General features: G+C 45.6%; 1 long non-coding RNA gene across 2 annotated transcripts; it reads left to right on the top strand.

The window, feature by feature from the left end:
- Positions 1-49,324: 49,324 nt before the first annotated feature.
- On the top strand, positions 49,325-50,358 carry LOC123066086 (uncharacterized). 2 transcript variants are annotated; one of them, XR_006431224.1, is made up of 3 exons: positions 49,325-49,537; positions 49,618-49,777; positions 50,056-50,358. It is a non-coding gene; the product is annotated as an uncharacterized lncRNA (long non-coding RNA). The 2 variants fall into 2 exon arrangements; XR_006431223.1 differs by having other exon boundaries at positions 49,398-49,777.
- Positions 50,359-144,179: the final 93,821 nt, after the last annotated feature.

Genomic DNA, 144,179 nt, shown 5'->3' with positions numbered 1-144,179 from the left:
CCCTTCAGATATGCCAGGAATCCCACGCAGGCTGGCAGAACACAGCCTAAATATCCTAAAAGGATTCAAGCCAGTCAAACAGGCTCTTCGGCGATTTTCCGAACCCAAAAGATAGGCAATGGGAGAGGAGCTAGCCAAACTCTTAGAAGCCGGATTCATCAGAGATATAAAACATCCGGACTGGCTAGCAAACCTGGCAATGGTACCAAAAAAGGACAAATCCTGGCGCCTTTGTGTCGATTTAAAAGACCTTAACAAGGCCTGTCCAAAGGATCCTTTCCCCCTCCCCCGCATCGACCAAATCATCAACGCTACCGCAGGGCACGATTCATTGTGCTTCCTCGACGCATACTCCGGATACCATCAAATCAAGATGGCGGAAACAGACCAAGCCTCAACGGCATTCATTACTCCATACGGACCATTCTGCTTCAACACAATGCCCTTCGGACTCAAAAATGTTGGCGCAACATATCAGTGCATGATTCAGACATGTCTGGCTACCCAGATAGGCAAAACAGTGGAGGCATACGTAGACGATGTGGTCGTTAAGACCAAACACGTCGAAACTCTAGTAGACGATTTGAGGCTTACATTCGACAACTTCCGAGCATACGACATTAAGCTCAACCCGGAAAAATGTGTTTTCGGCATACCAGCCGGAAAGCTCTTGGGCTTCATTGTATCCGGTAGAGGAATTGAAGCAAACCCAGCCAAGATCCGAGCTCTGTCACAATTGGATATCCCAAAAGACCTCAAACAAATACAAAAACTAACTGGATGCGTGGCGGCTCTAAGCCGCTTCATCTCCCGTTTGGGAGAAAAGGCACTGCCCCTCTATCGCCTCCTCTGGCGCACCGAACACTTCGAATGGACGGATGCTGCCATGACCGGACTCAAAGAAATTAAGGCCATATTGGCAACAAATCCGGTCCTGGCCACGCCCAACCTAGGCGAACCGATGTTATTATATATCGCAGCAACACATCAAGTTGTCAGCGCGGTACTCGTCGTCGAACGAGAAACAGAAGGGCACAAATTCCCTCTTCAAAAACCAGTGTACTATGTATCCACTGTCTTAACTCCATGCAAGTCCCGGTACCCACATTATCAAAAGATAGCGTACGCGGTGTTCATGGCATCCTGGAAGCTGCGACACTACTTTCAAGAGTGTTCCATAACAGTGGCCTCCGAAGTACCTCTCAACGACATTATAAACAACCGCGACGCGACGGGTAGGATTGCAAAATGGGCCATTGAGCTCTTACCATTTGACATAACCTACAAACCACGTCGAGCTATAAAGTCGCAAGTTTTGGCTGACTTCATCGCCGAATGGACCGAAGCCGAACTCCCTAAAGAGTATGGCGCATACTCCAATTGGATCATGCATTTCGACGGCTCCAAAATGTTGGCCGGCTTGGGGGCTGGCGTCGTCTTGACGTCCCCAACCGGAGACACAGTCCAATACGTACTTCAAATAATGTACACGGACTCCAACAACACAGCCGAATACGAGGCCCTTCTGCATGGTCTCCGGATGGCAATCTCCATGGGTATTCAACGCCTAGAGGTGCGCGGGGATTCAAACCTTGCAATATCCCAAGTAAATGGAGACTTTGATGCCAAGGATCCGAAAATGGCAGCCTACCGTAACGCCGTCCTAAAAATGTTAGCTCGGTTCGAAGGATTCGAATTCCACCATGTAGCCCGGGATAATAACCAGGCAGCAGACGTGTTGGCACGCATCGGCGCAAAACGCGACGCCGTCCCTCCAAACATCTTCTTGGAGCGGCTCTTTAAGCCATCCGTATTATGGGAAGAGGAGTCCGGAAATAACAACCCGGAACCAACTGCACCACCCAACACGGAACATTCTGACACAATCGGTGGCTCAGCCAATGAAATAACACCTTCAGCCCACGAAATAATGGCAGTAATTGCCCCGTGGACGGAACCATTCCTAGCCTACTTAATTAGGCAGGAACTTCCCGAAGACCAAAATGAGGCCCGCTGCATAGTTCAGCGATCTAAAGCCTACAAGGTCCATGAGGGAGAACTTTATAAGAAAAGCACAACCGGAGTCCTTCAAAGGTGTATCTCCGAAGAGGAAGGGCGAAATCTCCTGGCTGAAATTCACGCTGGACTCGGCGGGCACCACGCCGCAGCCCGGGCCCTTGTAGGCAAGGCCTTCCGTACATGATTTTATTGGCCGACAGCCCGGGCAGATGCTCAGGACTTAGTCCAACGATGCGTCGGTTGCCAGCTCTTTGCTAATCAAAGCCACATGCCACCCACCACCCTAAAAACTATACCCATCACTTGGCCGTTCACGGTCTAGGGGCTTGACATGGTTGGACCCCTTAAAGGGGGAACCCACAAGCAAAAATACTTATTGGTCATGGTGGACAAATTCACCAAATGGATAGAGGCCAAGCCGGTTAAAACGGCAGAATCCGGACCTGTGATAGACTTCATATCCGGGGTGGTACACCGTTTTGGCGTCCCCCACAACATCATCACTGATAACGGGACGAATTTCACGGCCAACGAGGTTAAACTCTGGTGCAAAAACATGGGCATCAAGCTCGACTACGCTTCAGTCTATCACCCTCAAACTAACGGTCAAGTCGAATGAGCAAATGGTCTAATCATGAGCGGCATTAAACCCAGATTAGTGTGGTCCCTCACAGAATCTAACACACACTGGGTAGAGGAGCTCGACTCCATACTCTGGGGGCTGCGGACCACGCCAAACCGCACTACCGGATTCACACCATTTTTATGGTATACGGCGCAGAGGCAGTTTTGCCCTGCGATATAATTCATGACTCACCTCGCGTGCGCATGTACGAAGAAAGAGAAGCCGAGTTGGATCGGCAGGACAGTTTGGACGCCTTAGAGGAGGAGCGCGACATGGCAAAATCGCGTTCCGCATTCTTTCAGCAGCAGGCTCGAAGATATCAAAGCAGAGAAGTACGGGCCAAAACTTACAATGTTGGCGAGCTAGTTCTACGCCTGCCGGACAAGAAAAAGGACAAACTTAAGCCCAAATGGGAAGGTCCCTTTATCATCGACCAAGTCCTTACCGGCGGTGCATACCATCTACGCAATGCATCCGACAACCGACTCGAGCCGAACCCATGGAACGCAGCCCGTCTCCGAAGATTCTACGCCTAGCGCCAGACTCAGAGTTCGTCTCCTTCCTTCGTCCACCTTTAATATTTTTTCGCTGTCTTTTGTTTCCCTCCTTTTTCCTCCCTCTTTCAGTAAAAGCCTTTGAGGGCTGATCTGCGCATTGTTCGCACACACTTGATGTGCTACTCGCACTCGTTATACCTGGGGGCTTCTTTAACAGAAGCTTATTTATACGGGATTCATGCCCAACACATGTGTCATACTTCCGCATGTACCTTTTACTCACCATTATATGCATCGATATGACTTAAGTTTTGGCCAAGCTGGGTTGCCTGGCTCCTGTGCTTACCCCTACGTTCCCGATTGTTCAGCTAGGAGGTAAAGGGAGCACCTCTGCGATTGTTACTGCCGGGCCAGCCGGATGTGTACCTCAGACTGGGTGAAGCCGAAGGCTAGCGCTCTTAACCGAATATTCGGTCGGTGACTTGAAAGATGATTTATTACTTATTTATTTATCTGCCCCCAGATGCTTTTTCTGCTCTTTTCGTAGTCCGGACATGCACTTTAGGGCATGCCTCCCAGGGAAAGGAACCCCTAACAGTACTATTCTCCCCGGAAGATGTTTCTTACTAACCATGTAATATAACATAGCTAGTTGGGCACTTGTCTGATAAAGCACTTATGACCCCTACGCCTGGTCTCCATGCATGCCCCGGTTTTTGTATAACCGTGAGGGTATTCGGACACACTCCGGACTGTTAGGTCCCGAGGTTGAAGCGAAAAGGTCCGCAAATACAAACGATCTACAATCCGGCTAGAAGGCATTTTACATGTCATTTTAAATTACATCGTCAAACTGACTGATTGTACTCCTGTTCAATCCCATCTAACAGGCTGTCTAGTTTATAGTCCCGTTGGGAATATTTCACGGCCAACTCTACTTGGCCGTACATCAGGCTCACAGGGATCTCCTTCCCATCGGGCCCCACAGGTCCGACCTCGGCCATGTGGTTTGGATCAGCCTTCGTGTACCGCGTCTTCACCATGGCGCAGGCCTCCCTGGCGCCTTGACGGCAGGCCGATATCTTCCACAGACGGAAGCGCTGCCGTACTCCCTGAAGCTTCTCAGCAAGCCCTCCAAGACCCTTGGGTAGGGAGACGGACGGCCATAAGGCCTGAACGACGCCGCTCATCGCCTGCCGGACATGTTCGTGCAGTTGCAGCAGCTCGAGAAGAAGGTCACCCGTGGAACCAGGCATTTCCTCCGCCGGACGACCCGTGAGCACACCTACAGACACATTTCTGTCAATCGACTTCCTCGCTGAACTCTTCTTTTCAAAAGATTTGCTCAAGCACTTACTGTGAATGCCGTGACGAAGCCGCCGATTCTCCTTTACAAAGTTAGACAGCTGGACCCGAACATCTTTTAGTTCTTCGCCCAGCCGGGTGTTGGAATCTTGGAGTTTGTTCCTCTCCTGCTGCACCCTCATAAGCACTTTCTCGCCGGCCTTCAGCTGGCGCAGCAGATGTTGCTTGTCCGTATCTAGTCTGGCACCCTCTGCAATATTATTGTCAGACTAAACGCACACGCCGCACTTCATAAACTATTTATCTTTTCGAAATATGTATTACAAGAGGGGGTCTCTATGGCTCCCCCAGCGGCGGCTAGTGTGGCCTCAAGTTGGGCCTTGCATTCTTGAAGCTCCTGGGACAGGTGGGTATTCTTCTCCGTAAGATCCTGCATAACAAATGATCCTTAAATCAGTTAGTTTAATTATTTTATGTCTCGGGGGCTACTGGCATATATAACTATTAAAATTCCTCACCCGTATGTCTTTCACATACTGCTCCGTGGCTCTTGTTAAACCATCTTGAGAAGCACGGAGGTGCGCGTCTCCGCATTAAAGGCATTCAACGCCTCTGGGGAGAAACACGCGTCACGAAGAACTGTCCGACGGCGCCTGTGATTCATGGCGCTCTCCACCTCAGACCTGGTGGCGGACAGCCTGTCGGCATCCTCCGTTGGAGGAGCATCCGGCTCACGCCTTGCGCTGCCTCCCCCTCCGGACCAGGTGTTCGAGCCTGGCTGGCGGAGGCTTGGTTGGCAACCTCTCCGGGCACAGTTCGGCGAGCGCTCTTTCTCCTGGAAGAATCATGAGCATTAATATACCTCCCAGGAGTCTTTCCCTTAAAGATAATGGTGCGCCATACCTTTGGGGCGACGTTTTGATTCACGCCGCACTCCTCTTCCGCCTGCTGGGCCGCACTGACCCTGGTTGGTCAGTCGCCACGGACTCGGCTTCCCTCCGTACAGGCACCTCCTGCGAAGCACCGTTGGTATACGGTGATCAGGAATAATCATTAAAAAAGTAATGGTGTCAGGACTTCGGTCGTACTCACCTGGGAAGCCGGAGATAAACTGGGGTAGTCTGCCGTAATGGCGACTAGAGCATTGTCTATGCTGAGTTGGTGGAACACCCCGTCAATCAGCTCCACCTCTATGTCCGGATCCTCTCCGGAGGCCAGATCAAGGGATTTTCTCGGATCCTCGGGTTGTGGAGTCGGGCTTTCTATGCCCTCCACATCCCGGCGCAGTTCCTGCGTCGAAATCATAAAGTAAGACACTTAACTTTGAAAGCACGGATCGGATATATAAACGTCCGCTTACCCAACTCCGAGGGTTATTCATGGAGAATCCATTCAATGGACTCGTGCGGAGGAAGTCCTCCTTCTCCCCCTTGTACAAGCCGGACAGGATCTTCACCAGATTGGCGGCCGATCCCGGCCCCTTGCGACCATGACGGGTGGCGTCATTCTCCCCGTTGAAATCCCACATGTGGTGGCCCCTATATTGGAGCGGCTGCACCCCTCGCATAATGCATGTGGCCATGACTCCAATCATGGTCAATCCGGAATGGGCCAGTAACCTTATCCGGCCCATCAGATATTGGACGCTCCTATCATCTTCCCACTGAGGGCTCCGCGGGTGCCAACTCAGGCGTTTCTTCAGAGGAGCGTTGCTAAACTCCGGGAGGCCGATCCGAACTGGATCCGGCAGCGGGGCGTCTTCCATATAGAACCACTCCGAAGGCCAGTCTTCGGACGCCTTCTTCGGGGTTCCGGATAGATATCCGGTCCCGGCGATGCGCCATATTTCGGCTCCGCCCACTTGGTATATCGACCCCTCGTGAGAACGGGGTATGAGGCAAAACAATCTCTTCCACAGTGCAAAATGGGGCTCGATGCCCAAGAACAGCTCGCAAAGAGCTACAAAGCCCGCGATGTGAAAGATGGAGGCAGGTGTGAGGTGGTGAAGTTGGAGTCCATAGAACTCCAGGAGCCCCCGGAGAAACGGATGTATGGGAAATCTGAGTCCCCTTATTAGGTAGGGGACGAGGCATACCCGCTCTCCTTTGGAGGGATTGGGGACGCTCTCCGCCTGCTTCCCACCCTTGTAGGTGGCCAGTCCGACTTGAACCGGAACCATAAAGGCTGGGGGAAGGTATCCCTCTGCTTGGAGCGTCACTAACTCGCTATGCGGGACTGAACATCTCCTCCAATCTCCTAGCTGAGGACTGGGTGCACGAGAGGAGGAGCCGCGTCGACTGTCCATGTTGGAATGGATTTTTGTCAGATGCGCTTCGATGAGTACTTGCGGAAGGAGGATGGTGTGATTCGGATCTGGATCCTCGCCTCTCTTATAGGCAGCTTATTCGCGTAGCTAGGGGGGTAAAACATAAAAATACCCTCGCTTTTCACATTCATACGACACGTGGAAGAGGGCCATTATTGGATGTGGTAGCCAAGGAGCGCAACATTTATAAGGAAACCGGACACTATTCGGCAAACACATGGAATATGGAGGAGAACCCGCCTTGCAAAACGCCGAAGACAATATACGCACCGGACTCGTCGTCATTGAAGCCTGGTTCGGGGGCTACTGAGGGAGTCCTGGACTAGGGGGTGTCCGGATAGCCGAACTATCATCATCAGCCGGACTCCAAGACTATGAAGATATAAGATTGAAGACTTCGTCCCGTGTCCGGATGGGACTTTCCTTGGCGTGGAAGGCAAGCTTGGCGATACGGATATGTAGATCTCCTACCATTGTAACCGACTCTATGTAACCCTAGCCCTCTCCGGTGTCTATATAAACCGGATGGTTTTAGTTCGTAGGACGAACAGCAATCATACCATAGGCTAGCTTCTAGGGTTTAGCCTCCTTGATCTCGTGGTAGATCTACTCTTGTAATACCCACATCATCAATATCAATCAAGCAGGACGTAGGGTTTTACCTCCATCAAGAGGGCACGAACCTGGGTAAAACATCGTGTCCCTTGTCTCCTGTTACCATCCGCCTAGACGCACAGTTCGGGACCCCCTACCCGAGATCCGCCAGTTTTGACACCGACACCCTCCGTGATCGATTCCCCCTCCGGCGGAGCGCCGACGAAGGCTCCAAGATGGGATCTCACGGATACAAAAGGTTACGGCGGTGAAAATAGTTTTTCGTGGTCGCTTATGATGTTTTTGGGGTACATGGGTATATATAGGAGTAAGAAGTAGGTCGGTGGACGCCCGAGGGGCCCACGAGGGTGGGGGGTGCGCCCAGCCCTAGGGGGCATGCCGGGCACCCTCGTGGCTGCCTCGGTTGTTTCTTGACTTCCACTCCAAGTCCTTTAGATCACGTTTGTTCCAAAAAGATCGCTCCCGAAGGTTCCTTTCCGTTTGGACTCCGTTTGATATTCCTTTTCTTCGAAACACTGAAATAGGCAAAAAAAATTAGCAATACGGGCTGGGCCTCCGGTTAGTAGGTTAGTCCCAAAAATGATATAAAAGTGTAAAGTAAAGCCCATAAACATCCAAAACGGGTAATATAATAGCATGGAACAATAAAAAATTATAGATACATTGGAGACGTATCAATGAGCACCTTAGTGAACTTGTACTCTCTGACCTGATGAGGTGCCACCACCAAAGCTAGCTGACCCAGATTACCAACCCGGGGTGGATGATCCTCACGGCTCCATATGATTGGCTATTTTGACCATCATAAGTATCGATGCATCACTAACTCAACTAATCTCACCGCTCGCTTATGAACCTTCTGGTCTCGCTTGCACAGACTTGTGGTAAACACATGATATTGACCACTATTCAACTGCTTCGGATTACTTTGATAACCAGACTGCTGCTGTTGATTACCCTGATTAGGTTGCTGATTGAAACCGCCTTGATTACCTTGTCCCTGAAAACCAGAGTTTGAGCCACCACCTCCAAAGCCGGGTCCGTTAGAACCGGATCCTGACCCACCGTGTGGGCCCTGGTTACCCTAATGAAAATAGGAATTTCTATACTCCCTCATGATGAAGCAATCTTTTCAGAGATGAGTGGCCAGCTTATCTTGAGTACCGTGCTTTGGGCAAGGCTGATTCATTATCGCCTCCAGGTTAAATTTTGGGCCACCAAACCGGAGCACTGATGACTTTCCCTTATGACGCTGATTATTATTCTACGTGTTGGTATTAGCCACAAAGTCTGAACTGCCATCAACTTGCTTGCTGTAGGACCATGAGAAGAGGTGTCTAGAGGGGGGGGGGTGATTAGACACTAAGTACCAAATTTGCAGTTTTTAAGTTTCTTTAAAGTTTAAGTGGAGTTTAGGCAAAAGTTTAACATTCACAACACATATCAAGCAAGCATGCAAAGAGTATATGAGCAGCGAAAAGTAAAGCATGCAACTTGCAAGAATGTAAAGGGAAGGGATTGGAGGATTCAAACGCAATTGGAGACACGGATGTTTTTGGCGTGGTTCCGATAGGTGGTGCTATCTTACATCCACGTTAATGGAGACTTCAACCCATGAAGGGTAACAGCTGCGCGAGTCCATGGAGGGCTCCACCCACAAAGGGTCCACGAAGAAGCAACCTTGTCTATCCCACCATGGCCGTCGCCCACGAAGGACTTGCCTCACTAGTGGTAGATCTTCACGAAGTAGGCGATCTCCTTGCCCTTACAAACTCCTTGGTTGAACTCCACAATCTTGTCGGAGGCTCCCAAGTGACACCTAGCCAATCTAGGAGACACCACTCTCCAAGAAGTAATAAATGGTGCGTTGATGATGAACTCCTTGCTCTTGTGCTTCAAATGATAGTCTCCCCAACACTCAACTCTCTCTCATAGGATTTGGATCTGGTGGAAAGAGGATTTGAGTGGAAAGCAACTTGGGGAAGTCTAGAGATCAAGATTCATATGGTAGGAATGGAATATCTTGGCCTCAACACATGAGTAGGTAGTTCTCTCTCAGAAATAGGATGCTGGAAGTGTAGGTTCAGTTTGATGGCTCTCTCCACGAATGAAGAGGAGGTGGAGGGGTATATATAGCCTCCACACAAAATCTAACCGTTACACACAATCTACCAAACTCGGTGGGACCGAATCATTAAACTCGGTCAGACCGATTTAGCAAATAATGTGACCGTTAGGGTTTTCGGTGGGACCAAAATGCAACTCGGTAGGACCGATTCGGTTAGGGTTAGGGCATAACGTAGTCTCGGTAAGACCGATTACACAAACTCGGTAGGACTGATTTTGGTAATTAGCTAACTAGAGAGTTGGTCAGGCAAACTCGGTTGGACCGATTATCAAACTCGGTGGGACCGATTTTGGTAATGAGTCAACCAGAAAGTTTGCATTGTAATCTCGGTAGTACCAATTGCTCAAACTCGGTGAGACCGATTTTGATAATGGACATACACAGAGAGATTACAATCCTATCTTGGTGAGACCGAGATCCCTATCGGTGAGACCGATTTGCCTAGGGTTTGTGGCAGTGGCTAAGACATCCAAACTCGGTGGCGTGAGATAGAAAGAATCAGTGGGGCCGAGTTTGACTTTAGGTTTAGGACATATGTGTGGAAGTGGGAAATGAGTTGAGGGTATTTGGAGCATATCACTAAGCACTTTGAAGCAAGAGGCTCATTAAGAAATACCTCATCCCTCCTTGATAGCATTGGATTTTCCTATAGACTCAATGTGATCTTGGATCACTAAAATGTAAAATGAAGAGTCTTGAGCTTGAAGCTTGAGCCAATCCTTTGTACTTAGCATCTTGAAGGAGTTCCTACGTCCTTTAGTCCATGCCACTCCATTGTTGAACTTATCTGAAATATACTGGATAAAAGTGTTAGTCCAACAAGAGATATGTTGTCATTAATTACCAAAACCACCTAGGGAGCACTTGTGCTTTCAATCTCCCCCTTTTTGGTAATTGATGGCAACATACATCAAAGCTTTAGATAAAGATATAAAGAATAGCAAGTAAAGCTTTGGAAAGACATGTAACAAGCATAGGCTCCCCCTACATGTATGCAATCATGTGAATATTGAAAATGTAGAAGCATGTGAGAGCATAACCATGATAGAGCAGGCAATGTGTTACATGTATCTTGGCCATATGCATCAGAGCAAAAAAATATTAAAGGAAATACCTTCATGCCCATGAGTCCTTCTTGCAAATAGTCTGTACATCAGCAAGAATTCCTCATACACATGATTGTGATGCATATACTTACCTTGTAGTCTTGAGTTGGCTTAGGATGAAATGAACCCGCGTAAACAGGGTTAGATAACACAGGTACATCTACTAGCCAGAGCAAACAAAAGAAACCACAAGAATACCAAGACTGGGATGACATGTTGAGAGTGAGTACTAAGTACCACATTTGATTAGACATGTCCCCAAGAGTAAAGATATGCAATGAATTTAAATGATTTCTTTCCCTTAGATGTCTTGCTCCCCCTGAATCTAGCATGGGATACTGGGAGAAGATAGGGAACAGAAAATCAGAGCTGAAAGATATAAAGAACTGAGCTAATGCAAGCTAATGCAAATAAGCACATATGAACATGAGCACATATGAACATGTCTTTCCCCTCAAGAAGACATGTGGCATCTCTCCTCTTGAACACCAAGCATCTGGGATCCTTGAGAAATACATTCCACTAGTATTCTCTCCCCTGGAGATCTCTCTCCCCCCCTGAAGGATCTCTCTCTCCTTCTCTGATGTGATCTCTTTCTCTAAATGATAAGCTTTGATGTGATCTCTCTCCCCCTTTGACATCAATTTCCAAGAAGGGCTTGATTAAGATGTAATCTCTCTCTCTGGAATTTGTCGAATGGGTTTGGTCCTTGAGACACAGAACAAAGCAATGATAAAAATGTGATGCTTGTAGAGGACAAGATTCATTGAGTGGAGCTAGATTAGAAAAAATATAGAATAAGTGGCAAACTGTTTTTCCTGTTGTGAAATCGGTGGCACCGAGTTGTAGGCTTCAGTGGTACCGGAAATTTTCGATTGGACCGAAAATAACAAATCGGTGAAACCGAGTCCATCGCAGAGAAAACACTTGTCGCCTCAGCTCACTAGACTAATAAGATCTCACAAAGATTTGCAAGGAATTTACTGAAAGATGTGCAAGGAATTAGATGCAGAAAATGCAGAGAAAACAGAAAGAAATCTAGATGAAGTTTTTTTGGAAAAGGGGAAACACATATGCATGAGACGAATGCAAAAACACAGAAAAGAACACAAGAGAACTTCATCTAGAGATGGTCGGCGACAAAGTCACCTATGTTAGAGTATATTGACTTAGGAGTCAAGTGAGATCACTTGATCATAGGCCATACTCATCGTTTAAGCTCAAAATGGGGTTGCCATTTTTCGTTTAAGCATCTTGATGTATTCACATCTTGTCGAGTTGCTTTAACTCATGACTCAGAGTAAAGCTTCTCTAAGATGGAATAACATACCTTGGTTGGTGGTGTTGTCCATGTAGTTGAACTTGTGTGGGTTGCTCAAGGTTGATGTAGCTCATCAAGAGTTGGGAGCACCACTTGGAATTTGAGTCCATCTTCCTACATGGGTTAGTTCTTGCAAGGAAGAGCACTTGTGTATCCAAAAATGACAATCATGAAGCTCAACATAGAATTTGTCAAAGGATATGTTCGAATGGTTTCGTGCTTCCTTGGCTTCAACCACCTTGTGTAGAGACTTGGTGATGTAGAGATTGCTCAAGATATGAGTAGGTTTCAACCTCATGGAATTTGATTCAACCAAGTACCTACATGGGTTAGATAACATGCAAGATACAAATATATCCAAGACATAAGTTTTTCATCATAAGAGAAATATCAAGGATTAGTCATAAGCTCATGTCTTGCATGTATCCAATGGAGTTTCTACTCCAAGTTTGAAGCATCAATGATGTTCAATTCTCCTCTTAACCTGCAAAACACTTTCTCATCAAGAAGTTTAGTGAATATATCCGCTAATTGCTTTTCGGTGCGAACATGCTTAAGATCAATGTCACCCTTAGCAACATGATCTCGAATGAAATGATGACGAACTTCAATATGCTTAGTTCAAGAATGTTGCACAGGATTATGACCAATTTTGATAGCACTTTCATTGTCACAAAGCAATGGAACATGTTTCACATATATCCCATAATCTTTAAGAGTTTGGGTCATCCAAAGTAATTCAGCACAACATGAACCAGCGGCAATATATTCAGCTTCGGCAGTGGATAAGGATACCGAGTTTTGTTTCTTGGAGGACCAAGACACAAGAGATCTACCAAGAAATTGACAAGTACCCGAAGTGGACTTTCTATCAACCTTGTCTCCGGCATAGTCCGAGTCGGAATAGCCAACAAGATTAAAAGAGGCCCTCTTAGGATACCAAATGCCAAAATTTGGTGTATGGATTAAGTATCTCACTATCCTTTTCACAGCCTTAAGATGACGTCTTTAGGAGCAGCTTGATATCGCGCACACATGCACACACTTAGCATAATATCGGGACGTGAAGCACATAGATATAACAATGAACCAATCATAGAGCGATAAACCTTTTGATCAACCGGTTCATCATCTTTGGTCAAATCAAGATGTCCACTAGTAGGCATGGTGTAGACATACCTTTGCATTCTTGCATATTGAACTTCTTGAATAAGTCCTTAGTTTACTTCGTTTGAGAGACAAAAGTACCTTCCTTAGTTTGCTTGATTTGCAACCCAAGAAAGAATTTGAGTTCACTCATCATTGACATCTCAAACTTCTCCGACATTAGCTTCCCAAACTTTTCACTAAAATGAGGGTTAGTTGAACCAAATATAATATCATCAACATAGATTTGGCACACAAATAGTTCACCATTAACCCTTTTAGTAAAAAGAGTAGAATCAATTTCCCCAATTTCAAAGCCTTTTTCAATAAGGAACTTGGTCAAGCATTTATACCATGCTCTAGGAGCTTGTTTAAGACCATAAAGAGCTTTGTGAAGTTTGTAAACATGATTGGGTTTCTTAGGATTGACAAAGCCGGGAGGTTGTTTAACATAAACTTCCTCCTCTATTTCACCATTTAGAAAAGCACTTTTAATGTCCATTTGGTACAAGGTGATATCATGGTGATTAGCATAGGCAAGTAAGATGCGAATGGACTCAAGTCTAGCAACGGGAGCATAAGTCTCACCATAGTCCATACCTTCGACTTGTGTGTAGCCTTGGGCGACGAGACGTGCTTTGTTGCGAACTACTTGTCCATCTTCATCTTGCTTGTTGCGAAACACCCATTTGGTACCGATGATGTTGTGGTTGTTGTCGGGCTTCTCAACCAATGTCCAAACTTGGTTCCTCTCAAAGTTGTGTAGCTCTTCATGCATAGCATTTATCCAATCCGGATCTTCCAATGCTTCTTCGACCTTCATAGGTTCAATGCTAGAGATGAAAGAATAGTTTTCACAAAAGTTAGCTAAACGAGTTTTAGAGCGAGTGATTCTCCCGGTTTGAATATCATTGTAGATTTGCTCGACGGGATGGTCTTTAGCAATTCTTGCTCGAACTCGTGAAAGCTTTTGCTTGGATCTTCGTTGAACATCTTCTTCATCTTGTTCTTCTTCTTGGCCTTCTTCATTGTTGGCGTTGTCGTTCTCTTGTCGTGGTGGAGAAGGAGGTTGTTGACGTTCATCTTGATGCACTTCCTCGTTTTCTTCATCTTGGTGTGTCCCACTTGTGGATGCTTCCGTATCAACTCTTGGTTCACCTTGTCGTGAAGTAGAAGCTTCCACTTGGACGGACGAGGTACTCTCCTTCACCTCCGTTGGACGGAACCTTGCCAATAGACAAGTCTTGGATTGCTTCCGAAGGATCTTTGTCTCCTACATCAATTGGCAATTGCTCTACTTGCGAGCCGTTAGATTCATCAAACTTCACATCTACCGTCTCTTCAACCTTTCGGGTGAAATTGTTGTAGACACGGTAAGTGTGAGAGTTTGAGCCATAACCTAGTAGGAAACCTTCATGAGACTTAGGAGCAAATTTAGAACGACGATGCTTATCAAGAATGTAGCACTTTGAGCCGAATACTCGAAAGTATCCAACTTGGGGTTTGTTACCGGTGAGGAGCTCGTATGCCGTCTTGCCGAGTAGCTTGTGAAGATACAAGCGATTTGTTGCATGACAAGCTGTCTCAACCGCTTCTGCCCAAAAGTGCTTCGGCGTCTTGTACTCATCAAGCATCGTTCTCGCCATTTTGATGAGCGTCCGGTTCTTCCTCTCAACAACTCCATTTTGTTGAGGTGTGTACGTAGCCGAGAACTCGTGTGAAATCCCTTCTTCGTCAAGAAAGGTGTCCACATTTGCGTTCTTGAACTCCGTTCCGTTGTCGCTGCGAACCTTCTTGATCTTCACTTCAAATTGATTTTGGGCCTTCCTAGCGAAGTTTTTGAAGATCTTTTGGACCTACGATTTATCATCAAGAAAGAACACCCACGTAAATCTGGAAAAATCATCAACTATAACTAGACCAAAAGAATTTCCACCGAGACTCTTGTAAGAGTTGGGACCAAAGAGATCCATGTGAAGTAGCTCGAGTGGCCTCTTTGTGGTCATGATGTTCTTCACGGGATGCCTTCCTCCAACCTGTTTACCTGCTTGACAAGCACTGCAAAGTCTATCCTTATCAAATATGACATCATTAACTCCAAGGATATGATTTCCTTTAATAAGCTTGTCAAGGTTTCTCATGCCAACGTGACCTAATCGTCTATGCCATAACCAGCCTTTTGAGGATTTAGCAATGAAGCAAGTTTTAGGTTGAGCCTTTTTTAGTGAAATCAACAATGTATAGATCACCTCTACGTATGCCGGTAAAGACCATTTTATGATTGTCTCGACGAAACACTTGGCAATCTACTTCAGTAAACAGGACATTGAAACCGAAATCAGCAAGTCTAGATACTGAAAGTAAGTTGTATCCAAGAGATTCAACGAGCATAACATTTTGTATGGAGCTATCATGTGATATGGCCACCTTACCGAGGCCAACCAACTTACCCTTTGAGTTGTCACCGAAAGTGACATACTTTCGAGGACTATCATTATCAGCAAGCTCACGAAACATGTCTTTATCTCCGGTCATGTGATCGGTACGTCCACTATCAAGAACCCATTCCTTTCCTCCTGACATATATCCCCGAAGATTTGCCATAAGACCAAAATGTCTCATTGCATCATCAAGATCGAGGTCAATATCATCATCCTCATCATAGTATCCATGTTCAACATCATCATGTGGTGGATCAAATCCTAGAGAGGGTGCATTAGAATGAGTTTGACAATAATCTTGTCTATGAATTCTTATAGCTTCGGAAATAATGGCACTAATAATACCAACATTTCCTTTGGCACGCATAAGGTTTGTAAGCTCAAATAGACGATCACCAAACATAGGATCACTAGTATTCATTTTACTCAAAGCAATAGACTTATGGAGAATTTCATCTAGATTTTTCAATGAATAATCTGGAAATCGTTCCTCAAGAAATTTCCATATAGTGTAGGCACACTCAAGAGTAGGCAATTTTATAATCAAGTTTCTAGGCAAGCCTCTAGTGATAAGATTAACAGTTCTAACATTCCTAATCATGTCAATAGACTCATCATGGGTAGGATGCATAGGATCAACACAAGGTGCACAAGGACTAGCAATGTACTTGTTCAAATGATATTGATTGAAAATAACAAGCATCTCATTTTTCCACTCATGAAAATACTCTCCATCAAGAATGGGCACTCTATGTCTAAGACTCCCCAAAGTAGACTCATCCATCTTCCTCCAATGGTGATTAAACCAAGGCAATGGACACCAATGCTTTGATACCACTTGTAGGACCTTGAGAAGAGGTGTCTAGAGGGGGGGGGGTGATTAGACACTAAGTACCAAAGTTGTAGTTTTTAAGTTCTTTAAAGTTTAAGTGGAGTTTAGGCACAAGTTTAACATTCACAACACATATCAAGCAAGCATGCAAAGAGTATATGAGCAGCGGAAAGTAAAGCATGCAACTTGCAAGAATGTAAAGGGAAGGGTTTGGAGGATTCAAACGCAATTGGAGACACGGATGTTTTTGGCGTGGTTCCGATAGGTGGTGCTATCGTACATCCACGTTGATGGAGACTTCAACCCACGAAGGGTAACGGTTGCGCGAGTCCACGGAGGGCTCCACCCACGAAGGGTCCACGAAGAAGCAACCTTGTCTATCCCACCATGGCCGTCGCCCACGAAGGACTTGCCTCACTAGCGGTAGATCTTCACGAAGTAGGCGATCTCCTTGCCCTTACAAACTCCTTGGTTCAACTCCACAATCTTGTCGGAGGCTCCCAAGTGACACCTAGCCAATCTAGGAGACACCACTCTCCAAGAAGTAACAAATGGTGCGTTGATGATGAACTCCTTGCTCTTGTGCTTCAAATGATAGTCTCCCCAACACTCAACTCTCTCTCATAGGATTTGGATCTGGTGGAAAGAGGATTTGAGTGGAAAGCAACTTGGGGAAGGCTAGAGATCAAGATTCATATGGTAGGAATGGAATATCTTGGCCTCAACACATGAGTAGGTAGTTCTCTCTCAGAAATAGGATGCTGGAAGTGTAGGTTCAGTCTGGTGGCTCTCTCCACGAATGAAGAGGAGGTGGAGGGGTATATATAGCCTCCACACAAAATCTAACCGTTACACACAATCTACCAAACTCGGTGGGACCGAATCGTTAAACTCGGTCAGACCGATTTAGCAAATAATGTGACTGTTAGGGTTTTCGGTGGGACCGAAATGCAACTTGGTAGGACCGATTCAGTTAGGGTTAGGGCATAACGTAGTCTCGATAAGACCGATTACACAAACTCGGTAGGACCGATTTTGGTAATTAGCTAACCAAAGAGTTGGTCAGGCAAACTCGGTTGGACCGATTATCAAACTCGGTGGGACCGATTTTGGTAATGAGTCAACCAGAAAGTTTGCATTGTAATCTCGGTAGTACCGATTGCTCAAACTCGGTGAGACCGATTTTGATAATGGACATACACAGAGAGATTGCAATCCCATCTCGGTGAGACCGAGATCCCTATCGATGAGACCGATTTGCCTAGGGTTTGTGGCAGTGGCTAAGACATCCAAACTCGGTGGCGCCGGATAGAAAGAATCAGTGGGGCCGAGTTTGACTTTAGGTTTAGGACATATGTGTGGAAGTGGGAAAGTAGTTGAGGGTATTTGGAGCATATCACTAAGCACTTTGAAGCAAGAGGCTCATTAAGCAACACCTCATCCCTCCTTGATAGTATTGGCTTTTCCTATAGACTCAATGTGATCTTGGATCACTAAAATGTAAAATGAAGAGTCTTGAGCTTGAAGCTTAAGCCAATCCTTTGTCCTTAGCATCTTGAAGGAGTTCCCACATTCTTTAGTCCATGCCACTCCATTGTTGAACTTATCTGAAATATACTGGATAAAAGTGTTAGTCCAACAAGAGATATGTTGTCATTAATTACCAAAACCACCTAGGGAGTACTTGTGCTTTTACTTGCACTTTCCATTATTACCTTGACCCGTTGCATTGTGCTGCTATCCCTTTGTACCGACGTTCTTCTTCCCCTTGCCAGCCTTCTCCTCATCAGACTCAGGGTCTTTAGTGTTATCAGAGTCGGCATATTTAACAAGAGCCGCCATAAGCTCCCCCATATCATTGCAGTGGCACTTAAGCCGCCCCAACTTCTGTTTGAGGGGGAAGAAAATGACAATTTTTCTCCAAAATCAAGACGGCCGAGCCGACATTGATGCTGTTTGACGAGTGGATAATGGCCGAGAGCCGTGGTACCCAATGGATTGTTGAATCGCCCTCACTCTGGACACAAATGTGTAAATGAAGAATCAATGTGGGCTGCTTGCATGTATCCTTGAAATTCTGAATAAAGCGTGCCTTCAATTCAGCCCATGATCTGATGGAGTTTGGGGGCAATCCCTTTAGCCATGTGTGAGCCGGCCCATCCAACACCATGGTGAAGTACTTAGCGCACGCAACATCATTGACATCCAACATCTCCATGGCCATCTCGTAGCTCACAATCCAAGCCTTCGGGGGTTGATCTGTTGTGTAATTGGGTACTTTTCGAGGGCCCTTGAAGTCCTTGGGTAATCGCTCATTCCGTAGAGCCGACACGAAACATGGTACACACACCATCCTAGAAGTCATCCCAACTTCTATGGACGTTGAAGGGTTTAATTGGGGTTGCTGAGCCGCCAACTGAGCCGCCAGCTCTGCCTCTCGGCGTGCCCTGGCTTGATCTACCAAAAACTGAGCATGGTTATCATCCCGTGGTGGGTCATGCCCACGGGGCTGGTTAGGGTGCCACTCACTACTTGAAACCACCGACTACTCAAGATGTCATCTATAGCTTCAACTCTGACGTGGAGTTGAATGAACTCGATCGCGGCTGTAGGAGTAAGCCGCCTACTGAGCCACCACCGTATGAAGAAGCTCGACAGCCTTTCGAGCCTCGACCGACTCAGGAGACTCGCCCGTCACGGGAAGAGTCGCTAACCGTGATGCTGCAGCAATCATGTTGTCCAACGGGTTAGAGAAGTGTCCCGGAGGTGTTGGGATTCGCTGAGGCGGGGTTAAATCGACACGGCCCGGATCCGCTGCGTGGGGCTGAGTTGCCGCTCCGGTCCTAGGTGCTTCAGGGGCCCGGATCACACCGGGCGGGTTACTTGGTCCTGCCCCAGGCGTATCAAAAAGATTCCTCGCATCAAACTCGTGAGGCAGACGACTCTGGTATCTCCTATGAAAAACAACATTTGATGCATTCTGATCCAAGCTTAGGCGAAAATTTTCTGCTTGAATCCACTGCGATTCCACCTCTAAGGCGGCTCCCTCGGTTGCCATCCTGGTATTTTCAATGTTAAGACCCGCCTTGGCCTGAGCTATCTCATCTCGCAGCTTTGCAACGTCCGCGTTATGTTGTGCTTGATTCGCCGGGGTTACCTCCACTGTTAGCAAAGTTGCCAAAGCCTCCAAGAGTTCAGATAAAACTTAAGCCGCAGGCGCACAGGGCCTCCTACCCCGGCTGTCGCAGCGGCCGCTAAACTGGAAATCATTGCCGCCACAGTTGATGAATTCTGCACCGGTTGCATGCCAACCATGAAGATTGCTACCCTGCTCGGCGGATCATAGGGGTCCAGAATACTGTCGCCATCGGAACAGCCCCCAAGCCTACCATCTTGCAGTTGATACATGGAATTGGTCTTGTCAGTTGAGGACTCATCGCCATAGTAGATGGCGTCTCTCCACCAGACACAGATCCTTCCTCAAGTTCCACTCTGTGAGTAAAACCCACAAAGGCGCGCTTCACAGCGGCTTGAACCTTGGCGGGTCACGTGCACTGAGCCGTCTTGATGATGTTGGTGCAGGCGTCCGGCTCAGGCTTCGACTCGCCGATCTTGCCGATGAAGACGTGGATTTCGCCAAAGGGGACCCAGTACCCATATTCGATTGAATTGGCCTCGAGACCCCAGCCTGCATCGTTGATGTAGATTTTGCCGTGAAAACTCTTGGTCATCCGGCCCATGGCGTATCCCTTGATCCTTGAGAAGCTGCGCTTCAAGAACTCGAAACCACCGTGGTCTGGCCCCATGGTGGGTGCCAACTGTCGTGGATTTAACACGGCAGATGCCCTAGCAAAAGGACTTAGGTGTGGAGCCATCACAACCAGGTTAGATTAAAGGGGTTGAATGGGACAAAGGATACATAGTTTTACCCAGGTTCAACCCCTCTCAATGAGGTAAAAGCCTACTCCTGCTTTCGGTTGTATTGCTTGGGTTTCGATTACTAGGGAGCGAATATGCTTGACCTAGTACTCAATTGATTGTTTCTAGAGTTAACCCACCACCGGGCCACCCCTTTATATATAGGTTGATGCCCGACGGCTTATAGACTCTCCGCTGGCTCACACAACATGACCGGCTCGGTTTCTAACTAAGCTTTCCTGATAATACAAGTTTAAACATATGGTGGCTCATGCCTCTGGGCCTTGAATCTCCACTGGACCTTGAGCCTTCAATCATCTTGATCCATGAACCGCCATCTTCATGCTTAAGTCACCAATGGCATGACCTGGCCCCTCCCGGGCGGGTCATACCTAGGAGTTATATCCCCAAAAACTGTGGCGTCTGGTCCTGGAAGTCTGAGAAGGACTCTTCCTTGTGGGAAAAATCGACTTTGAGGAGGCTCTTTCTCCAAGTTACGACCCCAGGGCTCAACATATAAATAGAGGGGCAGGGCTAGCACCCAAGACACATCAAGATTCACCAAGTCGTGTGCCGGCAACCCCGACCCTCTAGTTTATCCTCAGTCATAGTTTCTATAGTGCTTGGCGAAGCCCTACGGAGATTGTTCTTCACCACCACAGTCACCACGCCGTCGTGCTGCCGGAGCTCATCTACTACTTCACCTCTCTTGCTGGATCGAGAAGGTGAGGACGTCATCGAGATGAACGTGTGCTAAATGTGGAGGTGACATACGTTCGGTACTTGATCGCGACAGACCGTGAAGGTGTAAGACTACATCAACCATGTTGATAAACGCTTCCGCTTAGCGATCTTCAAGGGTATGAAGATGCTCTCCCCTATGCATCTCCATGGATAGATCTTGCGTGTGCATAGAATTTTTTTATTTTTAATGCAACGTTTCCCAACACTAGGGGCGCCCCCAGGCTTGTGAGCCCCTCGGGACTCCCTAACCCCAATTCCAGCTCTATAAATACCCAAATATTCCCCGTACACTAGGAGGCACACCAAAAATACTTTTCCGCTGCCGCAAGCTTTTGTTCTCATGAGATCCCATCTTGGGGCCTTTACTGGCACTCTGCCGGAGGGTGATTCGATCACGGAGGGCCTCTACACCAACCTTGTGAGTAGTTTACCACAGACCTACGAGTCCATAGCTAGTAGCTAGATGGATTTTTCTCTCTCTTTGATCTTCGATACAACGTTCTCCTCGATGTTCTTGGTGTTCTATTCGATACAATCTTCTTTTGCGGTGCACCTGTTGAGATCCGATAAATTGTGGGTTTATGATCAGATTATCTATCAATATTATTTGAGTCTTCTCTGAACTCTTTTATGCATGATTAAGATAGCATTGTATTTCTCTCCAATCTATTGATTTGGTTTGGCCAACTAGATTGATCTATCTTGCAACGGGAGAGGTGCTTTGTGATGGGTTCAATCTTGCGGTGTCCTCACCTAGTGACAGTAGGGGTAACAAGACACATATTTGTATTGTTACCATTAAGGATAAAAAGATGGGGGTTTTACCATATTGTTTGGATCTATCCCTCTACATCATTTCATCTTGCTTATGTCATTACTCCGTTCTTGTTAACTTAATACACTAGATTCATGCTGGATATCGGTTGATGTGTGGAGTAATAGTAGTAGATATAGGTAGGAGTCGGTCTACTTGTCACGAACGTGATGCCTATGTTCATGATCATTGCCTTGGATATCGTCATAACCATGCGTTTTTCTATCAATTGCTCAACAGTAATTTGTTTACCCATCGTATGTTTCTTTCAAGAGAGAAGCCTCTAGTGAAACCCGTGGCCCCGGGTCTATTTTCTACCATATTATTTTCAGATCGATAAAGCCAAAACCCAAAAATACCTTGATGCAATTTATTTATACTTACTTTATTTTACACTTTTACTTATCTTTTATATCAATCTCTATTAGATCTCATCCTTGCTAGTGACTGGGAAGGGATTGACAACCCCTTTTTTGCATTGTGCACAAGTATCTGTTAGTTTGTGCAGGTGCATCTATTGGGGACTTGTGTGTTCCTCCTACCGGATTGATACCTTGGTTCTTAACCGAGGGAAATACTTATCTTTACTTTGTTGCATCACCCTTCCCTCTTCAAGGGAAAAATCAATGCAAGCTCAAGAAGTAGTAGGAAGAATTTCTAGCGCCGTTGCAGGGGAGGATCTACATCAAGCATACCAAGTACCTATCACAAACTATCATCTCTTGCACTTACATTATTTTCCATTTCACTCTCGTTTTCCTCTCCCTCACTTCTAAAACATTTTCAAAAAACACAAAAATATTTGCCTTTTTTATTCGGCTTCTTTCTGTCCGTCTTTTTGTTTGCTTGTGTGCTAGATTGCTAGCTTGGTCAAGATGTCTCAAGAAAATACCAAGTTGTGTGATTTTTCCAACACTAATAATAATGATTTTATTAATGGATTAATTGTATTTGTGCCCCTAGTTGGGTCACGCTCGACTGATTTGCCCCTATTTTTTCAATAATTGTGGTTTTGCCCAGCTAACTTCACTCGCCTTGTGTTTTTGCCCTTCCGGCATGGTTCCGACCAATCACCAGTCGCCACGTGGCGAACTGTGATTGGTCAGAACCGTGCCGGAAGGGCAAAAACACAAGGCGAGTGAAGTGAGCTGGGCAAAACCGCAATTATTGAAAAAATAAGGGCAAATCAGTCGAGCGTGCCCCAACTAGGGGCACAAACGCGAATATCCCTTTATTAATACTCCGATTGCTCCTGCCACTAGTGCAGAATCTTATGAAATTAATTCCGCTTTGTTGAATCTTGTGAAAGAACAATTTTCTGGTAGTCCTAATGAAGATGCTACATCCCATATAAATACTTTCGTTGAGTTGTGTGATATGCAAAAGAAAATAGATGTGGATAATGATATTGTTAAATTGAAGCTATTTCCGTTCTCACTACAAGATCATGCTAAAACTTGGTTTTCATCTTTGCCTAAAAATAGTATTGATTCATGGAATAAGTGTAAAGATGCTTTTATTTCCAAGTATTTTCCTCCCGCTAAGATCATCTCCCTTAGGAATGATATAATGAATTTTAAGCAACTTGATCATGAACATGTTGCACAATCTTAGGAGAGGATGAAAATGATGATAAGAAATTGCCCTACTCATGGTTTAAGTTTATGGATGATCATACAATTTTTTATGCTGGATTGATTGCATCTAGAAAATTTTATATTCCACTGCGGGTGGCACCATTACGGAAATCACATAAGGAGAAGCTACTAAACTTCTAGATAATATTATGGCAAATTACTCTCAGTGGCATACCGAAGGATCGCCTACTAGTAAAAAGGTGCATGCGATTGAAGAAATTAATACTTTGAGTGAAAAGATGGATGAACTTATGAAATTGATTGCTAGTAAGAGTGCTCCTATTGATCCTAATTATATTCCTTTGTCCAATTTGATTGAGAATAATAATGAATCTATGTATGTGAATTTTGTTGGTAGGAACAATTTTGGTAATAACGCGTATAGAGGCAATTTTAATCCTAGGCCATTTCCTAGTGATTCCTCTAATAACTATGGTAATTCTTACAACAATTCTATTAAATAATTTGTTAACTCCCAAAAGATTTTCAATGCTATGGCCGAAGAAAAATTGCTCAAGATTGATGATTTGGCTAGAAACTTTGATATAATTTCTCGTGAGATTGATTCTTTTAAGATTAGATCTATGCCGAACAAGCTTGATATTAATGAGTCTCTAAAAGCTATTAAAATTTCTACTAATGAAATTAGGTAGGGAACCGCTAGGATGCGTGCTAAGAGGGAATGGCTAGAAAAAGTATGTTCTTCTAGTTTTTGCGATAATCGTGATGAAGATCTTAAAGTGATTGGTGTGACTCCTATTGAATCTTTGTTTTCTAATATAAAAATTGATAAAGAAGGGATTGGATATGAGTCAACTTTAGCTAGAAGGTTTCCCAATAATTTTGAGGGTGACGATCTTAATGAAAAAATTGATAAAGTGGGATTGGCGAGGACAAAACTTCAAGTAGTGATGAACCCACTCTTTTGGATTTCAAGTACTTTAATTATGATATTTGATTGTATTTACTTGTTGAAATCCATACTTAATTCACCTCATGCTTATAATAAAACAAGGCTTTTACTAAACATATTGTTGATGCTATGATGAAATCTTTTGAAGAAAAACTTGAGTTGGAAGTTTCAATCCCTGTAAAGCTTTATGATGAATGGGAACCTACTATTAAAAGTAATATTAAAGATCATGAGTGCAATGCTTTGTGTGCGCTTCAACTGTTCCAAAAACTCTATGTGATGTGCTAGGTTTCCATAAACTTGATGATTGTTCTTTAAATTTGCACTTAGCATATTCCACTATTAAGAAACCTATGGGAATGATTTATGATGTTCTTATTGTTGCAAATAGGAATTATGTGCCCATAGATTTTATTGTGCTTGATATAGATTGCAATCCTACATGCCCTATTATTCTAGGTAGACCTTTCCTTAGAACCATTAGTGCAATTATTGATATGAAAGAAGGAAACATTAGATTTCAATTTCCATTAAGGAAGGGCATGGAACACTTTCCAAGAAAGAAACTTAAGTTACCATATGAATATATTATGAGGTCTACTTATGGATTGAATACCAAAGATGACAATACTTAGATATATGCAATATGCCTAGCTAGGGGCGTTAAAAAATACCGCTTGTTGGGAGGCAACCCAATTTTATTTTGTGTTTTGTGTTTTTGCTTTTGTTTTTGAATAAATATGCAATATTACTTATGTAATAATCTTGTTTTAAGTGTTTTAATTAGTGTTTGAGCCAAGTAAGACCTTTGGGATGATCTTGGGTGATGGTTGATTTGATTTTGCTGAACAACAAAAACTTTTGCGCTCAGTGCTAGAATTTTAGAAATTCACAGAAACATGCTTTTGATCTGATTTTTTTACACAAGATTGAGATAAAAATTTCCTTTGTTGTCCTAAGTTTTCAGAATTTTTGGAGATATAGAAGTTTGGTCAAAGTCCAGATCACTACAGACTATTCTGTTTTTGACAGATTCTATTTTCATTGTGTTGTTTGCTTATTTTGATGAATCTATGGGTAGTATCGGGGGGTATGAACCTTGTAGAAGTAAGAATACAGTAGATATAACACCAATATAAAATTGGAATGAGTTTACAATAGTACTTAAAGGTGGTTATTTGCTTTGTTTCATTAACGGATCTCACGAGTTTTCTGTTGAGTTTTGTGTTGTGAAGTTTTCAAGTTTTGAGTAAATTTTTGATGGACTACAGAATAAGGTTGCAAGATCCTAAGCTTGGGGATGCCCAAGGCACCCGAAGGATATACTGAAGGACAACCAAGCATCTAAGCTTGGGGATGCCCCGTATGACATCCACTCTTTTGTCTTCAATCCATTGGTAAAATTACTTGAGGCTATATTATTATTCACCACATGATATGTGTTTTGCTTGGAGCGTCTTGTATTATATGAGTCTTATATTTTTAGTTCACCACAATCATCCTCTCTGTACACACCTTTTGAGAGGGACACACATTAATCATGAATTTATTAGAATACTCTATGTGCTTCACTTATATCTTTTGAGCCAGGTAGTTGCTCTAGTACTTCACTTATATATTTTCAGTTAGTTAGTTGCTCTAGTCCTTCACTTATATCTTTTTAGGGCACGACGGTGGTTTTATTTTGAAGAGATAGATGAACTCTCATGCTTCACTTATATTATTTTGAGAGTCTTCAAAATAGTATGGCAATTTGCTTAGGTTATGAAATTTTGTCCTAATATGATGGGTATTCGGATATAATAAAAACTTTCATGACGATCATTAAATATATGAGAAGTATGATTCCTTGCAATTGTTTTGGGACATAAATATGGTGATATTAGAGTCATACTAGTTGGTAATTGTGGGTTAATAAAAATACTTGTGTTAAGGTTTGTGATTCCCGAAGCATGCACGTATGGTCTTACGCTATGCGATGAAATTGGATCATGATTTATTATTGATTGTCTTCCTTATTAGTGGTGGTTGGGGACGAGCGATGGTCTTTTCCTATCAATCTATCCCCCTAGGAGCATGCATATTAGTACTTTGTTTTGAGGGCTAATAAATGTTTGCAATAACTATGTGAGTTCTTTATGACTAATGCTGAGTCCATGGATTATACACACTCTTACCCTTCCACCTTTGCTAGCCACTCTAGTACCATGCGACTTTCCCCGGTGTATTAAACCACCTTATACCTTTCCTCAAGTCAGCCACCATACCTACCTACTATGGCATTTCCATAGCCATTTCGAGATATATCGCCATGCAACTTCCACCGTTCTATTTATTATGACACATACCATCATTGTCATATATATTGCTTTGCATGATCATATAGTTGACATAGTATTTGAGGCTTGACCACCGTTCATATTTTCATACATTTCACGCTAGAATTGCACATCCCGGTACACCGTTCGAGGCATTCATATAGAGTCATATCCTTGTTCTAGTATCGAGTTGTAATTTTTGAGTTGTAAGTAAATAAAAGTGTGATGATCATCATTATTAGAACATTATCCTATGTGAGGAAAGGATGATGGAGGCTATGATTCCCCCACAAGTCGGGATAAGGCTCCAGACGAAAAATAAAAATAAAGGAAAAAAAGAGGCTAAAGAGCCCAAGAGAAAAAATACAAATAAAAAAATGAGAGAAAAATAGAGAAGGGACAATGTTACTATCGTTTTCCACACTTGTGCTTAAAAGTACACTATTGCAGGATGCTGCTAACGTGACACTATGATTAGAGACCCTTCGTATCAATTAACTGTTTGCGATGAGGGTGAACAAATGAAACGAGCTGCCAGATGAAGGCGTGTGCGATGTAGAGCATACGGTTCACTCGGATGAACTGTTTGCGATGAGGCGTAACAACAGAAATGGGCAGCCAGATGAAGGTGTGTGCGATATACGGCATACGGTTCACTCGGATGAACTGTTTGCGATGAGCCAAGAGAACATAAACGGTTCAACTTAACAAGATGTGTGTGATACGCGGCAAATAGGCCTGTAATCATAAATGTGTGGGAAGACTGATAACAACACAGATGATTCCTGTTAACAAGTCATGTGTGTTGTGAGCAAACGATTGCTGGTGTACAATTGTCAGTGATTGATGAAATCATCACCTACGGGTTCCATTGTTTTGTCCGTGTGCGTTGTGATTTGCTCTGTCTACAAAGCATAAACATATATATATATATATATATATATATATATATATAAAGACAACATTGCATAACCAAACTAAGCATACAATTACACAAGTGACTACACACATAACATTTTCACACACCAAAGTAAGCAATTACATGCATACTAAACTAGGAGAAACGAGGATCTAATCATCTACTTCTTGTTGCAACGATGCTTGCCATTTCTATGCTTCTGGCTGGATCCCTGGCCATTTTGGGGAAGGAGGCACTTCCTCATGTCAACGATCCGCCTGTACATGTCGTAGCACGTGTACGCCTCCTTGGCCGCGTACACGATGTGAGCTTTGTAGAGTTTCTCCATCCAGGCCGAGTGCCAGGCACACTTGTCCTTGTTGCAGGAATCCTTCATATCTCTATATTAGGGGTCGATCATGGCCTCGGTGAGGTGAACCAGTGAGTCCTTCTCATGCTCCTTGCTGCCCTAGATCTTGTATTGGCCCTGGATGTCGACAAGATTCTGGCAAGCGATGCCCGAATTCTTGAGCACCTTGACATCGTTGGTGATGTCCACCATAGCGAACATGTAGTGGGGGCTATTGATAAACCTGGCAAAATGCTCGCAAGGCCTTGTGGCCAGGCAGTAGTGGTAGACGAGGACGTGGTTGCACACGCACATATGGGCAACGACAACCTTGGGACGAGACCCGACACGAGTGCGAGTGTACTCGAGGTCGAACCGACCACCTTGTACTTCTCCTCGGCAAGAAACAATTCCATGATGTGGATGGAGTGCTCCACCTAGGCCGGGTTGTTGGTGTACACCACCGAGAGCTCCGTGAACCTTTGGTGGGTGTCCACCACGACATGCATGGTGAACTGCTGCTCGTCATCGGCAGCCGCCCGGAGTGCCATTGTAGTCGCGCAGGATACCCTCTAAGAACTTGTCATGGTGGGTGTGCTTCTTGAAATGGTGGGGCGCGATCGAAAGGTTGAAGAGACACAAGAGGCTTAAATGGCTGCTGTAACAAATTGGGGCCAGCCGACCTATAATTGTCACATCTTGTCATGACGTTCATAGCGGAGGATTCCAGTGCACGCTTGACAACACCACACTGCAGTTTGACCACACGTGGGATTGAAGAGGCGCCAAATGTATCATCGGTGAGCCTGTTCCCATGCTACCACGCAGTTTACCGCGCAAGCTTCCCGCCTGGCTTGGTTTGCCACCCGTCGGCTAGAAGAGGGCCAAATCGTGGGTGTTTATTGGCAAAAAGCTTTGTAAAAACGAAGTGTGTGGAATGACTTTTGTCATAAGTTTACCCATGGGTGATGAGGTCAAAGTTACACAGAAGGGTGATGATGGACACTCAGTGCGACAATTAATTCTATGCTCGACATGGCACATGGTGGAAGAAACCAACTATGTGCAATAATGTCGAAGATCGCACAGTCGAGTTAGCTATATAGATCATGTGCTTTGAGATCGACAAGGTAAACCGATTCAAGAATGGTTAATAAAATCAAATCTAAGACCATTGCATATTAAGGTCAAAATAGTGCTGCCTATATACGAGTCCCATACGATGCCATTTCAATGATTGTACCACAAAAGCTCAAAATATTACAAGGTTCAAATTCCAGAGTTATATGGCTCAAATTCAAAGATTACAAGGTTCAAACTGATATTAGAAATGAAATTCAGCTCATCAGCTGCAAACGCTCGCGTTGACCCGCTGAACATTGATATTAGAGAGGTTCAAACTAATATTACCACTTCTAAGTCTGGTTTCGAAACCTCACAACTTTTGCAAAGGGGTCAGCCACTATGAAGTCATGTAAGGGGTTGACACGATGAGTTCCGATTACTTTGTCTCTGAAGTTCCAAAAGGAAATTCAACATTTCTGGAGCCTATTCCATTCTGCCGCAGGCGCTAGCGCTGATCAACAAACCATTCATTTTTGCGAAATAAATGTAGGGCAAACCTCATTACCTTCTGCACCCTTGCTCTGACAACAAAGAACCTGGCGAATATAATCTCCGGTAAGGTCCCTCGGTAGGAGTTCAAAGTAATTTCTGAGAGATGCAGATCTAGGCATTTGACGTGATTGTTATATTGTATCACATTATCCACCACTGGGCCTAATCTTATCTGCAAAAGAAGAAAACGTGTTAGTGCCTAGATGCATTTTTGAACACTACTACATGCCTATTTGGATTGCATGATTTGTAAAATGCACTAACATGCCATCTTTGAGCTGACAAGATTAACATGGGCATTAACATGCCATCTTCGATCTTCACAAGATGTTGGAGTGGATGAAAAGTTCCCTAAGAAAACTAGTACAGATGAATCCAAAGGAGAAATGCATATGGATTGTAACCATATGGATCAAGCATTGTCATTGTAAACTTGAAAAAGGAGACATGTATGTACTGAAATCCTCCAAAAGAATCCTTCATAAATTGTAGTACATTGTCATTGTAAACTTGGAAAAAGGTGTCACAAATTGATCTCCCTTATGGTTAAAATTTTACAGGAAAGGAAAATCACCTTGATATATAGATTCTCTAGGCATGGAAAGCATCTCAGGAAACTGACAACTTGCTCCAGGTTGGGGCCGATAGAATCTAGTACCAAGACCTTCACTATGCGCAGTTTCATGGTCAAGCTTGTCAGAATCATTTTCTGAATGATAGAAGAACAAACATCTTCAAAATTAGAAATAATGTTAATTTGTAGAAGGAGAGGTAGAAGGCGGCTGTTGTACCTGAACGGGTGTGGATCCAATAACAAGTTCGGAGTATTTGTTAGACGAGTAGCCCAACACTATCAATTTCGGCACACAAATGACATTTATTCTTGTTGGACCTACTTGATCAAGTACAAGTAATCTCTCAAGTGCAGGTGTATCCTCAATGACCATACCGTGGTACACATCTTGTGATGTCTTCCTGTCGAACTAGCAACACACATAAATAGTCCGGAGAGTCATGGAGGTGATGTGGAATGTACTCAACCCATTGATCGCCTGAAGACGAAGGTACTCGAGTGCAGTACAGCCACGGAGCAAGCGCTCCATGTCACCGTTTGAGAGGCATATGGGGACGAGCTCGAGGTGCTTCAGTCGTGGTAGAATAAGAGCGGGCGCGCCATTAAGGGGGGGATGTCAGTTCCTGAACTTGGCGACGCGCAGCGTGGGAGCGAGGCAGAGCATGGACGTTGGCAGCAAGCGCATATGCCCGTCATCAAAAGTGAGATCCTCGAGCTAATCTAGGGCGAGGGATTGGAACCAGTCGTCAAGCTTGGCTCGGTCCTTGCCATTGGAACGAAACTTGCCCATTCTAAGGCCTATGGTTGGGACAAGGTGACTGCCGAGGATCTTCGAGAACGCATCCAAGCTTTTGCGATAGCCATGCCAGAGCTCGTGGGTGTCGATGAGGTCGAGAGGGATGGACTTCCATAGGGCGCGCCACCACCGGGAAAGGACGGTTGTCCGCGCCCCGCATTTGATTGGGAGGAGGGAGATGATGACTGTCAACATATCATCGGGGAGAATGCTGATGAAGTCTAGGCTTGCTGGAGTCGCTTGCGGTTCTAGCTCGCCCCGCCTCCACTTGTTGGCATCCCTTTTCACCACCTCTGGAGTCTCCTTGTCAGCGGCGCTTTCTAATAGAAATGAGAGTACAGGGAATATTTAGTTAAAATAGGGCAATAGAAAAGTGTATTGGTAACTAGAAGTTATTAGGTAGGAATATAGTAAGAAAAGGGAATAACAATTGGTTGCTTAAATACTACACAATTCATTTGACATTGCTGGGTAAGTCAACATGCAGATAGTTGAAAAGAAAACTTACTTTGAACAAAGTCTGGACAGATGATTTTGTCGGGGAAGTTAGCATATATCTCATGAGCAGGACCTTTTATGTGTAGTGCAATTCTAGTGCCAGCTTTCAGTACATAAAACTTAGAAATTTCTTTCCAAAAGCACGCGCCAAAATAGGAGTCACCGCGTTCACCAAGTCTTATAGTAGCAACGATTGTAAACCCATGGTTCGTGTGCTGTATGACATCCATGCAGCCTTGATCTATGTAAAGGGAAAAATTGTGCACTACATAATTTGTTGCATAGCAAGGGATGTGCTGTAGAAAATTGTAGGATTGTTAAAGAAAATATGGTAACATGCAAATATGGGCCCAAATTAAAAGAACTGTACAACAGTTGAAATTGAAGGACAAAAATTTGTAATTAAACAAATAGGGTAAACATGATGTCATGGAAATATGAGAGTAATCGAAAGAAAAATACATCATTAATTTGCCTAATATAGTAAGAAGAGGGGGGAAATCCCCTTTGACGTATATGGTGCATGTGGCACCTTTTATCCAAATGTAGGAATATTTAGAATATGTTCAGGAAAGTAGGCCATGCCAACCAATTGAACATCCCGCGCGCATCCTCAATTCATCTGGTATGGTGAGATGGAATCTCTGGCGGAGGTCGCAAAGTCCTGATGTGTCGGTGCACTATACACTCTATGAATGAAAGAAAACCCTCAAATCAGCTCGAATAAAAATGAATCGATGGTGATTTCCGCTGCATGATTAAAGGAGGCAGATGAACTGGGATAAGAGATGAGATAATATCTCATTAAATTAGTTACCTTGTCGTCCATGAGAAAGAACCCTCAGTACGGCCGATTCCCCAACCGAGCGGAGCTGGGTCGACCGCGAGTAGCATCAAGAAAGTCGATGACGATAGGCGGCGGCAAGTGGAAGTGGCGAAATGCGGTGGGGTTTGCCGGCAGCCTGGCGGCGGCGGCAGGCGTCGAGCTAAGTGGTTACCACCGTGATAGGTGGTGCCATGCATAGACGCGGAGGAGCTTGTGCAGGTGTGAATGGGGACCGGAGGCAGGGTGGCGGGCGGGGGTGAGGGTTTTTGTGACGTGGGGATGGCGAGGGTTTTCTTTTTTCTTTTTTGAATTGGGTGGTGAGGGTTTTCTGTCCCAGAAAGAAGTTCGGAGGCAACGGTTTGCTAGAGCCAACCCTGTGTGATGGACGCAACAGGCAAAATGAAAGTCATTGCACACAGTTCCAATTTTTGGAACCGTGTGTGTTGACGTATTACCTCTGTCCTGGTTTATTGGTCCCCTTTTGTAATTTCTACCAAATTTCGACCAAATATTTAACTAACAAATGTTTATGCATGTCACAAAAAATTATATCGTTGAACACTATGTTCAAATAAGCATCCAACGATATAATTTTTGTTGACCTGCACTAACATTTTGTTAGTTAAATCTTACAAAGGGGACCAATAAATGAGGACAGAGGTAGATTCCATCAAATGAACTGATTGCATCCATATCCCACGGTTAGACATAAGTAAACATAGAATAAACATACTCAGACATAGATAATAAGTGTACACGCACACAGGCATAGTTCAACCGTCATTAAGCATGCTCAAGTGTACATAGTTCGGTCCCACATGTCATATCACATGCCGGCACGATCCTGAAGCTTCTCTAGGTACTCGGCATACGCGCCGTGCGCCACCCTGCAAGAATACTTCTACTTGAAGGAGCCAACGACCCGTCCTCTTTCATGCGCCAAAACACTTTGATACGCGTCATGAAGCTTGTGGTTGCAAAATGGGCATCGATAGCCGCCGTCCCATGTCCTAATACGCCTGTTATGCATTCCCGCATAAAGGTCCCTTAGGATTTGCCTCTTGTACCTCCTCTGGACATTTTCATCCTTGCTGTCCACATCGTCACACAACACCTATAGAAATAGTAAAAATGAGGCGTAAAATTAATGGTTACAAGCTAATCTCTAGCGAACATTTGGCAGTTGCCAAAAATTGGCATTAAATCAACGATTACATGTCGTGAAGTAGGATTAGGAATTTATGCCTATTTATTTATACATATCCAGAGATTATGGTTCGATTTTTAAGCACATTCGTCTATGTATAGACCAATCTTGAAGAAAATAATGGCACAAACATATGTAGGTCATTCAAAATCAATTGTCAAGTGCTGGCTAGGAATTATTAGCACGAACACTAACCCTAGTCGGATTACTAGCAGAAATCATTTCCACAGATGAAACAACTAATCACCTATCACTTGTACAATTCAAGCAATCAATACACTACATGGATCTAATGAAACTTACTCGCATTTCATGGATTGGGAGAACATAACCATAGGATTTCTATTCCAAAAAGGGGCAACCCGAGAAACCCTGGGATCTATTTGAAGGAAATACGCCCTAGAGGCAATAATATAGTTATTATTTATTTCCTTATTTCATGATAAATGTTTATTATTCATGTTAGAGTTGTATTAACCGGAAACTTAGTACATGTGTGAATACATAGACAAAACATATTGTCCCTAGTATGCCTCTACTTGACTAGCTCGTTAATCAAAGATGGTTAAGTTTCCTAACCATAGACATGTGTTGTCATTTGATGAACGAGATCACATCATAAGGAGAATGATGTGATGGACATGACCCATCCGTTAGCTTAGCATTATGATCGTTACAGTTTCATTGCTACTGCTTTCTTCATGACTTATACACGTTCCTCAGACTATGAGATTATGCAACTCCCGAATACCAGAGGAACACTTTGAGTGCTACCAAATGTCACAACGTAAATGGGTGATTATAAAGGTGCTCTACAGGTGTCTCTGAAGGTGTTTGATGGGTTGGCATAGATCGAGATTAGGATTTGTCACTCCGTGTTTGGGAGAGGTATCTCTGGGCCCTCTCAGTAATACTCATCACTATAAGCCTTGCAAGCATTGTAACTAATGAGTTAGTTGCGGGATGAAGTATTACAGAACGAGTAAAGAGACCTGCCGGTAACAAGATTGAACTAGGTATGATGATACCGATGATCGAATCTCGGGTAAGTAACATACCGATGAGAAAGGGAATAACGTATGTTGTTATGCGGTTTGACCGATAAAGATCTTCGTAGAATATGTAGGAGCCAATATGAGAAACCAGGTTCCGCTATTGGTTATTGACCTCTATGTCTCGGTCATGTCTACATAGTTCTCGAACCCGTAGGGTCCGCACGCTTAACGTTTGATGATGATATGTATTATGAGTTATGTGTTTTTGATGACCGAGTTTGTTCGGAGTCCCGGATGAGATCACGGGCGTGACGAGGAGTCTCGAAATGGTTGAGACATAAAGATTGATATATTGGACAGCTATATTCGGACACCGGAAGTGTTTCGGAAAAGTTTCAGATAAAACCGGAGTGCCGGAGGGTTACTGGAACCCCCCGGGGGAACTAATGGGCCTCGATGGGCCTTAGTGGGAAGAGAGGAAGGCCCAGGAGTGGCTGGCCGCACGCCCCCATTGGGTCAAAATTGGACTAGGGGAAGGGGGCGACGCCCACCTTTCCTTCCCTTTCCCCTCTTCCTTCCTTCTCCCCCCTTTTCCTTAGGTGGAAACCTACTAGGACTTGGAGTCCTAGTAGGGTTCCCCTCTCCTGGAGTGCCCTAGGAAGGTTGGCTGGCCTCCCACTTGCTTCTTTATATACGTGGGCAGGGGGGCACCCTAGAACACACAATTTCTCTCCCAACCGTGTGCGGTGCCCCCCCGCCACTGTTACACACCTCGATCATACCATCGTAGAGGTTAGGCGAAGCCCTGCGTCGGTAGCATTATCATCACCGTTGCCACGCCGTCGTGCTGAGGGAACTCACCCTCATCCTCAATTGGATTAAGAGCACGAGGGATGTCATCGAGCTGAACGTGTGCTGAACACGAAGGTGACGTACATTTGGTACTTGGATCAGTTGGATCATGAAGACGTTCGACTACATCAACCGCGTTAACTAACGCTTCCACTTTCGGTCTACGAGGGTACATGGACACACTCTCCCCTCTCATTTATATGCATCACCTAGATAGATCTTGCGTGATCGTAGGATTTTTTTTGAAATTACTATGTTCCCCAACAGTGGCATCTGAGCCAGGTCTATGCGTAGATGTTTTATGCACGAGTAGAACACAAAGAGTTGTGGCCGATAATAGTCATACTACTTACCACCAATGTCTTACTTTGATTTGGTGGTATTGTTGGATGAAGCGGCCCGGACCGACATTACATGACCGTGTTCATGAGACTGGTTCTACCGACGTGCTTTTGCACATAGGTGGATGGCGGGTGTCTGTTTCTCCAAATTTAGTTGAATCGAGTTTGACTACGGCCGGTCCTTGTTGAAGGTTAAAACAACACACTTGATGAAAAATCGTTGTGGTTTTGATGCGTAGGTAAGAACAGTTCTTGCTAGAAGCCCATAGCAGCCACGTAAAACTATGATGTGATATGGTCAAGACATGATGTGAGATAATTTGTTGGATGAGATGATCATGTTTTGTAACAAAGTTATCGGCAACTGGCAGGAGCCATATGGCTATCACTTTATTGTATGCAATGCAATCGCCATGTAATTGTTTTACTTTATCACTAAGCAGTAGCGATAGTCTAGAAGCAATAGTTGGCGAGATGACAACGATGCTACGATGGACATCAAGGTGTCACGCCGGTGATGATGGAGATCATGACGATGCTTCGGTGATGGAGATCATGAGCATAAGATGATGATGGCCATATCATGTCACATATTTTGATTGCATGTGATGTTTATCTTTTATGCATCTTATTTTGCTTAGTATGGCTGTAGCATTATAAGATGACCCCTTACTGAATTTCAAGGTATAAGTGTTCTCCCTGAGTATGCACCGTTGCTACAGTTCGTCGTGCCGAGACACCATGTGATGATCGGGTGTCATAAGCTCTACGATCACATACAACGGGTGCAAGCCAGTTTTGCACACGCAGAATACTCGGGTTAAACTTGATGAGCCTAGCATATGCAGATATGGCCTCGGAACATTGAGACTGAAAGGTCGAGCATGAATCATATAATAGATATGATCAACATAGAGATGTTCACCATTGAAAACTACTCCATCTCACGTGTTGATCGGACATGGTTTAGTTGATATGGATCACATGATCATTTTGATGACCGAAGGGATGTCTATCTAAGTGAGAGTTCTTAAGTAATATGATTAATTGAACTTTAATTTATCATGAACTTAGTCCTAATAGTATTTTGCAAATTATGTTGTAGATCAATAGCTCGCCTTGTAGCTTCCCTATGTTTTTATATGTTCCTAGAGAAAACTAGGTTGAAAGATGATAGTAGCAATGATGCGGACTGGGTCCGTGATTTGAGGTTTATCCTCATTGCTGCACAGAAGAATTATGTCCTTGATGCACCACTAGGTGACAGACCTATTGCAGGAGCAGATGCAGACGTTATGAACGTTTGGCTAGCTCAATATGATGACTACTTGATAGTTTAGTGCACCATTGTTTACGACTTAGAACCGGGACTTCAAAAACGTTTTGAAAGCCATGGAGCATATGAGATGTTCCAAGAGCTAAAATTGGTATTTCAGACTCATGCCCGTGTCGAGAGGTATGAGACCTTTGACAAATACTTCGCCTAAAAGATGGAGGAGAATTGCTCAGCTAGTGAGCATGTGCTCAGAATGTCTGGGTACTACAATCACTTGAATCAAGTGGGAGTTAATCTTCGAGATAAGATAGTGATTGACAGAGTTCTCTAGTCACCATTACCAAGTTACTGGAACTTCGTGATGAACTATAGTATGCAAGGGATGACAAAAACAATTCCCGAGCTATTCATGATGCTGAAATCGACGAAGGTAGAAATCAAGAAAGAGCATCAAATGTTGATGATTGACAAGACCACTAGTTCAAGAATAGCAAGCAAGTTGCTGCACCCGGAAAGAAGCCCAAAGCCAGACCTAAGAATGAAACTGAGTGCTTCTACTACAAAGGAAATGGTCACTGGAAGCAGAACTACCCCAAATATTTGGTGGATAAGAAGGATGGCAAAGTGAACAAAGGTATATTGAGAAACAATATAACGAGACTAGTTAGGAGCCTTCACAGCGATTTGAGTGTCTCAGCCATCGGATCGCTTGAACATACGCTCCAGATCAATTCTGGTCGTCCCTGATCGCTAACGCGCTGCACGCCCCATCTCACGGGCCTCTACTCCGCAGAGCTAGCTGGGTTTGCTCTCAGTAATCGGGCCGCGTAAGGCCCACAATTTTTGGTTTTGATGGTAACAGCCCAGGTCGTATGCCGCGTTCCAACATTGCCCTCCCCAAACAAGAACAATTTTGCTGTTCCTTCCGCGCCGCCGCTCCTTCCTCCTTGATGCGTTGGCGTTCCACCGTCGGCGAGCTGCTGCTGCGACTGCCTCCGCACTGGTTCCGTCCACCCCCCGTACTCTTCATCTGCAATCTCTTCTTCATTGTTTCTCAATTTCGTGCTCTGCAATGTTCATCCATGGCGGCTGCAGCGGCCGTCCGCACCGTCGGCGTCCATCGCCGGCTGTCCTCCTCCTGCACCCTTTCTCCATGCCTTGCAGCTGTACCGCGCGTCCCTTACCATCCCATAACCGAAGCTGAAACTATGGTGTTAAATTAGGTCCACTGTCTACCTCCTGTGATAATGGTGATGATGGTAATTAGTTTCAGGGGTGATGATGGTGATTAATTTGCCCTGGTGCGTTACCCCAATCTCCCATTCTGCTTCATATATTATTCCTTGCGCCATCTCTTCCTTCCTACCTTAAGTGTCTCTCTCGGTCATGCCTATTGCCTAGGTTTGTTCTTGTCGACTATCCATCTTCCCCCCTCTAATTTTCCTCCATGTCTTCGTATCTATGGAAGTGACTTCCTATTTCTTTCTTGCAGTTTTGCAATCCTCATTCCTTGGGATTTGCATGTTGAAACATTACACCCAATTACAATCATGGCTTCTGGACAGGTATCATGCTCACAAATATTCTTACATACGGTTGTCTTTTGATCATTTACTATGTTTTCTTGAATACTATGATTTTAGTTGTTACATAGGAATTTGTTTGATTTTCACTCCAACCGGCCACATCCATTTTGTTTGCTTCCTTTTCTTTGTTTCAGATTTCATACAACCTATCTATGACACGTACTAGACCTAAGTAGATTAAAAATGGCTAAATGTTTTCGATTACAAGCCCATGGAAGCGATGCGTGCCAGTTACGTTGCGCTAGCGGACCAAGTGGATTCCTGCTGCAATGTAGGCAGACAAGGATTAATGAACCAGTTACTATATACAATTCGATTGGAACCAAAAACAAATATTATTAATTCACCTCTACTTGTGCTACTTTACGAGATTTCTATTTCCTTGATAATTGTGTTCTATACTGCCATACAAACCAGGAGATGAATTCTTCCCTCACTACTCTGTGTGACACACAAGGGAAAAGCCTGCATCAAATTAAGGGACCAATTTAAAATGGTTCGGCAAAGGGTCACCATCTGATCCCAATGGACAAACCCATTCATCGATACCCTTGAAGGTTTCACTAGATTACTGACCTCTGCACAAATATTCTGCAACCTGCTTTTCCTGTGTAAATCTGACTTTGCACTCTTGCTGTTAATTTTAGCTACTTACTGTGGTCGATCAAATCTTGGTTCACTGATGTTTTAGATGCCGACACTGTGATGCAGCTTTCTGGTGGGAAGAATAAGTGGACATGTACGCTCATTAATTCCTCCAACAGGCCAGAAGCCTAAATTTTCCTTACTGTATATCCATGATCACGAGACTGACAAAGAAATAAAAAATAGAATATGTGCTTTGTGTAATGATAACAGTTTAGAATTGCTAGGGACCGAATAAAGGACTAACCTGACCAGTGCATAGCCATTAGAATATTGGGTCCACATTCAGATGCAGATGTCCAATGCAATTTACCTACGTCTGACGACATTGCTTTGCTAATTGTTGCTGTTTTTCGCAACTGATACATTCAAGAGAGATATTATTATGCATGACAAGCAACGTGGCTTGCACTACATCTCCAACTTAAATCATTCCCTTATGCCCTTACAGTACTCAATATCATTCCCACATGGTGATCTTGAATTTCATTTGGCATTCAATACACTGATGCTCACCTATTACCTCCCAAGGCTCGCAAAATAATTAAAATACTAGATTATTACACATATTGCTGCCATTATAGACCTGGCCAATACAACCCATACACGTGATGTGGTAGGGCTACATCCTAGCTACAGGTTCATTGTTACACATGCTTAGAACAGAACCGCCGTTTATTGTTCGAAAATAAATTGAGTTCAGCTCTGGCCTGATATTGACAAAACAAAGCAATATGAACTAACCGATGATATTAAAATAGGTCAAGTTTTTGAACATGATGCAGGATTTTGTTTTCTCTACAAAATTGTTTCTAAATCACATATAATCTTTGTTCATTAACACCTTCGTGGCTTCAACTTGCCGATTTCTCAGATTTTCCAGCACAAGGATTTCACTTTTTCAATTCCTCTGTCGTATCATCAATCTCAAACCTATATGATTCAGTGAGTTTCCCTATCATGGCTATAGCTGCATCTTCCTCAGCATCCACATCAGTGTTCAACGGCCTGGTCAAGTCTACCCGACATATTTTCTTTGTGCTAATAGTAACGACTTTCATGCAACTATACTCGGCTCTTCTTCCATCAATATTCTTAAGAATTTCATCTAAAATTACCTTTCGAGAGACGCAAACAATCCCCAAGTTATATGTAGGGCTAACCCGTACACATAATTGTGAAAGGAGAATCACCAAGACAGTTACAAATAATTTAATCATGTGAAATATATCACCTCTTTCCACCGCAGCCATGGATCCTTCTTGCTTCGTCTGACACTAACCCACATGCAGCTTACAACAGGTCATTATAAAGAGCAAACCAAGACACAGTTTTATAGTATTAATTAAGTGCAAAGTAATATGGTAACTGAATCATTAACTTCCCACTACCCACTCAACTAGCATCACAGTTCAGACAAATACAAATAATAAATTACAAACTTGTGCATCCATCTTTAATTAAAGGAAAATAATGTCATTCCTACCCATATTCTGAACATATCATGGAGCAATGTTCAAAACAAACATAAATTTTCAAAAGCATCTCTGTTATTGCATCAACGATGGGCGGGCGCGGCAACGCGCGGCTATATGGTCTAGTATGATATACATGTTATTGATGTGTACCTTACTAGTGCTCATAGTAACCCCTGGGTATTTTATACTTGTTCGGTTGCTAAGATTAGTAACTCGAAATAGGAGTTCAAAATAAACAGAGACTAGTTGAGGGTGAAGTGACGATGTATGTTGGAAGTGGTTCCAAGATTGACATGATCATCATCGCACAACCCTATACTTTTGGAATTAGAGTTGAACCTAAATAAATGTTATTTGGTGTTTGCGTTGAGCATGAATATGATTAGATCATGTTTATCGCAATATGGTTATTCATTTAAGACAGAGGATAATTGTTATTTTGTTTACATGAATAAAACCTTCTATGGTCATACACCCAATGTTGATGGTTTATTGAATCTCGATCCTAATGATACACATATTCATAAATATTGATGCCAAAAGATGCAAAGTTGATAATGATAGTGCAACATACTTGTGGCACTGTCGTTTAGGTCATATCGATGTAAAGCACATCAAGAAACTCCATGATGATGGACTTTTGGAATCACTTGATTACGAATCACTTGGTGCTTGCGAACCGTGCCTCATGGGCAAGATGACTAAAACTCCGTTCTCCGGAACAATGTAACGAGCTACTGACTTATTGGAAATAATACATACATATGTATGCGGTCCAATGAGTGTTGAGGCTCGTGGCGGGTATCGTTATTTTCTTACCTTCACAGATGATTTAAGCAGATATGGGTATATCTACTTAATGAAACACAAGTCTGAAACATTTGAAAAGTTCAAAGAATTTCAGAGTGAAGTGGAGAATCATCGTAACAAGAAAATAAAGTTTCTATGATCTGATCGTGGAGGAGAATGTTTGAGTTATAAGTTTGGCCTTCATTTAAAACAATGTGGAATAGTTTCACAGCTCTCGCCACCTGGAACACTGATACGTCTCCAACGTATCTATAATTTTTGATTGTTCCATGATATTATATTACCCCTTTTGGATGTTTATGGGCTTTATTTTACATATTTATATCATTTTCGTGACTAACCTACTAACCGGAGGCCCAACCCGTATTGTTGTTTTTTTGCCTATTTCAGTATTTCGAAGAAAAGGAATATCAAACGGAGTCCAAACGGAATGAAACCTTCGAGAGCGTGATTTTTGGAACGAACGTGATCCAGAGGACTTGGAGTGCAAGTCGAGAAGCAATCGAGGCGGCCAGGAGATAGGAGGGCGCGCCCACCCCTCTTGGGCACGCCCCTGTCTCCTGGGCCCCATGAGTGGCCACCGACGTACTTCTTCCTCCTATATATACATACGTACCCCAAAAACATCCAGGGAGCCACCGAAACACAATTTCCATCATCGTAACCTTCTGTATCTGCGAGATCCCATCTTGGAGCCTTCGCTGGTGCTCCGCCGGAAGGGGAATCGACCATGAAGGGCTTCTACATCAACACCATAGCCCTTCGATGAGTTGTGAGTAGTTTACCACAGACCTTCGGGTCCATAGTTATTAGCTAGATGGCTTCTTCTCTCTTTTTGGATCTCAATACAATGTTCTCCCCCTCTTTTGTGGAGATCTATTCGATGTAAACTCTTTTTGCGGTGTGTTTGTCGAGATCCGATGAATTGTGGGTTTATGATCAAGTTTGTTTATGAGAAATATTTGAATCTTCTCTGAATTCTTTTATGTATGATTGAGTTATCTTTGCAAGTCTCTTCAAATTATCAGTTTGGTTTGGCCTACTAGATTGATCTTTCTTGCCATGGGAGAAGTGCTTAGCTTTGGGTTCAATCTTGCGGTGTCCTTACCCAGTGATAGAAAGGGTTGCAAGGCACGTATTGTATTGTTGCCATCGAGGATAAAAAGATGGGGTTTATATCATATTTCTTAAGTTTATCCCTCTACATCATGTCATCTTTCTTAATGCGTTACTCTGTTCTTATGAACTTAATACTCTAGATGCATGCTAGATAGCGGTCGATGTGTGGAGTAATAGTAGTAGATGCAGGCAGGAGTCGGTCTACTTGTCACGGACGTGATGCCTATATACATGATCATGCCTAGATAATCTCATAATTATTCGCTTTTCTATCAATTGCTCGACAGTAATTTGTTCACCCACCGTAATACTTATGCTATCTTAAGAGAAGCCACTAGTGAAACCTATGGCCCCCGGGTCTATCTTTTATCATATAAGCTTTCAATCTACTTTTATTTGCCTCTTTACTTTTTGCATCTATATTATAAAATACCAAAAATATATTTATCTTATCATACTATCTCTATCAGATCTCACTTTCGCAAGTGGCCATGAAGGGATTGACAACCACTTTATTGCGTTGGTTGCGAGTTCTTTGTTTGTTTGTGTAGGTGCGTGGGACTTTTAAGGAGCCTCCTACTGGATTGATACCTTAGTTCTCAAAAACTGAGGGAAATACTTAAGCTACTATTGTTGCATCACCCTTTCCTCTTCAAGGAAAACCAACACAAGCTCAAGATGTAGCAAACACCACAACCTAATGGTGTGTCCGAACGTCGTAACGACACTTTATTGGATATGGTGCGATCTATGATGTCTCTACTGGTTTACCACTATATTTTTGGGGTTATGCATTAGAGACAACTACATTCACTTTAAACAGGGCACCATCAAAATCCATTGAGACGACGCCTTAGGAACTGTGGTTTGGCAAGAAACCAAAGTTGTCATTTCTTAAAGTTTGGGGCTGTGATGCTTATGTGAAAAAGATTCAACCTGATAAGCTCGAACCCAAATCGGATAAGTGCGTTTTCATAGGATACCCAAAGGAATATTTTGGTTACACCTTCTATCACAGATCCGAAGGCAAGATATTCATTGCTAAGAATGGATCCTTTCTAGAGAAGGAGTTTCTATCGAAAGAAGTGAGTGTGAGGAAAGTAGAACTTGATGAGGTAATTGAACCTTCTCCCTTATTGGGAAGTAGTTCACCACAAAAATCAGTTCCAGTGATTCCTATACCAATTAGTAAGGAAGCTAACGATGATGATCATGAAACTTCAGATCAAGTTACTACCGAACCTCGTAGGTCTTCCAGAGTGAGATCCGCACCAGTAGTAGGGTAATCCTATTCTAGAAGTCATGTTACTAGACCATGGTGAACCTACAAACTATGAGGAAGCGATGATGAGCCCAGATTCCATGAAATGGCTTGAGGCCATGAAATCTGAGATGGGATCCATGTATGAGAACAAAGTGTGGACTTTGGTGGACTTGTCAGATGATCGGCAAGCCATAGAAAATAAATGGATCTTCAAGACGAAGAAGGACGCTTATAGTAGTGTTACTATCTACAAAGCTCAACTTGTTACGAAAGGTTTTTGACAAGTTCAAGGAGTTGACTATGATGAGACTTTCTCACCCGTAGCGATGCTTAAGTCTGTCCGAATCATGTTAGCAATTGCTGCATTTTATGATTATGAAATTTGGCAGATGGATGTCAAAACTGCATTCCTGAATGGATTTCTGGAAGAAGAGTTGTATATGATGCAACCAGAAGGTTTTGTCAATCAAAGGGTGCTAACAAAGTGTGCAAGCTCCAGCGATCCATTTATGGACTGGTGCAAGACTCTCAGAGTTGGAATAAACGCTTTGATAGTGTGATTAAAGCATATGGTTTTATACAGACTTCTTGAGAAGCCTGTATTTACAAGAAAGTGAGTGGGAGCAGTAAAACCTTTCTGATAAGTATATGTGAATAACATATTGTTGACCGGAAATGATGTAGAATTTTCTGGAAAGAATAAGGGAGAGTTTCAAAGGAGATTTTCAAAGAAAGACCTCGATGAAGTTGCTTACATATTGATAAGATTTTTCAATAAGTACATACCTTGACAAGATTTTGAAAGACAAGATTTTGAAAGAGTTCAAAATGGATCAGTCAAAGAAGGAGTTCTTGCCTGTATTACAAGGTCTAAAGTTGAGTAAGACTAAAAACCCGACCACGGCAGAAGATAGAAAGAGAATGAAAGTCATTCCCTATGCCTCAGTCATAGGTTCTATAAAGTATGCTATGCTGTGTACTAGACCTATTGTGTACCTTGCCATGAGTTTGGCAAAGGGGTACAATAGTGATCTAGGAGTAGATCACTGGACAACGATCAAAATTATCCTTAGTGAGAACTAAGGAAATGTTTCTCGATTATGGGGTTGATAAAGAGTTCATCGTAAAGAGTTACGTTGATGCAAGCTTTTACACCGATCTAGATGACTCTAAGTCTGAATCTGGATACATATTGAAAGTGGGAGCTATTAGCCAGAGTAGCTCCATGCAGAGCATTGTAAACACATAATATTTGCAAAATACATACGGCTCTGAATATGACAGACCCGTTGACTAAACTTCTCTCAAAGCAAAACATGATCACACCTTAGCACTCTTTGAATGTTAATCACATAGCGATGTGAACTATATTATTGACTCTAGTAAACCCTTTGGTTGTTGGTCACATGTCGATATGAACTATGGGTGTTAATCACATACAGATGTGAACTATTGGTGTTAAATCACATGGCGATGTGATCTAGATTATTGACTCTAGTGCAAGTGGGATACTGAAGGTAATATGCCCTAGAGGCAATAATAAAGTTATTATTTATTTCCATATTTCATGATAAATGTTTTATTATTCATGCTAGAATTGTATTAACCAGAAACTTAGTACATGTGTGAATACATTGATAAAACATATTGTTCCTCGTATGCCTCTACTTGACAAGCTCATTAATCAAAGATGGTTATGTTTCCTAACCATAGACATGTGTTGTCATTTGATGAACGGGATCACATCATTAGGAGAATGATGTGATGGACATGACCCATCTGTTAGCTTAACATTATGATCGTTACAGTTTCATTGCTACTGCTTCATGACTTATACACGTTCCTCAAAATATGAGATTATGCAACTCCCGAATACCGGAGGAACACTTTGTGTGATACCAAACATCACAACGTAAATGGATGATTATAAAGGTGCTCTGCAGGTGTGTTCGAAGGTGTTTGTTGGGTTGGCATAGATCGAGATTAGGAGTTGTCACTCCGTGTTTCGGAGAGGTATCTCTGGGCCCTCTCGGTAATACTCATCACTATAAGCCTTGCAAGCATTGTAACTAATGAGTTAGTTGCGGGATGAAGTATTACGGAATGAGTAAAGAGACTTGCTGGTAACGAGATTGAGCTAGGTACGATGATACCGACTATCGAATCTCGGGCAAGTAACATACCAATGACAAAGGGAACAACGTATGTTGTTCTACGGTTTGACCGATAAAGATCTTCGTAGAATATGTAGGAGACAATATGAGCATCCAGGTTCCGCTATTGGTTATTGACCGAAGATGTGTCTCGGTCATGTCTACATAGTTCTCGAACCCGTAGGGTCCGCACGCTTAACGTTCGATGACGATATGTATTATGAGTTATGTGTTTTTGATGACTGAAGTTTGTTTGGAGTCCCGGATGAGATCACGGACGTGGCGAGGAGTCTCGAAATGGTCGAGATATAAAGATTAATATATTGGACGGCTATATTCGGACACCGGAAGTGTTTCGGGAAAGTTTAGGATAAAACCGGAGTGCCGGAGTGTTACCGGAACCCCCCGGGGGAACTAATGGGCGTCGATGGGCCTTAGTGAGAAGAGAGGAAGGGCCAGGAGTGGCTAGCCGCGTGCCCCCCTTGGGTCTGAATTGGACTAGGGGAAGGGGCGGCATCCCCCTTTCCTTCCCTTCCCCATCTTCCTTCCTTCTTCCCCCTCTTCCTTAGGTGGAAACCTACTAGGACTTGGAGTCCTAGTAGGATTCCCCTCTCCTGGCGCGCTCTTGGAGGGCCGGCCGACCTCCCCCTTGCTCCTTTATACACGGGGGCGGGGGGCACCCTAGAACACACAAGTTTCTCTCCCAACCGTGTGCGGTGCCCCCCTCCAAAGTTACACAGCTCGATCATACCATCATAGAGCTTAGGCGAAGCCATGTGTCGGTAGCATCATCATCACTGTTGCCACGCCGTCATGCTGACGGAACTCACCTTTGTCCTCAACTGGATCAAGAGCACGAGGGGCGTCATTGAGCTGAATGTGTGGTGAACACGGGGTGCCGTACGTTCGGTACTTGGATCGGTTGGATCGTGAAGATGTTCGACTACATCAACTGCGTTAACTAACGCTTCCGCTTTCGGTCTACAAGGGTACGTGGACACACTCTCCCCTCTCGTTGCTATGCATCACGTAGATAGATCTTGCGTGATCGTAGGCTTTTTTTGAAATTACTGCATTCCCCAACACTATTTGACACATAAATGGATATAGATGACTAACTAGTTGTGCGTCATTGTCGGAGTCGTCGCCCGAGTCATCACGAGAGTCGGAGTGGAACTCCGCCTCCGGCTGTGGAAGCTCGACACCGTTGACGGCGACATGTTGCAGCGATAACTTGCCGCCGGTGATGGCAACCTCTATCTCCATCTCCATGCCGTGCTCCGGTGCTTTAGCAGCCCCTGCGTCGCCACTCCCTCCGATGGGGCGCTTCGGCGGCATCCTCATACACTGACGGCTTTGATGACTGAGAGCGGCGTCGAGGATGCAAGCGGAGAGAGGGGATTGTGTGTGTGGTGAGGATCGGGAGTGCGGCCGCTCGGGCGCACCATTAATATGGGAGAGCTCTTAATATGGAGTAGTGGGAGAGAGGCGGCCGGCGGTCAAACTGCTGGCTCGCCTCCCGGTGAGCCTGCACACCGGACTGCTGGCATGTCTACCATCGTTTCACATAGCTACTCGTAGGCCTCCCGATGACACTGCGCAGCGAGCACGCCTCTGTTAGTTCACACACCTGCATGACGCCTCCCGGTCTGCCTGCACGGCGGACTGCTCGCATGTGTCCCGTCAACTCATGCCTGCTCGCACGGCACACGGGTCGCGTGGAAGCACGTATATTGTTTTTCTATTTGGATGATTAATGATGCCACTTTATTGCTTCCCAATTATTAATAATCTCCTGTTTGTAATTAGATAAAGATTACATCAAAATTGGTCTCAAATTTGACCCAAAAAAAGTACAATGCAACTTTGTATTGGTCTTCATATGACAACACGATAAATTTCATGAACTTCAAATAAGTTTTGGATGTACTATAATTTAAAAAATCAAGATTCTCATTGTTTGAAATTTGTTGCACGGGGAGTAAACATGCACCCAGTGAGACACATGTGTTTTTGCAATCCAGTTAGGTGCACTGTCACGTGTGTATGTAGCTCGAATTTGATTTTTGCACATTATACCCGTAGAAAATTAATCAATTAATGTACTGAAATGTCTTAATGATCTCTGATTTTTTTTAAATTAAAACGCCCCTACTTTGGTAACATATATATGTTCACCGCGGGATAATTAATTTAACATGCATCATAGTTGCGGTGGATCCACGGTGTGTGTGGGTGTGTGCGTCTGGGGGTGGCGGGTGGCTCGCAGTACACTACGAGTTGTGAGCCACCATGTGGGTTGGCCCTTTTGTTAGGCAGGCCGGTGCCACATCAGAGTCGTGAATTCGTAATTTAAAACATTACACAACCCTTTCATACATACATGTTTTGTCCACATGCAGTCCATGGTTGTCCTACACGGCACTCGATACTCGCGTATGATGCTTTCTGTGGGCCCGCGAGGTCGTCGTCCATCACTTTGACGAACAACCAGTAGTGAGGTTAATTTGACCAGCAACGTAGAATCTTTTTTGTTTGTGCTATGGTGGTATATAGTACGCGTCAAAGAGGTGGGAGGGGACTAGCATGTATATATACTATATGTACGCGTCCGTGAAGAAGTACACCTCACTCAGTGTTGAGACTTTTCAGTTTTCGAGGCACGTGCCACATCAAAATTGTGAAAATGGCTATTCAAACATCACACAACACCTCTTTGCACCACATGCATGTATGCGGTGGTTATCCTAGCTAGGACACTCATGTGTGACTCTTCCATTTGTGGGCCCACGAGGCCATCGTCGATGCATGCATCAATTTGACCTACATCGGGAGGGGTTAATTAATTTCATCATTGATGAGGATTTTTTTTGGGTTGTATTACAGTAGGAGCATATAGTATGCGTCGAAGAGGGGGAAGAGGACCATTATATGTAGTACGCTTCATGAACCTCGCTCTGTGTGGGTGCATGGTTTACGGTTTTTGAGGCATGTGGCACATCAAAGTTGTGCATTTTAGGTATTCAACATATGGTTGACCCATATGCAAAGCGATGGTGGTTGTTCTCTCGCACCCACTTAAGCGGTTATCAGCAATATCGATGCTTTTCATCTGTGGGCCCGCTTGGTCCATCACTACTTTTTGCCTGACAACAAGAGTGGTTAATTTGACTTAGGAGGGGGTTATATATATAGGAAAATGGGTTAGTACTCCCAGGAGTACATACTCCTACGCACGTGTCGCTCGCTTGCTCGTTCCCTCGTGCTATCTGATCACATTTTCTATATTATAGAAAAAGAAACAATGCGCTCAAAAACTCAACCGAAATTGTGGTCTTTGATCCGATTTTTCTGGTGTTTTTATGGTTCCACGGGACCACCTTATCTATTTGATCGCTTATCCATCTCTCCTTTTTCATTGGCGTCCAGATGGGGCGGCGGCGGCGGCGGCGAGCTCGCACGGATGGGCGGATACATCGGCCTCCAAGAGAAGCTCGCTCGGCGCGGTCATATTCTCACTGGCCAATGGCGGCGACATGACTGACCAGGTTTGTTTTCGGGACCGCGACCATGGATGAATAAGATCGACGATGCACTGATCAGTTCAACAGAGCCGTGTTCTTTTCAGTCGATGTTGAAGCCTGCTCCATGTTCTCCAATCGCATGGAGCTGTTTTTTGAAGCCCATCAATCACATGCTAGGTTCCTGATCGATTTGTTTCACGGCAACAATTCTCGTCCATGTCAGATGTTGTATGTGGCACGATAGGGTCGTACCTCGTCGTACAGGTAGGCAACTCTTTCTCTTGTATTTTTTATTCGGTCAATCGAACATGATGATGCATTCTATGCCCATATGCGCACAGGCAAATAATCTACATTTAGAATGGGTTTTTTTCTTCAGTTTACGGTTACTATGAATTTAATTCCAAATTCTGGTAAACCATAATGAGTAGAAACTGTATAACACTGACCAATAATAGTATTTACGCTACACACGTATTTATCTGGAGTACTGCGAGCTTATACTTATTCAACATAATAATGATTTCTCTGTTTCGATTCAGACCATTCCACGGTGAAAGTGTTCTTCAACTCTGAAAAAACTGTTCTCTTTGTTGATCACATGGATTGATCAAGAGAGTATCATAATATGGTCAACGGAAGCAGCAGCTAACATATGGATCATATGGGCGATCAAAGAGAAAATCACTTCTCTCTGTAAAAAAAAAGAGAATTACTCAAAAGTTTTGTAGTAATATATTTTCCTTTGTTACCATGTGTGGTCAAACTGAATGTACTACCATCTTCAATGAAGGATATGTAATACCTGTGCGTTGACTCATTTCTCTAAGTAATTTTTGTCTGTATCCATGTTTATTTTGGATGGACAGGTAGTCGTTCATTAGGAAGTATATACCTGTCAGTTAAATTTACCACTTCTGTTGTCATATATACTCTTTCTGAAGTGGTATATACCCATTAAAAATGCATTATATACCATTAAAAATACCATGCAGTATATACTCCTTGAAAAATGATGCAACATATACCCCTGTAGTATATACCCCCGCAAAAAATGTAGTATATATCCCTTTTTTTTGCAGTTTATACCCTTCGAAAATCATCTAATATATACTCCTTGAAATATCGTATATTACACAAACGGGATACTACATTGTGTGCATATCTTTCAAAATTATAGTATACATCCTCGAGAATACATGGCTAGTACAACGATACGTCATGAACCGATCTCGTTCTGTGTGGGAAGAGTGTACGATTTTCGGCGCACGCGCCACATCAATGTTGTAAAATGGTATTCAAACATGCATGCACACATCACCTCCATACATATGCATGTAGTGGTTGTCTTCGAATGGTACACTCCCTGGCGTGGTTATCGGCGACAAGCCCATATATTCGTGGGCCCACGTGGACATCCATGATCACCTTGACCGACAACAAGATAGGTTACCATGGCGGATTCTTTATTTTGTTCGTGTTATCGTAGTATAGGTCATGGTTAGATTCAGACCTAATTAAAGTTTGAGCGCATATACTATGCATGCATGCATGAATCCCCGTCGTCGGCTTGAAGTGTGGTGTAACATACATATGCATCATCAACCTAACCCTCACTGAGTGTGGGGATTTCTAGTTCAAAATCACGGTGCCAAATCAAAGTTGTTCCATTGTGTAGTAAAAAAACACACCTCTCCATACATATGTTTGGGACACACACATGCAGTGGTTGTATTCGGGGACTAGCTACTTGCGTGATTATTGGCGAGCTAGCCTATCTCCGAGGTCGCATGGACGACCATCACTTTGACCAGCAACAAGAGAGAGGTTGTATGACCAAGGTTTATTATTCTTGGTCCGTTTTATGATCAATCTTGGTGAGATGCCTACTGAAAGTGTGTGTGTGTGGGAGGGGGCTGCTACTTTGCACTTTGCTAGTTGAACCTCGGTTCAGGGGATGCATTCATAGCTTAGGATTCCCTTCATGCCGACACGAGGGGGGCTGCTAGCTACTTCACACTTTGCTAGGTGAACCACAGTTGGAGGGGGGCATCCATTCATAGCTTAGGATTCCCTTCGTGCCGACATGAGGGAAGGGGGGCTGCTAGCTACTTTGCAATTTTCTAGGTGAGCCTCGGTTGGGGGTGGGGGGCATGCATTCATAGCTTAGGATTCCCTTCGTGCCGACACGAGGAGGGTGTTGCTAGCTACTTCGCACTTTGGTAGGTGAACCACGGTTGGGGGGGGGGGATCCATTCATAGCTTAGGGTTCCCTTCGTGCCGACACGAGGGAGGGGGGCTGCTAGCTACTTCGCACTTTGCTAGGTGAGCATCGGTTGGGGGGCATGCATTCATAGCTTAGGATTCCCTTCTTACTGACACGAGGGGAGGACAAGCAATACTGTGCGCTTTGCAAGATAGGTGCAACATCGAAGTTGCATTTGGTATTTGAAAATCAAACCACCCTTTTCATACATAAATTTAGTCAACATGCAAGTGTGTTCGTGTTCTGACCCTCTCTCGCGTCATTTTCACCAAATTTATGAACATTAGACAAGTCGGATGACGCAATAGACACGGTTCACTCAAACTAGCCGTGTGCCATTCCGGTGCCCCTGTCACGCACACATCCGCATAGTACATTGGGCTCCACGAGGCTTCCCCTCTCAAAAATATCAGCCCCGCCTCGAGGGTTTTTCTATTTCATAACACACGGTTGTTATCTCTGGACTGTGTGCGATGTTTCTTGTTCCCGATATCGCGTGCATCCCTAGAAAATATCTGCCCACCTTGAGGAGGGATTTTCTATTTCTTAACACACGGTTGTTATATCCGGACCATGTGCGATGTTTCTTGCTCCCAATCCCGCCTGCATCCTAGAAAGTATCTGCCCGCCTCAAGGAGGGTTTTTCTGTTTCATAACACACGATTGTTATCTCCGGACCGTGTGTGATATTTCTTGTTCCTAATCCCGCCTGCATCCCTAGAAAATATCTGCCTACCTCGAGGGTTTTTCTATTTCATAACACATGGTTGTTATCTCCGGACCATGTGCGATGTTTCTTGTTCCCAATCCCGCCTGCTCCTAGAAAATATCTGCACACTGAAGCTATATTTTGGAGATTATTTTGTCTGCCATGGATAATTTTGGTTGATGTTTAGCCTGTTGTGCTTAACATGCTTCTCGATGTACCTACACAGGACAATTCTGGGAACAACTGATGTTTTCCATCGAGGTTAGTTTCATCCCATGGCTTATATATGCTCACTGTTCAGGATACCAGTAGCTGGTACCATATAGGCCGGGGGTTGATAAGGGACTAATTGGTGAATCAGACTTTTAACTGAATATATCTGCAACCCATTTATTGTTTAGGTTAACTAGGGCCATATATAATATATCTGAGGCTACATAGCAACATGCACTGTACTTAATGTCTACATATGCAATCCTAGGCTACATAGCAACAAGGAAGAGTGTTACCTTAATGTTCCGATGATGTCTAGATATACGTAGAAGAGCAACATCAACAACAACAACAATAACACAACCCTGTTTGGATACTCAACTTAGCTAGAGGTTAGAGTTAGTTTCTAGCTCATGATTAACCCTGAACTAACTCCATCCAAAGAGGTGTTTGGACGACAGGGTTAGATACTTAGATTGACAATTAATGCACTAGGAGAACTAGCTCCAATTAGCACCTCTTGGGTTGGATAGTTTTTTTGGGTGGGTTATAGATGCAACTAGCTCAAACTAGCCCTCATGTTTAGATATACTTTAGGGCTATTTGAGCCCGAACTAGCTCAAACTAACTCTAACCCGTGGATACAGTAGCAGTTAATCAGCCGATAATTTTTAAGAATGCAATAAACTCCTTCTGGCCCATAATATAAGATGTTAATTCATCTAATATGTGAGTATATTGGATGTTATAAGATATTATAAAAGCATGTTGTACTACATCATTGTGCAATTGGTATTTAGCTTCTAATATTAACTTAGTGCTTTTAGGTACATATGTCATTGGTAAAGATCCGCGCTTTGACCCTTTCTGCGTATGGGGAAATGAGATATCAATGAACCAACATCAAGTGAGGAAGCTGATAAAGATTGTTAGTAAAATGGGTCAAAAGATGGCAATTAAGCTACTTATTTACACTTTATCCAATACAGCAGCGAACTGCAGGATGGTAAGTGAGAACTCTGCAACCTTCTTTTTACTGCCCATAATGAGTTGTGTTAGATGAAAATGTCTGAATCTTTTTCCCTTTGCAGTGGTTCCCAAAGCAGTTCACTCAAGATTACCTCTCAAACTACATGATTGGTGGGCATGCAAAGGTTAAAGTATTTCTACTAGAACACGATGATTATCTAGATGTTTTCATGAAGACCGTGAAGGATGGGCGGTCGACCATCACAGGGGGTTGGACTAGAGACGTGCGTGCCTTCCGCATGGAGGAGGGCACAATATGGGCATTCTGCTTCACCTTGTTCAGCAACCAGAATGTATTTTGCCTCTTTCTTTACCGTCTTTAATAGTACAAGTATACAACTATGGTTCATCATTGTTTATTTGGTTCTTATGTAATTCTTGATATGTACCTATGAATCGAATAATGCATTGGTTGTCTAAACCTGATGGATATGAATAAAGCTATAGCATACATTCAAATTCAAATTCAAATCTGGTAGAATTTGATATAGCAACAATTAAATTACGGTGAAATGACGCTCCCCAGGTCGTTACGGCACACACGATTGGTAAAACACAAACGTTTGTAATGTACACCATAATCCGAGACAGTTCACAGAGAGGAAATGCGTGCAAGCGTGCACATAGTTGCCACTTGCAAAGCGTGTGCGATGTCAGACAATATCACAAACGGTGCGGGCAAACTAAACGTTTATGATAGTTGCCTTATCGTACATGATTCGCAACCATGAACTATTTCTGATGAAGTATGCATTGTAAATGTTGCACCACAGAATAGCGTGTGCAATATTTGTTGTGTACGACAATTTTACGACTGTCCGACGTTTCGTAATCCTGTCCGACACTCGTATGACGATTAGCTAATCTTCTTAATTAGTTATCGCATACAGTTTGGGAATTCTTATCTATCAGGACCCCGACTCAATGCCACACCGAGCTAGCATGTAACACCTCATATCACTTTGCGGCCTCACGCACGGTATTCCCACGGGTGTCGCCTTACCAGGACCTGGACTGTTTGCGCCTTTTGGCACATGTATATGATAGTGTCTCTAGCATCCATATGACAAGGTGCCCAGGCTGACATGGCTAGTCGTGAACCCAAAGTGGCACTAACTTACAGGGACAAGCATACATGACCCAGCAACGAATGTGTCGGTCATCAGCGAGTCAATCCGGGCTGTAGCAACTGGGCTAGCAGGACTACGGTAAACCGAGTTGTAGCAGTCTAACAGGACTCCGGTAGTCACCGCGTGACATTTCCCCAAAGGGACAGACACAGGAACGAAGAAGGACACATGCCGGCCAACCTAAGTGTTCCGGAGCAGTAGCAAGCTACCAGGGCTCAGTGGAAGCACTAGGAGACATTTCCCGGTAAGAGAGGATACCAAAGATAAACAACTAGATAGTCAGATCCCACACATACCAAGCATTTCAATCATACACACAATATGCTCGATATGTACAAATACAACATGGCATCACAACATGAATCTACAACTCAAGTACTTTATTTAAAGCTCCGAAGAGCATACATAACATTCACATAGATACGGGCCACACAACCCAGCATTCAAGTCGTACAAACATACAAGCCAATAACGGAAGTAACATGTCTGAGTACAAACATCTAGAAAATTAAAGAGCCTTGAGGAAGCCTGGCTATCATACACGGTCCATAGTGTGCTCAGGATCACCACCTGGGCTTCAGCCTACTCGTCGACATCAAGGTCGACGAAGAACCCATCAGAAGGGGTTGCAGCATCTTCTGTAAAATGTAAATTAAGCAAACATGAGTACAAAGGTACTCAGCAAGACTTACATCAGATCCTACATACACACACATTATCAATAAAGGGATGGTGGGGTTATTGCAGCAAGCCAGCTTTGACTCTTGGCTAAGCTATCTTACGAGACTCCAACTTGTAATTGTTTTGCGCACTCGAGTCCACTACACACCACTTCAATACACTACCGAAGATCCATCTCCGTCATCCTATGGAAGGGCCATCCTCGGCACTCACACTTATCTTGAGGCTTTTAGTAGTTTCCATTTACTTGTCTATGAACTGTATATGCAACCAAGTAGTCCTTTACCACGGACGTGGCTATTCGAATAGATGATGTTAACCCTGCAGGGGTGTACTTCTTTGTACATGTTTCCACCACTTAGCGTCTGCACACGACATGTGCTCGGCAGGCTTCAAGCGAAAGCCGATGTGGGTGTAGACCACTGATACGTCTCCAACGTATCTACAATTTTTGATTGCTCCATGCTACTTTATCTACTGTTTTAGGCAATACTGGGCTTTATTTTCCACTTTTATATTATTTTTGGGACTAACCTATTAACCGGAGGCCCAACTCAGATTTGCTGTTTTATGCCTATTTTAGTGTTTCGAGGAAAAGGAATATCAGAGGAGTCAAAACGGAACGAAATCAACTGGAGAAGTTAATTTTGGAAGGAAACCCACCTGATGGACTTGGACTCCACGTCAGAAGATACGGTAGGTGCTCACGAGGGTGGGGGGCGCGCCCACCCCCCTAGGGCGCGGCCCCCTACCTCGTGGGGCCCCCGAAGCTCCACCAACGTACCCCTTGCACCCATATATACCTAGGTACCCTAAAACTTCCAGAACAGAAGATAGATCGGGAGTTCTGCCGCCGCAAGCCTCTGTAGCCACCAAAAACCTCTCGGGAGCCCGTTCCGGCACCCTGCCGGAGGGGGATCCCATCACCGGTGGCCATCTTCATCATCCCGGTGCTATCCATGATGAGGAGGGAGTAGTTGACCCTCGGGGCTGAGGGTATGTACCAGTAGCTATGTGTTTGATCTCTCTCTCTCGTGTTCTCTCTCGTGTTCCCTCTTTTGCATGATCTTGATGTATCCCGAGCTTTGCTATTGTAGTTGGATCTTATGATGTTTCTCCCCCCCTACTCTCTTGTGATGAATTGAGTTTCCCCTTTGAAGTTATCTTATCGGATTGAGTCTTTTATAAGAACACTTGATGTATGTCTTGCGATCCACTTGATGTATGTTTTGGTGATCAACTTGCGGGTTTCGTGACATTGGGAACCTATGCATAGGGGTTGGCACATGTTCTTGACTCTCCGGTAGTAGCTTTGGGGCACTTTTTGAAGTACTTTTATGTTGGTTGGATGAATCTAAGATTGTGTGATGCATATCGTATAATTATGCCCACGGATACTTGAGGTGACAATGGAGTATCTAGGTGACATTAGGGTTTTGGTTGATTTGTGTCTTAAGGTGTTATTCTAGTACGAACTCTTTTACAGATCGATCTGAAAGAATAACTTTGAGGTGGTTTCGTACCCTACCATAATCTCTACGTTTGCTCTTCGTTATTAGTGGCTTTGGAGTGGCTCTTTGTTGCATGTTGAGGGCTTGTTATATGATCTATCTATGTTATTATTGTTGAGAGAACTTGCACTAGCGAAAGTATGAACCCTAGGCCTTATTTCCTATGATTGCAATACCGTTTACGCTCACTTTTATCACTCGCTAACTTGCTGTTTTTATTATTTCAGATTACAAATACCTTTATCTACCATCTATTTTGCACTTGTATCTTCATCTCTTCGCCGAACTAGTGCACCTATACAATTTGCCATTGTATTGGGTGTGTTGGGGACACAAGAGACTCTTTGTTATTTGGTTGTAGGGTTGTTTGAGAGAGACCATCTTCATCCTACGCCTCCTGCGGATTGATAAACCTTAGGTCATCCACTTGAGGGAAATTTGCTACTGTCCTACAAACCTGTGCACTTGCAGGCCCAACAACGTCTACAAGAAAAAGGTTGTGAAGTAGACATCAAGCTCTTTTCTGGCGTTGTTGCCGGGGAGGTTAGCGCTTGAAGGTATATATTTAGGTCTTGCAATCGAATCTTTTTGTTTCTTGTTTTAGCACTAGTTTAGTTTATAAAAGAAAACTACCAAAAAAAATGGAGTTAAGTTTGTCTCATATGCTTCATCTTTTTAATATCTTTCGTGAGAATGATGGAAAGGAAAATTGTGTTCAAGTGCTAGAAGAAGAATTACATAGAATGCTTGGCATAAAATATGTGAATGATGAGCATGATTGCAATGTTGTTAGTATGAATTCCCTGAATACCCATGATGCTAATGATATGCAAAGCCACAAGCTTGGGGAAGCTATGTTTGATGGAGACGATATTTTTTGTCCCCCAAGCTTTGATGAGCAAATTTACTATGATGAAAGCATGCCTCCTATCTATGATGATTATTGTGATGACACGTATGCTTTAAAGAATAATGATAACCATCAAACGTGTCATCTTGATCTTAATTTTCAATCACATGATAGTTATTTTGTTGAGTTTGCTCCCACTACTACTCATGAGAAGAAATTTGCTTATGTTGAGAGTAGTAAATTTTCCATGCTTGTAGATCACGAAAAAAAATGCTTTAGGTGATGGTTATATTGTTGAATTCATTCATGATGCTACTGAAAATTATTATGAGGGAGGAACATATGCTTGTAGGAATTGCAATAATGTGAAGTTTTCCTCCCTATGTGCTTAAATTCTTGAAGCTATGCTTGTGTTACCTGCCTATGCTAGTTGATTATTGTTCCCACAAGTTGTTTGCTCACAAAATCCCTATGCATAGGAAGTGGTTTATACTTAAATGTGCTAGTCATATGCTTCATGATGCTTCCGTTATGTTCCAATTCTTATCTTTTATGTGAGCATCATTGTCATCATCATGCCTAGCTAGAAAGGCATTAAAGAAAAGCTCTTGTTGGGAGACAACCCAATATTTAACCTTAATATTTTTGTGTGTCCACATGATTATGATACTGTAGTAATAATGTTTTATAGCTTTTGTTTCAATAAAGTGCCAAGTAGAATCTTTGGGAAGACTTGGGTGAAGTTTATGTGATCTTGCTGTGAAAAACAGAAACTTTTGCACTCACAAGATTAGCTGCCATTTTTTACTGGAGTGATTTTAGGTTGATTCTTTTTGCATATGATTAATAGTCAAATTACTCAGGTCCAGAAATTTATTTCATAATTTTTGGGGTTCCAGAAGTATACGTTTGGTACAGATTACTACAGACTGTTCTGTTTTTGACAGATTCTGTTTTCTATGTGTTGTTTGCTTATTTTGATGAATCTATGGCTAGTATTGAGGGTATGAACCATAGAGATGTTAGAATACAGTAGATATTACACCAATATTAATTTATAATGAGTTAATTACAATACCTAAGTGGTGGTTTTATTTTCTTATACTAACAAAGCTTACGAGTTTTGTTTTGAGTTTTGTGTGGTTGAAGTTTTCAAGTTTTGGGTAAAGATTCGATGGACTATGGAATAAGGAGTGGCAAGAGCCTAAGCTTGGGGATGCCCAAGGTAACCCAAGGTAATATCCAAGGACAACCAAGAGCCTAAGCTTGGGGATGCCCCGGTAGGCATCCCCTCTTTCATCTTCGTTCATCGGTAACTTTACTTGGAGCTATATTTTTATTCACCACATGATATGTGTTTTGCTTGGAGCATCATTTTCTTTTGTTAGCTTTTCCTTGATGCTAGTTAGAATAATGTTTTGCATCTTTAGTTTCAATAAAAAAGTCAAGGATAGCCTTTGCCATGCTTATTTTGCTAGTTTGCATGTTGCTGTTTGAAAACAGAAAGTTTACCGCTGTTGCAAAAATTCCCTAGAAAAGTAAGAGAATGGTATGACGTTGAATCTTTTTGCATATTAAGCTCTGATAAATTTATTACAGTGGGAATTTTAGTTCATAATTTTTGGAGTCAGAGAATTATTGTTACTCTTGCATTCTTTACAGACTATACTGTTTTGGCAGATTGCTGTTATGGTTGCATTGTTTGCTTGTTTAATGATTCTATTTGAGAACATGAGTATTAAATATATAGAAGCATTTAGTATGCAATGTTGAATAATAATTTTAGTGATTTGTTACAGTAGAAAATGATAAGGTTTTGCATTGGTTTATACTAACCTATCTCAAGAGTTCTTGTTGAGTTTGTTGTGAATGAAGCTTTTGATGAAAAGAGAAACCATGATATGAGAGGAATTAAGGAGACACAAAAGTTCAAGCTTGGAGATGCCCAAGGCACCCCAAGATAATATTTCAAGAAGTCTCAAGCATCTAAGCTTGGGGATGCCCCGGTAGGCATCCCACCTTTCCTTTTCAACAACTATCGGTTAGTATCGGTTGAGCCTAAGTTTTTGCTTCTTCACATGAGCTGTGTTATCCTTGCATTGTCATTTTCTTTAGCTTTGCTTGCTGTTTGAATAAAGTATCAAGATCTTAAATTATTAAATGGGAGAGTCTTCACATAGTTGCATAATTATTCGACTACTCATTGATCTTCACTTATATCTTTCGGAGTAGTTTTTGTTATTGCTCATAGTGCTTCACTTATATCTTTTAGAGCACGGTGGTGGATTTGTTTTAAAGAAACTATTGATCTCTCATGCTTCACTTATATTATTTTGAGAGTCGTTAATAGCATGGTAATTTGCTTAATGTTAATATACTTGGTATTCAAGATATGTGAAACTTTCTTTTGAGTGCGTTGAATACTAAGATAAGTTTGATGCTTGATAATTGTTTTGAGGTATGGAGGTGATAATATCAAAGCCGTGATAGTTGAGTAATTTTGAAATTGAGAAATGCTTGTGTTGAAGTTTGCAAGTCTCGTAGCATGCACGTATGGTGAACCGCTTTGTGATGAAGTCGGAGCACAATTTTATTTATTTATTGTCTTCCTTATGAGTGGCGGTCGGGGACGAGCGATGGTCTTTTCCTACCAATCTATCCCCCTAGGAGCATGCGTGTAGTGCTTTGGTTTTTGATGACTTCTAAATTTTTGCAACAAGTGCATGAGTTCTTTTGATTAATGTTGAGTCCATGGATTATACGCACCCTTTCACCCTTCCATTATTGCTAGCCTCTGTTGTGCCGCGCAACTTTCATCGGTACCATACACCCACCATATACCTTCCTCAAAACAGCCACCATACCTACCTATTATGGCATTACCATAGCCATTCCGAGATATATTGCCATGCAACTTTCCACCGTTCCGTTCATATGACACACATTACTTTTGTCATATTGCTTTTTGCATGAACATGTAGTTGACATTGTATTTGTGGCAAGGCCACCTTCATAATTTTCATACATGTCGCTCTTGATTCATTGCATATCCCGGTACACCGCCGGAGACATTCATATAGAGTCATATTTTTTTCTAAGTATCGAGTTGTAATTGTTGAGTTGTAAGAAAAATAAAAGTGTGATGATCATCATTATTAGAGCATTGTCCCAGTGAGGAAAGGATGATGGAGACTATGATTCCCCCATAAGTTGGGATGAGACTTCGGACGAAAAATAAAAAAAAGAGGTCATAAAAAAAGATAAAAGGCCCAAACAAAAAAAATGAGAGAAAAAGAGAGAAGGGACAATGCTACTATCCTTTTACCACACTTGTGCTTTAAAATAGCACCGTGATCTTCATGATAGAGAGTCTCATATGTTGTCACTTTCATATACTAGTGGGAATTTTTCATTATAGAACTTGGCTTGTATATTCCAATGATGGGCTTCCTCAAAAGTGCCCTAGGTCTTCGTGAGAAAGCAAGTTGGCTGCACACCCACTTAGTTTCTTTTGTTGAGCTTTCATATATTTATAGCTCCAGTGCATCCGTTGCATGGCAATCCCTACTCACTCGCATTGATATCTATTAATGGGCATCTCCATAGCCCGTTCATACGCCTAGTTGATGTGAGACTATCTTCTCCTTTTTGTCTTCTCCACAACCACCATTCTATTCCACATATAGTGTTATGTCCATGGCTCACGCTCATGTATTGCGTGAAAGTTGAAAGAGTCTAAGATCACTAAAGTATGAAAAAATTGCTTGGCTTGTCATCGGGGTTGTGCATGATTAAATACTTTGTGTGATGAAGATAGAGCAACAGCCAGACTATATGATTTTGTAGGGATAACTTTCTTTAGCCATGCTATTTTGTGAAGACATGATTGCTTTGATTAGTATGCTTGAAGTATTATTACTTTTATGTCAATATGAACTTTTGTCTTGAATCTTTCGGATCTGAATATTCATACTACAATTAAGAAGATTTACATTGAAATTATGCCAAAGTATCAATCCGCATCAAAAATTCTCTTTTTTATCATTTACCTACTCGAGGACGAGGAGGAATTAAGCTTGGGGATGCTTGATACGTCTCCAACGTATCTATAATTTTTGATTGCTCCACGCTACTTTATCTACTATTTAGGCAATATTGGGCTTTATTTTCCACTTTTATAATAATTTTTGGGACTAACCTATTAACCGGAGGCCCAACCCAGATTTGCTGTTTTATGCCTATTTAAGTGTTTCGAGGAAAAGGAATATCAGACGGAGTCAAAACGGAACGAAATCAGCTGGAGAAGTTAATTTTGGAAGGAAACTCACTTGATGGACTTGTACTCCACGTCGGAAGATACATGAGGTGCTCACGAGGGTGGGGGCGCGCCCACCCCCTAGGGCGCGCACCCCTGCCTTGTGGGCCCCCCGAAGCTCCACCGACGTACTCCTTGCACCCATATATACCTACGTACCCTAAAACTTCCAGAACAGAAGATAGATCGGGAGTTCCACCAAAAACCTCTCGGGAGCCCGTTCCGGCACCCTGCCGGAGGGGGATCCCATCACCGATGGCCATCTTCATCATCCCGGCGCTACCCATGACGAGCAGGGAGTAGTTCACCCGCGAGGCTCAGGGTATGTACCAGTAGCTATGTGTTTTATCTCTCTCTCTCGTGTTCTCTCTCGTTTTCCCTCTATGGCACGATCTTGATGTATCCCGAGCTTTGCTATTGTAGTTGGATCTTATGATGTTTCTCCCCCTCTACTCTCTTGTGATGAATTGAGTTTCCCCTTTGAAGTTATCTTATCGGATTGAGTCTTTTATGAGAACACTTGATGTATGTCTTGCGATCCACTTGATGTATGTTTTGGTGATCAACTTGCGGGTTTCGTGACATTGGGAACCTATGCATAGGGGTTGGCACACGTTCTTGACTCTCCGGTAGTAGCTTTGGGGCACTTTTTGAAGTACTTTTATGTTGGTTGGATGAATTTGAGATTGTGTGATGCATATCGTATAATCATGCCCACGGATACTTGAGGTGACAATGGAGTATCTAGGTGACATTATGGTTTTGGTTGATTTGTGTCTTAAGGTGTTATTCTAGTATGAACTCTTTTATAGATCGATCCTAAAGAATAACTTTGAGGTGGTTTCGTACCCTACCATAATCTCTACGTTTGTTCTCCGCTATTAGTGGCTTTGGAGTGACTCTTTGTTGCATGTTGAGGACTTGTTATATGATCTATCTATCTTATTATTTTTGAGAGAACTTCCTCTAGCGAAAGTATGAACCCTAGGCCTTGTTTCCTATCATTGCAATACCGTTTACGCTCACTTTTATTGCAGGCTACCTTGCTGTTTTTATTATTTCAGATTACAAATACCTTTATCTACCATCTATTTTGCACTTGTATCTTCATCTCTTCGCCGAACTAGTGCACCTATACAATTTGCCATTGTATTGGGTGTGTTGGGGACACAAGAGACTCTTTGTTATTTGGTTGCAGGGTTGTTTAAGAGAGACCATCTTCATCCTATGCCTCCTGCGGATTGATAAACCTTAGGTCATCCACTTGAGGGAAATTTGCTACTGTCCTACAAACCTGTGCACTTGCAGGCCCAACAACGTCTACAAGAAGAAGGTTGTGTAGTAGACATCAACCACGACTTACCTAAACACTCAAGTCTCTAGTCCAGGTTTATCGCCTATTCAGGTTCCATCCGCAGGGAGTCCGGCCGAGGTTTCCACATACGGCCCCGAACAATGTGTGCAGGGTTCCCGAGATACCAAACGGGCATCTAGTACACCGTGCCACGTACCTACCGCATCACAGCCCACCCCGAGGGTCAGCGCTGCCCATGGCCTCCAGTAAGCTACAAACACCAGAAACTACTTGCAACTCCTGGACAGAGGACTAGGGTGGTTAAGAAGTCGAGCGGGGTCATATTTCAGGGCCCAATGCATGGTAGTAGCTGAATCTTAAATCACACATACATATCTCAGTGCTTAAGGACGGTTCCAATGAAACAACCCACCATGTACTCCTACATGGCCTCTCATCGATACCTTTACCAAATCGTGCTCAACACATCACTCTCATTACCAACATGATCATTTCACTCTAGCCCATCACCTAGATGAACCAAAGCTGACACGACTCTAATCATAGTAGGCATAGCAAGGTAGGAAACACATACACATGGCTTAATCAACTCCTACACATGCTTGTTGGCTTCATCTAGTTACTATGGCAATGACAGGTCATGCAAAGGAAATGGGTTCAACTACCGTAGCACACAGCATTTTGAAATGCTTTGTCTTAAATGCAGTAAAAGAGAGCAGAAGCGAGAAAATGGGATTGTATCGATATGATCAAATGGTTGGTTGCTTGCCTTGCGGGTCCGTAGTCTAATACTGGTCTTCGTACAGGTTCTCGCGGTATTCTTACGAGGCAGAACCTACCGCAGAGAGCACCAATATACAATCAATACCAAACAATGTGCAACAATATGATGCATGCATGAGACATGGCAAAATGAGTATGTTGGGCTAATGCAACTATGATCAGATGAGTTTGAGCCATTTTGAACCAAAGATTCAAATTCCAAACTCATATATGATCTTAAATAGTGCTTTATCATGTTTTGCACTAAACAACAAGTTAACTTGTTTAAACATGCATGAAACTAGTACAGATGGATAGATTGGATTTTTTTAATCTTTTTTCGTATATAACACTTTGCTTTTGGAGTTACAGATTTTTTTCTATGATTTTTTTGAAGTTTGCACTATTTTCTTGAATTTCCTGAATAAGAATAAATCCAGAAAAGTGAGTTACTGCGTCAGCAGGTCAACAGGGGCTTCCAGGTCAAACTTGGCTAGTGGGACCCACTGGTCAGTGTCTCTGTTAATTAACTAAATTATTTAGGATTAGCTTAATACTAATCTAGGTTTGACTAGATGGCAGGGCCCACATGTCAGTGACCCAGGGGAGTCAAACCCCTGGTCAAACCACGCTGACTCGCTGGGGTTTAGCTGCCGGCGACGCCCAGATGCGGTGGAGGTGCGGGTTTTGCCCTCCGGCGACCAAATGGATGGCGGAGACCATCTACGTGAAGCTGGGAGTGAGCCGCGTCGAGTGGTGGTGGTGGTTGAGCTCCAGGTTGCCGGAAACGACGCCGGCGACGAGTTGTGCGGCTGCCTGAGTACGGGCGAGGTCGAACTCGTCGCTGTGGTGATCTTGGAGGCTCAAGGCCAGCTCCTACATGGTCTACGTGGTGCTGTGAACTCATTGGACATGGTGGTGTGCCTGTTGGGTGGCCGGAGCTTCGTCAGCGACAAGCTCCGGTCGATACAGTGGACGATAGCAAGAGCGGGAAGGATGGGGAGAGGCAGAAGCTCATGACGGTCATGATGAGCTAGGCGGCGCGGTCGAGGACGAGCTGGAGGAGCGATGACGGCGAAGGGGATCTCCAGCGACGGCGGAGTCGAGCGAGGTTGATGTAGTGGCTTCGGGGTGAATGAGCGCTCAAGGCTCATCTTGCTCAATGGAGAGGAGGATGGCGGAGCTGCTGGACACGGCAAGGCGGCGTAGAGACGGCGGTGGCCACGTCTATGATGGCGAGGCGGTTGTGGCTGCGTCGGCCATGGCAGAGGGGAGCGAGGGAGAGGCATTGGGGGCGAATGGGCGTGTCCAGGCGGTCGAGGGGGCGACGTGGAGGTCGACCAGCGCATCTAGGGGCTGAGCGGCAAGCAGGTGGCGCTGTGGCGAGCTCGCACTCATCGGCGTCACCTCCCTGCCTGCCTGGCGGGGACGAAGCAACTGGCTGGCATGGGCCAGCACAGTGCTGGGCCACCAGGTGGGCTGGGTGGTGGGTTTCGGCCAGATAAGTCCTTTTCCTTTTATTTCTATTTTTGTTTTATTTCTACAAGTTTGTGGCATTTCTAAAAATAGCTAAACTCTTTGAAAAAGCACCAAACTGCTCATGGCCACTGTTTGGAATATATCCAACATGGAACATTTCAGTTTAGGATTATTTGGACATTTAAAATATTTACTAGCATTTAAATGCCCAAATGAAATTAACTAATGATTTAATTCAGTGACCTTAGGATGACCTAGAAATTTGTGCAGCATTTTTCTTAGAGGTTTAAGACCAAGGCAAAGATGATGAACATTTTAGAAGGGCATTTCAGGTTCATTGAAAATAATTTTAGTAAACCCTAGTTGGTTTCAGGGATTGCTGGGGGTTTTGTCATCCCCATTTCCAAGTTTATGATGAAGATAAACATGATGCCATCACTCTAATGCATGAGCTAGCTAGAGGTGTGACAACTCACCCCCACTCAGAAAAATCTCGTCCCGAGATTTAGGATCCTCCGAGAAGAAGGTGGGGTACTCAAGTCGAAGACGATCCTCCCTTTCCCAAGTTGCTTCTTTCTTGGAATGGTGCTCAAGGCCGTTGACGCTCGTCTTTAACACGACGACAAACATTGCAATTTGCAATATATTGAGCAATTTCTCTCTTCATCCTAGTCCACCAGAACCTCTGGCGTAGGTCCTGATACATCTTAGTGCTACCGGGATGAATGGTGAGAGGGGATTCATGAGCCTCCTTAAGGACCAACTCCATAGATGTTGGTTTTTAGGAACCACTAGACGGCTCTCAAAGTACACAACACCTTGATCATTCACAGAGAAACATTTAGCATCTCCACTAACAATGTTCTCCTTGATCCGGAATATCCCTTTATCTCGCTTTTAGGCAGCGATGATTTGATTCGTAAGAGTAGGTTTCGCCACCAAGGTGGAAAGGAATCCTTGAGGAACGATGTGAAGGTTAAGCTTCTGAAATTCCTCATGGAGAAGTGGTTGACTTTGTTGTAACATCAGATTGTTACAATAATATTTACGACTTAGAGCGTAAGCCATGACGTTGGCTTTTCCTGGGGTGTAAGTTATTCCTAAGTCGAAATCTTTGATCAACTCGACCCAACGTCTTTGCCTGAGATTCAAATCCGGTTGGGTGAATATATACTTCAGACTTTGGTGATCGGTGAAGATTTTGCAACGATTACCGAGAAGGTAATGTCGCCAAGTTTTGAGTGCGTGGACTACAACTGCAAGCTATAGATCATGTGTAGGATAATTTTCCTCATGTGGGTGCAAGTGCTGTGAAGCATAGGCAATTACATGACGGTCTTGCATGAGGATGCAACCTAGTCCTTGTCACGAGGCGTCGCGATAAATAACAAAGTCCTTGGAAAAATCTGGTGGTACCAGTACGGGAGCAGAAGTCAGGCGTCTTTGTAGTTCTTGAAAACTGTGCTCACATTGTGGGGTCCACTCGAACTTTTTATCTTTCTAGAGGAGTTCAGTTAGAGGTTTAGCAACTTTGGAAAAGTTCTCGACAAAGCGGCGATAATAGCTCGCATGCCTCCTATCTATGATGATTATTGTGATGACACGTATGCTTTAAAGAATAATGATAACCATGAAACGTGTCATCTTGATCTTAATTTTCAATCACATGATAGTTATTTTGTTGAGTTTGCTCCCACTACTACTCATGAGAAGAAATTTGCTTATGTTGAGAGTAGTAAATTTTCCATGCTTGTAGATCATGGAAAAAATGCTTTAGGTGCTGGTTATATTGTTGAATTCATTCATGATGCTACTGAAAATTATTATGAGGGAGGAACATAAGCTTGTAGGAATTGCAATAATGTGAAGTTTCCTCCCGATGTGCTTAAATTCTTGAAGCTATGCTTGTGTTACCTGCCTATGCTAGTTGATTATTGTTCCCATAAGTTGTTTGCTCACAAAATCCCTATGCATAGGAAGTGGTTTATACTTAAATGTGCTAGTCATATGCTTCATGATGCTCCCGTTATGTTTCAATTCTTATCTTTTATGTGAGCATCATTGTCATCATCATGCCTAGCTAGAAAGGCATTAAAGAAAAGCTCTTGTTGGGAGACAACCCAATATTTAACCTTACTATTTTTGTGTGTCCACATGATTATGATACTGTAGTAATAATATTTTATAGCTTTTGTTTCAATAAAGTGCCAAGTAGAACCTTTGGGAAGACTTGGGTGAAGTTTATGTGATCTTGCTGTGAAAAACAGAAACTTTTGCACTCACAAGATTAGCTGCCATTTTTTACTGGAGTGGTTTTAGGTTGATTCTTTTTGAAGATGATTAATAGGCAAATTACTCAGGTCCAGAAATTTATTTCATAATTTTTGGGGTTCCAGAAGTATACGTTTGGTACAGATTACTACAGATTGTTCTGTTTTTGACAGATTCTGTTTTCTATGTGTTGTTTGCTTATTTTGATGAATCTATGGCTAGTATTGAGGGTATGAACCATAGAGATGTTAGAATATAGTAGATATTACACCAATATTAATTTATAATGAGTTAATTACAATACCTAAGTGGTGGTTTTATTTTCTTATACTAACAGGGCTTACGAGTTTTGTTTTGAGTTTTGTGTGGTTGAAGTTTTCAAGTTTTTGGTAAAGATTCGATGGACTATGGAATAAGGAGTGGCAAGAGCCTAAGCTTGGGGATGCCCAAGGTGACCCAAGGTAATATCCAAGGACAACCAAGAGCCTAAGCTTGGGGATGCCCCGGTAGGCATCCCCTCATTCGTCTTCGTTCATCGGTAACTTTACTTGGAGCTATATTTTTATTCACCACATGATATGTGTTTTGCTTGGAGCATCATTTTCTTTTGTTATTTTTTGCTTGATGTTAGTTAGAATAATGTTTTACATCTTTAGTTTCAATAAAAAAAGTCAAGGATAGCCTTTGCCATGCTTATTTTGCTAGTTTGCATGTTCCTGTTTGAAAACAGAAAGTTTACCGCTGTTGCAAAAATTCCCTAGAAAAGTCAGAGAATGGTATAACGTTGAATCTTTTTGAGTATAAAGCTCTGATAAATTTATTACAGTGGGAATTTTAGTTCATAATTTTTGGAGTCAGAGAATTATTGTTACTCTTGCATTCTTTACAGACTGTACTGTTTTGGCAGATTGCTGTTATGGTTGCATTGTTTGCATATGTTTTCTTGTTTAATGATTCTATTTGAGTACATGAGTATTAAATATATAGAAGCATTTAGTATGCAATGTTGAATAATAATTTTAGCGATTTTTTTACAGTAGAAAATGATAAGGTTTTGCATTGGTTTATACTAACCTATCTCACGAGTTCTTGTTGAGTTTGTTGTGAATGAAGCTTTTGATGAAAAGAGAAACCATGATATGAGAGGAATTAAAGAGACACAAAAGTTCAAGCTTGGGGATGCCCAAGGCGCCCCAAGAAAATATTTCAAGAAGTCTCGCATCTAAGCTTGGGGATGACCCAGTAGGCATCCCACCTTTCCTTTTCAACAACTATCGGTTAGTATCGGTTGAGCCTAAGTTTTTGTTTCTTCACATGAGTTGTGCTATCCTTGCATTGTCATTTTCTTTAGCTTTGCTTGCTGTTTGAATAAAGTATCAAGATCTTAAATTATTAAATGGGAGAGTCTTCACATAGTTGCATAATTATTCGACTACTCATTGATCTTCACCTATATCTTTCGGAGTAGTTTTTGTTATTGCTCATAGTGCTTCACTTATATCTTTTAGAGCACGGTGGTGGATTTGTTTTAAAGAAACTATTGATCTCTCATGCTTCACTTAGATTATTTTGAGAGTCGTTAATAGCATGGTAATTTGCTTAATGTTAATATACTTGGTATTCAAGATATGTGAAACTTTCTTTTGAGTGCGTTGAATACTAAGATAAGTTTGATGCTTGATAATTGTTTTGAGGTATGGAGGTGATAATATCAAAGCCGTGATAGTTGAGTAATCTTGAATTTGAGAAATGCTTGTGTTGAAGTTTGCAAGTCCCATAGCATGCACGTATGGTGAACCGCTTTGTGATGAAGTCGGAGCACAATTTTATTTATTGATTGTCTTCCTTATGAGTGGCGGTCGGGGACGAGCGATGGTCTTTTCCTACCAATCTATCCCCCTAGGAGCATGCGCGTAGTGCTTTGGTTTTTGATGACTTCTAAATTTTTGCAACAAGTGCATGAGTTCTTTTGATTAATGTTGAGTCCATGGATTATACACACCCTTTCACCCTTCCATTATTGCTAGCCTCTCTTGTGCCGCGCAACTTTCGTCGGTACCATACACCCACCATATACCTTCCTCAAAACAGCCACCATACCTACCTATTATGGCATTACCATAGCCATTTCGAGATATGTTGCCATGCAACTTTCCACCGTTCCGTTCATATCACACAAATTACTTTTGTCATATTGCTTTTTGCATGAACATGTAGTTGACATTGTATTTGTGGCAAGGCCACCTTCATAATTTTCATACATGTCGCTCTTGATTCATTGCATATCCCGGTACACCGCCGGAGGCATTCATATAGAGTCATATTTTGTTCTAAGTTTCGAGTTGTAATTGTTGATTTGTAAGAAAAATAAAAGTGTGATGATCATCATTATTAGAGCATTGTCCCAATGAGGAAAGGATGATGGAGACTATGATTCCCCCATAAGTCGGGATGAGACTCTGGACGAAAAATAAAAAAAAGAGGCCATAAAAAAAGATAAAAGGCCAAAAAAATGAGAGAAAAAGAGAGAAGGGACAATGCTACTATCCTTTTACCACACTTGTGCTTTAAAATAGCACCGTGATCTTCATGATAGAGAGTCTCATATGTTGTCACTTTCATATACTAGTGGGAATTTTTCATTATAGAACTTGGCTTCTATATTCCAATGACGGGCTTCCTCAAAAGTGCCCTAGGTCTTTATGAGCAAGCAAGTTGGATGCACACCCACTTAGTTTCTTTTGTTGAGCTTTCATATATTTATAGCTCTAGTGCATCCGTCGCATGGCAATCCCTGTTCACTCACATTGATATCTATTAATGGGCATCTCCATAGCCCATTCATACGCCTAGTTGATGTGAGACTATCTTCTCCTTTTTGTCTTCTCCACAACCACCATTCTATTCCACATATAGTGCTATGTCCATGGCTCACGCTCATGTATCGCGTGAAAGTTGAAAGAGTTTAAGATCACTAAAGTATGAAACAATTGCTTGGCTTATCGTCGGGGTTGTGCATGATTAAATACTTTGTGTGATGAAGATAGAGCAACAGCCAGACTATATGATTTTGTAGGGATAACTTTCTTTAGCCATGCTATTTTGAGAAGACACGATTGCTTTGATTAGTATGCTTGAAGTATTATTACTTTTATGTCAATATGAACTTTTGTCTTGAATCTTTCGGATCTGAATATTCATACTACAATTAAGAAGATTTACATTGAAATTATGCCAAAGTATCACTCCGCATCAAAAATTCTCTTTTTTATCATTTACCTACTCGAGGACGAGCAGGAATTAAGCTTGGGGATGCTTGATACGTCTCGAACGTATCTATAATTTTTGAGTGCTCCATGCTACTTTATCTACTATTTAGGCAATATTGGGCTTTATTTTCCACTTTTATATTAATTTTTGGGACTAACCTATTAACCGGAGGCCCAGCCCAGATTTGCTGTTTTATGCCTATTTAAGTGTTTCGAGGAAAAGGAATATCAGACGAAGTCAAAACGGAACGAAATCAGCTGGAGAAGTTAATTTTGGAAGTAAACTCACCTGATGGACTTGGAATCCACGTCAGAAGATACAGGAGGTGCTCACGAGGGTGGGGGGCGCGCCCACCCCCTAGGGCGCGCACCCCTGCCTCGTGGCCCCCCCCGAAGCTCCACCGACGTACTCCTTGCACCCATATATACCTACGTACCCTAAAACTTCCAGAACAGAAGATAGATTGGGAGTTCCGCCGCTGCAAGGCTCTGTAGCCACCAAAAACCTCTCGGGAGCCCGTTCCGGCACCCTGCCGGAGGGGGATCCCATCACCGATGGCCATCTTCATCATCCCGACGCTATCCATGACGAGGAGGGAGTAGTTCACCCTCGGGGCTGAGGGATATGTACTAGTAGCTATGTGTTTTATCTCTCTCTCTCTCTCTCTCTCTCTCTCTCGTGTTCTCTCTCGTTTTCCCTCTATGGAACGATCTTGATGTATCCCGAGCTTTGCTATTGTAGTTGGATCTTATGATGTTTCTCCCCCTCTACTCTCTTGTGATGAATTGAGTTTCCCTTTGAAGTTATCTTATCGGATTGAGTCTTTTATGAGAACACTTGATGTATGTCTTGCGATCCACTTGATGTATGTTTTGGTGATCAACTTGCCGGTTTCGTGACATTGGGAACCTATGCATAGGGGTTGGCACACGTTCTTGACTCTCCGGTAGTAGCTTTGGGGCACTTTTTGAAGTACTTTTATGTTGGTTAGATGAATCTGAGATTGTGTGATGCATATCGTATAATCATGCCCACGGATACTTGAGGTGACAATGGAGTATCTAGGTGACATTAGGGTTTTGGTTGATTTGTGTCTTAAGGTGTTATTCTAGTACGAACTCTTTTATAGATCGATCCGAAAGAATAACTTTGAGGTGGTTTCGTACCCTACCATAATCTCTATGTTTGTTCTCCGCTATTAGTGGCTTTGGAGTGACTCTTTGTTGCATGTTGAGGACTTGTTATATGATCTATCTATGTTATTATTTTTGAGAGAACTTCCTCTAGCGAAAGTATGAACACTAGGCCTTGTTTCCTATCATTGCAATACCGTTTACGCTCACTTTTATCGCCCGCTACCTTGCTGTTTTTATTATTTCAGATTACAAATACCTTTATCTACCATCTATTTTGCACTTGTATCTTCATCTCTTCGCCGAACTAGTGCACCAGTACAATTTGCCATTGTATTGGGTGTGTTGGGGACACAAGAGACTCTTTGTTATTTGGTTGCAGGGTTGTTTGACAGAGACCATCTTCATCCTATGCCTCCTGCGGATTGATAAACCTTAGGTCATCCACTTGAGGGAAATTTGCTACTGTCCTACAACCCTGTGCACTTGCAGGCCCAACAACGTCTACAAGAAGAAGGTTGTGTAGTAGACATCAACCACGACCTACCTAAACACTCAAGTCTCTAGTCCAGGTTTATCGCCTATTCAGGTTCCATCCGCAGGGAGTCCGGCCGAGGTTTCCACATACGGCCCCGAACAATGTGTGCAGGGTTCCCGAGATACCAAACGGGCATCTAGTACACCGTGCCACGTACCTACCGCATCACAGCCCACCCCGAGGGTCAGCGCTGCCCATGGCCTCCAGTAAGCTACAAACACCAGAAACTACTTGCAACTCCTGGACAGAGGACTAGGGTGGTTAAGAAGTCGAGCGGGGTCATATTTCAGGGCCCAATGCATGGTAGTAGCTGAATCTTAAATCAAACATACATATCTCAGTGCTTAAGGACGGTTCCAATGAAACAACCCACCATGTACTCCTACATGGCCTCTCATCGATACCTTTACCAAATCGTGTTCAACACATCACTCTGATTACCAACATGATCATTTCACTCTAGCCCATCACCTAGATGAACCAGACCTGACACGACTCTAAGCATAGTAGGCATAGCAAGGTAGGAAACACATACACATCGCTTAATCAACTCCTACACATGCTTGTGGGTTTCATCTAGTTACTGTGGCAATGACAGGTCATGCAGAGGAAATGGGTTCAACTACCATAGCACACAGCAGTTTGAAACGCTTTGTCTTAAATGCAGTAAAAGAGAGCAGAAGCGAGAACATGGGATTGTATCAATATGATCAAATGGTTGGTTGCTTGCCTTGTGGGTCCGTAGTCTAATACTGGTCTTCGTACAGGTTCTCGCGGTATTCTTCCGAGGCAGAACCTACCGCAGAGAGCACCAATATACAATCAATACCAAACAATGTGCAACAATATGATGCATGCATGAGACATGGCAAAATGAGTATGTTGGGCTAATGCAACTATGATCAGATGAGTTTGAGCCATTTTGAACCAAAGATTCAAATTCCAAACTCATATATGATCTTAAATAGTGCTTTATCATGTTTTGCACTAAACAACAAGTTAACTTGTTTAAACATGCATGAAACTAGTACAGATGGATAGATTGGATTTTTTGATCATTTTTCATATATAACACTTTGCTTTTGGAGTTACAGATTTTTTCTATGAATTTTTTGAAGTTTGCACTATTTTCTGGAATTTCCTGAATAAGAATAAATCCAGAAAAGTGAGTTACTGCGTCAACAGGTCAACAGGGGCTTCCAGGTCAAACTTGGCTAGTGGGACCCACTGGTCAGTGTCTCTGTTAATTAACTAAATTAATTAGGAGTAGCTTAATACTAATCTAGGTTTGACTAGATGGCAGGGCCCACATGTCAGTGACCCAGGGGAGTCAAACCCCTGGTCAAACCACGCTGACTCGCTGGCATTTAGCTGCCGGCGACGCCCAGATGCGGTGGAGGTGCGGGTTTTGCCCTCCGGCGACCAAATGGATGGCGGAGACCATCTACGTGAAGCTGGGAGTGAGCCGCGTCGAGTGGTGGTGGTGGTTAAGCTCCAGGTCGCCGAAAACGACGCCGACGACGAGTTGTGCGGCTGCCTGAGTACGGGCGAGGTCGAACTCGTCTCTGTGGTGATCTTGGAGGCTCAAGGCCAGCTCCTACGTGGTCTATGTGGTGCTATGAAGTCATTGGACATGATGGTGTGCCTGTTGGGTGGCCGGAGCTTCGTCAGCGACAAGCTCTGGTCGATAACGTGGACGATAGCAAGAGCGGGAAGGATGGGGAGAGGCAGAAGCTCACGACGGTCATGATGAGCTAGGCAGCGCGGTCGAGGACGAGCTGGAGGAGCGATGACGGCGAAGGGGATCTCCAGTGACGGTGGAGTCGAGCGAGGTTGATGTAGTGGCTTCGGGGTGAATGAGCGCTCAGGGCTAATCTTGCTCGATGGAGAGGAGGATGGCGGAGCTGCTGGACACGGCAAGGCGGCGCAGAGACGGCGGTGGCCACGTCTATGATGGCGAGGCGGTTGCGGCTGCGTCGGTCATGGCAGAGGGGAGCGAGGGAGAGGCGTTGGGGGCGAATGGGCGTGTCCAGGTGGTCGAGGGGGCGACGTGGAGGTCGACCAGCGCGTCCAGGGGCTGAGCGGCAAGCAGGTGGCGCTGTGGCGAGCTCGCACTCATCAGCGTCACCTCCCTGCCTGCCTGGCGGGGACGAAGCAGCTGGCTGGCATGGGCCAGCACAGTGCTGGGCCACCAGGTGGGCTGGGTGGTGGGTTTCGGCCAGGTAAGTCCTTTTCCTTTTATTTCTATTTTTGTTTTATTTCTGCAAGTTTGTGGCATTTCTAAAAATAGCTCAACTCTTTCAAAAATCACCAAACTGCTCATGGCCACTGTTTGGAATATATCCAACATGGAACATTTCAGTTTAGGATTATTTGGACATTTAAAATATTTACTAGCATTCAAATGCCCAAATGAAATTAACTAATGATTTAATTCAGTGACCTTGAGATGACCTAGAAATTTGTGCAGCATTTTTGTCAGAGGTTTAAGACCAAGGCAAAGATGATGAACATTTTAGAAGGGCATTTCAGGTTCATTGAAAATAATTTTAGTAAACCTTAGTTGGTTTCAGGGATTGCTGGGGGTTTTGTCATCCCCATTTCCAAGTTTCTGATGAAGATAAACATGATGCCATCACTCTACTACATGATCTAGCTAGAGGTGTGACAACTCACCCCCACTCAGAAAAATCTCGTCCCGAGATTTAGGATCCTCCGAGAAGAAGGTGGGGTACTCAAGTCGAAGATGATCCTCCCTTTCCCAAGTTGCTTCTTTCTCGGAATGGTGCTCAAGGCCGTTGACGCTCTACTTTAACACGACGACAAACATCACAATTTGCAATATATTGAGCAATTTCTCTCTTCATCCTAGTCCACCAGAACCTCTGGCGTAGGTCCTGATACATCTTAGTACTACCGGGATGAATGGTGAGAGGGGATTCATGAGCCTCCTTAAGGACCAACTCCATAGATGTTGGTTTTTAGGAACCACTAGACGGCTCTCAAAGTACACAACACCTTGATCATTCATAGAGAAACATTTAGCATCTCCACTAACAATGTTCTCCTTGATCCGGAATATCCCTTTATCTCGCTTTTGGGCAGCGATGATTTGATCCGTAAGAGTAGGTTTCGCCACCAAGGTGGAAAGGAATCCTTGAGGAACGATGTGAAGGTTAAGCTTCTAAAATTCCTCATGGAGAAGTGGTTGACTTTGTTTTAACATCAGATTGTTACAATAATATTTACGACTTAGAGCGTCAGCCATGACGTTGGCATTTCCTGGGGTGTAAGTTATTCATAAGTCGAAATCTGTGATCAACTCGACCCAACGTCTTTGCCTGAGATTCAAATCCGGTTGGGTGAATATATACTTCAGGCTTTGGTGATCGGTGAAGATTTCGCAATGATTACCGAGAAGGTAATGTCACCAAGTTCTGAGTGCGTGGATTACAACTGCAAGCTATAGATCATGTGTAGGATAATTTTCCTCATGTGGGTGCAAGTGCTATGAAGCATAGGCAATTACATGACGATCATGCATGAGGATGCAACCTAGTCCTTGTCGCGAGGCGTCGCGATAAATAACAAAGTCCTTGGAAAAATCTGGTGGTACCAGTACGGGAGCAGAAGTCAGGCGTATTTTTAGTTCCTGAAAACTATGCTCACATTGTGGGGTCCACTCGAACTTTTTATCTTTCTTGAGGAGTTTAGTTAGAGGTTCAGCAACTTTGGAAAAGTTCTCGACAAAGCGGCGATAATAGCTCGCTAAGCCAAGGAAACTCCGAACTTGCTTGACCGATTTAGGTGGAGTCCAATTAAGAACGGCGTGAACTCGCTCAAGATTGACAGCAATACCCTTACCAGAGATTACATGGCCTAGGTAGGTCACTTCCGGCAACCAAAATTCACATTTAGAGAATTTGGCATAAATGCGATGCTCTCGAAGTTTCATCAACACTAGCCTTAGATTCTCGGCATGTTCTTCCTCATTCTTGGAGTAGATGAGTATATCATCGAGGTAAACCACGATGAATTTATCCAAATACTCCATGAAGATTGAGTTCATTAACCGAGAGAAAGTGGCTGGGGCGTTGGTTAATCCGAAGGACATGACGGTGTACTCGTATTGGCCACAACGAGTAACAAAGGCCGTTTTGGGAATGTCACCATTCTTGATTTTGATTTGATGGTAGCCTAACCTGTAGCGACCCCACCCGAAATTGGTCAAGTCTCTGTGTAGCTGTACCATCCCAAGATCATGCTGGCACACATAGTACATTGATGCAAAGATTCAAAGTTCAATCACACCTGAATTTATTACACGATTCTCATATCGAGTCTTATTACAAGATAATAAATTCGGCCGAAGGCCAACTCATGAGAAATAAACTAAATAAAGCTACGGAAGCATAGACGAGTAGCAAGTCCATCCGAGTCCATAGGGCAATCGCCAAGCGTGGATCGTAGCCTCACTCCTGATCGGAAAACTCCTCTGCAACATAAGACGTTGCAGCCATGTAGGTCAGCATTTTTGAATATGCCGGCAAGTCATGAAGAGAGAACAGCAATAAATTGCTAATACTATATGCAATTTTGGCTGTGGGGCTCTAAGTTTCTTTGTTTTGCGAAAAAGCCAGTTTTTCCCTACATCAAGGACTGGTTTGCAAATACTACAAAATGTTGGTAGTTATTGAGATGGTTCTGCCAACCAATGTCTCATTCCCAATTATTAAATAAACCCTCAATTAATTTATTAAGTTCCGAGTTGAGATATCCGAAATACTCCAAGTTCCAGAGGCTCAAATTGTCCGTAACCGGGGACACGGCTAATCGATTAGATCTTCACTCTGCAGAGGTTTGTACACTTTACCCTCAAGAATCGTTCCCTCCTTTAAGTCTTCGCACTGCCTAGTGTTTGAAGACGGGACGAATGAAACAGGTTCTTCCGAAGAGTTCCTCTGGCCCAATGCCGGTGCCCATCCAATCCTACCGTTCTTCTACATCTCGTAGCACCGTCCGGCCAGAGTCACGCCTAGGGTCGACTAAGCCAGAGCCCATAATGGCTTGCGGTTGCACAGGTAAGCTTCCGGTCAATGGGGTATTCATCTGTCTCTTCGTGGCTGGATGAAGCTTTCCGCAAGATGTCATGGCGCTTCTCCATGCATCCCGGCCATCTGCTGGTTTCTCCAGGGTGCCCGTCAACCGTCCTCCACCCAGTAGTGAATTTTGAAGTCCGTCTTGAGAAGTCATGGGGTTGTCATCATCTTTTTGACTCTCGCATCTCCCTTATGAATCACTCAACCAACCCCGTCTACTAAAGCAAAGCAATCAACTACATCGTCCCGGGCATCGGTAACAAGGGAGAAGGGTTCATCCTACCTCATGATACTACTCAAGAACATAACTTAACAAAATTCTCCTACTGCATGCATGGTGGGGAGGTATAATTCTAATGCAATAAAATCATAGGTATTGTAAAAACATGATCAAATGACTTGCCTGGCTGACGGTCTTTGAAAGCTAGCGACTCATAATAGCAGGCTTCGCATTCCGGGAATTCTACCGAGTCAAACAATAGCACAAATAAGTATAGCACAATATAACATAACAGCAAGTTGAAGTAAAACACCCAAGCACTCAAACAAAATCCAAAGAAAACTCGGAGAAAGCAAATCAAGGTTTTCACCACAACAAGCAGCAACTAAGAAATAGTTTTACACAACTAAAACTATTCTTAACAGAACCTAAGCATGGGTTTTGCTAACTAACAGAAAGGAAAACATCATACAAACTAGGAGCAAAAGGAATCACTAAAAATAATAATCCTAGGTCAATTTATGGCAGAAAAACTATTCTGTCTAAATCTAATATAAAACTATTTCTAATAATTTAATCATGGCTAAACATATTTTTTACAGAAACTACAACAAATTTGCAAAGTAACAAAAAAAGGATCAACTAAAAATAATAAACCAGCTAAAAGCAATAGCAAAAACAAAAACAGAACTATTCTGCTGAAACAGAAAATAAAACTAAAAAAAAGAAAACAAAATCTAGCGCTACTGGGCCGTGGGCTAACTAAAAGACGCTCCGATCGCTATATAACTAAAACGCCTACGGGCTATAAGAAATAAACCGGACCGGTCTAAAATAAACCATAACTAAAACCGATCTATATGAAATAAAACCATACCCCTTCACTCTTCTAATCTAAGCTGTACAAGCGAGATCCAACGGTGGAGGGGATCTTGAGCTTACAACGGACGACGGTGACGGACGGAGACGCCGGCGGCGACTCGGGCGATGGCGGTGCAGCGGCTCCGGTCGTCGGGGTAGAAGGGGAAGTGGTCGACGCGGTGCGACGGAGCAAGGCGGAGATGGTGGTGGTATTAGCGGTGGTCGAGGGTGACGGTGACGAGTGGTACGAGCTCGATAGAGCTCCTGGTGAGCTCCAACTCCGGCGACGGGCGGTGATGCTCAAGGCGGTGGCTCCGGCGGTTCTTGGGCGAAGAGAGGATGTCAGGGAGGTGCGGGATGAAGTGGCGGTTCGGGTGGAGTAGCTTGGATGGGCAGGGGGTGCTCACCGGCGGCGGAAACGGCAGCGAACCAAGGCGGCGGCGGCGAGATGCGTTCGGCGAGGCCGCGAGCTGTGGTGGGTTTGGAGGGTAGGGTTTTAGGGGGTCCAAGGGAGGAGAGGCAGGGCTTTATATAGGGCATCAACTTGGAGGAGGGGGCATCTCAGGATCACGATCCCGAGAGGATCGGAACAGCGGCGTCGTCAGGCGTGCTCCGGGCGGCGTTTGCGTGCGTGAGAGGGAAGAGAACGGGTGGGGCCAGCGCGTCGGTGAGAGAGAGAGAGAGGGGGTGGAGTGAGCGGGCGACCGAGGCGGAGAGGGTTCGGGTGCGGCGCTAGGGGCAGGCCGGCTCGAGCGCTGGTGGGCTGCGCCCGGTGCTGGCTGGGCCAGTTGGCCTGGCTGGCGCCTGGGGTTTTTCCTTTTTTTGAATTAGAGAGAAGAAAGAATATAGAAAAATATCTATATTATATATATATATATATATATATATATATATATATATATATAAATTCTCAGGGGAATTTATCCTACAGCGCGGACATTTTTCCAGCGGCAAAACTCAAACTAACGAAAACACTTTCTAGAAATCCCAAATAAAAATCAGATTTGAATCCAAACTTTTTGGCAATATTTTTCTTATGACATTTTTGGAGTGTCATGTTTACTCCTCTCATACTTTTGCTCAAGTATTTGTCAGGCATTGATTTGAAATAAATTCAACTGCCAATTTTAATCCAAATTCAAACAAACTCAAAAGCCTCTGAAATATTTCAAATGCCACTCAACTTTCAGACAATATGCATAGATGCTTAGCTATAACTGTAAAACATTCCAAATGGGAAATTTGGGATGTTAGAAACCTACCCACCTTAAGATGAATCTCGCCCTCGAGATTCGGGTTGGCTAGCAAATAGGTGCGGGTGGTCTCTGCGGAGGTCTTCTTGTCGCTCCCAGGCGGCTTCCTCCTCGGAATGATGACTCCACAGAACCTTGCAAAACTTGATGATCTTGCTGCGGATGACTCTGTTCGCAGTCTCGAGAATTCTGACGGGTTTCTTCTCATAAGTCAGATCACTGTCGAGCTGTATGGCCTCTAGGGGCACTGTGTCTCTCAATGGAATATCGGCCATCTCAGCATGGCGTTTCTTCAGCTGAGAAACATGGAAGACATCATGAACTCCGGACAATCCTTCTAGCAATTCCAGCTTGTAAGCAACTTCTCCACGATGTTCGAGGATTTTGTAGGGGCCAATGAACCTAGGTGCCAACTTTCCTTTAACACCAAACCTCTTGATTTCACGAAGTGTGGACACACGAAGATATGCTCGGTCTCCCGCTTCGTATGTTACTTCCTTGCGTTTACTGTTGGCATAACTCTTCTGCCTCGATTGGGCTACCTCGAGTCTATCTCGAATCAGCTTGACTTTCTCTTCGGAATCTCTGATAAGATCGGGACCGAAAAGTTTTCGATCTTCAACACCATCCCACAACAATGGTGTTCTGCACCTCCTTCCGTATAGAGCTTCGAAAGGGGCCATCTTCAGACTGGTTTGATAACTGTTATTGTATGAGAACTCTGCTATGGCAAATTATCATCCCAGCTAGACCCATAGTCTAGCGTAGAAGCTCTCAAGATGTCCTCCATAATCTGGTTGACTCTCACGGTCTGTCCATCTGTCTGCGGATGAAAAGCTGTACTGAACTCCAACCTCGTACCCAAAGTTTCATGCAACTGATTCCAAAACTTTGAGGTAAATTGTGTTCCTCTAACTGACACGATACTCCTTGGAACTCCATGCAGACATACGATCCTGGTCATGTATATCTTGGCTAACTTAGCACTGGTATAGGTAGTCTTCACGAGAATGAAATGAGCTACCTTGGTCAAGCGATCAACCACTACCCATATGGAATCATAACCTGAACGGGTCCTGGGTAATCCTGTGATAAAATCCATTCCAAGTTTCTCCCATTTCCACTCAGGAATCGGCAAAGGTTGAAGTAACCCTGCTGGCTTCTGATGTTCCGCTTTTACTCGCTGGCAAACATAGCATACGACTACGTACTCGGCAATATCCTTCTTCATACCTATCCACCAAAAACTTTCCTTCAAATCCAGATACATCTTGGTGTTGCCGGGGTGAATCGAGTACGGTGAATCATGAGCCTCCTGAAGAATTAGCTTCCTGAGTTCGGGATCATTGGGTACATAAATACGATCCTCAAACCATATAGCTCCATACTCATCCTTACGGAACCCTTTAGCTTTTCCTTCATTCATCCTTTTCTTTATCTCATCAATTTCCTTGTCCGACTTCTGGGCTTCACGAATTCTTTCGGTCAAAGTGGACTAAACTTCCAGAGCTGCAACATATCCTCTCGGAACTATCTCTAGACGAAGATCTCTGAGGTCATCGACTAACTCCTGGGGTAATCCTCCCACTATAAGAGTATTCACATAACTCTTACGGCTCAAAGCATCAGCTACAACATTAGCCTTTCCTGGGAGGTAATGCAATCTCATGTCATAGTCCTTGATTAATTCTAGCCATCTCCTCTGCCTAAGGTTCAACTCTTTCTGCGTGAAAATATACTTCAAGCTCTTATGATCCGTATAAACCTTGCAACTATTTATGATAAGGAAATGCCTCCAGGTCTTGAGTGCATGCACTACGGCTGCTAACTCCAAATCATGTGTGGCATAATTCATCTCGTGAGGTCGTAGCTGTCGGGAGCTATAAGCTACAACTTTTCCTTCCTGCATCAGTACTCCTCCGAGTCCCTGACGAGAAGCGTCACAATATACCTAGTAATCCTTGTGTATGTCCGGCAAAATCAGCACTGGGGCTGTAACCAAATGTTTCTTCAATTCCTGGAAACTGGCTTCACAATCCTCGGTCTAAATGTACTTGGCGTCCTTCTTCAACAGCTCAGTCATGGGCTTGGCAATCTTCGAGAAATTCTCAATAAACCTCCGATAATATCCCGCGAGTCCGAGAAAACTGCAGATCTCCTTAACTGAGGTGGGTGACTGCCAATCGGTGACTGATACAACCTTGGTGGGGTCAACTGCTATTCCTTCTCCTGAAATAACATGTCCAAGGAATCCGACTTCCTTTAGCCAAAATTCACATTTGCTGAACTTGGCATACAACTGATGTTCTCGAAGTTTCTCCAGAAGTAGACACAAATGTTCCTTATGCTCTTCCTCGCTCTTGGAGAAAATCAGTATATCATCGATGAACACCACGACAAACTTGTCCAGATATTCCATAAATACCTTGTTCATCAAATTCATGAAGTATGCAGGGGCATTAGTCAATCCAAATGACATGACGGTATACTCATATAAACCATACCTGGTGGTGAAAGCTGTTTTGGGTATATCCTTTTCACGGATTTTCAACTGATGATACCCTGATCAAAGATCGATCTTGGAGAATACCTTGGCTCCAACTAGCTGATCAAATAAATCATTCATCATTGGCAGAGGGTACTTGTTCTTGATGGTCACATCATTCAACGAACGATAATCCACAACCATTCTCAGGATTTTATCCTTCTTCTCTACCAAAAGAACTGGGGCTCCCCAAGGTGACGAGCTTGGCCGAATATATCCCTTCTCTAATAGCTCATTAATTTGCTTCTTGATCTCTTCCAAATCGTTCGGGGGCATCTGATAAGGTCTCTTGGATATTGGGGCTGTGCCGGGCAATAACTCAATCAGAAATTCAATATCTCTGTCCGGTGGCATTCCTGGTAATTCCTCTGGAAACACATCGGGAAAATCTCTCACTACCGGCACTTCCTCCTAAACAACTCCCTTGAGGGAATTCACCTGATTCTTCGTTGGGGTGCGCCTGGATACATACTTGATCCTCTTCTGCTCCGGGGTGGTGAGCAGAATCGTCTTGCGGGCACAATCGATGTTTCCTTCAAACTTCGTCAACCAATCCATGCCTAGGATTACATCCAAGGTCTGGGATTCCAATACTATGAGGTCTGCGGGAAAATTATGGTTTCCGATGTTGAGGGTTGCACGACAGCCTAAACCTGCCATCATTTCTCCTCCCGGGGAACTGACCTGAAGAGGGCTTCCAAGGGTTCTAGTGGGCAACCCGTACTTTTCCACAACTACCCTTGATATAAATGAATGTGTTGCACCAGAGTCAAAGAGTACCAAAACTGGACGTGAATTCAATAAAAACTTACCAACCACAATTTCTAGCTGATCATAGACGTCCTCCACGTCAATGTGATTCACCTGCGCACGAGGAAAAGGGTTGTGCTTCTTTGCTGAGCTTCCATTGCCGTTTCCTCTGCTTGGCCTCCGGGCAGTCAGTGGCATAGTGTCCTATCTTCTGGCACTTGAAACAGGTGATATGGCTCAGATCTTTCTGAGCCGGGGCAGGATGATGCTGGTTGCCATTGCCGTTTCCATTGCCTGACTTGTTGTCGTGGTTGCGGTTGTTCCCATTCCCTCCATGGTTATGTCCTCCATGATTATGTCCTCCATGGGTGTGATGGGTATGCCCTCCCGAGTATGGGGCATAACGGGGCTTCTGCTGAGCTCCGGAATTATACTTCCCGTGGCCATACTTCTGCTTGCGGCTATCAATCTGCTGCTACTTGCCTTCAAGTATGGTGGCCTTGTCTACCAGCTCCTGGTAGTTATTGAAGGTAGCCACCATTAGCTGCATTCCCAGCTCATCATTGAGTCCCTCGAGAAACTTCTCCTGCTTTGCGACATCTGTGGACACATCATCCGGGGCATAGCGAGATAGCTTGCTGAAATCATCCATGTACTTCCCTACAGTATGGTTCCCCTGGCGTAAGTTGCGGAACTCATGCTTCTTCAGACTCATGGCTCCAGCTGAAACATGAGCGGTGCGGAATGCCTACTGGAACTCAGCCCATGTCACAGTGGAGGCCGGGTAAGTGGCGGTGTAGTTCTCCCACCAAGAAGCTGCAGGTCCATCAAGCTGATTGATACGTCTCCGTCGTATCTACTTTTCCAAACACTGTTGCCCTTGTTTTGGACTCTAACTTGTATGATTTGAATGGAACTAACTCAGACTGACGCTATTTTTAGCAGAATTGCCATGGTGTTATTTTATGTGCAGAAAATAAAAGTTCTCGGAATGACCTGAAACTCCACGGAATATCTTAGGATAATTAATAAAAAATCCTCGCCAAAGATGAAGACCAAGGGGCCCACACCCTGTCCATGAGGGTGGGGGCGCGCCCCCCCTGGGCGCGCCCCCCTACCTTGTGGGCCCCCTGGTGGCCCTCCGACGCCAACTCCAACTCCATACATTGGCTTTCAGGGAGAAAAAAAAATCAGAGAGAAGAAATCATCGCGTTTTACGATATGGAGCCGCCGCCAAGCCCTAATCTCTCTTGGGAGGGCTGATTTGGAGTCCGTTCGGGGCTCCGGAGAGGGGGATTCGTCGCCGTCGTCATCATCAACCATCCTCCATCACCAATTTCATGATGCTCACCGCCGTGCGTGAGTAATTCCATCATAGGCTTGCTGAAAACGGTGATGGGTTGGATGAGATTTATCATGTAATCGAGTTAGTTTTGTTAGGGTTTAATTCCTAGTATCCACTATGTTCTGAGATTGATGTTGCTATGACTTTGCTATGCTTAATTCTTGTCACTAGGGCCCGAGTGCCATGATTTCAGATATGAACCTATTATGTTTTCATGAATATATATGAGTTCTTGATCCTATCTTGCAAGTCTATAGTCACCTACTATGTGTTATGATCCGGCAACCCCAAAGTGACAATAATCGGAACCACTCCCGGTGATGACCTTAGTTTGAGGAGTTCATGTATTCACTATGTGCTAATGCTCTGTTCCGGTTCTCTATTAAAAGGAGGCCTTAATATCCCTTAGTTTCCAATAGGACCCCGCTGCCATGGGAGGGTAGGACAAAAGATGTCATGCAAGTTCTTTTCCATAAGCACGTATGACTATATTCAGAATACATGCCTACATTACATTGATGAACTGGAGCTAGTTCTGTGTCACCCTATGTTATGACTGTTACATGATGAACCACATCCGGCATAATTATCCATCATTGATCCAGTGCCTACGAGTTCTCCATATACTGGTTCTCGCTTATTTACTTTTCCGTTGCTACTTTTACAATCACTACAAAACACCAAAAACATTACTTTTGCTGTCTTTACTTTTGTTACCGTTATCACCACTATCATATTACTTTGCTACTAAACACTTTGCTGCAGATACTAAGTTTCCAGGTGTGGTTGAATTGACAACTCAACTGCTAATACTTGAGAATATTCTTTGGCTCCCCTTGTGTCGAATCAATAAATTTGGGTTGAATATTCTACCCTCGAAAACTGTTGCGATCCCCTATACTTGTGGGTTATCAAGAACTTTTTCTGGTGCCGTTGCCGGGGAGCATAGCTCTATTCTTTGAGTCACTTGGGATTTATATCTGCTGGACACTATGAAGAACTTGAAAGACGCTAAGACCAAGATTTTACCCTCAACTACGAGGGGAGGTAAGGAACTACCATCTAGCCTTGCACTAGATTCTCCTTCTATTATAAGTAAGCTTGCGACACCTAAACCTGCTACTGCTATGAATTCTGATATGTCGCATGTTATTGATGATGCCACTTCTGCTATGCATGATACTTATGATGAAACCACTTCTATGCTTGATACTACTATGCCCCTTGGTGAATTTCTTGATGAGCAAATTGCTAGGTCTAGAGAAAGAGAAATTATTACCCCTGAATACAATGATGAGAGTGATGATGAAAATATGCCTCCTATTCCTGAAGGTTATCTTTTTGATGCAGAATCTTCTGCAGCTATTTTTGCTTGCCAGGATAGATATGAACTTAAGAGGTTGCTAGTTAAATGGAGTAAAGAATCTTTTAGAGATAGAATGAGACCCGACCCTGCTTTTGCTTCTTCACCTATTTGTGTTCCCGATAAGGATTATTATGATTTTTCTGTTGATCCAGATATAATTACCTTGGTTGAATCTGATCCTTTCTATGGCTATGAATCTGAAACTGTTGTGGCACATCTTACTAAGTTAAATGATATAGATGCCCTGTTTACTAATAATGAGAGAGCGCGCTACCTTTATTTACTCAAAATATTTCCGTTCTCATTAAAGGGTGATGCTAAGATATGGTTTAATTCTCTTGATCCTGGTTGTGTGCAAAGTCCCCAGGATATGATTTATTACTTCTCTGCTAAATATTTCCCTGCTCATAAGAAACAAGCTGCCTTGAGGGAAATATATAACTTTGTGCAAATTGAAGAAGAGATTCTCCCACAAGCCTGGGGGAGGCTTCTCAAGTTACTCAATGCTTTTCCTGATTATCCTCTTAAGAAACCTGAAATACTTGATATCTTTTATAATGGACTAACTGATGCTTCCAGAGATTACCTAGATAGTTGTGCTGGTTCTCTTTTCAGGGAAAGAACACCGGATGAAGCGGAAATTCTATTAAACAATATGTTGACAAATGAAAATAATTGGGCACCTCCCGAGCCAGCTCCTGAGCCAATTTCTGAGCCAATTATTGAGCCTATTCCTAACCAACTCCGAAGAAGAGAGGTGTTCTATTTCTCAGTCCTGAAGATATGCAAGAGGCACAGAAACCTATGAAAGAAAAAGGTATTAAAGCTGAAGATGTTAAGAATTTACCTCCTATTGAAGAAATACATGGCCTTAATTTACCGCCCGTTGAAGAAGTATATGATCTCAATTACTTATTTACTGAAGAACCTCCCAATATCCCGGCACAGGTAGTAAAGGTAAATTCTCTCTATAGATATGATAAAGCTGAAGTCCCTCCTACTAAAATTGCTAGTCCGTGCTTGGATGAGTTTGATAACTTTATGTTTAAGCAAGATGAATTTAATGCTTATTTTGGTAGACAATTAAAACAAGATGCTTATATGATTAAACGCTTGGGTGATTATATGGCTGATATTAGAGGTGAACTTAAACTTGTTAGCAAACATGCTTCTATGGTTACCACTCAAGTAGAACAAGTACTTAAAGCTCAAAAAGAAGCGCTTGATGAAATGAATAGTAAGAAAAATGATTATGTTGTTAGAGTGGCTACTAGAACTGGTAGAATAACTCAGGAACCTTTGTATCCTGAAGGCCACCCTAAGAGAATCAAGCAAGATTCTCAGAGAAATGATATTGATGTACCTAGTTCTTCTAAAAGGAAGAAAAAGAAAAATGATAGGACTTTGCAAACTTCTAGTGAACCTATTGCTGAGCCACCTGAGAATCCAAATGATATTTCCATGTCTGATGCTGAAACACAATCTGGTAATGAACATGAACGTAGTGAAAATGTTAATGATGATGTTCATGATAATGCTCAACCTAGTAATGATAATGATGTAGAAGTTCAACCTGCTGTTGATCTTGATAACCCATAATCAAGGAATCAACGCTATGATAAAAGAGACTTCGTTGCTAGGAAACATGGTAAAGAAAGGGAACCATGGGTTCAGAAACCCATGCCTTTTCCTCCGAAACCATCCAAGAAAAAAGGTTGATGAGGATTTTGAGCGCTTTGCTGAAATGATTAGACCTATCTTTTTGCATATGCGATTAACTGACGTGCTCAAAACAAATCCTTATGCTAAGTATAGGAAGGATATTATTACTAATAAAATAAAGATACCTGAAGCTGAAATTTCCACCATGGTTGCTAATTATACTTTTAAGGGTGGAATACCGAAGAAACTTGGAGATCCCGAAGTACCTACTATACCATGCTCCATTAAGAGAAATTATGTTAAAACTTCTTTATGTGATCTTGGAGCCGGTGTTAGTGTTATGCCTCTCTCTTTATATCATAGACTTGACTTGAATAAGTTGACACCTACTGAAATATCTTTGCAAATGGCTGATAAATCAACTGCTATACCTGTCGGTATTTGTGAAGATGTGCCTGTTGTGGTTCTAAACGTTACTATTTTAACGGACTTTGTTATTCTTGATATTCCTGAGGATGATAGTATGTCTATTATTCTTGGAAGACCTTTCCTTAATACTGCAGGGGCTGTTATTGATTGCAACAAAGGCAATGTCACTTTTCATGTTAATGGCAATGAGCATACGGTACACTTTCCGAGGAAACAACCTCAAGTTTATAGTATCAACTCTATTGGAAAAATTCCATCGATTATCTTTGGAGGTTTCGAATTTCCTGTCCCTACTGTCAAGAAAAAGTATGATATTCTTATTGTTGGGGATTTTCATATCCCCGTTGAGGTAACTTAGTGCTATTCGAAATTTCTCCGGTTCCGTGTTAATCGGAATGAGCTCGTTATCAAGACTTGATCAACCTTGTTAGTGGATTCATTTTGATGATCACGAGATGGATGAAACTAGAAGCACAACCTTATGTACCCTTTTTATATTTTCTGTTATTTAGTAGAAATAAAGTAAAATAGTATTTTACTGTCTGTCTCCTGACTTATCCGTGCAATATAAAAATTTCCTGAAAATAAAAGTCCTCAGAATGCCATGACAATTTAATATGATTTTTTCGGGAATATTTAAGAATTTACTGTGCAAAAATCACCACGGGGGGAGCTGCCACCTGGTCACGAGGGTGGGGGGCGCGCCCTACCCCCCTGGGCGCGCGCCCCTGCCGCGTGGGCCCACGGTGGCCCTCCTCCACTTATTCCTGCACCCATCTTCTTCCTCTGCCTCACACAAACACGAAAAACCAACTCAAGCACGAGTTCCAGCCCCCGTTGCTGTGATTTTCGATCTCCTTGCTCAAAGCACCTCTCGCAAAACTGCTTGGGGAGATTGTTCCTTGGTATGTGACTCCTCCATTGGTCCAATTAGTTTTTGTTCTAGGGCTTTATTCATTGCAAATTTATGCTGCATAGGTCACCATGTTCTTGAGCTTGCATGTCAAATTTATATGGTTCCAAGTAGTTCCAATGCTTTATATAGGCTCTAGGCACTTGTAGGAGCTGTTGCTATCAATTTTATTGAAGTTGGTTCACTTTTATTTGAAGTTACTAAAAATTTCAGTTGTTTCAGAAATAATGAAGAGATTTTTGAGAGGCTCGTTGAGCAGAAGCCCAAATTTAATTTTCCTCGCACCGCGGAGGTCCGGCCATGTGAATGGCCTTCCAATGACTTCTTGAGGAGAGCCGGGATTTATGAAGATTTCTATTTATTAATTGAGAATGCTGGCCTCACCAACTTCCTCCGCGACCAACGTCATCAGTATCTCTTACTCACAAATACTTTTGTGAAAAATTTCTACTTCTTCCCTAAGAATTCACCTCCATCGGTAGAATTTCATTTATACGACGTTGTTAAGAGGATGCCATTAGCTGAATTTTGCGAGGTTTGCAAAATACCTTTTGAGGGCACTTTGGATGAACCACACCGTAATGAAGTAGAAACTGTTATTAACACTATCACGGTGGGAGAAACCAGGAAGGTTTCTGATGCAAGAATCACTATCATACATTTTTCTGTTTTACGCTACTTTGCCTTATTTGCTAGTCGTTGCTTGATAGGGCGCGAAAACTGTGGAAACCTTAGTATTCCTGATGTTATCATTTTGTTCCATGGTTTATACCGAAATAACTCTGTTAGTATGGGTGGAATTGTTGCTAGACGGTTAAGTATGAACCGTACTAAAGGCCCCATCTTTGGAGGCATTTATGCCTCACGCCTAGCTGAACATTTTGAAATACCTATTAGGCATGAAGAGAAAGAGGAAACATCGCTGCCCCGTGCTTATTTAGATTATAGGAGTATGATAGCGCATGATTTTCTTGTTAAGAGTCGCGAAGGGGAGCTCAAATATAAATTGTACTTTGATAAACATCACCCTGAGACTATTACTTTGCCTGCTCCCTCTTCATTTAACTTGTCTGCAGGTCCTCACATCGTTCCGTGGGCGGCCATTCAAGCCTATCGAAATCCTGCACCCGCCCCGGAACCGGGGCCACAAGATGAGCCTCCACGACTATCTGTTTATTCTTGGGATCCAGAGGAGGCTGCCAACCAGTGGCAGCCGGAGCCTTCTTCGTCACAGTACGACCCCAGCTTGACCTACGGGTATCTGCCAGGCCATCCCTGGCAATAGACCAACTTAGGCCAAAAGCCTAAGCTTGGGGCAGTACGTATTTCCCACCGACATTACATTTATGTTCACACACACTCATTGCTAGATGTCAGTGTTCATACTCTTTCACTGTAATATCCATGCTAGATTATTTTCTTTTTCCTGCTTTCTTCTTGTGTGTTTAATAAACTTTAAGAAAAAGACCAAAAAATTTAGTAGTAGTTTATTTCTTTGCTGTAGTAATTAAAAAGGAAAACTCAAAAATATTTCCCGTTCTTCTTTTGCTTGTTGGGAGCTTTCCCGTGTAAATAGTTTTTATTTTTTTCCTTTCTTTGGGGGTCGAGAAGACCATGATTAAATTGTTGAAGTGGCTCTTATATGCATGAATGATTATATAACTTAGAGCCCATATTACTTGTCTTCTCTCTTGAGTTGAATGCTTGCAGATTCCAGCTTAGTCCAATGCACGTGCACTCTTATTATTATTCACATCGTTCGGTCGTGCAAGTGAAAGGCAATAATGATGATATATGATGGACTTATTGGGATGAAAAAAGCTGGTATGAACTCGACCTCTCTTATTTTTGTAAATATGATGATTCATCGTTCCTGAGTTAGCTATTATGAAGTAAACATATTTGCAATGACATTTAGAGATTATAGTTGCTTGTGCCATGCTTGATTAGCTATGAGTTATATAATGGTTTACCTTGCGTGCCAACATGCTATTAGAATTATCATGATGTGGTATGATGGGATGGTATCCTCCTTTAAATGAATTGAGTGACTAGACTTGGCACATGTTCATGCATGTAGTTGAATCAAATCAACATAGCCATCATGATATTTATGTTCATGGTGGATTATATCCTACTCATGCTTATACTTGGTGTGAATTAATTTTAATGCATGTTTACGACTGTTGTCTCTCTCCCAGTTGGTCGCTTCCCAGTCTTTTGCTAGCCTTCACCTGTACTAAGCGGGAATACTGCTTGTGCATCCAAACTCCTTAAAACCCCAAAGTTGTTCCATATGAGTCCACTAAACCTTCGTATATGCGGTATTTACCTGCCGTTCCAAGTAAATTTGTATGTGCCAAACTCCAAACCTTCAAATGAAATTCTGTTTTGTATGCTCGAGCAGCTCATGTTCCAACTAGGGCTGCCCTTATCTTCCTTGCTAGGCGGTTATTCTCAAGAGGAGTGGACTCCGCTCCTCATTCACGAGAAAAATGGCTGGTCGCCGGGATGCCCAGTCCCATGCTTTATGCAAACTAAATCAAAATAACTGCAAACAAAACTCCCCCTGGGACCCGTTGAATGTTGGAGGCACTCGTTGTTTCAAGCAAGCCATGGATTGATGCTTGTGGAGGAGGGGGAGTATAAACTTTACCATTCTGTTTGGGAACCGCCTATAATTTGTTTAGCATGGAAGATATCGTCATCTCATAGTTGTTGCATTGAAAGCAAAAGTATGCCGCTCAAAATGTTATTCAATCTCTATTTTAAAACCGAGCTCTGGCACCTCTACAAATCTCTGCTTCCCTCTGAGAAGGGCCTATCTATTTACTTTTATGTTGAGTCATCATCCTTCTTATTAAAAAGCACCCGTTGGAGAGCACACTGTCGTTTGCATTCATTATTATTGGTTTATATTGGGTATGACTTTACTAGATCTCTTTTACCATGAATTACAATGTTTAGTCAGTCCTTCATCTTTGAAGGTGCTCTGCATTTATGTTTTGCTGTCTCAGAAAGGGCTAGCGAGATACCATTTCGTTATATCATGTTATGATTATTTTGAGAAAGTGTTGTCATCCAAGTTTTGTTATTATAGCTCGCTAGCTGATTATGCTATTGATATGAGTAATTGTGAGACCTTTGTGTTATTGTTAGTATGGTTAGTTCATAATATTTGCTAAAACTTGAATGCTGGCTTTTCATGTTTACAACAACAAGAGCAAACAGAGTTTGTAAAAGTTTTTCTTTTTCTCTTTCAGTCTGTCAACTGAATTGCTTGAGGACAACCAAGGATTTAAGCTTGGGGGAGTTGATACATCTCTGTCGTATCTACTTTTCCAAACACTTTTGCCCTTGTTTTGGACTCTAACTTGTATGATTTGAATGGAACTAACCCGGACTGATGCTGTTTTCAGCAGAATTGCCATGGTGTTGTTTTATGTGCAGAAAATAAAAGTTCTCGGAATGACCTGAAACTCCACGGAATATCTTAGGATAATTAATAAAAAATCCTCCCCAAAGATGAAGACCAGGGGGCCCACACCCTATCCACGAGGGTGGGGGGCGCGCCCCCCTGGGCGTGCCCACCTACCTCGTGGGCCCTTGGTGGCCCTCCGACACCAACTCCAACTCCATATATTGGCTTTCGGGGAGAAAAAAATCAGAGAGAAGAAATCATCACGTTTTACGATACGAAGCCGCCACCAAGCCCTAATCTCTCTTGGGAGGGCTGATCTGGAGTCCGTTCGGGGCTTCGGGGAGGGGGATTCGTCGCTGTCGTTATCATCAACCATCCTCCATCACCAATTTCATGATGCTCGCCGCCGTGCATTAGTAATTCCATCGTAGGCTTGCTGGACGGTGATGGGTTGGATGAAATTTATCATGTAATCGAGTTAGTTTTGTTAGGGTTTGATCCCTAGTATCCACTATGTTCTGAGATTGATGTTGCTATGACTTTGCTATGCTTAATGCTTGTCACTAGGGCTCGAGTGCCATGATTTCAGATCTGAACCTATTATGTTTTCATGAATATATGTGAGTTCTTGATCCTATCTTGCAAGTCTATAGTCACCTACTATGTGTTATGATCCGGCAACCCCGAAGTGACAATAATCGGAACCACTCCCGGTGATGACCTTAGTTTGAGAAGTTCATGTATTCACTATGTGCTAATGCTTTGTTCCGGTTGTCTATTAAAAGGAGGCATTAATATCCCTTAGTTTCCAATAGGACTCCGCTGCCACGGGAGGGTAGGACAAAAGATGTCATGCAAGTTCTTTTCCATAAGCACGTATGACTATATTCGGAATACATGCCTACATTACATTGATGAACTAGAGCAAGTTCTGTGTCACCCTATGTTATGACTGTTACTTGATGAACCACATACGGCATAATTATCCATCATTGATCCGGTGCCTACGAGTTTTCCATATACTAGTTCTTGCTTATTTACTTTTCCGTTGCTACTGTTACAATCACTACAAAATACCAAAAACATTACTTTTGCTGTCTTTACTTTTGTTACTGTTATCACCACTATCATATTACTTTGCTACTAAACACGTTGCTGCAGATACTAAGTTTCCAGGTGTGGTTGAATTGACAACTCAGCTGCTTATACTTGAGAATATTCTTTGGCTCCCCTTGTGTCGAATACTCTACCCTTGAAAACTGTTGCGATCTCCTATACTTGTGGGTTATCACTGATGTGCGGCAAAGCACAACTTCTCTGCATCTATGCATCCAGCAGTGGCTAACTCCCTTCCAACCTTCCAGAGCCAATCATCGGCCACAATCCGCTCAGTGTTGCTAGACAACACCGGCGGATTCAGCCCTAGGAAGAGGGTCAAGTTGTCAACAGGGGGTGGTGGCGGTGGATTGTTGTTGTTGTTGTTGTTCTGATTCTGGATGAGCATCTACATGAAGGCATTCTGCTGCTGGATCAGCTGGGTGAGCTCCGGCGGAAAGTTGAAACCGGGGTCACGTCTCGGAGGCATCTGGTGTTTTGGAGTGGATGAGAAGATTAGAATAGAACAAGGGTCTAATGAGAAAATAGCACTACCCATATGAATGCACAATCATAATCACACCAATCATTTATTCAATCATCTCAAACATGGTTCAATCTCGGATTACAAAATCTCACGACTAATCGAAAATAACGGCCTAACTGATTGACGAAAAAATAAAAATAAATATGGTAGTCGACTAAATGTCTTCATCAATCATCCTTGCGTTCTTCTGTATGGCGTGCTCTGGTGCAGCGTCCCCTGCTGTGGCGCCTCCTCTTGCGGCTTCCTTCGGTGGAGCTTTCATAATCCCGGTCATTGCTCACGAGAGGTCCATTATCTCCACTCGGAAAAAGGTCTTCTCCCTGATCCAGCTTCTCCTCCAATGCGGCCACCTCCAGCTTCAGGTTGGTGACTCTCTCCATGAAATCCTTGACTTCATCCTCATGCTCATAATCGGCTTCACGTGTTGCAGCCTCCAGATCAAGTTCACGATGCTGCAACTTCTGGATCGTCTTCATGCTACTGCGCATATGGATCTCTAGAGCCCTGATGAGAACCTCCAAGTCTTGGGCAAATGAGTGAACGGAGTCGTCATTTCTCGTGCGTATGATCTCTCCCTCTGCAGTCCTGCGACAAACCATGGTGTGGTATGATCTAGCAAGCTCGGCCCTGTATTCCTCCTGTATGCGTCCAAGTGCACTATGAACTGCTAAGTCTCTCCCGATGATCCAATCGGGTGCAATGAACTTGAAGTCAACGGGCGCTGAGAGATTTCCGAACGCCCTCCCTGGTATGTGCACCTTAATCCTGAAGCGACGGTCATTCGGAAATGCGATGGTAGGGGTCCCGGTGATTGAAGGCAGAGCAATCTTCAATTCCTTGGTGATCTGGACCATCCTTCTGCCGAAAAGCATAGTCTCGTCGGGTTGGCAAAACTCCGGGAGCAGAACAGGGATGAACTCAACGGCCATCTAGAATTGTTGAAACCGGAGAAGAGTCAAAAATGATCAGGGAAGAAAAATACAGAAAAGTAAAGATATAAAGTAGACTGGTCTCTTCCTATGGCTTTCCGATCCTAGGGGTTACGTCCTACGGTCAGTGTGTGCTCTGAATACCATCTCTGTAGGGACCCGACCCGAAATTGGTCAAGTCTCTGTGTAGCTGGAGTCCAATTAAGAACGGTTTGAACTTGCTCGAGATTGACAGCAATACCCTTACCAGAGATTACATGGCCTAGGTAGGTCACTTCCGGCAACGAAAATTCACATTTAGAGAATTTGGCATAAATGCGATGCTCTCGAAGTTTCATCAACACTAGCCTTAGATGCTCGGCATGTTCTTCCTCATTCTTGGAGTAGATGAGTATATCATCGAGGTAAACCATGACGAATTTATCCAAATACTCCATGAAGATTGAGTTCATTAAACGAGAGAAAGTGGCTGGGGCGTTGGTTAATCCGAAGGACATCACGGTGTACTCGTATTGGCCACAACGAGTAACAAAGGCCGTTTTGGGAATGTTCCCATTCTTGATTTTGATTTGATGGTAGCCTAACCTGTAGCGACCCCACCCGAAATTGGTCAAGTCTCTGTGTAGCTGTACCATCCCAAGATCATGCTGGCACACATAGTACATTGATGCAGAGATTCAAAGTTGAATCACACCTGAATTTATTACACGATTCTCATATCGAGTCTTTATTACAAGATAATAAATTCGGCCGAAGGCCAACTCATGAGAAATAAACTAAATAAAGCCGCGGAAGCGTAGACGAGTAGCGAGTCCATCCGACTCCATAGGGCAATCGCCAAGCATGGAACGTAGCCTCACTCCTGATCGGAAAACTCCTCTGCAACATAAGGTGTTGCAGCCGTGTAGGTCAGCATTTTTGAATATGCCGACAAGTCATGAAGAGAGAACAACAACAAATTGCTAATACTATATGCAATTTGGCTGTGGGGCTCTAAGTTTCTTTGTTTTGCGAAAAAGCCAGTTTTTCCCTACATCAAGGACTGGTTTGCAAATACTACAAAATGTTGGTAGTTATTGAGATGGTTCCGCCAACCAATGTCTCATTCCCAATTATTAAATAACCCCTCAATTAATTTATTAAGTTCAGTGTTGAGATATACGAAATACTCCAAGTTCCAGAGGCTCAAATTGTCCATAATCGGGGACATGGCTAATCGATTAGATCTTCACTCTGCAGAGGTTTGTACACTTTACCCGCAAGAATCGTTCCCTCCTTTAAGTCTTTGCACTGCCTGGTGTTTGAAGATGGGACGAACGAAACAGGGTCTTCTGAAGAGTTCCTCTGGGCCACTGCCGGCGCCCATCCAATCCTACCGTTCTTCTACATCTCGTAGCACCGTCCGGCCAGAGTCATGCCTAGGGTCGACCAAGCCAGTGTCCATAATGGCTTGTAGCTGCACAGGTAAGCTTCCAGTCAATGGGGTATTCATCCGTCTCTTCGTGGCTGGGTGAAGCTTTCCGCAAGATGTCATGGCGCTTCTCCATGCATCCCGGCCATCCGCTGCTTTCTCCAGGGTGCCCGTCAACCGTCCTCCACCCAGTAGTGAATTTTTAAGTCCGTCTTGAGAATTCATGGGGTTGTCATCATCTTTTTGACTCTCACATCTCCCTTATTAATCACTCAACCAACCCTGTCTACTAAAGCATAGCAATCAACTACATCGTCCCGGGCATCGATAACAAGGGAGAAGGGTTCATCCTACCTCATGATACTACTCAAGAACATAACTTAACAAAATCCTACTGCATGCATGGTGGGGAGGTATAATTCTAATGCAATAAAATCATAGGTATTGTAAAAACATGATCAAATGACTTGCCTAGCTGATGGTCTTCGAAAGCTAGCGACTCGTAATAGCATGCTTCGCACTCCAGGAATTCTACCGAGTGAAACAATAGCACAAATAAGTATAGCACAATATAACATAACAGCAAGTTGAAGTAAAACACCCAAGCACTCAAACCAAAATCCAAAGAAAACTCGGAGAAAGCAAATCAAGGTTTTCACCACAACAAGCAACAACTAAGAAATAGTTTTACACAACTAAAACTATTCTTAACCGAACCTAAGCATGGGTTTTGCTAACTAATAGAAAGGAAAACATCATACAAACTAGGAGCAAAAGGAATCACTAAAAAATAATAATCCTAGCTCAATTTATGGCAGAAAAACTATTCTGTCTAAATCTAATATAAAACTATTTCTAATAATTTAATCATGGCTAAACATATTCTTTACAGAAACTACAACAAATTTGCAAACTAACAAAAAAAGAATCAACTAAAAATATTAAACCAGCTAAAAGCAATAGCGAAAACAAAAACAGAACTATTCTGCTAAAACAGAAAATAAAACTTATAAAAAAGAAAACAAAATCTAGCGCTACTGGGCCGTGGGCTAAATAAACCATACCGGTCTAAAATAAACCATAACTAAAACTGATCTATATGAAATAAAACCATACCCCTTCACTTTTCTAATCTAAGCCGTACAAGCGAGATCCAGCAGTGGATGGGAGCTTGAGCTTAGAGCGGATGGCGGTGATGGACGGAGACGCCGGCAGCGACTCGGGAGATGGCGGTGCAGCGGCTCCGGTCGTCGGGGAAGAAGGGGAAGTGGTCGGCGCGGTGCGGTGGAGCGAGGCGGAGACAATGGTAGTATCAGCGGCGGTCGAGGGTGACGGTGGCGAGTGGTACGAGCTCGACAGAGCTCCTGGTGAGCTCCAACTCCGGCGACGGGCGATGATGCTCAAGGCAGTGGCTCCGGCGGTTCCTGGGCGAAGAGAGGATGTCAGGGAGGTGCGGGATGAAGTGGTGGTTCAGGTGGAGTAGCTTGGATGGGCAGGGGGTGCTCACCGGCGGCGGAAACGGCGGCGAACCGAGGCGGCGGTGGAGAGATGCGTTCGGCGAGGGCGCGAGCTGTGGTGGGTTTGGAGCGTAGGGTTTTAGGGGGTCCGAGGGAGGAGAGGCATGGCTTTATATAGTGCATCAACTTGGAGGAGGGGGCGTCTCAGGATCACGATCCCGAGAGGATCGGAACCGCGGCGGCGTCGGGCGTGCTCCGCGCGGCGTTTGCGTGCGTGAGAGGAAAGAGAAAGGGTGGGGCCAGCGTGTCGGTGAGAGAGAAAGGGGGTGGAGCGAGCGGGCGACCGAGGCGGAGAGGGTTCGGGTGCGGCGCTAGGGGCAGGCCGGCTCGGGCGCTGGTGGGCTGCGCCCGGCGCTGGCTGGGCCGGTTGGCCTGGCTGGCGCCTGGGGTTTTTCCTTTTTTTTTTCTGAATTAGAGAGAAGAGAGAATATAGAAAAATATATATTATTATTATTATATAGGACATATATATATATATAAATTCTCAGGGTAATTTATCCTACAACACGGACATTTTTCCAGCGGCAAAACTCAAACTAAAAAAAACACTTTCTAGAAATCCCAAATAAAAATCAGATTTGAATCCAAACTTTTTGGCAATATTTTTCTTCTGACATTTTTGGAGTGTCATGTTTACTCTTGTCATACTTTTGCTCAAGTATTTGTCAGGCATTGATTTAAAATAAATTCAACTGCCAATTTGAATCCAAATTCAAACAAACTCAAAAGCCTCTGAAATATTTCAAATGCCACTCAATTTTCAAACAATATGCGTAGATGCTTAGCTATAATTGTAAAACATTGCAAATGGGAAATTTGGGATGTTACATAACCTCAAATCCATCTTAGAAAAGACTGAGGATCAAGTGAGCTGATCATACAGATCGTTGATCCTAGGGAGCGGATACTTGTTCTTTATTGTGACCAAGTTGACGGGTCGATAATCTACAACCATCCGATCCGTACCATCCTTCTTCTTGACGAAGAGGACGGGACAAGCCCATGGAGATGAACTAGGACGGATGAATCCCTTTTCCAAGGACTCATTGAGTTGTTTCTTAAGCTCAGCTAGTTCTAGTGGTGCCATCTTATAGGGTCTCCTAGAGATTGGGACAGTTCTTGGGATAAGATCTATCATGAACTCGACATCTCTGTCAGGTGGAACACCTGGCAGTTCTTCTGGAAAGACATCCAAAAAGTCACGGACTACCGGAACGTCTTCGAGGTCTGGCACAGGACTGACATTAAGAAAATATAGTTGTCGCTTAGCTACTCGCGTAAAGACATTGACTACCTTGCCCGATGGATGGGTAAGTTGAACAGTCCTATAGAAACAATCAATCTTAGCATGATGGGCTGACATCCAGTCCATACCCAAGATGATATTAATGTCCGAAGATTTGAGAGCTATCAAGGACGCAAGGAAAACAAGTCTATGAACATGAATTTCATTTCCATGGCTCACTATAGAAGTTTTCCATTTGGTTCCTGGGGTTTGAATTACCATGGAGGTGGGCATATCACAAAATGTGGTGTTATGCAAATGAGCATAGCTCTCGGATATAAATGAATGAGATGCTCCAGTATCGAAAAGAACAGATGCTAGATGACAGTTAACAAGGAGCGTACCAAGAACGACGTTAGGATCATCCTGAGTCTCTTCAGCTGAGACATAGTTCACATGGCCACGTGCAGCGGTGGCCGGCTTGGCGTAGTACACCTTCCCTATTGGCTTGCCACGGCCAATGCTACCTATTGAGCACTGCGTTGGTTTTCCCTTGAAGAGGAAAGGTGATGCAGCAAAGTAGCGTAAGTATTTCCCTCAGTTTTGAGAACCAAGGTATCAATCCAGTAGGAGGCTTCACGCAAGTCCCTCGTACCTACACAAACAAACAAGAACCTCGGAACCAACGCCATAAAGGGGTTGTCAATCCCTTCACAACCACTTGCGAAAGTGAGATCAGATAGAGATAATAAGATAAGATAAATATTTTTGGTATTTTTATGATATCGATTGAAAAGTAAAGATTGCAAAATAAAGTAGATCGGAAACTTATATGATAGAAAATAGAACCAGGGCCCATAGGTTTCACTAGTGGCTTCTCTCAAGATAGCATAAGTATTACGGTGGGTGAACAAATTACTGTCGAGCAATTGATAGAAAAGTGCATAGTTATGAGAATATCTAGGCATGATCATGTATATAGGCATGACGTCCACGACAAGTATATCAAAACGATTCTGCATCTACTACTATTACTCCACAAATCGACCGCTATCCAGCATGCATCTAGAGTATTAAGTTCATAAGAACAGAGTAACGCATTAGGCAAGATGACATGATGTAGAGGGATAAACTCAAATAATATGATATAAACCCCATCTTTTTATCCTCGATGGCAACAATACAACACGTGGCTTGCTGCCCCTGCTGTCACTAGGAAAGGACACCGCAAGATTGAACCCAAAGCTAAGCACTTCTCCCATTGCAAGAAAGATCAATCTAGTAGGCCAAACCAAACTGATAATTCGAAGAGACTTGCAAAGATAACCAATCATACATAAAAGAACTCATAGGAGATTCGAATATTTCTCATAGATAAACTTGATCATAAACCCACAATTCATCGGATGTTGACAAACACACCGCAAAAAGAGTTACATCGAATAGATCTCCCAGAAGATCAAGGAGAACATTGTATTGAGATTCAAAGAGAGAGAAGAAGCCATCTAGATAATAACTATGGACCCGAAGGACTGTGGTAAACTACTCACAACTCATCAGAGAGGCCATGGTGTTGATGTAGAAGCCCTCCGTGATCGATTCCCCCTCCGGTGGAGCGCCGGAAAAGGATCCAAGATGGGATCTCATGGGTACAGAAGGTTGCGATAGTGGAAATAGGGTTTCGTGGTGCTCCTGGATGCTTTCGGGGAACGTAGATATATATAGGCAAAGGAAGTCGGTCAGGGGAGCCACGGGGGGGGGGGGGCACGAGGGTGGGGCGCGCGCCCTGGACCCTCGTGGCCGCCTCGTCTTCTTCTTGACGTCCACTCCAAGTCTCCTGGATTTTGTGTGACAGCCTGGTTTTTGCCCTCTTTTCCTTTGCTTGATTTTCAGCTGACTTGGTTTTGGGTTTGAAGTTTTGGATCATTTCATTTGGACTTAACCACTTGGGTATCCTCTGATTTTCACCCAAGTGTTCCCTCTCCTCCTCAAAGCCATCATTTCACCCCTGGCCAAACCAACAATATTGCTTGGAATATTTTTCTTAAATGAAAAATATCCATTTTAGCCCCCAAAACACTAGCAATCTCTTTGAGATCCAAAGCAACCCTAATATTTCTTGCCCCAAAAATTCTGAGAAAAATCCCAAATATTCTTTGGACCCTAGGGCACATTTCTGAGCAAAATTATTTCACCACTCTTTGGAATATTTTGGCTAAAGAAAAATAAATCACTTCTGGGCTGAACTGGTAGTTTGTACAACAACTACCTTTTTACTAGCTCCAATGTAGCTGGTTTTCCCTAAGCTTATTTACCTTAGTAAGAGACAGTAAAACCCCAAAGCTCAGCCCTTGAATCCTTGTTGTTTGACCATAGTAACTCCCCAAAGTTTCTGTCCAGTAACTTAACCTCATCACCATTTTACTTCTACTGCACTGGAACCAAAACGAGCCATGCTAACACCTCAGTTTACTAAGGACTACACGGCAGACATCCTTGTTAGTGCGTAGGTGGCCTGATGTCACGGTCCATGCGGTGACCGCGCTCGTCCGAGTGTGTTGGCATGCCAAACGCGCGCTCTGCACGTCGCTAGCGCCTCTGTTGAGCACGTGCTCGCTGCTCAGCCAGCCAGAGCATGTCCCCCCTCGCCACCATCCTCGTCTCCACCTCCATAACTCCACCCTGCCGCTCGCCGACGCCGGAGCTCGCCGCAGCGAGCACGGGCACGATCTGGCCAACGGCACAGTGCATGCGCACTGTGTTCATCTCTTTCCCCCTTGATCCTGTGCCCATCCGCGCCCGCGTACAGTGGCTGCGTGACCTCCGTCGCCTTCTCCATCGCTCCCTGGCACCGTTCATCGCCGGGCGCCGGGGACAGGTGTTCTCCGGCGGAGCCCGAGCCCTCCTCACCGCCCCGCCTATAAAAGCCCCCCTCCGCAGCCCCCTGGAGCATCGCAAACCCACTCTCACCCCCTCCTAGAGCCTCTAGAAGCCGCAGCCTGGCCGGGCAGGCCGCGGGCTGCCGTCCCTGAGCCGAGCTCGCCGGCGATCCCCTCTGGTTCGTTACCGCAGCTCCGACCCCTCCCAAGCCAAGGTGACCCCGCCAGGGCCTCCGCCTCTCCTCTGTGAAGCCAACACATCTAGCTAGAGCCCCTGGAGCCGCCCCAAGCCGCCGTCTTCTTCAACTCCGGCAACCTCTGCCCTCTGTTGCCACTTGAGAGGTCAAATCCGATGCCGTCTGGCCACCGTTAGCCACGCTACGGGTACGGGCAGGTGCGCAATCGTCTTCTCCATCGATCCCTCCCTCTCGTTCGCCTCCAAGAAGCCTCAACGCTGGCGTGAGCTCCGACGAAGCGCCGCGCCTCTCTGTTTCCCCCTCCCCTCCCTCCGGCCCGATTACGCACACGAAGCGGTATGAGTGGTGGTGCCCCAGGAGATTACGCCTTCGACGTCACCCCCCTCTGTTTATTATTTCAAATCCATTTAAATTCCAGTAGCATTCAAACAGCCACAACTTTTTACTTGAAAGTCCAAATGCATTGATTCTTTTTGCATCGTGTTCTATGTCCAAAAATCTAACAGCACCCAAAGGATGGGATTCTCCCTTGCTATCTTGATTTTCTGGCAATTTTCAGAAGGTTTCTTGATATTTTCTTTTTGTGGTTTTGAATATTTTCTGCAGAACCAGCTTGTCTTGAGGATCACCAGGAGCTTTGTGAACCTCACCAGTACTAAGGCAAACCACAGTAACATTTTTATGGTGCCACTTAAATATTATGATTTTCCTAGTTGAACTTATGAATATTGACGCATTTAAATTAGTTATATAATAAATATATTCTGTCATGTGCTTGATGTGATGAAATACTTGAACTACAGAATGATTGAAGTAAATATTGTTGGCAAGATAAGTAGAACTTTGTTGAAAGTAATAAATAAATAATATGGTCATAGAATTTGATGAGTAGTTTAAATATTATTTTGCATGATGAATAATGATGAGAATGCTAGAAATGGTTCTGGTATAAGTAAACTGAGATTTTAACCAGTATAGTAGCATGTGTTGATGATGGCTCCGTGGGAGCGTTGTTGGTGCAGTTGTTTGGACGATTATGTGATGCATATGTTGAGTGATGCATAGTATGGCACGATGACACCGGTTATTTTTATTCACATTAAGTTGAAGCTGATTAATAATTCAACTTGAACATGTTGTTGACTGGGTCGTGGTGCTGCTGAAACGAGTCTTTCCCAGTGCAACCACATTTGCCAGTATGGGACGGCCTTAATGCGTTTCATTGTCATGCCTCTCGTCGGTACCTCCATATAGGGAAGGTTATGGGCGTGCTGTACCCTGGCCCGGTAGGCAGGCATAACCTTGTGAGCTCGTAGTTAAGTTAATTTTGGTACCTAGTCCCAGAGTGGATTGTGGCCACGACGGTGGTCGAGGTGTCTGGAGATAGACACGGGGCCACCCAGGACTAGCCTGTTGAGGTCTGAGTCGGGAAGGCCAGGAGAGTGTCATGACAATGAAATGGTTTCTTTGGAACGCCGTTGGTCCACCCGAATGGGAGTACAAGGCCATGGGTTCCGTAGTGTGGGTACAATGTACTAACCTCTGCAAAGTGTTTTTAATCTATCGATAGCCGAGTCCACGGTTACGGACACGCTCGAAAGTAGGGTACACCATGGGTCAACACTTAATAAATATGCACACTAAATTGCACTAAGGATGGAAGTGAGGCCATCGTGTTGAGTGGGCCACGAGTTGGTCGGGTTATGATCGCCGTAAGGATCAGGGCCACGAGTTGGTCGGGTTGTGATCGCCGTAAGGATCACGGGCCACAAGTTGGTTGGGTTGTGATCGCCGTAAGGATCACGGGCCACGAGTTGGTCGGGTTGTGATCGCCGTAAGGACCACGGGCCACGAGTTGGTCGGGTTATGATCGCTGTAAGGATCACGGGCCACGAGTTGGTCGGGTTGTGATCGCTGTAAGGATCACGAGTGTGTTTTAGTGTTATCATGTTTATTGGTCACATCTAGTAAGCCAGTCAGGAAAATGAGTACCTGTTGAGCATAATTACAACATGTTGGATAAATGGTTGATTTGTAGTTTAATTGGTTAAATATCATGGTATTGTCTGTCATCATGTTTATGATTATTGTGAGCTTGCAAGTACATTCAATGTACTAACCTGGCGTGTCATGCCAGATTTCAGGAAAGTACCGTTGGAAAGGAGTGTTGTCCGAGTCTAGACCGTGTCCACGTCGGTGTCCTTGTCCTATGGAGTCCCGCTATGACGTTGTTCTGCTGCCGAGTAGTTGTCATGATCGAGGCCCCTTTACGTTCACTAAGTAATGTACATATTGTTTAGCCACATCGTGTCTGCCGCTTGGCCTCGCTAACTGTTGTAATATGAGCTATGCTCCGCTAGCATGAATAAAGCGGTTGTTTTCTGTACCATGTTGTTGTGTGTTGCGAGAAGGCAAGGTCTCTGGGCTGGCAATGCAAGGTAAACCCGTCGCTCTGAGCCGGCGTGCCACAACGCTTTGTATCAGAGCCGCACTGACAGTAGGCCACGCTAGACTAAGCCGAGTTAACTGTACGCTAGATACGAGTTGTAGCTAAGTGTCGGTAATAACTGTAGCTAGTTGTTGCATTGTTTGCACTGATTATTTTTTTTCTATGCTAACCTGCTAATGGTTGTGAGTGTAGATGGCTCCAGTGCTGTATCCGTGCTAGTTGCAGCTGATGCCGTACACATCGCCGCATCTCCTACTTAACGTGTGTCGTCGGCTGTACCCTCACGGAGACGATCCAGTCTATCGTTTGTACTAGGAGCGCCTAGCTGACTCAGTGTATGAGTATCACGCCGTGGTTACTCTGCGCACCAGTTCCGATTCCGGTTCTTACACTCGTACCTCTTGTAGCGGCTATGCTTCTTCCGCTTCTCAAGCTGTCCAGTTTGCTACATTCGAGGTACTTGTTGAGCTCCACTACAAAGAGGTCCGGATGCAGAATCACCCAGGTTTCCATTAGTACCCTTCCCTCCACGATAATGGTCGTGTTCGTTTCCCTATCAGTGATCCAAAGTCTGAGAGTGTAGCTAGCCACCTTTCTCGTTACATCACTGCTAGCTAGCTTTTGAACTACGAGCTGGCTCGTGAGCTGAGTCGTACCCGCACTGCTTTTGCCGCTACTTTAATCTCTGCTCGCTCAGCCACTACTTCTCCATCCGTAGGATTTATTCCCTACGTTCTTGCCAGTTCTAGATCCACTCTTTCTCCGGTTACTCCCCTGAGTAACTCGGGCACCGCAACTGCGAGTCTACCTAGTGCTCCGGCTGAGTGGGTTTCACTCCTTGCCACTCCTGCAGCCCCGATGGTCCACCCTCCACCTGCCCCAGAGGGAGAGTCCTCGAGGCAGCGTCGTCATGTTACTATTAACCCAGAGGTCTCCGTTAACCCCGTCAGTTTTGGATCCGAGTCTGCTTCAGGAGAGGACCCCGCAGCGCCAGCCGAGCAGTAGAGCTTTCGAGTGTTCTCAGTCATCGGGATGGAGTATGGATGTAGTAGTACGAGTTATGATGTTTCATTTCATGTATGAGGGTAGTTGGACCTGGCATGTTGTTATCTTTCATGTATGAGTCTATGTATAATTATGCTGGACTTTATGTTATTCGTCGTTTTCTTTTCTTCGTCTTTTCGTTTTCGCTTGGTTTTGTTGTTGGCTTCCCCCCAGTTTTTGTTGAATGTTTCTCATCTCGGTTGCGTTGACTTGGGAAAAATCATATTAGGATGACGCGGGGAGGCTGCAGTAGCAACGTTCGCGAGGGTTCCCCTGTTCGGCGTTCCGCATGACAGGCAGGACAATCACCCGAGCCGTACGTTCCACCACCGCCTCCACCGCCAGATCCACCATCCACCGAGCAAATTATGCGTATGTTCGAGGAACAACGAAACAATAATCTAATGGAAATATTCAGAAGTATCCAAGCTATGGTGGGACAGAATGGAAATCATCCCGCCCCTCACTCTAAGCTATCTGATTTTCAGAGGACTAAGCCTCCGAGTTTCAGTCAGGCCATTGATCGCTTGGATGCAGATGATTGGTTAAGAACTATGGAAAAGAAGCTTGAGGTTGCTCGAGCTGATGAGGAGGATAAAGTGCCATTTGTAACACATTATCTGGAAGGTGCTGCTGCTATATGGTGGGAAAATGAGAAAGCCATAGAGACTGAGAATGAAGCAATTACCTGGTCAAGATTCAAGGAGCAATTCTGGAAATATCACATCCCTGCGGGAATTATGAAGACTAAGCAGCGTGAATTTCTCGCGCTCCTCCAAGGAAGTCAGTCCGTGGGAGAATATTTGCAGAAATTCGATCACTTGTCACGTTACTCTCAATATGGTGGCCACTGAAGAGAGGAAGATGGACATATTTCTTGGTGGATTAAACCCGTGACTTCGTTGTGCCCTCAGTATGTTCGGTTTTCCAGATTTCCAAACCCTGGTGAACAAGGCTTTCATCGCTGAAAGGGAACACAAGCTTGCATCAGACAATAAGTCTGCCCATAATGATCATAAGCGCAAGTTGGAACCCAAGAAGGAAATTCAACCAGTGCAGAAGGTTCATACCTGGCAGCCAACTCCAGTGGCATACTAGCCTAGTTGGCAACAAAATGTTAACAAGACCACCACCCAAGTCAAGAATGACGTGCTCAACCCAGTTATGGAAAATCAATTGCGCAACAATTCCTGTTACTGTTGCGGCCAAACCGGACATTTTTCCAAACAATGTCCCAAGAACAACCGGACCAATGCTACCTTCAAGCCTCAAATCCATTATCTGGAAGCCGGTCCAAGTCAGCACAACGTCACCGGATATGTGCATCACATTTCAGCTGACGAAGCCCAAGAAAATCCTAAAGTCGTCATTGGTATGTTCCCTGTTAATAACATACCTGCAGTAATTTTATTTGACTCTGGGCTTCCCACACTTTTATTTCTCGGAGTTTTGTTGCCCAAAACAATTTCCCTTGCTCACTTTTGGGCAGGAATATGCTGGTACAAACACCGGGATCCATTATCCAAAGCAATCTTGTCTGCCGCAATCTGGAAGTCAGTATCAATGGAATTTGTTTCCCAACGTCTTTGATACTCCTTGAGTCTAATAAATTGGATGTTATCTTGGGTATGGATTGGCTGACTCAGTACCAAGTATGCATAAATTGTGCGACACGAGAAGTCAACTTGATCGGACCAGATGGGCAAGCTACCAAGTTTATTGCTCGTAGAAGCATACCCTCCAAGGAAATGGTTTTTACATCAATAGCAGAAATGGAATTAATTCCAGTGGTCACTGAGTTCCCTGATGTATTCCCAGAAGAACTGCCAGGCATGCCACCTGACCGAGAGCTTGAGTTTGCAATAGAACTTGTGCCCGGAACCACACCAATACACAAGAAATATTATCGAATGCCGTCATCCGAATTGGTGGAGCTAAAGAAACAGCTCGATGACATGCTCCAAAAGGATACATCTGCCCCAGTTCCTTGCCATGGGGATCACCCGCTATTTTTGTGGACAAGAAGGATGGCAGCCTTCGTATGTGTGTGGACTACCGATAGTTGAATGATGTCATGATCAAAAACAAATACCCTCTGCCAAGAATTGATGATTTGTTTGATCAACTCAGTGGAGCCAAGGTATTCTCAAAGATTGATTTGCGGACTGGATATTACTAGCTCAAGATTAAAAAGGAGGATATTCCCAAGAATGCGTTCACCACTCGCTACAGTCTCTATGAATATACCGTTATGTCCTTCGGCCTCACCAACGCCCCCGCCTTCTTCATGCACATGGTGAATAAAGTATTCATGGATTTCCTCGATAAGTTTGTGGTCGTCTTCATCGATGATATACTGATTTACTCAAGAAGTGAAGAAGAGGATAAAGGACACCTCCGCGCAGTGTTACAACGACTCCGTGAGCACCCGTTATACGCCAAATTCAGTAAATGCGAGTTCTGGATCAAGCAAGTTGGATTCCTCGGGCATGTGCTATCCGCTGAAGGTATAGCCGTGGACCCAAGCAAGGTAAAAGATGTGCTCGACTGGTTGCCACCCGCCACCGTATCTCAGATTCGAAGTTTTCTTGGATTAGCCGAATATTATCGTCGTTTCATTGAAGGGTTCTCCAAGATTACTAAGCCCATGACAGAGCTTCTCAAAAAGGATAAGAAGTTTGAATGGACTTCAGACTATGAGAAAAGTTTCACCGAGTTAAAGAAACGTTTGACAACTGCGCCAGTGTTAACACTTCCAGATATCTACCGCAGCTTTGACATATACTGCGACGCTTCCCGGCAAGGACTTGGATGCGTGCTTATGCAAGATGGTAAGGTAGTAGCTTATGACTCACGGCAGCTATGACCTCACGAAGGAAATTACCCCACTCATGATTTGTAATTGGCCGCGGTAGTCCATGTTTAAAAAATTTGGAGACACTACCTCATTGGAAAAAGGTGCCAAATTTTTACCGATCACAAGAGTATCAAATACATCTTTACTCAGCCGGATTTAAATCTCCGTCAACGAAGATGGCTTGAGTTGGTCAAGGATTATGACCTTGGAATAAATTATGATCCGGGTAAGGCCAACGTGGTGGCCGATGCACTCGGTCGAAAGCCCGTCAGTTTAAACGCCATGTTGGAATGGTTGCCTTCTGAACTTAAAGAAGAGATTGCTCAGCTCAACATGGTCATAGCTGAGGCTGGCCTTGCCAATATCCTGACGGTTACCACTACTCTTGAGGAAGAAATACGTAAGGCCCATTCATGTGATGCCGATCTGCAGAAATGCATCAAGTCATCCGATTTCTCGAAGGATCAGTACGGTACCCTCCGATTCAGGGGAAGGCTTTGTGTGCCTAATCAAGCTGACCTAAAGCAGAAAATTTTGTCAGAAGCCCATGAATCTTCATATTCAATCCACCCAGGAGGTACAAAAATGTATGAAGACCTTCGACAAATATTCTGGTGGAATGGAATGAAGAAAGACATTGCGTATTTCGTGGCCTGTTGCGACATATGCAACAAAGTTAAGGCAGAGCATCAGAAGCCAGCCAGACTCCTCCAACCTCTGCCCGTGTCACAATGGAAATGGGACGATGTTTGTATGGATTTCATCACAGGACTACCCAGGACCCGACGAGGAAATAAGGCGATATGGGTCATAGTGGATACATTAACCAAGGTAGCCCACTTCCTCCCAGTAAAAACGTCATACCGAGCAGATGAACTTGCCCGACTATATGTATCGAGGATTGTCAGTTTGCATGGAGTTCCCCGAACCATCACTTCTGACCGAGGTTCACTTTTCACCTCTGCTTTCTGGTCCCGTCTCCATCAGGCCCTCGGGACAGAGTTAAAATACAGTACTGCTTATCATCCTCAGACGGATGGGCAAACAGAAAGAGTAAATTAGATACTCAAAGATATACTCCGAGCCTGTGTTTTGGCCCAAGGATCCCAATGGCAAGAGTGCTTGCCATACGCCGAGTTCTCATATAACAATGGGTTCCAGACCAGTCTAAAGATGTCACCATATGAAGCCTTGTATGGCCGTAAGTGCCGCACTCCATTAAAGTGGTCTCAAACCAGAGATAGTCGTTTTCAGAACAGATCTCATGCTGGAAGCCGAAAAGCAAGTCAAGGAGATTCGAGACAGATTACAATTGGCCAAGTCGCGACAGAAAAGTTATTACGATGCAAAGCACCGGCAGATCAGTTTTGAACCCGGAGAACATGTCTACCTTCGAGTCACGCCCATGAAAGGAATAAAAAGGTTCCAAACTCGTGGAAAATTGGCACCCAGGTTTATTGGTCCATTTCCTGTTATGACGCGAGTAGGTGCTGTGGCATATCAGTTGGAACTGCCCCCTGAACTATCAGACGTGCACAACGTGTTCCACGTTTCACAGCCGCGACGATGCATCTCACCACCCGAGAAAAAGACCGATTTGGCAGAAATAGAGTTGGCAAAGGATTTAACCTATGAAGAGAAGCCAGTGAAATCTTTGGATCAGATGGAAAGGGTAACTCGCATTAAATCACGAAGGATTTACAAGATTCAATGGAGGCATCATACCGAGTCAGAATCAACCTGGGAATCAGAGGAATTTTTAAGGGCATGTTATCCAGAATGGTTTTCTCAAGCAACCGAATCTCGAGGACGAGATTCATTCTAAGTGGGAGAGGTTTGTGACAGCCTGGTTTTTGCCCTCTTTTCCTTTGCTTGATTTTCAGCTGAGTTGGCTTTGGGTTTGAAGTTTTGAATCATTTCATTTGGACTTAACCACTTGGGTATCCCTTGATTTTCACCCAAGTGTTCCCTCTCCTCCTCGAAGTCATCATTTCACCCTTGGCCAACCCAACAATATTGCTTGGAATATTTTTCTTAAATGAAAAATATTCATTTTAGCCCCCAAAACCCTAGCTATCTCTTTGAGCTCCAAAGCAACCCTAATATTTATTGCCCCAAAAATCCTAAGAAAAATCCCAAATATTCTTTGGACCCTAGGGTACATTTCTGAGCAAAATTATATCACCACTCTTTGGAATATTTTGGCTATAGAAAATTAAATCACTTCTGGCATGAATTGGTAGTTTCTACAGCAACTACCTTTTTACTAGATCCAATGTAGCTGGTTTTCCCTGAGCTTATTTACCTTAGTAAGAGACAGTAAAACCCCAAAGCTCAGCCCTTGAATCCTTGTGGTTTCACCAGAGTAACTCCCCAAAGTTTCTGTCCAGTAACTTAACCCTCATCACCATTTTACTTCTACTGCACCTAGAACCAAACCGAGCCATGGTAACACGTCAGTTTACTAAGGACTACATGCCAGCCATCCTTGTTAGTACGTAGGTGGCCTGATGTCACGGTCCACGCGGTGACCGCGTTCTTCCGAGTGTGCTGGCATGCCAAACACGCGCTCTGCGCGTCGCCAACGCCTCTGTTGAGCGCGTGCTCGCTGCTCGGCCAGCCAGAGCATGTCCCCTCTCGCCACCATCCTCGTCTCCACCTCCATAACTCCACCCTGCCGCTCGCCGATGCTGGAGCTTGCCGTAGCGAGCACGGGCACGGTCCGGCCAACAACACAGTGCGCGCACACTGTGTTCGTCTCTTTCCCCCTTGATCATGTGCTCGTCCGCGCCCGCGTACATTGGCTTCGTGACCTCCGTCGCCTTCTCCATCGCTCTCTGGCACCGTTCATCGCCGGGTGCTGGGGACAGGTGTCCTCCGGCGGAGCCCGAGCCCTCCTCGCCGCCCTGCCTATAAAGCCCCCCTCCGCAGCCCCCTGGAGCATCGCAAACCCACTCTCACCCCCTCCTAGAGCCTCTAGAAGCTGCAGCCTGGCCGGGCAGGCCGCGGGCTGCCGTCCCGGAGCCGAGCTTGCCGGCGATCCCCTATGGATCGTTCCCGTAGCTCCGGCCCCTCCCAAGCCAAGGCGACCCCGCCAGGGCCTCTGCCTCTCCTCCGTGAAGCCAACGCACCTAGCTAGAGCCCCAAGCCGCCATCTTCTTCAACTCCAGCAACCTCCACCCCCCGTCGCCGCTGGAGAGGTCAAATCCGACGCTGTCCGGCCACCGTTATCCACTCTACGGGTACGGGCAAGTGCGCAATCGTCTTCTCCGTCGATCCCTCCCTCTCGTTTGCCTCCAAGAAGCCTCAACGCCGGCGTGAGCTCCGGCGAAGTGCCTCGCCTCTCTGTTTCCCCCTCCCCTCCCTCCGGCCTGACTAGCGGGGTCCGCTAGTCAGCCACTCATTATGCGCGCGAAGCGGTATGAGTGGTGGCATCCCGGGAGATTACGCCTTCGACATCACCCCCTTCTGTTTATTATTTCAAATCCATTTAAATTCCTGTAGCATTCAAACAACCACAACTTTTTACCTAAAAGTACAAATGCATTGATTCTTTTTGCGTCGTGTTCTATGTCGAAAAATCTAACATCACCCAAAGGATGGGATTTTTCCTTGCTGTCTGGATTTTCTGGCAATTTTCAGAAGGTTTCTTGATATTTTCTTTTTGTGGTTTTGAATATTTTCTGCAAAACCAGCTTGTCTTGAGGATCACCAGGAGCTTTGTGAACCTCACAAGTACTAAGGCAAGCCACAATAACATTTTTATGGTGCCACTTCAATATTATTATTTTCCTACTTGAACTTATGAATATTGATGCATTTAAATTAGTTATATAATAAATATATTCTGTCATATGCTTGATGTGATGAAATACTTGAACTACAGAATGATTGAAGTAAATATTGTTGGCAAGATAAGTAGAACTTAGTTGCAAGTAATAAATAAATAATATGGTCATAGAATTTGATGGGTAGTTTAAATATTATTTTGCATGATGAATAATGATGAGAATGCTAGAAATGGTTCTGGTATAAGTAAAGTGAGATTTTAACCAATATAGTAGCATGTGTTGATGATGGCTCCGTGGGAGCGTTGTTGGTGCAGTTGTTTGCATGATTATGTGATGCATATGTTAAGTGATGCATAGTATGGCACGATGACACCGGTTATTTTTATTCACATTAATAAGAACCTGATTAATAATTCAACTTGAACATGTTGTTGACCGGGTCATGGTGCCGCTGAAACGAGTCTTTCCCAGTGCAACCACATTTGCCGGTATGGGACGGCCTTAGCGCGTTTCATTGTCGTGCCTCTGGTCAGTACCTCCATATAGGGAAGGTTATGGGCGTGCTGTACCCTGGCCCGGTAGGCAGGCATAACCTTGTGAGCCTGTAGTTAAGTTAATTTTGGTACCGGGTGCCAGAGTGGATCGTGGCCACGATGGTGGTCGAGGTGTCTGGAGGTAGACACGGGGCCACCCAGGACTAGCCCGTTGGGGTATGAGTTGGGAAGGCCGGGGGAGTGTCATGACAATGAAATGGTTTCGTCGGAATGCCGTTGGTCCCGAATGGGAGTGCGAGGCCATGGGTTCCGTAGTGTGGGTACAGTGTACTAACCTCTGCAGAGTGTTTTTAATCTATCGATAGTCGAGTCCACGGTTACGGACACCTTCGAAAGTAGGGTACACCATGGGTCAACACTTAATAAATATGCACACTAAATTGCACTAAGGATGGCAGTGAGGCCATCGTGTTGAGTGGGCCACGAGTTGGTCGGGTTGTGATCGCCATAAGGATCACGGGCCACTAGTTGGTCGGGTTGTGATCGCCGTAAGGATCACGGACCACGAGTTGGTCGGGTTGTGATCGCCGTAAGGATCACGGGCCACGAGTTGGTCAGGTTGTGATCACCGTAAGGATCACGGGCCACGAGTTGGTCGGTTTGTGATCGCCGTAAGGATCACGGGCCACGAGTTGGTCGGGTTGTGATCTTCGTAAGGATCACGAGTGTGTTTTAGTGTTATCATTTTTATTGGTCACATCTGGTAAGCCAGTCAGGAAAATGAGTACCTGTTGAGCATAATTATAGCATGTTGGATAAATGGTTGATTTGTGGTTTAATTTGTAAAATATCATGATATTGTCTGTCATCATGTTTATGATTATTGTGAACTTGCAAGTACATTCAATGTACTGACCTGGCGTGTGATGCCAGATTTTAGGAAAGTCCTGTTGGAAAGGAGTGCTATCCGAGTCTAGACCATGCCCACGTCGGTGTCCTTGTGCTATGGAGTCCCGCTACGACGTTGTTCCGCTGCTGAGTAGTTGGCATGATCGAGGCCCCTTTATGTCCACTAAATAATGTACATATTGTTCAGATGCACCGTGTGTGTCGCTTGGCCTCGCTAACTATTGTAATATGAGCTATGCTTTGCTAGCATGAATAAAGCAGTTGTTTTCTGTACCATGTTGTTGTGTGTTGCCAGAAGACAAGGTCTCTGGGCTGGCAATGCAAGGTAAACCGGCCGCTCTGAGCCAGGGTGCCACAGTTTGTTCCAAAAAGATCACCCTCGAAGGTTTCATTCCGTTTGGACTCCGTTTGATATTCCTTTTCGTCGAAACACTAAAATAGGCAAAAAAAATAGCAATTTGGGCTGGGCCTCCGGTTAATAGATTAGTCCCAAAAATGATATACAAGTGTATAGTAAAGCCCATAAACATCCAAAACGGGTAATATAATAGCATGGAACAATTTGAAACACTCATGCAGACGGAGATCACGGCGAAGCTCGAGGCTAAGTCCCTTGCGGAACTTTGCCTGCTTCTTGGCATGGGTGGAAACTTCCTCGGTTGCATAACGTGCTAGGTTTCCAAACTCTCTGCTGTATGCATCCACAGTGAGTCTACCCTGGGTGAAACTGCAGAACGCCTCCTGCTTACGATCCATAAGACCCTCCGGGATGTGATGCTCACGGAAAGCCTCACTGAACTCTGCCCAAGTGGTAATCTGGCCAGCTGGGCGCATGGCCTCATAGTTCTCCAGCCCGAGGCTGGCGGGGCCTTCAAGATGATAGGAAACATATGTGACCTTGTCGGCTTCGGCTACGTGTCCAGAGCGTAGCTTGTGGGTAATGCTGCGAAGCCAATCATCCGCATCGAGGGGCTCAACGGAGTGATGGAAGGTAGGTGGGTGTAATTTGATGAAGTCACTGAGAGACACCAAGTCGTTCCTCTGGTGCTGTGCTGTGTTCTGCTCGATGCGTTCCAGCAAACGATTGGTCTCCCGTTTGTTCCTCTCGGCCTCAAGCATGACCTCACCCAAGGAAGGAGGATGAGGCAGATTCGCATCTCTAGCCCCACTGCCTCCAGCCTGCTCTGGGGTGGCAGGGTTGTTGCAGGTGTTGACCATCCTAGGAAAACAAGACAGTGGTTTAGATAAGGATGACAAAATTCTGACATAGAAGTGCAGAATGTAATGGATGACTCGGAATGCAAGATGATCATCCGTATGACATGGTAATACAGAAACTGCCACATTTATTCCATCATCATACACATCATACATGGTTTAGTACAAGACCAAACTGAGTACAACTGTAGTGAAAGGGAGATTACATCTCATCGGAGGCATCCCAAGCTCCTATACATTATTTTTCTACACCTCTGGAACCTAGTACAAGCTACATCATATTCCACAAGACGCGCAGGACTGTGGAAATACGACTACTACAAACTACTAGTGTCGAGATCCAGCTCAGTCATCTCCAGCTCTATAGTAGTCCTCATAGAGATCCCCCACATAGCCTGGAAGCAGAACATGTGGATCCGGGAACTCACTATCACGTTGGGACTGTGGACCATACGGGCTCGGATGAGGCCTCGGCCCCACGAAGAGTGGAAGATGGCGCCCACGCGGAGGCGTGATACCTCCAACATCTACATAATCCATGCGAGCCGGAAGACGTGTGAGGACAGGGTACAAGTCACGCATATCCAGGTAACCGGTCTGTACGGCTGGTGCGAGCCGCGTTAGGGTAGCCCAGTGGTCCTGGGGGTGTTGTACAACTCCATGCGTAAGGCATGGTTCTCTCGGTCTCTCTCCTCCAACATATTGGTAGTAGTATGAAGAAGTGGCTCCTCGTGAGCAGCAACGACATATAGCCCAGTGTAATAGCCCTCTGGGCCAGTGCGTGCCGCTAGCAGATAGCGGAACTCAATATCATTCAGCGATGCATACCCAGCTCGGACGATGGAGATCATAGAGTAGGCAGCCTCCTGCACGGACATCTCCACGGTGACACCAAGGCCATAGGACCAGTGCAGAGGCTCGGTAGAACCGGGATAAGATGGGAAAATCCTCATAGTGTAGATAAATTGACTCTGATTGAAGTCACGAAACTGCTCCTCGACGGTATATTCAGGATACCATCTGTAGCCGGTCTCAGTCATCACTCGTACTAACATGGCCGTATGCCCGGGCACGTCAATGCCGCGGGTCAGTCGAACCACCTGGTGAACAGTGCGGGAGGTCATCTGAAACACCAATAATTCGAGACATTAGAATTTCTAGTAGAAATTGGACATCATAACAACTGTAAATGCTCAAAAAGGATTTTGAGACACTTTGCAAAGGATTGCATAGACACTCAACAACATCATACCAAGGTTCTGGGTCCAACTTAGCAACATACAGAAGTAGTAGAACTGAACTGGGTTCGTAACCATCAATTAGGGATGGCAATGGGTAGGGTATGGGTGGGTACAACCTCCTTCTGCCCAAATCCATACCCATAGAAACCTTCTATACCCACCCAGTACAATACCCATGGGTATAAATTGATACCCATGCCCATACCCATCAGGTATCCTATACCCAATGGGTACAATCTATGGTATTTAAATTTATAAAAAATAGAGAAATGAGTCTAAAATTCAAGTGATGATAAGCGAGTAGTATAGCACAGACGCAGCCTCCTCTGGTGGGTGGCCTCTTGGAGGAATCAAGCGAGTATGAGCAACGGTTGGTGGAACCTCAATGTAGTGGGACATCTGGGGGAATTGGGGATCGCTGGATCGAGAGATGGATAGGAGTTTTCGACGACGAGAATTCAAGATTTCATCTTTTCGAGGAGACATATATGATGTAGGGGGAGTGGCGAGAAAGCGCGTGTGAGCATATGTGCTATGGCCGGTTTAGGGAATATGAGATTTAGGGATGGTCCATGGGAGTTGGATGTTGACACCACATGTCATAGGACTTATTTTCATTTATTATTTTTTGTGGGTATCCATTGGGTTACCCATTGGCGCAATTTCATATCCATGCCCTACCCATATGTTTTGCAGGTATGGATACCCATTACCCATGGATATAAAACCTCTTCATGTCTTGCCCATGCCCATTGTATTCGGGTAGGGTACCCGCGGGTACCCATACCCATGGGCAAAACAGCCATCCCTACCATCAATCCTATAAGTTACTACGGACTAGTAACACGTGAACCTGATAGAGAGAAGAGATCCTAGTGCTTTACCCTCGGTGGAAAGAATGGACTGACTCAGATTAGAATGCCATGAGGTAAAGGAGTAAAAAGAGCCTTACGTTCCATCCCACAATCAATTCCCCTACATATAACTAAAGCATTTCTATACTCAACATCGACCAGTTTGGCTTGAAGAACCTACAGGCAGTCCGGCTTTGATGCCAACGCTGTCAGGATCCCGACTCAATGCCACACTAATCTAGAATGTAACATCTCATATCACTTTGTGGCCTCATGCACGGTATTCCCACGGGTGTCGCCTTACCAGGCTCGAGACCGTTTGCACCTTTTGGCACACATATATGATAGTGTCGCTAGCATCCATATAACAAGGAGCCCGGGCTGACATGGCTAGTCGTGAACCCAAAGTGGCACTAACTTACAGGGACACGCATACATGACCCAGCAACGAACGTGTTGGTCATCAGCGAGTCAATCCGGGCTGTAGCAACTGGGCTAGCAGGACTCCGGTAAAACTGTAGCAGGTTAACAGGACTCCGGTAGTCACCATATGACATTTCCCCAAAGAGACAGACACAAGAATGAAGAAGGACACATGCCGGCCAGCCTATGTGTTCTAGAGCAGTAGCAAGCTACCAGGGCTCAGTGGAAGCACTAGGAGACATTCCCCGGTAAGAGAGGCTACCAAGGATAAACAACTAGATAGTAAGATCCCACACATACCAAGCATTTCAATCATACACACAATATGCTCGATATGTGCAAATACAACATGGCATCACAACATGACTCTACAACTCAAGTACTTTATTTAAAGCTCCGGAGAGCATACATAACATTCACACAGATACGGGTCACACGACCCAGCATTCAAGTCATACAAACATACAGACCAACAGTGGAAGTAACATGTCTGAGTACAGACATCTAGAAAATAAAAGAGGCTTGAGAAGCCTGGCTATCCTACACGGTCCATCGTGTGCTCAGGATCACTACCTGGGCTTCAACCTACTCATCGACATCAAGGTCTAGGAAGAACCCATCAGAAGGGGTTGCAACATCTTCTGTAAAACGTAATTTAAGCAAACATGAGTACAAAGGTACTCAGCAAGACTTACATCAGATCCTACATACATGCACATTATCAATAAAGGGATGGTGGGGTTATTGCAGCAAGCTAGCTTTGACTCTTGGCTAAGCTATCTTACGAGACTCCAACTTGTAATTTTTTGCAAACTCGAGTCCACGACACACCACTTTAATACACTACCGAGGATCCACCTCCGTCATCCTACGAAAGGGCCATCCTCAACACTCACACTTATCTTGAGGCTTTTAGTAGTTTCCATTTACATGTCTATGAACTGTATAGGCAACCAAGTAGTCCTTTACCGCGGATGCAGCTATTCGAATAGATGATGTTAACCCTGTAGGGGTGTACTTCTTCATACACATGTTTCCACCACTTAGCGTCTGCACACGACATGTGCTCGGCAGACTTCAAGCGAAAGCCAACGTGGGTGTAGACGACGACCTACCTAAACACTCAAGTCTCTAGTCCAGATTTATCGCCTATTCAGGTTCCATCTGCAGGGAGTCCGACCGAGGTTTCCACATACGGCCCTAAACGATGTGTGCAGGGTTCCCGAGATACCAAACGGGCATCCGGTACACCTTGCCACGTACCTACCGCATCACAGCCCACCCCGAGGGTCAGTGCTGCCCACAGCGTCCAGTAAGCTACAAACACCAGAAAATACTTGCAACTCCTAGACAGAGGACTAGGGTGGTTAAGAAGTCGAGCAGGGTCATATTTCAGGGCCCAATGCATGGTCGTAGCTGAATCTTAAATCACACATATAGATCTCAGTGCTTAAGGATGGTTCCAATGAAACAACCCACCATGTACTCCTACATGGCCTCTCATCGATACCTTTACCAAATCGTGTTCAACACATCACTCACATTACCGACATGATCATTTCACTCTAGCCCATCACCCAGATTAACCAGACTTGACACGACTCTAAGCATAGAAGGCATAGCAAGGTAGGAAACACATACACATGGCTCAATCAACTCCTACACATGCTAGTGGGTTTCTTCTAGTTACTGTGGCAATGACAGGTCATGTAGAGGAAATGGGTTCAACTACCGTAGCACACAGCAGTTTGAAACACGTTGTCTTAAATGCAGTAAAAGAGAGCAGAGGCGAGAACATGGGATTGTATCGATATGATCAAATGGTTGGCTGCTTGCCTTGCGGGTCCGTAGTAAGATATTGGTCTTCGTACGGGTTCTCGCAGTATGTCGGCATTCTAGGAATAGGGGTCCCCAGACTTGCCTGCCTGCGGCCTGTGGCGTGGCTCAAGTAGTGGCCCAGTGCGGCCCATCTTCATCGACTCAAGCTCAAGACCCTCGCAATGGGCCAAGCCTCGCGGGGCGGACGACAGGAAGCCTCCTCAGGAGCGGCCTCACCATGACGGCTCGCGAGGAGGTGGAGAGATCAAGGCAAGGGTACCTCGCCAGGTGCTCATGACGCAAGCCATGACGACCAAGACCAGGCGCGCGCCAGGCGGGCGCCGACCTGTGCAGTGTCCTTGTTTCCTCTTTGGTGCAAAGGGAGCAAGCACAGAGCAAGGCATCATGCGAAGGTTACCATTTTGGTGAAACAAGACCAAGACCAGCAGAGCGGCAGGATGGAGGTCACCGTGGAGCCCAAGACGGCGTCATCGTCAGGGCCTTTGGCAGTCGAAGACCAATTTAGTCAGGATAAGTTGTACTAGATGTTCCCCTTCAAAATGGCCGTTGTTGGCGCCCTTCCCACTCAAATATTTGGGGAGAGGACCAAGGCCTGTAGAAATAGGACTACCCATTCTCAAAGAGAGAGAGGAAGAGAAAAAAGAGGAAAGAGAGAGAGAGAGAGAGAGAGAGAGAGAGAGCAATCAAACTTAGACAGAACCACATCAGCACAAGAACTCCTCCCCTCGCGAGGAAGTTCTTCCTCCTGTATTGTTCATCATCATCCCCTGAGGCAATCCACCACACCACACACTAGAGTAGGGTATTACACCATAATGGTGGCCTAAACTAGTATAAACCTTGTGTCCCTTCTGTTGTTCATCTTGCTAGCCTAGATCTTTAGCGAGGCGTTGGGACATAGGTTGGTAGAGGAGAGATCTTCGCGCACACCCAGAGTTTGAACCTCAAGGGTCTGCCGGAACCCGAAATCCGACATTTGGCGCTCCAGGTAGGGGTGCGCCAGAGCTCTCCCTGTCAACGGCCCATTCTCCATTCACACTGCGTATCGCCCTCATGACGGGCAACGCGCCGCCGCCCGCTCCGGCCGCAGGGGCCCTATCAGTCGCATCGTCGTAGTGCGGTGGCATTTCTTTCTTGAACTTGTTTGGTCGCCGCACCTATCGCGAGGCGGGAGCCGGCGCCGGGCCCTGGGGGCTCCGAGCTCTGACCCTCGCCTTGCAACAGGTGCGACGGCCAAACAAGTTCAAGCCAGAAATGCCGCCGCGCTACGACGGCGCGACGGATCCGCTAGCTTTCCTGCTAGCATATGAGGAGGCCATCCTCAAGGCCGGGGATGATGACCAGGTCATGGCCAACTGGCTGCCCATGGTGCTCACCGACGTCCCACGCATGTGGCTGCTCCACTTGCCAGCGTCTTCGGTGGTCTCCTAGGAGGAGCTGCGCAGCCTCTTCCTCCGGTCGTCGTGGCTCTCTGAGGTGGCTCACAAGCCCCACCCATGAGTCGCCACGTCAAGCCGTTTGTCTGTCAGGTCGGTGCTGCCCTGACTCGCTGCCCAGCTCCTCCGGGTTGGGCGGCACCCAAGGCCGACTTAACCTTCAGATTGGATGATCACCCCACCAACACTGCCAGCTCGGGAGCGCTCCCGATGCTGTGTACTCCTACCATCTGCCAGGTGGCCGTCACCAGGACCCTCATCGACGACGGGGCCGGCCTCAATGTGCTCTCAATCGAGGCCTTCAGCCTCCTCCACGTGCCGCTAGAGCGACTCCGACCCAGCCAGCCCTTCTCGGGCGTCGGGGGCAGCCCCACCGGCTCCCTGGGGCACATCCGCCTCCCGGTGACGTTCGGCACCCAAGCCAACTTCCGCACGGAGCTGGTCGACTTCGACGTTGCCCCCATCGGCCTCCCGTACAACGCCATCCTTGGCTACCCGGCTTTGGCCCGGTTCATGGCCGCAACCCACCCGGCTTACAACCTGATGAAAATGCCTGGGAGCAGCGGTGTCCTCACCATAGAAGGAGATGCAAGAGATGCCTTGCAGGTGCTCAAGCTCGCTTTCAAGGCGGCCGTAGTGGCACAGCCCGCCAGCGCTGATCCCCCCAAGGCTAAGGGGGCTGCGCCCACCAAGAACAAGCAGCTGTTCACCCAAGACAAAGTGGAGACCAAGCAAGTACCAGTCGACGATGATGGGTCCTCCGGCGCCACCTTCACCATAGGCGCCAATCTCGATCCCGAGCAAGAGGAGGCCTTGGTGAAATTCCTGCGCGCGAACAAGGAGGTGTTCGCATGGGAATTCAAGCAGCTGGCGGGGGTCCCCAGGCAAGTGATCGAGCATCATCTGAACGTATGCCCCAACATATGCCCAGTGATGCAGAAGGCAAGGCGAAAGTCCACCGAGAAATAAGCCTTCATCGTCCAGGAAACCCGCAAACTGGAAGCCACGGGAGTCATTCGCGAGGTTCGCTATCCGGAATGGCTGGCGAACACTATTGTTGTGCCAAATAAGGGGGGGGGGGGGCGGGGGCGGGGAGGAGCGCTTGTGCGTTGATTTCACAAACCTCAACAAAGCTTGCCCACAAGATCCGTTCCCACTCCCCCGCATCGATCAAATCGTCGACTCTACTGCCGAGTGTGACCTATTGTGTTTCCTGGATGCCTTCTCAGGCTACCACCAAATCAAGATGGCGGTCAAGGATGTGGAGAAGACGGCTTTACTAACCCCGTGTGGGGTGTACTGCTACACCTGCATGCCTTTCGGATTGCGCAATGCGGGCGCAACCTTTCAGCGGCTGATGCACATCGCGTTAGGCCGACAGCTCGGGAGGAACACTAAGGCCTATGTCGATGACATAGTGGTGAAGTCTCGGGAGGCGAAGACTCTGATACAGGACCTGGAAGAAACCTTTGCAAGCCTTCATGAAGTGGACCTATGGCTCAACCCAGAGAAGTGCGTGTTCGGTGTTCCCTCCGACAAGCTTTTGGGTTTCCTCGTGTCCCACAGAGGGATCGAGGCTAACCCGGAGATGGTCAAGGCAATCGAAGACATGAGTCCGCCGTAAACTCTCAGGGAAATGCAGAAGCTCGCCGGGCGAGTAACCGCACTAGGACGCTTCATCTCCAAGCTAGGGGAGCGCGCCTTGCCCTTCTTCAAGCTAATGAAGAGGAAGGGCCCGTTCGAATGGACTCAAGAGGCTGACGAAGCGTTCCAAGATCTCAAGAGGTACCTGACCAGCCCTCCTGTGATGGTAGCGCCACGCCCGCAGGAGCCCCTGGTGCTTTATCTCGCCGCCACGCCATACTCCACCAGCGCGGCTCTGGTCGCTGTCCGAGAGGAGCGCCGGACCAAAATCGCACCAGTCGCGGCAACCCCAGGCCAGGAGAGTCCCGCAAAGGTCACGCCCTCGGAAGATACCAGTCGGCCTCAGCAAGGAGGCGTCCTCACGGCTGAGGGAACCCCACCCGTCGGTCAGGAGCTGGGGGCTCCTGCGCCTCAGGAGGTGCTCGACTCCCCTGAGAGTGCGGGCTCCGCCGCCGCGCCTACCCTCGTCGAGCATCTCGTGTACTTCGTCAGCACGGTGCTGAGGGATGCAAGGGCCCAGTACCCCATGCCTCAGAAGCTCCTGCTCGCGCTATTGGTGGCCTCTCGGAAGCTGTGGCACTACTTCCAAGGTCACCCCATCAAGGTCGTCTCAGCATATCCGTTGGAAAGGGTGCTCAGAAGCCCCAACTCAGCGGGAAGGGTCGCCGAGTGGAACATCGAGTTGCAAGTGTTTCAGTTGGAATTCAGCACGACTAGGGTCGTTAAGGGAGCAGCACTCGCAGATTTTGTAGCAGAATGGACAGAGGCGCCAGGACTTGAAGCAGGCGAAGAACGATCGCTTTCCCCAGGAAGTGAGGCGCCGGATGGCTAGGTTATGTACTCCGACGGAGCTTTCTCCCGACATGGCGCGGGGGCTGGCGCGGTGCTCATATACCCCTCTCAGGACAAGCTCTACTACGCCGTGCAACTCTGTTTCCAGCACGGAGAGAAGGTTTCCAACAATATAGCAGAGTACAAGGGGCTAATAGCTGGCCTAAAAGCTGCAGTGGCCTTGGGGGTAAAGTGCCTCGTCATCATGGGCGATTCACAACTCCGCGTTAACTTCTCCAACAAGGTGTATGTGTTGGAAATATGCCCTGGAGGCAATAATAAAAGGATTATTATTATATTTCCTTGTTCATGATAATTGTCTTTTATTCATGCTATAATTGTGTTATCCGGAAATCGTAATACATGTATGAATACATAGACCATAATATGTCCCTAGTGAGCCTCTAGTTGACTAGCCCGTTGATCAACAAATAGTCATGGTTTCCTGACTATGGACATTGAATGTCACTGATAACGGGATCACATCATTAGGAGAATGATGTGATGGACAAGACACAATCCTAAGCATAGCACAAGATCGTGTAGTTCGTTTGCTAGAGCTTTTCCAATGTCAAGTATCTTTTCCTTTGACCATGAGATCGTGTAACTCCCGGACACCGTAGGAGTGCTTTGGGTGTACCAAACTTCACAACGTAACTGGGTGACTATAAAGGTATACTACGGGTATCTCTGAAAGTGTCTGTTGGGTTGACACGGATCGAGACTTGGATTTGTCACTCCGTATGACGGAGAGGTATCTCTGGGCCCACTCGGTAATGCATCATCATAATGAGCTCAAAGTGACCAAGTGTCTGGTCATGGGATCATGCATTACGGAACGAGTAAAGTGACTTGCCGGTAACGAGATTGAACAAGGTATTGGGATACCGACGATCGAATCTCGGGCAAGTAACATACCGATTGACAAAGGGAATTGTATACGGGGTTGCTTGAATCCTTGACATTGTGGTTCATCTAGTGAGATCATCAAGGAGCATGTGGGAGCCAACATGGGTATCCAGATCCCGCTGTTGGTTATTGACCGGAGAGCCGTCTCGGTCATGTCTACGTGTCTCCCGAACTCGTAGGGTCTACACACTTATGGTTCGGTGACGCTAGGGTTGTAGAGATATTTGTATGCAGCAAACCAAAAATTGTTCGGAGTCCCGGACGTCACGAGGAGTTCCGGAATGGTCCGGAGGTAAAGAATTATATATGGGAAGTCGAGTTTTGGCCATCGGGAAAGTTTCGGGGGTCACATGTATTGTACCGGGACCAGCGGAAGGGTCTCGGGGGTCCACCCGTGGTGGGGCCACCTATCCCGGTGGGCCCCATGGGCTGAAGTGGGAGGGGAACCAGCCCCTGGTGGCCTCGTGTGCCCTCTCCCTTGGCCTCCCCTGCGCCTAGGGTTGGGAACCCTAGGGGAGGGGGCGCCTCCACTTGCCTTGGGGGGCAAGGCACCCCCCTTGGCCGTCGCCCTCCCTAGGAGATCCCATCTCCTAGGGCCGGCGCCCCCCTGGGGACCCTATATATAGAGGGGGGAGGGAGGGAAGCCGCACCCTTGCACTTGGCGCCTCCCTTCCCCCTTGCTACACCTCTCCCTCCCACAGACGCTAGGCGAAGCCCTGCCGGGATCCCTGCTGCATCCACCACCACGCCGTCGTGCTGCTGGATCTTCATCAACCTCTCCTTTCCCCTTGCTGGATAAAGAAGGAGGAGACGTCACGCTGACCGTACATGTGTTGAACATGGAGGTGCCGTCCGTTCGGCGCTAGGATCTCCGGTGATTTGGATCACGACGAGTACGACTCCCTCAACCCCGTTCTCTTGAACGCTTCCGCTCGATCTACAAGGGTATGTAGATGCACTCCTCTCTCTCGTTGCTAGATGAATTCATAGATTGATCTTGGTGAAACCATAGGAAATTTTTTGTTTTCTGCAACGTTCCCCAACAGTGGCATCATGAGCTAGGTCTGTGCGTAGTTCTCTTTGCACGAGTAGAACACAAATCTGTTGTGGGCGTAGATGTTGTCAACTTTCTTGCCACTACTAGCCTTATTTTGCTTCAGCGGTATTGTGGGATGAAGCGGCCCGGACCGACCTTACATGTACGCTTACGTGAGACAGGTTCCACCGACTGACATGCACTAGTTGCATAAGGTGGCTAGCGGGTGTCTGTCTCTCCCACTTTAGTTCGAGCGGATTCGATGAAAAGGGTCCTTATGAAGGGTAAATAGAAGTTGACAAATCACGTAATGGCTTTTTCGTAGGTAAGAAAACATTCTATCTAGAACCCTATTGCAGCCACGTAAAAGATGCAACAACAATTAGAGGACGTCTAACTTGTTTTTGCAGCAATTGCTTTGTGATGTGATATGGCCAAAAGTTGTGATGAATGATGAATGATATATTGTGATGTATGAGATCATGTTCTTGTAATAGGAATCACGACTTGCATGTCGATGAGTATGACAACCGGCAGGAGCCATAGGAGTTGTCTTAATTATTATATGAACTGCGTGTCAGTGATTTAACGCCATGTAATTACTTTACTTTATTGCTAAACTGTTAGCTATAGTAGTAGAAGTAATAGTTGGCGAGCAACTTCATGGAGACACGATGATGGAGATCATGACGATGGAGATCATGGTGTCATGCCGGTGACGAAGATGATCATGGAGCCCCGAAGATGGAGATCAAAGGAGCTATATGATATTGGCCATATCATGTCACTACTATTTGATTGCATGTGATGTTTATCATGTTTTTGCACCTTGTTTACTTAGAACGGCGGTAGTAAATAAGATGATCCCTCATAATAATTTCAAGAAAGTGTTCCCCCTAACTGTGCACCTTGCGACAGTTCGTTGTTTCGAAGCACCACGTGATGATCGGGTGTGATAGATTCTAACATTCACATACAACGGGTGTAAGACAGATTTACACATGCAAAACACTTAGGTTGACTTGATGAGCCTAGCATGTACAGACATGGCCTCGTAACACGAGAGACCGAAAGGTCGAACATGAGTCTTATGGAAGATACGATCAACATGGAGATGTTCACCAATGATGACTAGTCCGTATCACGTGATGATTGGACATGGCCTAGTCGACTTGGATCATGTAACACTTAGATGACTAGAGGGATGTCTAATCTGAGTGGGAGTTCATTAAATAATTTGATTAGATGAACTTAATTATCAGGAACTTATTCTAAAATCTTTGCAAAAATATCTTGTAGATCAAATGGCCAACACTCATGTCAACATGAACTTCAACGCGTTCCTAGAGAAAACCAAGCTGAAAGATGATGGTAGCAACTATACGGACTGGGTCCGGAACCTGAGGATCATCCTCATAGCTGCCAAGAAAGCATATGTCCTAGAAGGACTTCTAGGTGAAGCACCCATCCCAGAGAACCAAGACGTTATGAACGCTTGGTAGTCACGTGCTGATGATTAATCCCTCGTTTAGTGCGGCATGCTTTACAGCTTAGAACCGGAGCTCCAAAAGCGTTTTGAGCAACACGGAGCATATGAGATGTTCGAGGAACTGAAAATGGTTTTCCAAGCCCACGCCCGGGTCGAGAGATATGTAGTCTCCGACAAGTTCTATAGTTGTAAGATGGAGGAAAATAGTTCTGTCAGTGAGCACATACTCAAAATGTCTGGGTTGCACAACCGCCTGTCCCAGCTGGACATTAACCTCCCGGACGAGGCAATCATTGATAGAATCCTTCAGTCCGTCCCACCGAGCTACAAGAGCTTTGTGATGAACTACAATATGCAGGGGATGGTGAAAACTATTCCTGAAGTATTTTCAATGCTAAAGTCAGCATAGGTAGAAATCAAAAAGGAACATCAAGTGTTGATGGTCAATAAAACCACCAAGTTCAAGAAAGGCAAGGGTAAGAAGAACTTCAAGAAGGACGGCAAGGATGTTTCAGCGCCCGGTAAGCCAGTTGCCGGGAAGAAGTCAAAGAATGGACCCAAGCCTGAGACTGAGTGCTTTTATTGCAAAGGGAAGGGTCACTAGAAGCGAACTGCCCCAAATACTTAGCGGACAAGAAGGCCGGCCACACTGAACGTATATGTGATATACATGTAATTGATGTGTACCTTACCAGTGCTCATAGTAGCTCCTGGGTATTTGATACCAGTGTTGTTGCTCATATTTGTAACTCAAAGCAGGAGCTGCAGAATAAGCGGAGACTGGCGAAGGATGAGGTGACAATGCGCGTCGGGAATGGTTCCAAGGTCGATGTGATCGCCGTCGGCACGCTACCTCTACATTTACCCACGGGATTAGTTTTAAACCTCAATAATTGTTATTTAGTGCCAAGTTTGAGCATGAACATTGTATCTGGATCTCGTTTAATACGAGATGGCTACTCATTTAAATCCGAGAATAATGGTTGTTCTATTTATATGAGAGATATGTTTTATGGTCATGCCCCGATGGTCAATGGTTTATTCTTAATGAATCTCGAACATAATGTTACACATATTCATAGTGTGAATACCAAAAGATGTAAAGTTCATAATGATAGTCCCACATACTTGTGGCACTGCCGCCTTGGTCACATTGGTGTCAAGCGCATGAAGAAGCTCCATGCAGATGAACTTTTAGAGTCTCTCAATTATGAATCATTTGACACATGCGAACCATGCCTCATGGGCGAAATGACCAAGACTCCGTTCTCCGGAACAATGGAGGGAGCAACCAACTTATTGGAAATCATACATACTGATGTGTGCGGTCCAATGAGCGTTGAGGCTCGCGGAGGATATCGTTATGTTCTCACTCTCACTGATGACTTACGTAGATATGGGTATGTCTACTTGATAAAACACAAGTCTGACACCTTTGAAAAGTTCAAGGAATTTCAGAATGAAGTAGAGAATCAACGTGACCGAAAGATAAAGTTCTTGCGATCAGATCGTGGAGGAGAATATTTAAGTCATGAATTTGGTATGCACTTAAGAAAATATGGAATCGTTTCACAACTCACGCCGCCTGGAACACCTCAGCGTAACAGTGTGTCTGAACGTCGTAATCGCACTCTATTGGATATGGTGCGATCTATGATGTCTCTTACCGATTTACCGCTATCATTTTGGGGATACGCTCTAGAGACAGCTGCATTCACTTTAAATAGGGCTTCGTCTAAATATGTTGAGACGACACCGTATGAATTATGTTTTGGGAAGAAACCTAAGCTGTTGTTTCTAAAAGTTTGGGGATGCGATGCTTATGTCAAGAAACTTCAACCTGAAAAGCTCGAACCCAAGTCGGAAAAATGCGTCGTCATAGGATACCCTAAGGAAACCATTGGGTATACCTTCTACCTTAGATCGAAGGCAAGATCTTTGTTGCCAAGAACGGATCCTTTCTGGAAAAAGAGTTTCTCTCGAAAGGAGTAAGTGGGAGGAAAGTAGAACTTGATGAAGTACTACCTCTTGAACCGGAAAGTAGTGCAGCTCAGGAAAATGTTCCTGTGGTGCCTACACCGACTGGAGAGGAAATCAATGATGATGATCAAGGTACTTCGGATCAAGTTGCTACTGAACTTCGTAGGTCCACAAGGACACGTTCCACACCAGAGTGGTATGGCAACCCTGTCCTGGAAATCATGTTGTTAGACAACGGTGAACCTTCGAACTATGAAGAAGCGATGGCGGGCCCAGATTCCAACAAATGGCTTGAAGCCATGCAATCCGAGATAGAATCCATGTATGAAAACAAAGTATGGACTTTGACAGACTTGCCCGATGATCGGCGAGCGATAGAAAACAAATGGATCTTTAAGAAGAAGACGGACGCGGATGGTAATGTTACCATCTATAAAGCTCGACTTGTCGCTAAGGGTTATCGGCAAGTTCAAGGGGTTGACTACGATGAGACTTTCTCTCCCGTAGCGAAGCTGAAGTCCGTCCGAATCATGTTAGCAATTGCCGCATACTATGATTATGAGATATGGCAGATGGACGTCAAAACGGCATTCCTTAACGGCTATCTTAAGGAAGAACTGTATATGATGCAGCCGGAAGGTTTTGTCGATCCCTAAGAATGCTAACAAGGTATGCAAGCTCCAGCGATCCATTTATGGGCTGGTGCAAGCATCTCGGAGTTGGAACATTCGCTTTGATGAGATGATCAAAGCGTTTGGGTTTATGCAGACTTATGGAGAAGCCTGCGTTTACAAGAAAGTGAGTGGGAGCTCTGTAGCATTTCTCATATTATATGTAGATGACATACTTTTGATGGGAAATGATATAGAACTTTTGGACAACATTAAGGCCTACTTGAATAAGTGTTTTTCAATGAAGGACCTTGGAGAAGCTGCTTACATATTAGGCATCAAGATCTATAGGGATAGATCAAGACGCCTCATAGGTCTTTCACAAAGCACATACCTTGATAAGATATTGAAGAAGTTCAATATGGATCAGTCCAAGAAAGGGTTCTTGCCTGTATTGCAAGGTGTGAGATTGAGCTCGGCTCAATGCCCGACCACGGCAGAAGATAAAGAAGAGATGAGTGTCATCCCCTATGCCTCAGCCATAGGATCTATTATGTATGCCATGCTGTGTACCAGACCTGATGTAAACCTTGCCGTAAGTTTGGTAGGAAGGTACCAAAGTAATCCCGGCAAGGAACACTGGACAACGGTCAAGAATATCCTGAAGTACCTGAAAAGGACAAAGGACATGTTTCTCATTTATGGAGGTGACGAAGAGCTCGTCGTAAAGGGTTACGTCGATGCTAGCTTCGACACAGATATGGATGACTCTAAGTCACAAACCGGATACGTGTATATGTTGAATCGTGGAGCAGTAAGCTGGTGCAGTTGCAAGCAGAGCGTCGTGGTGGGATCTACATGTGAAGCGGAGTACATGGCAGGCTCGGAGGCAGCTCATGAAGCAATATGGATGAAGGAGTTCATCACCGACCTAGGAGTCATACCCAATGCGTCGGGGCCGATCACTCTCTTCTGTGACAACACTGGAGCTATTGCCCTTGCCAAGGAGCCCAGGTTTCACAAGAAGACCAGGCACATCAAGTGTCATTTCAACTCCATCCGTGAAAATGTTCAAGATGGAGACATAGATATTTGCAAAGTACATACGGATCTGAATGTCGCAGATCCGTTGACTAAACCTCTTCCGCGAGCAAAACATGATCAACACCAGAACTCTATGGGTGTTCGATTCATCACAATGTAACTAGATTATTGACTCTAGTGCAAGTGGGAGACTGTTGGAAATATGCCCTAGAGGCAATAATAAAAGGATTATTATTATATTTCCTTGTTCATGATAATTGTCTTTTATTCGTGCTATAATTGTGTTATCCGGAATTCGTAATACATGTGTGAATACATAAACCATAATATGTCCCTAGTGAGCCTCTAGTTGACTAGCCCGTTGATCAACAGATAGTCATGGTTTCCTGACTATGGACATTGGATGTCATTGATAACGGGATCACATCATTAGGAGAATGATGTGATGGACAAGACCCAATCCTAAGCATAGCACAAGATCGTGTAGTTCGTTTGCTAGAGCTTTTCCAATGTCAAGTATCTTTTCCTTTGACCATGAGATCGTGTAACTCCCGGACACCGTAGGAGTGCTTTGGGTGTACCAAACGTCACAACGTAACTGGGTGACTATAAAGGTATACTACGGGTATCTCCGAAAGTGTCTGTTGGGTTGACACGGATCGAGACTGGGATTTGTCACTACGTATGATTGAGAGGTATCTCTGGGCCCACTCGGTAATGCATCATAATAATGAGCTCAAAGTGACCAAGTGTCTGGTCACGGGATCATGCATTACGGTACGAGTAAAGTGACTTGCCAGTAACGATATTGAACGAGGTATTGGGATACCGACGATCGAATCTCGGGCAAGTAACAATTCGATTGACAAAGGGAATTGTATACGGGGTTGCTTGAATCCTCGACATCGTGGTTCATCCGATGAGATCATCGAGGAGCATGTGGGAGACAACATGGGTATCCATATACCGATGATGGTTATTGACCGGAGAGCCGTCTCGGTCATGTCTACGTGTCTCCCGAACCCGTAGGGTCTACACACTTAAGGTTCAGTGACACTAGGGTTGTAGAGATATCTGTATGCAGCAAACCGAAAGTTGTTCGGAGTCCCGGATGAGATCCCGGACGTCACGAGGAGTTCCGGAATGGTCCAGAGGTAAAGAAAATTATATGGGAAGTCGAGTTTCGGCCATCGGGAAAGTTTCGGGGGTCACCGGTATTGTACCAGGACCACAAGAAGGGTCCCGGTGGTCCACTGGGTGGGGCCACCTATCCCGGAGGGCCCCATGGGCTGAAGTGGGAGGGGAACCAGCCCCTGGTGGGCTGCTGCGCCCCCCCTTGGGCCCCCCTGCGCCTAGGGTTGGGAACCCTAGGGGAGGGGGCGCCTCCACTTGCCTTGGGGGGCAAGGCACCCCCTTGGCCGCCGCCCCCCTAGGAGATCCCATTTCCTAGGGCCGGCGCCCCCCTGGGGACCCTATATATAGAGGGGGGAGGGAGGGCAGCCGCACCCTTGCACTTGGCGCCTCCCTTCCCCCTTGCTACACCTCTCCCTCCCGTAGACGCTTGGCGAAGCCCTGCCGGGATCCCTACTGCATCCACCACCACGCTGTCGTGCTGCTGGATCTTCATCAACCTCTCCTTTCCCCTTGCTGGATCAAGAAGGAGGAGATGTCACGCTGACCGTACGTGTGTTGAACGCGGAGGTGCCGTTCGTTCGGCGCTAGGATCTCCGGTGATTTGGATCACGACGAGTACGACTCCCTCAACCCCGTTCTCTTGAACGATTCTGCTCGGTCTACAAGGGTATGTAGATGCACTCCTCTCTCTTGTTGCTAGATGAACTCATAGATTGATCTTGGTGAAACCGTAGGAAATTTTTTGTTTTCTGCAATGTTCCCCAACAGTGGCATCATGAGTTAGGTCTATGCGTAGTTCTCTTTGAACGAGTAGAACACAAATCTGTTGTGGGTGTAGAAGTAGTCAACTTTCTTGCCACTACTAGTCTTATTTTGCTTCAGCGGTATTGTGGGATGAAGCAGCCCGGACCGACCTTACACATACGCTTACGTGAGACAGGTTCCACCGACTGACATGCACTAGTTGTATAAGGTGGCTAGCGGGTGTCTGTCTCTCCCACTTTAGTTGGAGCGGATTCGATGAAAAGGGTCCTTATGAAGGGTAAATAGAAGTTGACAAATCACGTTATGGCTTTTTCGTAGGTAAGAAAACATTCTTGCTAGAACCCTATCACAACCACATAAAAGATGCAACAACAATTAGAGGACGTCTAACTTGTTTTTGCAGCAATTGCTTTGTGATGTGATATGGCCAAAAGTTGTGATGAATGATGAATGATATATTGTGATGTATGAGATCATGTTCTTGTAATAGGAATCACGACTTGCATGTCGATGAGTATGACAACCGGTAGGAGCCATAGGAGTTGTCTTAATTATTGTATGACCTGCGTGTCAATGATTTAATGCAATGTAATTACTTTACTTTATTGCTAAACCATTAGCTATAGTAGTAGAAGTAATAGTTGGGAAGCAACTTCATGGAGACACAATGATGGAGATCATGACGATGGAGATCATGGTGTCATGCCGGTGACGAAGATGATCATGGAGCCCCGAAGATGGAGATCAAAGGAGCTATATGATATTGGCCATATCATGTCACTACTATTTGATTGCATGTGATGTTTATCATGTTTTTGCATCTTGTTTACTTAGAACGACGGTAGTAAATAAGATGATCCCTCATAATAATTTCAAGAAAGTGTTCCCCCTAACTGTGCGCCGTTGCGACAGTTCGTTGTGTCGAAGCACCACGTGATGATCGGGTGTGATAGATTCTAACGTTCACATACAACGGATGTAAGACAGATTTACACATGGAAAACACTTAGGTTGACTTGATGAGCCTAGCATGTACAGACATGGCCTCGTAACACAAGAGACCGAAAGGTCGAACATGAGTCGTACGGAAGATACGATCAACATGGAGATGTTCACCGATGATGACTAGTCCGTCTCACGTGATGATCGGACACGGCCTAGTCGACTCGGATCATGTAACACTTAGATGACTAGAGGGATGTCTAATCTGAGTGGGAGTTCATTAAATAATTTGATTAGATGAACTTAATTATCATGAACTTAATCTAAAATCTTTGCAAAAATGTCTTGTAGATCAAGTGGCTGTTTGCAATTTTGGGGCTGGACATCTTGGGCCCGTTTCCTCGGTCGCCAGGGGGCTATCGCTACCTCTACATTGCCGTCGATAAGTTCACCAAGTGGGCTGAGGTGGAAGCTGTCCGTACCATCCCGGCAGGCTCCGTGGTCAAGTTGATCAGAGGCCTCGTGAGCCGATTCGGAGTACCTAACCGCATCATCACCGACAACTGTTCGCAATTTACCTGCAATCTCTTCAAAACATACTGTGCTAATCTTGGAACGCAGATATGCTACGCTTCAGTGGTGCACCCTCGGAGCAACGGCCAGGCTGAACGAGCCAACACGGAGGTCCTGAAGGGCCTCAAGACCAGGACCTTCAAGAATAAGCTAGAGGCCTGTGGCAGGGGCTGGTACAACGAACTCCAGTGTGTGCTGTGGTCCATCCGCATGACCGCAACCAAGTCGACTGGCGAAACCCCATTCTTCCTCGTCTACGGAGCGGAGGTTGTTCTCTTTCACGAGGTCAAGCATCTCTCCATGCGGGTCCTGGCATTCGACAAAATGCAGAAGGACGCCACGCGGGGGTCAGATCTCGTGCTGGGGGAGGAATGCCGTCGGGAGGCCGCGCTGCGGGCGGCAAGATACCAGCAGGCGCTGCGACGGTACCACTGCCGCAACATCTACCCCAGGACTCTCGAGGTAGGGGACCTTGTGCACAGGCGGGTGCTCTCCAGGGAAGGGCTACACAAGCTCTCTCCTATGTGGGAGGGCCCGTTCAAGGTTTTTCATGTTTCCAGGCCCAGCTCCGCACGCTTGGAGATCCAGGAGGGGGTGACCATCCTGAACGCGTGGAACATTCAGCACCTCCAGAGGTTCTACCCTTGAAGCGAGGCCCAGTGCCTGCGGGAAAGGCCCGGAGCCTGTGAAGAAGGCCAATGCCTATGAAGCTTGTTACTTTGGGAAAGGCCCGGTGCCTGTGAAGCTCGCCCCCCTCAAGAAAATGTCCGGTGCCTGTGAAGAAGGCCAACACCTGTGAAGCTTGCCGCTCGTGACACTCTCACGTAATAATGAGTTGGGGCTGTACATGCCCTGGAGTCTCCGGAGTGCCGCCCCTGGGCCTCGGGGGCTCCCACCCACGCCCAGTGGCAGCACTTAGCTCCGCGCTGGTGAGAAGGCGTCGAAGACTAGATTAGGTGCCGGACGCGGCTTTTTCATTTGCTTTCTGAAGTTGGCTTGTTCGCCCCTATTTGTAGTTTTATTGGAAGGTGCTTTTAGTGTCGTTGCCCTCCCCAACCTACGATTATCTTTGTCTTTGTCGCTTATTTGACTCGTTTTCTCTCTCGCAAGTCTCGCGAGGGTGCTACGCGGGTGCCCTCGCGAGTGTTTCTTGACCCAGTCTTGAGAGGCTTTCCTATCCAAGTCCTCTGTGGGAGCACTCCTCCCGGTCCGTGCCCCACAGGCATCGCGACACGAACATGGGGCCTAAGACGGCTTCCCTCACGACCGAGACTGGAAGTTACTTCTCCTGACTAATTCTTGCAGGCTACGAAGCGCGCAACAAGGCCTCAGCCTCGAGAGGTAAAAATTGCGGCAAGTCCCCCAAGCTAAGTAATTCCTACACGCAAGCCCGCGGCACCAAAAAAGAGCACATGAATAGCGAAAATAGCTTAGTAATTAACGACAACAGTCTATCACGCCCCTGCGGGGCCCTACACTACTCTCTCTTTGCGCAGGGAAGGGAGAAAAACAAAATAGACACGGCTTTCTCAGCACCGACTCGTGGCGAGGGCTCGAACTGCCTCCGGAGCTCAGTCAGACCCCTCCTCACGCTTCACTGAGGCGCGACTGTGGGCTGACCTGCTACCTCCCTAAAGGCGAGCGCGACGGCTGGTCGCGGCCACCGCTGGAGGAGTTGTCATCCGAAGGGGAGCCGCCGAGGCTTGGCGAGCTGCGAGCGCCGCCGGCCGAGCGCCCGCCTTCATCTTCACCCGACCATCACTGAGGCTGGGCGCCCGACCGCCATCATCATCTTCGGGACAACACCCGACGCGACGGCCGTCCTCACCAAACACCCTCACATAGAGGGTGGCGGCACCGTCAAACTTGAAATGAAGGGTGCACCACCGGCTCAGGCCACGCGCGCGGGCAAACGTTTGCCAACCGCGGGTCTGGGCCACATTCCCGACGACGGAGATCTCTAGTAAAGCCCAGGAAGCCCTGCTGCAGCAACCGTCTACTTGAAGCCAGATGCCGCCAGGAGCGCCGGCCGGGAGTTCACCTGCAAAAAAGCGAGGAAGCTGGAGCCAACTGCCGGTTGGGTCCACTGACCACACGACGAACTCCGGCAGCGCCTCTGCCGAGTGGAGGCGCGGCCTGGGAGGCTGCATGGCCGCGGCACGCCTTCCCTCACCCACCAGGCATGCATCACCGCACGGGAGATCGCAGCCACGACCGCGGGGAGCCGCTGCAGGAGACGCACGATGCTTGCGGGGACGACCTTGGCCGCGCTTGGGCGGGGAAGAGTCAGGCCCTTCCCAATGAGCCTTCCCCTTCTCCGCGGCCGAGAACCTCTTCGACGGTGCCATAGAAGAGGGCGAGCAACTGGGATGGGGAGAAAGAAGCAAGCAGGGCAGAAGATGTTCGGCGGAGCTAGCGCTCTCCCGCCTTTATAGCCAGAGGAGGCCAACCGTCGGCCTCCATGATCGCAGGTAATCATGACTCATTTTGCATGCAGGGACTTGTCATGTCGAACAGTTGCCGAGGCAGCATGGGGAAGCAGAGACGCCCATGTCCAATCGACCGCCACGCGGTGCCCAAGGCCGCAGGCTGTTGGGGCCCGCGGCGCTTCGCACCTGCCCCTTCACTTCTCTACTAAGCCAAGTCCGTGCGCGCCTTGGGCTCGGGTGCTACTATCGGTGTTCTAGGAACGGGGGTCCCCAGACTTGCCTACCTGCAGCCTGCGGCGTGGCTCAAGTAGTGGCCCAGTGCGGCCCATCTTCATCGACTCAAGCTCAAGACCCTCGCAAGGGGACAAGCCTCGCGAGGCGGATGACAGGAAGCTTCCTTAGGAGCGGCCTCACAAGGCCGGCTCACGAGGAGGCGGAGAGATCAAGGCAACGGTACCTCGCGAGGTGCTCATGATGCAAGCCATGACGACCAAGACCAGGCGAGCGCCAGGCGGGCACCGGCCTATGAAGTGTCCTTGTTTCCTCTTTGGTGCAAAGGGAGCAAGCATAGACCAAGGCATCAGGCAAAGGTTACCGTTTCGGTGCAACAAGACCAAGACCAGTAGAGCGGCAGGATGGAGGTCGCCGTGGAGCCCAAGATGGTGTCATCGTCAGGGCCTTTGGCGGTCGAAGACCAACTTTAGTCAGGATAACTTGTACTAGATGTTCCCCTTCAAAATGGCCATTGTTGGCGCCCTTCCCGTTCAAATATTTGGGGAGAGGACCAAGGCCTCTATAAATAGGACTAGCCATTCTCAAAGAGAGAGAGGAAGAGAAAAAAGAGGAGAGAGAGAGAGAGAGAGAGAGAGAGCAATCAAACCTTAGACAGAACCACATCACCACAAGAACTCCTCCCCTCACGAGGAAGTTCTTCCTCCTGTATTGTTCATCATCAGCCCCTGAGGCAATCCACCACACCACACACTGGAGTAGGGTATTACACCACAATGGTGGCCTGAACCAGTATAAACCCCGTGTCCCTTGTATTTTTCATCTTGCTAGCTTAGATCCTTAGCGAGGCGTTGGGACGTAGGTTGGTAGAGGAGAGATCTTCGCGCGCACCCTAGAGTTCGAATCTCAAGGGTCTGCCGGAACCCGAAATCCGACACGGTATTCTTCTGGGACAGAACCTACCGTAGAGAGCACCGATATACAATCAATACCAAACAATGTGCAACAATATGATGCATGCATGAGACATGGCAAAATCAGTGTGTTGGGCTAATGCAACTGTGACCAGATGAGTTTGAGCCATTTTGAACAAAAGATTCAAATTCCAAACTCATATATGATCTTAAACAGTGCTTTATCATGTTCTGCACTAAACAGCAAGTTAACTTGTTTAAACTTGCATGAAACCAATACAGATGGATATATTGGATTTTTCTGATCATTTTTCATATATAACACTTTGCATTTGAAGTTACAGATTATTTTCTATGAATTTTTGAAGTTTACACTATTGTTTGGAATTTCTTGAATAAGAATAAATCCAGAAAACTGAGTTACTGCGTCAGTAGGTCAATAGGGGCGTCCAGGTCAAACCTGACCAGTTGGACCCACTGGTCAGTCTCTTTGTTAATTAACTAAATTAATTAGGATTAGCTTAATACTAATCTAGGTTTGACCAGATGGCAGGGCCCACATGTCAGTGACCCAGGGGGAGTCAAACACCTGGTCAAACCACGCTGACTCGCTGGCGTTTAGCCGCCGGAGACGCCCAGACATGGCGGAGGTGCGGGTTTCGCCCTGTCGGATTTAGGGTTCCGACAGACCCTTGAGGTTCGAACACTGGGGTGCGCACGGAGGTTTCGCCTTCTACCTACTTGTTCCTCACTGAATCGCTAGGATCTAAACTACGAGAGGAACAACACAAGGGACACAAGATTTATACTGGTTCAGGCCACCATTGTGGTGTAATACCCTACTCCAGTGTGTGGTGCGGTGGATTGCCTCTTGGGCTTATGATGAACAATACAGGGAAGAACAACCTCGCAAGGGCCTGTTCTTGTGGTGGTGTTGTCCCTTTGGAGGGGTTGATTCTGGATGCCTATCCTATCTCCTGATTCCTATCAGATGCCTCTACCCTGTGGGTGGCTAGTCCTATTTATAGGCAAAGGCCCCGGGCCTCTTCCCAAATATTGAGCGGGAAGGGCGCCAACAATTAGCCATTTTGAAGGGGAACATCTAGTACACTTATCCTGACTAAAGTTGGTCCTCGCGTGTCAAAGGCTCTGGTGGTGACGCCGGCTTGGGCTCCATGGTGACCTCCATCCTGCCGTTGGACTGGTGTTGGTCTTGTTGCACCCAAATGGATGCCTTTGCTTGATTCCCTCGCCCGTGCTTGCTACCCTTGCACCAAAGAGGAAAGAAGGACACTGCGCAGGCTGGCGCCCGGCTGGCGCCCTTGGTCGTCATGGCTTGCGTCATGGGCACCTCGCGAGGTACCCCGCCTTGAACTCTCCGCCTCCTCGCGAGCCAGCCTGATGAGACCGTCCCTGAGGAAGTTCCTTGTCGTCCGCCCCGCGAGGCTTGGCCCCTTGCGAGGGTCTTGAGCTTGTGTTGATGAAGATGGGCCATGCTGGGCCCCCTTTGAGCCACGCCGCAGGCCGCAGGCAGGCAAGTCTGGGGACCCCCGTTCCCTGAACGCCGACAGTAGCCCCCGGGCCCAAGGTGCGCCCGGACTTGGCCGGGCAGAGAGGCGAAAGGGCAAGTGCGAAGTGTCGCGGGCCCTAACAGCCTGCGGCCTTGGGCGCCGCGTGGCGGTTGATTGGACGTGGGTGTCTCCACTTCCCCATGACGCCTCGGCAACTGTACGGATTTGACAAGTCCCTGCATGCGAAGCGAGTCATGATTACCTGCGGCCTCGGAGGCCGACGGTTGGCCTCCTCTGGCTTTAAGTACGGCACACCGAGTGCCCTTCCAGTTCATCCCTTCTTGACTTTCCTTCTTCCTTATGGCCCCGCCAAGGAGGTTCTCGGTCGCAGAGAAGGGAAAGGCTCGCCAGGCCGAGCCTGCCTCTCCCCCGCCCAAGCACGGTCGCGGCCGCCCTCGCAAGCACCCCGTGGCCTCCACTGCGGTTCCCCGTGGCCGCGGAGGTGACTTCCCGCGTGGCGACGAATGGCCGACCATGGCCGGGGGGTGTGTTTCGGCCGTGCGACCCCCGAGGCCGCGCTCTCGTGCTGGGGAGGTGCTGCCGGAGTTAGTTGTGTGGGCAGCGGAGCCGGCCAGCGCCCGACTTCAGCTCCCTTGCTTCCTCCTAGGCGAGCTCCCGGCTGGCGCCCCGGGCGGCCTCTGCCTCCAGGCGGACGGCTGCTGCAGCCGGGCCTCGTGGGCTTCGCTTGAGGTCTTTGCGGCCGGGAGCCTGGCCCTGACCCGCGGTTGGCAGACGTTTGCCTGCGCGTGTGGCCTGAGCCGTCGGTGCACCCTGCACTTCAAGTTCGATGGCGATGCCACCCTCTACGTGAGGGTGTTTGGGGAAGATGGTTGCCGCGCTGGGTGCTGCCCTGAAGACCACAGCCACGGCCGGGGACCCAGCCCCGGCGGGGATGGAGAGGCTAGCGCGTGCGCGGCTGGTGGTGCCCAAGATTCCTCGAGCTTCACTGGTTCCTCTTCGGGCAGCGACTCTTCCAGCAGCGGCCGCGGTCGGCCCCCACGCTGTCGTGCCTGCTTGGAGGGTGGCAGCGGGTCCGCCCGCTGTCGCACCTTGGTGAAGCACGAGAGGGAGTCTGCTTAAGCTCCGAAGGCAGCTCGGGTCCGGCGCCTGGCAAGCTTCGCCTGATTTGTTCCTCCCTCCCCCTTTTTCCTGCGCAAAAAGACAACTATGTGGGGGCCCCGTGGGGGCGTGTTTGTTTTGTCGTTGTCAATCGTCGTAGTGTTTCCATTATTTTGGTATTGTTCCTTCTTGCCGACCGCCCGCGCGTAGGTAATCCCCAGCCTTGGCCATGGGGCGACCGACCCAGGTGTCGGTGTACTAGAGTAGGGGTACCCTAGTATCCCGAACTTGTGCACGGGCAGTTGCAGCACCCCGCAGCAAGGCTTGCCGGATGACCGCCAAGGCCCTCCGTGGTTCCTTTGGAGCCATTCAAGAACAAAGTATTCAAGCCAAGGAGACAAGGCCTCGGCAAGAGGAGCTTGCCGGGAAGGCCAACCAAGGCACCTCAAGGAACTTGCTGTGACGCGCAACGCGTCCCGGCGAGGCCCGGTGAGCGACAAGCTTCCGGACATGACAAGACAACGACCGCGACAAGGCGCTTGCCGCGGCAAGCTACCACTCTGTACCCGCGCTCCAGCACATCCACCAACGTGTCACCCTGGGGCCTTTCCAGGCACGCGTGGCAAGAGGCTGTGCAGCCAACGGTGCGCGGTGGCAAGCGACGCTGACAAGATTGCCATCGTGGCGAGCGGTGGCGTCCCTGACGGTCCCTTTTTGCACTATTTGGGCGATGCAGACGGGCATTTAATGCCTTTGTCCCCTGGCATCAGGGTTAGGTATGATACACTGTACAGGTGGTTGTACCAACCGCAATTCCTTTTCCATTTTTACCCTTTTCTACGTTCCCATCTGTCGGTGACCCCTTGAGCATATAAAAGGAGGCCCATGCGCCACATAGAAAAGGGGGTTCGAAGGCAGAAAAACACTCACGCTCGGTCTCGTTAGCAGCTAGTGTGTATTGTAGCACTCAGCGCTCCCGAGCAAGAACTCAATACACTCAGACATGCAGCAGTAGGAGTGTTATCTCTCCGGAGAGCTCCGAAGCTGGGTAAACTGCTCGTGTGCTTCGCCTCGATCCGCTGTTCATGCGATCTCCGCCCCCCGCCGAACCGAAAGGGGCTCGGTCCGCCGGTCCGATAGGTGTTCGTGGATCAGCTTCCCCGACATCTTTGGCGCGCCAGGTAGGGGGGCGTCGAGGTTGTGTGAACCTGATCCGGCGTTCACACGAGCTGGGTGCTGCCCTGAAGACCACAGCCACGATCGGGGACCCAGCCCCGGCGGGGATGGAGAGGCTAGCGCGTGCGCGGCTGGTGGTGCCCAAGATTCCTCGAGCTTCACTGGTTCCTCTTCGGGCAGCGACTCTTCCAGCAGCGGCTGCGGTCGGCCCCCACGCTGTCGTGCCTGCTTGGAGGGTGGCAGCGGGTCCGCCCGCTGTCGCACCCTGGTGAAGCACGAGAGGGAGTCTGCTTAAGCTCCGAAGGCAGCTCGGGTCCGGCGCCTGGCAAGCTTCGCCTGATTTGTTCCTCCCTCCCCCTTTTTCCTGCGCAAAAAGACAACTATGTGGGGGCCCCGTGGGGGCGTGTTTGTTTTGTCGTTGTCAATCGTGGTAGTGTTTCCATTATTTTGGTATTGTTCCTTCTTGCCGACCGCCCGCGCGTAGGTAATCCCCAGCCTTGGCCATGGGGCGACCGACCCAGGTGTCGGTGTACTAGAGTAGGGGTACCCTAGTATCCCGAACTTGTGCACGGGCAGTTGCAGCACCCCGCAGCAAGGCTTGCCGGATGACCGCCAAGGCCCTCCGTGGTTCCTTTGGAGCCATTCAAGAACAAAGTATTCAAGCCAAGGAGACAAGGCCTCGGCAAGAGGAGCTTGCCGGGAAGGCCAACCAAGGCACCTCAAGGAACTTGCTGTGACGCGCCACGCGTCCCGGCGAGGCCCGGTGAGCGACAAGCTTCCGGACATGACAAGACAACGACCACGACAAGGCGCTTGCCGCGGCAAGCTACCACTCTGTACCCGCGCTCCAGCACATCCACCAACGTGTCGCCCTGGGGCCTTTCCAGGCACGCGTGGCAAGAGGCTGTGCAGCCAACGGTGCGCGGTGGCAAGCGACGCTGACAAGATTGCCATCGTGGCGAGCGGTGGCGTCCCTGACGGTCCCTTTTTGCACTATTTGGGCAACGCAGACGGGCATTTAATGCCTTTGTCCCCTGGCATCAGGGTTAGGTATGATACACTGTACAGGTGGTTGTGCCAACCGCAATTCCTTTTCCATTTTTACCCTTTTCTACGTTCCCACCTGTCGGTGACCCCTTGAGCATATAAAAGGAGGCCCATACGCAACATAGAAAAGGGGGTTCGAAGGCAGAAAAACACTCACGCTCGGTCTCGTTAGCAGCTAGTGTGTATTGTAGCACTCAGCGCTCCCGAGCAAGAACTCAATACACTCAGACATGCAGCAGTAGGAGTGTTATCTCTCCGGAGAGCTCCGAAGCTGGGTAAACTGCTCGTGTGCTTCGCCTCGATCCGCTCTTCATGCGATCTCCGCCCCCCGCCGAACCGAAAGGGGCTCGGTCCGCCGGTCCGACAGGTGTTCGTGGATCAGCTTCCCCGACATCTTTGGCGCGCCAGGTAGGGGGGCGTCGAGGTTGTGTGAACCTGATCCGGCGTTCACACGAGCTGGGTGCTGCCCTGAAGACCACATCCACGGTCGGGGACCCAGCCCCGGCGGGGATGGAGAGGCTAGCGCGTGCGCGGCTGGTGGTGCCCAAGATTCCTCGAGCTTCACTGGTTCCTCTTCGGGCAGCGACTCTTCCAGCAGCGGCCGCGGTCGGCTCCCACGCTGTCGTGCCTGCTTGGAGGGTGGCAGCGGGTCCGCCCGCTGTCGCACCCTGGTGAAGCACGAGAGGGAGTCTGCTTAAGCTCCGAAGGCAGCTCGGGTCCGGCGCCTGGCAAGCTTCGCCTGATTTGTTCCTCCCTCCCCCTTTTTCCTGCGCAAAAAGACAACTATGTGGGGGCCCCGTGGGGGCGTGTTTGTTTTGTTGTTGTCAATCGTCGTAGTGTTTCCATTATTTTGGTATTGTTCCTTCTTGCCGACCGCCCGCGCGTAGGTAATCCCCAGCCTTGGCCATGGGGCGACCGACCCAGGTGTCGGTGTACTAGAGTAGGGGTACCCTAGTATCCCGAACTTGTGCACGGGCAGTTGCAGCACACCGCAGCAAGGCTTGCCGGATGACCGCCAAGGCCCTCCGTGGTTCCTTTGGAGCCATTCAAGAACAAAGTATTCAAGCCAAGGAGACAAGGCCTCGGCAAGAGGAGCTTGCCGGGAAGGCCAACCAAGGCACCTCAAGGAACTTGCTGTGACGCGCCACGCGTCCCGGCGAGGCCCGGTGAGCGACAAGCTTCCGGACATGACAAGACAACGACCGCGACAAGGCGCTTGCCGCGGCAAGCTACCACTCTGTACCCGCGCTCCAGCACATCCACCAACGTGTCGCCCTGGGGCCTTTCCAGGCACGCGTGGCAAGAGGCTGTGCAGCCAACGGTGCGCGGTGGCAAGCGACGCTGACAAGATTGCCATCGTGGCGAGCGGTGGCGTCCCTGACGGTCCCTTTTTGCACTATTTGGGCAACGCAGACGGGCATTTAATGCCTTTGTCCCCTGGCATCAGGGTTAGGTACGATACACTGTACAGGTGGTTGTACCAACCGCAATTCCTTTTCCATTTTTACCCTTTTCTACGTTCCCACCTGTCGGTGACCCTTGAGCATATAAAAGGAGGCCCATACGCAACATAGAAAAGGGGGTTCGAAG

Source organism: Triticum aestivum, chromosome 3B (assembly GCF_018294505.1).
Source record: "Triticum aestivum cultivar Chinese Spring chromosome 3B, IWGSC CS RefSeq v2.1, whole genome shotgun sequence".
NCBI classification, from domain to species: Eukaryota; Viridiplantae; Streptophyta; class Magnoliopsida; order Poales; family Poaceae; genus Triticum; species Triticum aestivum.
This window is presented reverse-complemented; position numbering and strand designations above follow the sequence as displayed.